Raw genomic sequence first — 106,712 nt, 5'->3', positions numbered from 1 at the left:
GACTTGCCTTAGAGGAAAGTGATGTCACGTTGAATGATGTCACACCTATCCACGAACCAGGAACTTGTGTTTGCGAGCCCAGACCGTCCCCCTCCCCCCAACAAAACCCACGTGCACGCCAGTAGGCTAATTTGTGCATGTTGTTGATTCTTATTTGCCCCGTTGCATTCACGCCTGTTTGTCTGATGTCTCCTTTCAGAGGAAGTAGAAAACAGCAGGGAAAGCTGTGTTCCAAGCCTGCGTTGCCCCCCCCACGTCAACCGTGGACAATACTATGTGACCTCTCTCTGTGCCGTCTCCTTTAATGGCTCTGAGGGCTGCTCAGGCTGCACGTCCCTCTTGTCAGTCAGTGCGTGTGTTGGTTGCATCACCACAGGCCAAAAGAACGGCGGCCGCTGCCAACGCCACAGAGCGGCTGGATCAACGTTCAGACAGACTTTTGTGCCGATCAGGGGAACGATGCCAAATTAGATATGACACTTTAGTGGACTTTTACAGCTTAAACCAAAAGCTGCATTAGAAGCGAGCACGTGTGTCGGTCTGTGTGTGCGTGCATGCGTTCTTGTACTTGCTACATACTGAGTACCAAAATACTCATTCTACTAGCAAAGTGAGGACCTCTTGGGGAAGTGAGGACATTTGGGCAGGACTGTTAGAGGGTTGGGACTTGGTTTTAAGGTTGAGGTTAGAACTGGTTTGGGTTCATTATACTGGATAGGGTCAGGAGCTGGGGAATGCATTATGTCTATGAAAGTCCTCACAAGGATAGAATTAGAAGGATGTCTCTGCATGTGTGTAACTTCTTGTACATGTTACATAAAAATGAGCAAAATACACATCTAGATAGGAAAATTAGGACATTTTGGGTGGTTCTCACACTTTCAAAGGCCTGTTTGAGAGTTTAAGATTGCTTTTAAGGTTCACCGGGTTAGGTTAGGATTAGGGGGTTAGTTATGATGTTAGGGTGAGGGTTAGAGCCTAGGGAATGTATTACGTTTAGAAATGTTCTCACAAAGATAGAGTAAACAAGCATGTGTGTGTGTGGATGTGTGTAGAATACATCCTGTGATAGCTGCCTCTGTGGAAGTTACATCATTTTGTTGTGTTTGGGAAATTATAAAGCTCAATAAAACTCATTGAATATTTAAGCAAGAAAAAGTTGGCTTTACCTTCCTGAATTATCAACAGAAGTCTTTGTGTGATAAAAGTCAAAGAACTTTGCTTGATGACAAAGCTGTCCATGCAAAAAAAAGTAAAAAAAAATTAAGTGAACGATTTCTGTTATCTCTGGTGTACTTTCAACCTGGAAACCCATCTCCACCCACCAAGTCCTGTTTTCCCGGAGTCGTACAGTAAAAGATAGACAAGAAGAGCCAAGATATGTGTTAAACTGTTAACTGGTGACAGCAGAGCCACCAGTGCGTAGTTACATACAAAGAACAAAAAATCACTATACAGGATAATAGAATTAAAATACACAAATGCACGCATACAAAAATCAATACCAATAAATTGTAAGATTATAAATGCATTTATCTTCTTTAGTCTAGCTGTTTGCATTGATTCAGAGGCCTTTTATATTACAAACCCAATGAGTAACAGTCCAGGCTGAACCTGTTCCCACTGCTCCCCATCATGAACTATTCAGTTGCAGCTGCACAACACGAGTCGCTAAGCATTTCTTTTGTTATCTTTACTATTTCTGGGATATGAAGGCATAAATTATCCACACAAATCCACACGCATAAGCCATTCTTAACTCCTTACAAACAGCTGATTTAAAGTCTATTGCGCGTCCTACCAGAAGGGGGCGCAGCGGACTCACACTCTCAGGCACGAGCGGCCAGCTGCTGCCAGAACAGCGTGCGCTTGAGACGGGACTTCTAATTGGACAGGACTTTAGAGCGTCGCTGTGAAGACGACGCTGATTGGCCGGTTCCGAGTGGGCGGCGCAGCTCGCGAGCCTTCATTGATATAGCCGTCCAGCTGGGGAGTAAAGAGAGCTGCCAGAGACGAGAAGGTCCGAGAAAGTGACGAACGCTCGATGTAGGGGGGCTTTTCGGGGGCGCTCCAGAGTTGTCTTATCGATTCGAAAGGGTGGCGAAACCAAAGACTCTGAGGAGACACGGCCAAAATGCTCTGCTACGTTACTCGTCCGGATTCGGTGGTGATGGAAGTGGAAGTTGACGCGAAGGCGAACGGCGAGGACTGTCTGAATAAGGTACGTCTGTCACTCTTATCGATTAGGCGACACGTCAGCCCGGTCCTGCAGCTATCGTGAAAAACTTTTAAACCCTTGTTCCCCTCAAATTAGTTAGTTACCCGAGTGCCCTGGCGTCCGTTGCATCGGCGAGCCTTTAAAGTCTGTTAAATAATCTCTTTTTCCCCCTGATTGACGGCACATTAGCGACCTTAGACGCGGTGATGGTCACCTGGAAGACCAACAATATCCTGCAACGCATAAGATGCTTCACAGACATATCAGAAATATCAAACCATCAGAGTTCAGTCACGCATGTAAAAGTTTATCTAGTGCTGTAAAACTGCCTCAGCGTGCAGAGGCAGATGGCTTCGGTCGGGGTAACTAGAGTTCATTCTGCTTCCTTTGTGAGCGCTTCTCAACCCAGGCGAAGTGAGACTGCGGGGAGCAGAAACTGTGGTCATGATCGCAGCAGCACAACTTTCCCTTTCATCAGTGGCCTCTACAAAGCCAATCCTTGATCTGAATAGAATATGGCCACGGGTGAGTTGCTGTTATCTCAGCCTCCATAATATCAGCGCCAGTAGTTGGGTAATAAACTCTGGTGCTGCTGCTGCTGCTGCTGCTGACGAGGGTGGAGGCTTCATCGCTTCCATTGACCCCTTTAAAGTTCACTTCATCCCTCCGGTGGCTTCAGAATATCAATAACTCTTTTTGTTCAGCTGCAAACAATGCAATCAGTTGATTGTAGTTTATTTATTCCCTTTGAGCATATACCAAAATACTGGATTTATCGGTGATGGAAGTCCTGGCTAGATCAAGGCACTCTAGGACCAGGTTTTGACCCCCCCATCCTGCACCCCTGGCATCCCCATCTTTTTTGTTAGTCCTAATTCTCCATTTGTTCCCCTCCAGGTGTGCAGGAAGTTGGGCATCATCGAGGTGGACTACTTCGGGCTGCAGTTCACCGGCGGCAAAGGCGAGAACCTGTGGCTGAATCTGAGGAACCGCATCTGCCAGCAGATGGACAACGTGGCTCCGTGTCGGCTGAGGCTGCGCGTCAAGTTCTTCGTGGAGCCTCACCTGATTCTACAGGAACAGACGAGGTATTTTTTTTCGCCTCGCCAACTCGTTGAGCTTTACTAGACCCCGTGCACGCCGCTTTCAGTTGTTTACGCGTGTTGGTAGCACGCGGCCAGAGGCACATGCTTGGAACGAGCCATTGTTGTGAGCTCCCTGAACATGAGCTCATCGTTTTGACTGAGATGCCCTGTAGTAACCTCTTTCCTGGGTGCTCCCAGGGTTACTAAAGTTCATTCAGGCCCAGCCCCAGGCAGGAAACATGATCCGGCAGCTCTGGGGGCTGTTTGCTGCCTTGCTCCTGCCCCCACAGCCCTCTGAGTGACAGCCTGGACCTCTGTTACTGAATCCCCCCATCTCCTGCCCACCCCTTTTTTGTTGTTTGAATGGCCGCAGTACAAAGCATCTCGCATTTTTCTGCATACAATGTTTGGAAACTGCAACTACCCAGGTGTGTGTGACTGCGTGCGTAAGTGTGTGTTTGCTATTAGTCATGCTTTCACACAAGTTTGACAGGCATTTCTTTCCTTTTTTTTGCAGCACTTTAATGGGAAACCATAGAGCAGCTTTGACTTTGCATCATTTTTTAGTCAGAACTGCTAAAAAAAAGAAAACACTTATAGAACATTTTAATTCAGGAGTACATGTTAGCCACAGGTGACAAATTAGACTTTTATTCAGCAGGAACATCTCAATAGGACAAACAATAGGTTAAAATGACCGTTCCTTCAAATGTCTCGCCTTTGCAGTTTTCATCCTAGCAGGATCTTCGGTCGGTTGGACCCCAGATAAAGCTGAGTCAGAACAAAGTAACAGGCCTTGACGGATCCTGATCCTGATCCTGGTGTTCCCCGCCTCCGCTTTCGTTTGAAGTTATTAATAACGAGCGTGCTCTCCCTTTGGAAGCTCAACCTCGTATTACTCCGTCTGCTACTATGGTGTGATTGTTCTCCTCACCCCAGGCGCTGCCATCTGATACTAAACTGTCACACACTCACACACTCACACACACACACACACACAGACACACAGAAGGTCATTTAGGCTGTTCATTAGGTGCTTCTGTTTCATCTAGCCATCCACTAGCGCTCCTGCTCCTTCTTTGCGTCATCTCCCGACTAAAAGTCATCTTGGAACTATCCCCACATCCTTTGCATACGCTCTCAGACGTGCGCTGTGGCTCTCATTTGTTTCTGTTGAAGAAAGCAAAAGGTCGTGGGGAGGACACCTGGCCGCCTGCGGCGCGACCTAGGCCAGATAAGCAGGGGTTATCAGCAGATGGCTGGCGTCTCTGAGATAGCGCCGGGCCTGAGGAGTCGCCGTTAGTTCTCACATTTGCATAGACGTGCGCTTTTTGCTATTTTTGGAAGCAGCTGTCTCACAGCTAATCCTTGTTAATTTCCTTAAATAAAGGCAATTCTAATTTGAGGGAATTGGTGCAGACTGGCTCGTGTCGGCTATTTCCTGCCTTGACCTCTGACCCACTTCCTGCCCCGGCCTCTGCAGCTTTTATTGCCTGTAGTCACGTCGGTTCTATCAGCCTGTAAAGCGCTGCGCGGCGTTTCCATTGTCAGCGGAGATGCCACCATCCACCTAAAACCAGTCAACACACTCTCCAATAACCCTGGGAAATGTGTGTGTGACTGAACGTTCTCTTCCACGCCGTTCTTATGGGCTCTATTACATAATCTGAGGTGGCCGGAGCGTGTACAGAGCTGCTTATGTAAACAGCTGTTCGCGCTGCGCTGCTCGGAGACAGGAGGTCAACCGGGTGTCTGTGCACACGTTCAACGCACTGTTTTCCGGTGATTAGTGAGCTCATTGTCCTGGGGAAAACCTAATAGGGAGATTTTTAGCGAGTTGAGGAGCTCCTCTGGCTGGATCATCAAAGCATACACATGGTGGTCTAATCCAGCCTACACACACACACACACACACACACACACACACACACACACACACAACACACACACACACACACCCCTCTACTGAACGGCCTTTTGTTGTTTTCCCATGACGCATCATCTGGAGCGACGTGTCCAGTTTTTTCTACTGGAATCAAGGGTCTTATAGGTTCAGGGAGCCTTGACCCAGGGGTGTGAACGGAGGTTATCTGCCTCACTGAACACTACGTGCCAGAGGGGGGGTGTCACTTGGAATCTGAATGTTTCCCTTCATTAGCTTTTGCGTTTAACATTCTGGTCAGGCCAACAGTGGACACACGCGGCTATTTAGAGGCTTCGTCGGAGGTACTGAGGTTGACCTGTTTACACCTGTACCGGCCGACTCGTCTTTAACCTGAACCGGCGGCGAGGTTTGATAATCATTAGATGACAAAGGAGGCTCATTTCCAGGGGTTCTGACCTCAGTAAAGGCCGCTAGAATGAGTTTATTCCACGTCCGTCTACCAGAAATGGTGACACAATGTTCTCTGTAGGCATGTCCAAAAACGTAGCGTGTACCAGGAGCGGGGCCACTAAATGGTTGTTAATGCGTCCCCCGATGGCCCAGTGCCTCACGGACCGTCACATTATCATGACATTAGTCTGTAGCCCTCATCTTGTTCACCCTGCCGCTCTTTTTCCCCATTATTCTCCCTCTGAGTCGTCACCGCCGCCGCCGCTCTGCAGGCTTCCTCCGCTGCATTCAAACACGTCGCAGACTCTGACAGGAGGAGCTGATTAAATCCAAATGTTATCTTTCTGCCTTCCTGCTCCACACTCCTCCACATGTCTGAACCCAGAAGGGGGTTATGGAGCAAAATCTGGGTCAGAAAACCCCTTTTTTTTTTAAATTATGGAACATGCACAGTATTTGTGCTACAGATGGGAAGTAACCCTATGGTGGAAATAAAAGCATGTCTGTAGTGATGTGAGGGCCTCAACATGATGGCAGAAACGACTCCAGCTACTGTTTACTGATGTAAACAGCTCTGGTTTGTCTTGTTAATCACTAACGTTGGCCCACAGCTAAAAAGTGTTTGTTTTGTAACGGTCTCAACCGCGATGGTGGGCTTTAATCATCATTTTTTTCCTCTGTTCAGCCCACAAACTTGAAGGCCTCGAGCACATTAGCACCTTTTTTTTGGGGGGGGGGGTTCTTACCTTTTACTGTTGGAACTATTCATTTGTCAACTTCCTGGAAATTAAAATGTAGAACCTACAACAATCAGATATATTTGGCGTTTTGCACCTCCGGGCATGTACACACACCCACACGGAGAGGTTACTCCAGTTCATTGACAGATAGTAACCTCACAGCTATCTGAGCTGCATGCAATGCATTGCTGCGTGCCTGGGAGATGAGGTGTGCATCGCTGGCTGCCATTGGCTGAAGCGGGTGTAAAGTTTCCAGGCAGAGGTGTTGAGTTTCACTTGGGCCGAAACATTTTGTTCCTCCGCGTTTGCTTCTCCCAGCTGCCGGAGGAGACGCCCAGGGTCTGGCGGTTGCCCCGGGAATCCTACAAAATGTGTCCCTTCAGCGCTCCGACGATATATCCGGGATACTTCTGTGTGGTTTTTTGTTTTGGTTTGTTTAAACTGAAGCAGGAGAGTTCTGTGTTAGCTCATCCTCTCCGTGGCTGCGGCGCTGCAAACAGCGGCCCAGTTTTTAGGGGTTGGAAACGCTCGGACTCATTTTAATTCATTCATTTATTCCGGCGAGCGTTCCCACATTCCCGCAGCCCTTCTCTTGGCCTCAGCGGCCGCTGCATGCACGACTCCAGTCACCTCTCAGACAGGTGTTACACATAAATGAGTAATCTCCTTAAGGCGGGCTGTGGGTTGACGATGTGACCTCGTCTCCACGTAGATGTAGGTTGAGGAGACTTTGGCCCCGCCGCGTCCTGTCTGTCACGTCTGATCGCTGCAGGACGCCACGCTTGATTCTTGGTTTTTGCAGTGATGTCATAACAAATGTTTAGGTTGGTGTGGAATCCTCTCAGCAGGATGGTTGTAAAACCTGTACAGTCGCTGCTGACACACTGTAGTTGGCTGACTGGATTTAGCAGGACTGTGTTTGAAAGTGGCTGTCAGGAACCTGTTGCGCCCACGGGGGGAGGGGATTTAGACCTTATCGCAGCATAGCGCACCCTTTCTGTGCTCGTCGGCGCAGGCCATTCCTGGAATCGACAAAATAAAAGGTTTCTGTTTCTAAAATCTGCAACTCTGATCAATGTAAATGCGAACGACTCGGCCCAGGAGGCATTTGGGCGTCCAGGACGTCCTGCGTCTTGCTCGGGGGGATTAGGACTCACCATTAACCTCATCCCAGTCTCCGCCTGAACTGTAGTAACCTCCGCGGCTCGCCCTGTAGTAACCTTCTTTTTTTTTTTCCCCCAGCCTTATTGTTTGCGTCGGGTAGGTAGCTAGCAAGGAGCGCTCCGTCACATGATGCCTGCTGGGCCTGACACAATAGAGCGCAGTGTTTTCTTTTTATGAGCGTGTGTGTGCGTTGGATGGAATGGGATGTTTAACGCCATATCAAAGCGCTGTTTGTTTTGCCCCGGCTATAGGGGCTCCTTGTTTTGACCGGCCTTTATCGGGGACTTTGTAGGCCACATTCTGCCTCAAAGGTGTCTGTGTTTGAACACTGTAGCTGTTGCAATCCACGAGCGTGCATGTGCAGGCTGCTGCCAGTCGTCCCTCAAGAGTCTGGCTTTTCAGTCCCGTGAGGGGATCGAGGAAACGTCGCCTTCCGTCTTTTCCTCCGGGGTGTTTTGGGTTTGTTCCGTCTAATGAAAACAGCGGATCATTTGAAACGTTCTGAAAGGCTGGCGAGCGCTACCATCTCTGTCCACCTCGAAGTCCTTTATAAGACTCTCAGATATCCTCAAGTCATAGTCTGACCTGGTTTTCTCCAGAAAATGTCTCTTCATCGCGTCTCATACGCAGCCACAGCTCGAGGCCAATTCATTTTTATTGGGAATAGCAGAGCAGTTCCAGGCAGCGTATGAAACGCTTCAGTTTCTCCACAGATGCATTCCATTGAGAAGTTTGCTGGAGACAAATCACCAGACTTAAGTACGTATGAAACAGCTAGCCGTGGGGGCTAAGCTAGCTGCATCAGGACGGAGGGTGGGCGAGTCAACAGTATCTGTAACAATCGAGGCCCCTCCGTGTTTAAGCTGAAATCAGATCTCATAAAAGATCCCTTGTGGAGACTATATTCTGGTCACCAGGCAACCGAGCGTGCAGCTTTATGCAGTGGAAAAGCTGTCTGACTTGGCAGAGAGAAGCAGGTGACTGCTAACGGTTGGGTCTTTGTCCAATCTTCTTAAGGATCTTCTGCCATAGGTCACCCAAACAAAGGGGCCCGATGAGGTTACTGCAGTTCAGGTTCCAGCCCGTGTTGTTCACCATGACGTCTCCCCTCGTGGCTTCTGGGAAAGAATTCCTCACATCTTCTGGTCAAAACAAAGGAGGGCTGGTTTTGTGTTGTCGGAGAAACGGCTTGTTTTTCTTGACCACACCAGATCGGAGCGTTGCTGGTTCCGACCACAACAATACCCATGCTTATCTTTGAACTGCAACAGATGAGGTCACGCTTGACCAACCGGCCTCATTCTGAGGCCCAGAGAATGAAAGCTTTCCAGCGGAGCTCCGTTTGGCGCCATCTACGGCCAGCAGCATGTCAGCCATTGTGATGGTTTCCAGAGTAGATGCCGACGCTTGACCCCGGCTTCAGTACTACTTCTGCAGCCACTTTCTCTCTCTCCACTTCTGTTTTTCGATGGCGTTCCGACACAACACTATATTTACAAAAAAGGGAAATTGCTTCAGACAGTCTGTGAAACAAATGTCCAACAGGGATTTCCTAAAGCTCCCGCCTTGTGGTCGGGCATCTGCCGCGGCCTGATGGTTCCTCGAATGTTTCCGGATCAACAATCAAGGATTCCTCTCTGAAATTAGGAATACATGTGATTTCCTTCCTCTCTGGCCTCAGTGCAGCAGTTAGTCATTATCGCAATGACCCAGTTCCCCCCCTTTGACCTCTCATTTGTCCTCTCCGTCCACCAGGCACATTTTCTTCACACACGTGAAGGAGGACCTCCACAACGGGCACCTGCGCATGTGCTCGGAGCAGGCGGTGGAGCTGAGCGCGCTCCTGGCGCAGGCCGAGTTCGGCGACTACAACCAGAACACGGCCCAGTACTGGTACTCGGAGCTGTGCGGGGAGGAGCCGTCCGTGGCCACGATCGACAGGTAGCACACAGGCCACTCAGAAACTGTTGTTTCATCGCATCTCAACACAAAGCTGTAAATAAACAAAAAAAAACAACGACCTGCTGACTCTAAACTGTAAATCATCACTCTAACATGTGAATGTGTGTCTTGGCCAGCGGTTATTTGCTCTGTAGCTACTCATAAATGAACTGCTCTTCCTGTTGATCTCATAACCGTAGTTGACCCAGTTACAAACGTGTGCTAATGTCGCTTCCCTCCTACGTGTAAATCGCTGCTGAATGTCGCGTCTCTTCCTGCAGCGTCATATCGAGACACAAGACTCTGGCGGCTCTGAGCCAGGGGTCGGTGGAATACCAGGCCCTGCAGCTGGTCGCCTCTCTGGAGCATTACGGCGTTGAGTGGCACTGGGCGCGCGATGCTAATGGCCAGCGGCTGGCCATCGGCGTCGGCCCGGACGGGATCGCCGTCTGCAAGGAAGACTTCAGCTTGGTCAACAGGTACGCTCGGTACAACCTGCGCACATTTCTGTGGTTTCTGCCTCAAGACGGCCTTTGAAACGAGCTTCCCTCTCGCTAGAATAAGCTACCCACTCATCCAAATCGCCACCCAGTCCGGAAAAACGGTGTATCTGACGGTAACCAAGGAGACGAGCGACAGCGTGGTGCTGCTGTTTAAGCTGATCAGTAACCGGGCCGCCAGCGGACTGTACCGAGCCATCACGGAGACCCACGCCTTCTACAGGTGAGGGTTAAAAAAAGGGTTTCCGAGAAGAGATGTGACAGAAGCTTGCGTGATGTTTTGATGGCGAGGTTTATTCGCCGCTCGGGTGGATCGTTAAGTCAAATCTCCTTTCACAACGGCGTTATCTCATGTCGCCGTCAGCGCCAGACGTGCGGGAACCAACAGCCGCCAGCACAAAAACACATAAACATTAACACAAATGAGCCTAGTTGGAGAATATTTCTGGGAATGTGGTTGCGTGAAGTCAGCGAGTGAGTTATGAGTGGCGGCCTCGTGTTTGTCCAGTAGGTCTTGTTTCGATGGCGTCTGTGACCACTTCCTGTGTTATTTCCACAGGTGTGACACGGTGACCAACGCTGTGATGATGCAGTACAGCAGGGACTTCAAGGGCCACCTGGCCTCGCTCTTCCTCAACGAAAACATCAACCTGGGCAAGAAGTATGTTTTCGACATCCGCCGCACGTCCAAGGAGGTGTACGATCACGCCCGGCGCGCCCTCTACAACTCCGGCATCGCCGACCTGGTGTCCCGGAGCGGCAACGGCGAGGGCTCCTCCCCGCCGCGCTCCCCGAGCAGGGACGAGCAGCAGGACGAGGGGCCGGACTGCGGCAGCTGCCAGCAGAGCCGGGCGCTGCAGGAGCGGCTGCGGAAGCTGCGGGAGGCGCTGCTGTGCATGCTGTGCTGCGAGGAGGAGATCGACGCCGCGTTCTGCCCCTGTGGTCACATGGTGTGCTGCCAGAGCTGCGCCAATCAGCTTCAGGTGTGTCTGTGCGTGTTTATGTTAGCAAGAGTCCCTACAAAGATAGCAAGACAAATGTGTGTGAAGGAATTGGAGCACGCAACATATTAACCCGACCGGCCCGTGACCCAGAAGTGGGAGGGTCCAGATCAAAACAAACAGTCCAGTCATGTGTCCTTGTCTTGTTTTGGTTCTGTCCATATTTGAATTCCACCACAGTAGAAAAATAGAACCGCCTTGTTTCCCAAAACCTGGAATGTAAACGCTTCCTCTATCGGCAGCTCCTTTTGTCGCCCGCGTCTTCCCGCCGCCGCCCACGCTAACCTGAGCTCTCTGCCCCTTCAGCTGTGCCCGGTGTGTCGCTCCGAGGTGGATCACGTGCAGCACATCTACCTGCCCACCTGCACCAGCCTGCTGAACCTGAAGCTGGCCGACAACCACCAGCACCACGGCGGCCTCCCGCCGACCATCCACAGAGAGCTGCCGTCGCCTCACACCGAGTACGAGCCCAAGATGTACCACACGTGAGCGAGGCCACGCCTTTCACCCGACTGCCTGGACTTTCAAATACCAAACATCCAGAAATGGCGAAATCAAAGAGCACATTCGAGTTTGTTTTCATTCCTTCGGACTGTCTGTTGGTCACGGAATCATGCGTTCCTCGCTCGATTTTATGTTTTCTTATTTTCTTTAAATTATTGCATCAGTTGACCTGATACAGATAAATGTGACTTCCTTTAGCGTGGGAACAAATGCTTCAGTTTAATTCGTTGGATGTTTTTTCGCTCCGCTACCACAAACCGTTGTGTTTTAGGCTAGCTTAACGCCGAACGTTTGCGTTTGTTCTGTGATATTTTATAGCATTTTTTTCTTTTTAAATCGCCAACAGATTGAATGACTCGGTGCGACACATTTGGTTTTATATTTATTTTCTGCATTTCTCTTGCTGTTCGTCCACATTTAGCGGCTGAGCAGCTCTGCACGCCGCTGAGTGCTAACGAGACGCTAACGAGACACAACCGTGATCTGTTTGTGTGCATTCTGACAACACTCCCACAACCTCTTTTACTTCAGAACAGGTCACGTTGCTTCACTGTCGCTCCTGCAGTACGATGGGCCTGCTTTTTGTCCACTGCTGCACCTTTTGTTTCCCGTCGCCATGCCAACAGAAAGCTGAAACGACTAAATGTGCGTTGTGTTTGTCCACCAGCGGCTGCATCTTCTGAGCGTCACTTCCTTTGTGCTTTCCATTCTTATTCAAAGGGTACCAGGAGATCAGCCTGTGCAATACTCGCCTGCTTTTTCAAAAGCTTGTCTTTATTTTAAAGAAAAAATGTTTTATTTAATTTCAAAGACTATTTAAAATGACAAAAAAGAAAACTACACTGTCACTTTACCCAGGTGGATTTCCACGCGTCTGTAGGGGAGTCTGGCCTTACTGTAGCAGCGAGACTGTTTTTATTAAACCTTCTGCAGACTTTTGTTTCACAAATGCGGAACGTCGTTTCTTGAATGTTCACTTTAAAGTTCAGTCACTGCAGGGGGGGAGGACTTTAATTTTCCACTTTGTACAAGTAGCTGTTACTTCTGTTTTCTGAAGCAACGGCTACTATCTGTAAATAAACTTGGTTTGAAATCATTTTTATACATTGTTTTTAACAAAATAAAGTATTAAAGTTCTTTTTTGGAAAAAACAAGCTGTTTGTGACGTGCTTAAGCTGATTTATCTGAACACGCTCATTAGGCTAAGTTGGTCTAAAGCGAGTTGACCCTTGACCCCAGAGGCAGGAAGATTAAATACTTTGTATGGAACCTTCAGGGACTGTTGCAATAACAGGAAGTGTCAGTGAAACTGCGACACTGGAACTAACCAGGGGTCGAACTCACAGAACAGGAGGCGCAGCCGTGCAGGACGGATGATTTAGTGAAAGTCCGCCAAAGTCAATGTCAGGAAGTTGTGAGGAACCTAAACTTTGCTTTCTCAGCAGCTCAGGTGAGGAACGCTGCAAATGTTGGAGTGTATTTATGCCAACACCGAAGTTGGACAGTGCCGACAAGCGTGGGGGCCTCACCTGGCTATCCTGGGACACCGTGTCCACCGTCTCTGTGCTCTCCTGGACCTTCACCACCACCTTCCAGTGCAGGTGAGACCACCATAGGTCGCCAAAGAGTCCATGGAGGAAGCAGAGGAGCTTTAGCTGCCCCCCCTCCCAACCAGTTGATCTTCTGCAGGAACCGTTTGAGGATTTTTGAGGGTTCTGTCTGCTGGGGAGCGCTGATGAGCTCCACTGGAGCAGACGCGGTTCCAGGGAAGGACGGCAGCCATCGCTGTTTCAGTGTTGAGAGCACCCAGAAGGAACTTGAGGTGGAACACCCAAATAATCGCGCCGCTCTAATCCAGATTGCTGGCTGACATTTGGACAAGGTGTTCTGGCAGTCTTCATTGGAGACGGGATTTCCGACTGGCTAATCTGATCCTTTCAGCTGCATTTGTTCCCTGTGTGGAATGTGGGACGTTTACCATCCCTCTCGCTGCACAAACACATAAGAGAAGAATAATAAAACTACGGCCTGCAGGCGCGTCGGTGCACAGCTCCGGCATCACTCCTGCATTTAATGCAGGCTGATCTCCCCGAGGGTTATGGAGAATATGTACCACAGTGACCCCCCCACATGCTGAAAATTAGGTCAAGAGTTTCGATATTGGTGGCGTGTTATTCGCCTCTGTAGACCAAACATGTTGCTGAAGGGCAGCAGATGCCAGCATTCCACACGTTGGTTCTCATCTGTGACTACAGAGCTCAGAAGCCAGAGACGCTGGCGTTCCCCCAGTGGAAGCCATCACCTGAGCCGCTCTGTCACAAGGAGAATTTTAAAGTTTGCGTCATTTCAACTGCTGCCAGCGAGCGAGCATCAAAGATTCTCCCGCCCACGGACATGTGGGGCTCACACCTGCTCGGGCTGATGCGGGAGGGAGAGACGCATGGGGTTGATGGCAGAACTGGGGGCATCCTGCTGCTGGATGAGAGTGCACACTCTTCAGTTCCCTTTGATTTAGACCTGCAAGCTAAACTTCTACTGCTTCTTTTGAACCTCATCCCATGATCAGCTTGTAAATGGATGTTGAAGAGTCGTAATTAGTACTCGTGCACCTCCAGAAATCAGCGCGTGGCTTCAGGGAAAAGGAAAAATAACACTTTCAATGCAGCGAGTCAGCTTACTTGCTGTTACGCCTCTAAAAGCCAACAAAAGCGCCCGTGGGGCTGTTTATGCCCATAAACGTCTTTTGAGTAAATATATTTGCACTGTTGATGTGCACATTGGCATCATTATTGACACTGTGGGTCTGAAACCAGGGGAGGGACTCGTGTCGCGCATGCAGATCGTCGCCGACCTATAAATCAGATGAAAAAGTGAGGGTCCAGGCCTGACCAGGAGTGAACCCGCCATAAACAGAGTCCACGTCGGAGACAGACCGTCCTCTCATATCTTATCTGAGCTATTGTCTCTTAAAGCTTTTAAAGCTTGACCTTATTCAGCAATATTCTTATCATCACAGTTCAGTCTGACACACACAGTGGTCACAGAGCAGTGGGATCATAAAAACTACTTTATGACGGCGGAGTTGTCTGCAGATCCAATACTACATAATGTAAAATGTAAACATGTCCTCTGTACATTAGGATATAGAGTATCGCTGTGTTTACAAGGACGCTGGCACAGACTCACTATTGTTCAGTCTTAAAACTTTTAAAAAGATTCATGCCTCTTCATCCAAAGAGCCTGGGGAGGTTCTCATAACTAATTAGGCTACTTTGTTGCCAGGCAACCACATTAACTGTGCAATATTTCTTCCTTGCCAGTCTTTTAATGACTCTTTTATTGATGTCAAAATAATAAAGCTTTTGAACAATAAAAGGCTTCATGCATTGTGTTTATGTTAATGTGTTTTCAATATTTTAAAGAAAATAAATCCCGCCTGTTGATATTTTTAGCCTCCCTGCCAAATATACTCTTAATGCTGTGATGAACGGAAAAGCGGTTTGGCAGCGACTTCGCTGCTGCTCTGCTGCCATCTAGTGGCTGGTTTATGACATGACAGTAGAAATGCATGATGGGTAACAGCTGCTGGCGTGGAGAACTATGGCCGCTATACATCCCCAAGTTGCTGGGAAATGGGAACAAACATGACGTCAGGGCAGCAGTGACTCCACAACAACAAACAACAAGAAAAACAAAAGTGATATTAATAATAAACATCTACATATGGTGCAAAAGACAAATAGAACACTGAAGACTTAAACCTTAAGATCACATTTGTGATCATTCATCAAAGGATTATAAGCCCCCCCGCCCCCCCATTATTTCACACTGCAGCACACAAGTCACTGCGGCACTACTGGGCTAGCGTGTGTGTGTGTGTGTGTGTGTGTGTGTGTGTGTGTGTGTGTGTGTGTGTACGTCACACAGGCGTGCCAGCTTGGCTGCTGCAGCCAGTTTCCTGATGGAGAGAGAGGCCTGGAGGAGTGGAGGGAGGATGAGAGTAAATGGGGAGAGACGGAGGGACGAAGAGACGGTGAGGCAGAGAGACGGTGAGACAGAGAGAGGGAGAGAGGAATCCAGGCCCAAATAAAGCCATGCGGGCCAGGGCTGGGACGGGCCCCCCTCTGCTATAAATACGCTGGCCGTCTGGAGGTTCGGGTTTGGTGGTTGGGGTTTGGGACCAGCAACCACCACTGCGGCAGGAGCCTTCCTCAGGGGATTGTCCTCATCCTCAGCCAGGATGCCTCGCGTGGACGCCGACCTCAAGCTGGACTTTAAGGATGTCCTCTTCAGACCCAAGAGGAGCAGCCTGAAGAGTCGCTCTGAGGTGGGTGTCGCTCTGCCGTCGGGATGCTCGGCAACAGGAAATCTGGTGCTCACTGGTGCAGGCAGGAAGTGCTTGAGTTTGTGTCACAGCTAATTGTCCCGATGATCGGAAATTGGCAATAATTGCAAACACAATTATCAGATTGACTTCACGTATGGGTGCTTTAGAAGAGCTGAACAGACTCCACTGAATTCTATTTTGGGCCCTTTTTTATTTTTAAGCGGGCATGTTGTGCTGGTCTATAGGTGGAGCGTCTCCTCGGATCATTAGGTGACCTTCCAAAGGGCTCGACCCTCCTACATCAGCTGAGGCCCTAAAAGAGGCTCCAAAACTCCTCATCCATAAGTGATTGGATTTGATATTGGTGGCTATGGTGGACTGCCCCCGCACCCCCTTTCAGCCTTGTAACTTCCTGGTTTTATGCTTGGCGAGGTTGGGATAGGCAGCACCTGAAGCGGGCTGGGGCCCGACAGGTGGCGGGCAACATGAGACGTGGGCGACTTCTCAGAAAAGTGTTTAAAAATAGTTCTGTGGGTTACAGACGGGCACAGGGCATTCCACACCCCCCCTTCCCCGGCTATCAGCATATGATAAAACGCATATCAGCACACACTCACGTGCACGCAACATCGCGCAGTGGTGATTGGCGGTCAGGTGACCCCCTAAAACCTTCATATAACATCACCTTCAGTGAGTTAAGAGGAAACTTCTCTGCATTATAAAGGCTGCTAATGAGCCGGAACCATGATGAATAATGATTTCAGTGGGGATTTCTGTACATTTGTACATTAAATAAAAGGAAGTTAGTTGTTTAAGCAAATGTCAACCACCAAACTTCATCACATCTCATTTTCATGTTAGCGTCAACGTGTTTAAACCAGTAATTTGCACAGTAAACTAAGAATTAGTGGATGGAAACTCTAAAACAGGCTGCATTTGAGAACAGAAAGCATCGGTTCTCTGTAAATGGGAGCAGTATCGCACTCTAGTGGTGGGAGGCTGTAAAGGAATTAGCCCAGCCTTCTCCAAAAGTTCAAAAATGGAATATTAGATGTTGTGAATTGTGTGGATTCCGCTTTAGTCGTTCGCTCCGTGCCACAAAACCTACATTTATACGTCTCTGGGACCTCGTGAACTGGAACTGGATCCATTTGGATTTTTCCAGGACAACTTTGGCTCCTCTGTGAGCAAAATCAGTCTGGTCACACAAGCGTGACCTGATTCCCGTTCCTTGTTGGAGATGTTGTAACGGCTCAGTGCAACGGACACTGTCTCTCCGTCAGGTGGACCTTCAGAGGACTTTCACATTCCGCAACTCCAAGCAGACATACACCGGCATCCCCATCATCGCCGCCAACATGGACACCACGGGGACCTTTGAGATGGCGCGAGTCCTCAGCAAAGTCAGTCGCTATAACAACGAAGAGCCCTTGTTTGGGCCTGCCAGATATATTACAACACACTGAGGAAAGTTAGCATTAGACAGTAAACATCGCAAATAAGACAGATGTAATGTGTTTGTTTTTTTTAATTGATTTTTGTAATAATGTGACTAATTGTCGGTCCTTCTTCTTAAGCACACCCTCTTCACAGCCATTCATAAACATTACTCGGTAGAAGACTGGAAAAACTTTGCTGCGAATCACCCTGAATGTTTGGAGGTAACACCATCAGGTTGCTAGAAAGACATATTTTGTGGAGTAGCTGCACGTTTGGATTGGAGAGAGTGCTGTTTGTCTGTCCAGCATGTGGCTGCCAGCTCAGGCAGCGGCACTGCAGACCTGGAGAAGCTTTGCGCCATCCTGGAAGCTGTCCCAGCCCTCAAGTATATCTGCCTGGACGTTGCCAACGGCTACTCTGAGCACTTTGTGGAGTTTGTGAAGATGGTCAGAGAGAGGTTCCCCAAACACACTATCATGGTGAGGAGGCCGAGCCCGGTGGCCACGGTGTTTGCCCCGAGTTAGCGTCCTTGGCTAACTGACGCTATCTGTCTCTGCAGGCCGGCAACGTGGTGACTGGAGAGATGGTGGAGGAGCTCATCCTATCTGGCGCTGACATCATCAAAGTGGGCATCGGGCCAGGTGGGTGCGGCTTTACATTGGTATCAGATATCCTGGAAGGTCTGCGTCCTCCAGCCTTTCCCTGGCATCCGGGACAAATCTGGAACCCTCCGCCTGATGATGTGATAGCTGCAGATTGCTGTGACGCCTTTTTTGCAGGGTCAGTGTGCACGACGAGGATCAAAACAGGAGTGGGCTACCCTCAGCTCAGCGCCGTGATAGAGTGTGCAGATTCAGCCCACGGCCTCAAGGGACACATCATCTCTGTGAGTACCACATGAGGCGGAGCAGCCCGACCCCTCCCCCAAAAGGGTATAAATTAACATTGGTTTTATTTTAGTAATATATTTTTTAGTTGCTGAGGGCGTTTGAGCCTCAGTGAAATTCTTTTTGTTCATTGTTCTGGATCAATGGATAAATAATGATGTGTTGTAATGAGCAGAATAACCGGTAGGGGGCAGCGCTTGCAGTGTGATTCATTGGAATAACCTGTGTTTTCTCTCCACCCAGGACGGGGGCTGCAGCTGCCCAGGAGATGTAGCAAAAGCCTTCGGTAAATCTTCCACACTGCTTTTGTCTTATTCTGGTGTTCCTCAAACACTCTGCATCCCGACATAGTCGCTGCTTGAATCTTCCCTGCTCTCCAGGCGCAGGAGCTGATTTTGTGATGATGGGAGGGATGCTGGCAGGTCACGACCAGTGCTCCGGCGAGGTCATCGAGAAGAACGGCAAGAAGTACAAGCTCTTCTACGGCATGAGCTCCGACACGGCCATGAAGAAATATGTAGGTGGAATTGCAGAGTACAGGTGAGAGGCTCTCTGTTCTTTCCTGGTGCATGTTGACCAAAACTCACCGGGGGCAACACTGCTGAGAAAGGCCTCCCTCGCCTGGAATTTGATGGAATATATTTACAAAAACAGTCCGACAAACTTAAAACCTGAATGATGTAAGATGCATCATGGGTAACAAGTGAAAACTGTGAGTGTGGTTCGGTGGTGAGCTTCTCCAGGCCTGTTCTATTTAACTTGCTCCTCTGCTCTCAGGGCTTCAGAGGGGAAGACGGTGGAGGTTCCCTACAGAGGAGACGTGGAGAACACCATACGGGACGTGCTGGGGGGGCTGCGCTCCACCTGCACCTATGTGGGTGCAGCCAGGCTCAAAGAGCTGAGCAAGAGAACCACGTTCATCCGCGTCACACAGCAGGCCAGCCAAATGTACACTTAGCAGGGAGCGCATGGGCATCATGCATTACTAGATCCCCACCCCTGACCTAAACCCAATTCTGACCTCAAATTGAACCCTCAGCCAGTCCTTTGAAAGTTGCGGGGGCCCCAAAGAGCCATTTATGACCCAATATGTCATAAATGTGAGGAAACACACACACACACCACACACACCACACACACACACACACACCCCTCTCTCTCCTCTCCTCTCCTCTCCCTCTCCTCTCCTCTCCTCTCCCTCTCCTCTCCTCTCCTCTCCTCTCCCTCCCTCTCCTCTCCTCTCCTCTCCTCCCTCTCCTCTCCTCTCCCTCTCCTCTCCCTCCTCTCCCTCTCCTCTCCTCTCTCCTCTCCTCTCCTCTCCTCTCTCCTCTCCTCTCTCTCCCTCTCCTCTCCTCTCCTCTCCCTCTCCTCTCTCTCCTCTCCTCTCCTCTCCTCTCCTCTCTCTTCTCTCTCTCCTCTCCTTCTCCCTCTCCTTCTCCCTCTCCTCTCCCTCTCCTCTCCTCTCCTCTCCTCTCCTCCCCTTCCTTTCTTTCCCCAGCCCTACATGAGCCTGGTCCTGCTCAAGGTTTCTTCCTGTTAAAGGGGAGTTTTTCCTTGCCACTGGTGCTTCTCTGGGGTCAGGCCCTGGGATTCTGGAAAGCGCCTTGAAACAATTTTGATTGTATAAGACGCTATATAAATAAAGATTGATGATGACACACACACACACACACACACACACACACCACACACACACACACACACTCCGAACAGACACACACTCATTCTGTTTCTCTTGGGATTCACTGTCAATAACTTTTGCCTTGAAAGTTTCCCCAGAATCCTCGCAGCACTCCCATCAGCTCAAAGTGGGCACAGTGGAGCGTCACATGCAGGAGCTACCAGGGAGGCAGATTTCTTTTCTGCAGGCATGTTTCTGGGCAGCTGCCGCCCACCTGTTAACTCGTCATGAACGTCATCAATATGCAAGAGTGACACGTCCCTTTAACGTTACTGGAAAAGTCATGTTGCAATAAAGTGCATGCAGGACCTCAGTGGCGTCGATCCTTCTGTCAGAGTCCTGTAAGATGACGGTTGAATTTACGGCCTGGCCCGAGGGGAAGACCACGTGCACACAGCCACACACCGGCTTTAAAGCGTCAGTTATCGAATATTTGGTTTCATAAATAATCCACTGGGTTCATTTTCAATGAAGGTTTTTTGACTCAGTATTAAAGGTTTTTCCTTATTAGATTATTCTGATGATATTTAAATAATTTTGAACTTTTGAGAATGCCAGAAAAACACGATTTCTGCAGAACATCTATGACCGCTGCCGTTGACTTGTGCTATACCACCACCGGTCACCAGAGGGTGCTGTTCTACACAATTGTCCAAACCACAAAAATTAGTAAAATAACATTAATTTTAGGATCAGCTTTCAAACACTTGCTGGCCGTAAATAAGAACACAGGGAGGCCGATTATTACAGATATGTCAAGGTTTCATTTTCTTTTTCAAAGAGGTGCATCTGTACAGATGTCAAATACGTACACCAACAGGGTTTCTCCATCGCTATAGAGGAAAGGGGGGTGGGGGGTGAGACACAGGGACTTGGTGAGTACAATATAGTACAAACAAGTTGGCTGGGAACTGGTGCAGCCCCCTGCAGGCCAGACTGTCTGTGCAGGTCCGTGCTGATTCTCTGCCGCCGCTGCGTGGTTAAAGTTTCAGTTCATCACGACGTCCGAGCGGAGGAGCGTCTCCACGGGCTGTTCGCAAGCGTTCGGAGCAGACGGAGGAATCGGGTGAGCCACAGCTGACACGCCGACCAGAGTCAGAGCTCGGGAACGTAAACGGCCCGACCCCCCTGCAGGAAAAGGGTTTTTCCGTCGCTTTGCACAGGGAGGCCGATCCAAAATGTTCAGTACACCAAAGAGTCGTCCAGGCCTTCTTCAGCATAGCACACAGAATATCATCATAACAAGTCATTGTTAATTGTCAATAAAGACATTTGTTAATCATATCAAATTATATGTAATAAATTTACATATGTTAGAACCCATAAGAAACGGCCCACTGTGTAAATTGATTGGGATGAAACTAAACTGGTATGTGGGCTTCTACTTTTTTTTTAATATATATATATATATATATCTTTTTTTTTCTGCCTGAGTAGTTATCCAGCGCTATGGACATCAACAATGTCATAAAAAACAAAACAAAAAAAACCAACACATCCTTTTTCCGAAGAAACTGAAGTACAGACATCCTAGAAACAAAAGAGCACACATGCCTTAATTTTCTGATCGAAAAGTCAAAGCTCACACACCGACATTCATGTTACTGTAAAATTGTGCAAGAAGCCAATTTTTTTTTAATTTTATTTTAAAGACAACATTAACAGTGTTTCCTCGTGCGAGGAAGCTTGTCATAGAAACTTGTCATTGACACATTCTCTACGTAGTTTTAAGTCCCCTGACATTAGAGTGAGTGCTACGAGGAGACCAAAAATGCGGAAAGGAAAAAAAAAAAAAAGCTTCTGCACCAACAATGAAAACAAAGCAGAAAAATGCGTGCACCGTTTTCACGCCGTGTCGGACCGGGCTGTGCCCGACGCGTCCGCCGGGTCGGGACTTGGCGCGGGGCCTCGTTCACGCACAGCCTGGCGTGGTGTGTGGCGGAAACCGTTCCTGACAGACCCGGGGAGGAAGGAGGGGGGAAACACCTTAAAAAGGAGGGAGGTTTCGGGGCCAAGGAACCGCCTCGGCCCGGTGGACCCAAGAACGCGCCGGGCAAGGTGGACAGGTCAACGCAAGGTCACGGCGAAGGCGATGTGCAAAAACTGAAAACCTCCAAGGGTCGTCCTGTCCTCACCCCTTCTGTCTCTCATTCTCTCTGTCTGTTGTGAATGAATGTTACCCCCCAGGGACGGTACCAGTCGGGGGGCGAGCCCGTCCTGGGATTACAAAGTGCTGAAACATTATCAAGTCTTTTACATCTACTTACATGTGCATTTCTGATGGTTGGTTGTTAAATATATTATGTATATATATATATATAAATATATATATATACATATATATGAAGTGGTCCCCATTAGCAATGAGGTTTCATTTTTTATTTCCTGTGGGTCTCAGCGTGAACTGTTGAGGGTCAGGGTCAACAAACTCACAGTTAGAGGAGAAAACACACACCCTCACATTACTATCTACGTGGGGACTTCCATAGACATAATATATCCATCCTCAATCTAAACACTGTGTCTTAACCCCCAACCAGTCTGTTGAAGTTGTCTTGCCCAGCAAAATGTCCCCACTTTGCTAGCAGAATGAGGATTTTGGTACTCAGTATGTAGTAAATGTGAGGAGACACACACACACACACAGACACCCACACGCAAAGACAGAACAGTCTCACACACTCAAATTCAGGAAGGCCGCACAGACAAAGACTGAGACATGGAGACGCTCGGTTCTCCTTGCTTTCCGTGAGCGTCCTGACCCTTTGCACGGACGCACAGAACAACCGCACAAGCCATCGGCGAGAACGGCACGCCGGAGTACTTCTATGCTACATACACTTGGCACAACAAAAGGGTGAGAGGGGCGAAAATAAGTATTGCACAACGTGGGACATTTCAGGGGGACAAATCTGAGCGTTCAAGGGTTGAAAACACATAAACCCTCAGAAAGTGTGGCTGTTCGGGCTGTTCGATCGGCCTCTTCCTAAAGTCAAGCGCTCCCGGTGGGAACGCCGCCATCCATCTCAACCCCCGGTCGCCCGGGTCAGGCCGCGCCGACAGGTAGCTTGCGGTTGTTGAGGGTCAATAGACTTGCTGGCTATGATTGGGTACCTGAAACAAAGTTAGCGAGGTCACTACGGGAGCCGCGGCAACGAGCCAGCCGCGGGTGGAGTATGGGATGTCTGCTGGTTACTTACAGGCGTGCACGACACATGCTCACCTGCAGCGAGGCAACAGCGTTTGTGACTGAGCGCTGGGACAGTGGAGGCTGAGATATATACATATATATATATATACACACACACACACGTATGTGTATATATATATATATTTATGAGACACTTCCCTGATAAAAACTGGCAACTCCTGTTGCGATGGTCGTGAGTTTGAATGTCCCTCACTGAGACGGGGGTAGCGGTCGCTGAAGCGTGCAGCGTCTCCGCGTCCACTATGTGGCAAGATTGTCGTTTCTCTACGGGAAAGAAGGAGGCGTTTCGGTTGTAACACTCGAGGATTGTTGTCAAGCGTTTATTGCAGAGAATTTGAGTGGAATGACTGCGTGTATGCGCACAAGCAGAAAGCGCTTGTGTAGGAAATCTATTGCTTTCTAAATGTAACCAAAGCAGCAAAAGCAGCTTTGGCTGACTTTTTTTTTTTCATTGTTTTTAAACCTGATAGTTTTAATATTCTGTTAAATTGCTGTGGTTCTATTGTTTTTTGTACTGGGAAAAGGGGGTCAGATTTTTTTAAAAATGGACAGGAAACACACAGCCGCTCACACAGACTTAAAAACACACACACACACACACACACACACACAACTTCTACAACTTACGGTCATTTCAGAGCTGTGGTCGAGCTCTGCGCTATAAAAATAATTCCAACCGTAGCAAATCTCATTTCCTGTTCACTTGCTCCGCCCTTGTCATGTATCTGCACACACCCGTCCTGCCGCCACCCTGGTTAACACCCATCAACAGCAGCAGCCGATAAGCTTAATTCCTGACAAATATGACATCTAAATACAAAAACCTGAACAGAGGAAACCTCTCCACCTGCACCGACCTGCACATGCTAATCTCAATAGTGAGCGTGACCCTTCTGCCACCGCGTTGGGGGGGGGCATTAATATGCCGGATGGCACCGCACCACTTGCACTTGCGACTGATTTCACTTCTTTTTTTTTTTTTTAAATCTCACACGTCAGGCGACACATCGCCCTGTTTCAGACAAGGAATCAGCTTCTGGGGGGGCTCGGGGGTGGTTTTTGGTTTGTGGGAGAGAACGTGTGAGGTGAGTGGACTAGTAACTCTTGGCTTTAGCTGAACGGTGGGGCTACCGAGCCTGCGCAGCTGTTGAGGTAACTGCTACAGCTGAGGAAAAACAGGGTTTCAGAGCAGAGGCTGCGTTCAAGAATGACCCCCCCCCCCCAACTTCCCCCCCCACCCCCCTTGTCAACATCAGTAAATTCAGCAGGCAGGCACGTTACTACCCTAGTTACAAAAAGTCACAAACGCAAATGGAATTCCACCTGTGCCCTTGTACAAACTTCCTCCTCTACCACCTGACGGGTGCCCCTGGATGAGCAAAACCCTGGACTCCAGGGACCCAGCGTGTTTCTGGGTTCTGGGGGCCACTTTCAGCAAGGGGTCGCCGTAAAAAGACCACCAGCGCCACCGTCCTCCCTCCCTCCTCCTGATGTGCAAATTGCAAGATTCTTAATACGACTCCGCGTAGAAACACTGGACATAAAGCACTCTCTATATCTAAGTACATCCTCCCACACACACACACACACACACACACTCCAGAGCACTCTCCACACAGCTGTACTGTTAGCAGTAAATGTCAGTCAAATAGTGTCTTTGCACACAAATCCTCTTGATTTTAGGGACGCTTCATTCCGTTTGTGTGTGTGTGTGTGTGTGTGTGTGTGTATGGATGTGTGTGCACACAAGCTAGCATTACCCACTCCATCACATACACGCATTACAAATACATGACGCCCTTTAGATCTTCCTGGCGAAGCCTCCCGCCCAGGGGCAGGTTACACGCACATCCCGGTACCCTGCTGCATTCACACGTGCCGACCGCCTTGCTTTGAATTCCTCTCGTCACCATATATATTTTTTCTAAGACCATACATTGAACTCCTCTCCAACGACTGTCGCTATCATCCCTTTTTCTTAAATTTAAATCCAAACGACCTCTTCGCTTTGGAAAAGATCCACCGTTCCAAAGTGCTGCTGCTAGCTCCTCCCCTCCTCTGTACATAAATTAAAAATTAAAAACATACAGTACTGCGTAGATAAAGAGACATAAACAAATGTGGACAGCTGTACGGCGAGCGTGACAGGCGCGTTAAGTGCTTTGAAACATCCTGACCCTCTTGAAGCCGACATGCAGAAACTCTTGGTTGCTCTCACGCAGCCGTGTTATTTTACTTTCTTTTCCCACGAAAACATAAAGAAAGGAGTCCAAAGGGAACTTTACCAGCCCAGTGTGTCTGCACTTGTACGTTTGGTTAGAGCCTCTCAGATTTAAACGTTAAACCTGGCACTGAATCAAACCTGAATAAGGTCTTTGAAAGTCATTAGAAATGGGCGGGATGAAAGGCGACGCAGGCTTCAGTAATAATAATAAAAGCTCCTGAAGAAAGCAAAAACTCCACTAGCATAAAAGTGAACAAAGTGAGTGTTGTTCCCTCTCTGTTGTGCGGCACGTTGGCACCACGTGGCGACATCGAGCGACCGACCTGACAGATTCGCTGACTGGCTACTTTGATTCAACCCAAGTTCTCATTTATCCACCTGTCTTTCATCATCTGGATCATTTCCTATCATGCGGAATACTGAGAAAGCGTTTCATTTCGAACCAAAACCCGCTGCCGAGAGTCTAACCGGATGTGAATATTTCATGTAGAAAGTTTAGCCAGCCGTGAAGCGCCCTCCAGCATCGCTCCCGTGCACCACACAGCCTCCACAAATCCCTTATTTCATGTCATCTCATGGAAACCACCAAAACAGCACAGGCTGTAAGTGTGATATCAAACTCATCTGTTAAAAAAAAGTGTTATAAAATACGTAGGAGGGACACGTACGGTGAAATGTACCCCTGCAGTACAGCATTCAAGATAGAAAAATCAAAAGAAAAGGGTCAAATTAAGGTGGGCTTTGTGTGTTATTTGCAGAATCCAGATGGTTGTTTAACAGTCACGCCATCACTTGCCGTTATTCGACCTCCCCTCGATGCTGACCTTCACCTCGTGTGGGATGAAGGAGGGTTTGGGCAGGGTCAAAGGGGGCTCGTCCTCTGTCTTTTCCACCTGTCGACCTTCAGGAGCCGACCATCTCCTTTTCCTGACGCTTGATTGTTTACTGGGGCCACTTCCGGCTACCTGAATTTTAGAAACCGTCTCGCTTTCACCGAACAGCAGTTCGCCGTTCTTCTCGCCGGCGCCTCTCCCTCCTTGGGCTCGCTGGCCGATGCCGTTTTCCCATTCGCTGGGCCTGGACCCTCCTCCGCCACAGATGTGGGGAGCGTCGCACGCAGCTCTGCTGGATTTGAGGCTGGAGGCGGAGACTGGGGGGGCCAGCTCCAGGGACTGAGTCTTCTTCAGAGATCCGTTCTTTAGGTTCTTGAGGGTGAGTGAAATACAAACGTCACCTACTGACAGCTTGGTGCAGGGCAGTTCTAGAATCTGGGTGGTCCGGTCAGGACAGCAAGAGGACCAACCCTGGCCGAAGACAAAGAAGGGGTACTCCACCAAGACCTCCACGCTCACCTGGAGGGAGGGGGGGACAGATTAGCACTGACGGAAAACAGCTTTTTTCCCTAAGAGCCTTTGCAAATACTTCAGCTCCTGAAGAAAGGACACTAAAATGCCTGCTAATCAAAAACTAAAAGGACTTTAAGGTCTGACTAAATTTCGCTGAATGAAAGGCCGTCTGGAACATCCTTCGAATCGGCTGCTTTTATATAACGATTCTGAAAAAGAATGGCTGGATAATACAGTCACAGAAAATAAACACACAGTTCCCTCGGAACTGAAGCAAACAGCTTGATAAATTCTTCACAAGAACAATCAGCCCAAAGGCAACATTTGATTATTTGAACCGAAGTGCAGAGTGCCGTGTCAGGGTGTGTTACTCGAGAACGCTGACAAGATTACAGGAAGATAGTGGGCTAAATGAAAGAGGAGTGAAAGAGCGAGTGTGAAACGGGGCAAAATTGGGAGGGATACAAGTGTAAGATGCATCAAACACCGTCTCAAAGCAACATCAGGCAATGTTTTCCCTCCCGTATTACAGCATTTTTCACTTCTCCGGCTGAATAGGCACTAAACTGCTACCACCTCTATCAAAAAATAGCAAAAGAGCCACCGATAGAGTACGAGAGAGAGATAAGTCTTTGAAAGATTGTCAGATTTTGCGGGGTACGGTATCAAAGAGCAGCCAGGGGCGGGAGAGATGGTTGGAGAGGCGCTGCGTGGGTGGACGAGTCGCGGCGTGGACAGATGAAATGGATTAACACATCCTCAAAGAGTGTAAGGATGCGCGTCTGCATATTCGAGTGCTCGGAGGAGTTCAGGAGGAATCCGGAGCGAAAATAAAAGGAAGAAATGTAGCATAGCAATGAGTGTTAGGCATCGGTAATCAAACGGGCGAATAAGCAAGCGCAACAATATCTGCTGATCCTCATGATCAGAACCAAAATTTAGATTTGAACATGTCTGATGTTTGAGCCATTAATGACTTTTTTGTGCTTGTGGAGTGGGAACACACGTTTGTGTGTGCCAGCAAAAACAAGCACTAACAGATACCAATTTCAATATTTTGCAAGAGCGAGAAACGGGAGAAACTTCCGTCTCATTCCTGGCATTTCTCATCTGTGCTGAAAATAAGTATTCAAAGAATAGTAAAACAATTCTCTAAGAGCTCTCATTACAGTAGCTAGAATTTTAGACACAAAGAAGATCAGGCCAATCGCTAAGCTATCTGCTAATTAGCGCCTATGCTAATGCACTGTCAAAAGGATACCAGCGATCTTACTGTGGTGATCACGTGACAAAGTTCATAGCATTTCCTTAAAGGATCCCTTAACGAGTGAAGGCCCCCCCACCGTCTTACCTGTGCGCGGTGCTCTCCAACAGAAAACTGAACCACGGCGAAGTTGGGTGAGGTGTGGCTCCCTTCAATGCGCTCCACCGTGGAAGAGTCGATCTTCAGGTCATTGCTGATCTCTGCGCTCTGGATGAAGTCTTCCGTCTTCAGGTCCTCCACGCGTTTCAACTCCCCGTCGGCCAGCTGGATGATGGAGCCCTTGACGAAATATGGGGGGAGAGAAGGAGGGAGCACTGCACCGGGCGGGGGAGGAGGCGCAGAGGGTGCAACTAGCCCTGGCAGAGCGGGAACGACGGGCAAATGGAGCTGGGCTTGGACCACCGCGCCCGAAGCTGGCTGAGGGTACGAACCGCTGGACGACTCCACGGGCTCTCGCTTGAGGGCTGTGGCAGCGATGTATGTGGGAAATTTTGAGGCTTGGCCAGATGATGTTATGTGGGGGGAGGCGGGATCCAACGTGGTGACACCACCACCGCTAACAGGGATAATAACCGGCTGGGAACCAGGAATAAATAAGTGCTGCTGCAGGCCGGCGTGGTAGCTGATGGGGGCGTGCTGGCTACCGTTGCTCCCTGCAATGTATCCAATAATGGGGGGCTGATGGTAGATACTGGTGGTGGGCAGCCCCATGGACAGGGACTCTGTGGTACTGTGTGCAGTTTGGATAACCGTTTGGGGCGACAGCGTGGTCACCGTCGCGTTCAGGTTGTTGAGACTCAACGGGGGTGGAAATATGAACGAGGAGGTGGTGGTGGTGGAGGAGGGCGTGCGGTTGACAGGCTTGCCCAGGAGAATTCCACCTTTCTCCATATGGGCAGAAGACGCGATCGTCACTTTGTCGGGGCTGGCTCTGGGTGGTGCGAGCTGGTGGTCCCCGTGGCTGTTGGGCATGAGCATGACGGAGGTTCTGAGCCCTGAGGGGTCATGGGGAGAGTACTCCGATGGCAAAACTAAATGGCGGGCCTCATAGGACGAAAAAGAAACGTTGTCTCTTAACTTGCTACCTGACTTTGGGTGGTTGGATTCAGGGGAGATTCCGAACCTCTGGCCCCTCTCCAGCTCACCGTTGTGCAGCTCTCTCGGTAGGGAGTGAACATCTTCTTTCCTGGTGGCTCCATCCGCGTACTGCACCACAACCTGGGACGTCCCGTGTGCCAAAGTATGGTGGGGGTGCAGCGGGTGGGGAGGCAGGTGAACGGCGCCTTGGTGCGGCGGCGACGACAATGTCCGCGCCGAAGGGGACTTGTGAACGTGATGGGGAATGGAGTCCATGGGAGGCGGGGGCATTGTGGTGCGGACCGCGGACGTCCTCTGCTGCTCGTGTTTGGAGGCCTGCGGGGACGCAGAGGCCGGCGCTGAGTGCGAAGGTCTCTGGGGGGTCAGGGAGGGGGAGGAGAGGGGAGGGGGCGGCGGGGGAGGTGGAAACATCTGAGAGATGTAACCAGCGTACGGCGCTGAGTAAGGTGAGGCTATAAACTGCAGGTTGGGTGGCAGTTGGGAGTAATGGGCAGTTCCTCCAGCGGTGGACTGGGATAAGGGCGACGTATAGACCGTAGGTAGAGACTGCACCAACCTCAGGGACGAAGAGGAGGAGGAGGAGGAGGAGGACGTGTCTAACGCCGAGAAAAGGGACTTGAAGGGGGGCTCGCCAGACTGACTGGAGCTGTGATGCTCACCCGCGCCGCTCTCGCTCCCACCGGCCACATTGGCGAGCCAGGGCATGTTCTCCGTGCGCTGGTGGTCCTTGGCGGGTGGCGGCGAACGGATTTCTGATGGCAGCGTGCTGGCGGGGATCTCCCTCTTCTTTGGTGGCAAACATTCATTGCTGCGCTCCTGGTTGGACTTCATCCTGGTCTCCTGGTTTGATTGTCAGGTCTCTTGCACTGCCTCCGATGGAATTCCGTACGTTAGTGGTGGTTCTGCCTCTCTCCGCCCATGTGTTTCACATTCAACACGCTTGTGTCCTGCTCCGCTTCCCCGTGTTGCATTAAGAGCTCTGAATTCAATTTCAACTCTATCCAGTTCACCAAGAACTTCACTTTGGTGAGGAGTTGATGAGGAGGCAGCTGTGAAGGGGCGGTGAGGAGGGGTAGGGGTTTGGTCCAGAGGTCTTCAGTGGCTCAAAGATGAGCCGAGAGCGATACAGGAGAGAGTCGCGATGTCACACCTGCTGCTGCCGCCGAGGACGACGGGGGGCCGAGCGCGTTGCACTTCATGTGGAATCATGTCCCTGCAAAAGCCAGCCTGCTGATTCCCAGCACAACCCTGCGGAGAAACGGGCAGCTTATTAGCAAAACGCTCCATTGTCCAGAAGGTATTTGTTGCAACGACGTGTTTTTCCAGGGCAGAGACGGACTTTCTGTGTTGCGATTGAGGAATAGAAGTTTGACTCTAAAGGATTCTGCTCTCAGAGCCTCTGGACTCTTACGGATGAATATAAAAGGAAGCGTTTAACAAGACGGTAAAGCCAAATGAACACAGCAGCGTCCCACACCTGAGCTCCTCACTGAGCTGCACATCAAGTCTGCACCACAGCTCTGATCTAGCTTTCACACCCTCTTCTAATAACTGATGACTGCAAGAACTGAATAAATTGTCACAAGCTGTTACTGAAACAGACCCCCCCCCTTACACACACACACACCACACACACACGCTGCAACCAGGTGAACATTTAATCTGAGAACTTGAGGCCACCACATGCTTCCAGCCAGGAACATGACGTGCATGTAGAGTCCCCGACTGATTATCTTGGTCCCCTGAAATGTCGGCAAATCTGCGAGTCAGCAGCTTCCAGAGCCGCCACGAGACAAACAATCTATATGGCGATTAGGACAGAGAAATTAAGAAGAGTAAATGAAACTGACTCAAAGGTTTTATGAGCTTTCGACCAAGAATGGGGGGAGGAAAAAACAAAAGCTGCAATTACGGAAAAAAGACTGAGGGGGATCAGCAGGGGGATTTGAGGAGGGATAAAGAGAAGCAAGGCTATGGAAAGAGTAAGGAAAGGTTTGGGATGAACAAGGAAGAGGGAGAGAGAGGGACGGAGGGAGACAGGGCAGAGTGAGAGGGAGGGAGGGGGAGGGAGGGAGAGAGGGAGGGGAGAGAGAGTTCAACTGACCTACATTGCAAAGAAGGAGAGAGAGAGAGAGAGGGGAGAGAGAGAGAGGGGAGGGAGAGAGAGAGAGAGAGGAGGGGGGGGGGGGAGGAGAACTGCTTTGGTGAAAGTGACACCCGCCCTCATATTCACTGAAAAGTTCTGAAAAGCGATGTCATCTGAATCTTGCTGACTTCACAGTGTGTGTGTGAGTGTATGTGGTGTGTGAGTGTGTGTGTGTGTATGTGGTGTGTAAGTGTGTGTATCAGATATACTGTAACACAACCCGTCTGTCCTCCATGTGCTTCAGTCTCTCTGTCACTCTCAGATACTCACATGGGTATTCACAAACACAGATATCGTCTTACCAATGTCTGTGTGTGTGTGTGTGTGTGTGTGTCTGTGTGTGTCTGTGTGTGTGTGTGAGGGTGTGTGTGAGGGTGTGTGTGAATCAGTAACCTGAATCATTCACTCACTGCACTATACTATTGTCCTCCATCTGTGAAAACAGCGTGGAGGAGCGTGTATATCACTCTTGCTATTTATTTCCACTGCACACACACCCACACACACATATGTAGGCTGCTTCCAAATATACCAACCTCACTACTGTTCCAGGCTTCACGTTTACAGCCTCTTTCAGCTCATTCACAGGAAGTCACAAAGGAACCAAATCAGTCTATTTAAAGACGTTCCCACCATTTCGAGCAACGTGGACACGATTTGTTGTGTAGAATATTTTTACTCTCTTAAACTTTGTTTTTTCTTCTTTTTTTTGTTAACCTAAATGGCATCAAGCATTTTTGTGGTAAAGGCACCAACCCGGTCGACAGTGCCATCACTTATGTAACACTTTACTGTACAACTCTGAGCAACATTTAAAACTTTAATGAACAGCCGACGGAGCGCCGTTAATGACTGAAGGAGTTGCTGAAGAATATTCAGCTCAGGCTCATTTTAGGACTACATTTAGATTAGTAATGTATTCTTTCTGGACTGGGGGCATCAAAACTATTTATTATTAGAATCAGCATGCAGAAATATTACCATTTCAAATGTTTCCCACAATGCTCCTCTTTCATTCCCGCCGAGGAGGATTAATTTTTGATGTCTCATTGATGCGATCACCTACAATTCACCCGTTTTGGCAGCATCGCCTCCAAACGCATGCTGGCAAGAGACAAATACCAGGATACAGACGATCCAGCAGTAAACAAATGGATATAATACCGAGAAGGACTGGATGCTTAGACAAACAAATTAACAACACCAGAAGATAAATGGGGCACAAACCTGCCGGAACTGATGAGCTGCATGGCTTTTTTGCATTAAAATGTGTGTGTGTGTGTGTGTGTGTGTGTGTGTGTGTGTGTGTGTCTAGTAATAATATAATCATGATCAAAGGCATAAATCCAACATGATGCGTTATCTCACCGCTAAATATAGTTTAAATGGAAAGCACAGAGCAGCAAGGCTTATTCTTCTCTGCCTCTGTACTTCACAATTGCTTTCTTTTGCGTGTGTGTGTGCGCACGGATGTGTGCGAGCATTACACGGACTCCTGCCAGACTGGGAACTCTGACAAGACTGCCACTCTCTACTAGTGATTACACACAAACAACAAACACACACACAAACACACACATATGGGAGCGTGGTCAGAATGAGAGGGAGTAATGGAGGACAGATGGAGAAGGAGGGTTAAATCATGGGAATGGGGGGATGACGTGACAGAGAAAGGAGCAAGAGAGTTCCATGACCAAGAAACGGAGTGGCTGACAGTTGCACAGAGAGGTGTGTGTGTTGTGTGTGTGTGTGTGTGTGTGTGTGGTGTGTGTGTGTGTGGTGTGTGTGTCTAGTAATAATATAATCATGATCAAAGGCATAAATCCAACATGATGCGTTATCTCACCGCTAAATATAGTTTAAATGGAAAGCACAGAGCAGCAAGGCTTATTCTTCTCTGCCTCTGTACTTCACAATTGCTTTCTTTTGCGTGTGTGTGTGCGCACGGATGTGTGCGAGCATTACACGGACTCCTGCCAGACTGGGAACTCTGACAAGACTGCCACTCTCTACTAGTGATTACACACAAACAACAAACACACACACAAACACACACATATGGGAGCGTGGTCAGAATGAGAGGGAGTAATGGAGGACAGATGGAGAAGGAGGGTTAAATCATGGGAATGGGGGGATGACGTGACAGAGAAAGGAGCAAGAGAGTTCCATGACCAAGAAACGGAGTGGCTGACAGTTGCACAGAGAGGTGTGTGTGTTGTGTGTGTGTGTGTGGTGTGTGTGTGTGTGGTGGGGTGGGGGGGGACAAACACGCAGGCAGCGTTGCATGACTTGCACTTTCTCACCCCCCCAATAGGGCTGAAGTGGGACACAAATGCAGGGGGTGGAGGGAGAAGCTGTGGAAGAAACCGACCAATGGAAAGCGAGGAAGACGCCGAAGGAAGAGCAGAGAGGGGAAACACCGGGGCGGACAGCTGAACGGGAGAAACAAGCAACAGCGGCGGAAGGAAAACTAGGGCAGACGCAGTACGCACTTACCAGAGACATACTGCGATGCAACGAGACAAGTGCCCAGGACTCACGCGGAGTCTCTCGCTCCCTCCGCCACACACACTTGATTCAGCACACAAACTCTGTATGTGTACTCACCAGGGGAGGAGTAACACACTCCTGCAGCATGGTTCTCTCGCCACCTCACCTTCTTTTCCTCCTCTCTTCTCTGCTCCAGCTGAAAAGTCCTCAGCAGATTCAGGGCACTTGTGCTATAAACTGCGCTTGGACTTTCTTCCCACAACAATCCCCCCCCCTAAAAAAACCGCGCAGCCAATGCCCCTCTCTTAGAACCTCACTACGGCGGACACGCAGGTGATGTCACACAGGCACATGAAATCGGTAGGACACACTAGCACACGCCCACGGGGAGGGAGTCCCGCATGCAGCGCTTCAACGTGTATTATGCAAGGGGCTGAATGTGAGCCAGAGCTCTTACACTGTCCGCCACACACACACACACACACACTCACACACACAGGCGCACGCAGGCAGGCAGGCGCGCGCATACACAGGGCCCCTCCTACGGTTCGCTGGGCCAATTTCATCAGGTATTCATTCAAAAAACACACACACGCCAGCTGGCTGCACGCCCAGAGACCGCTTACAAGCAGCAAAATTAAGAGAGGAGGGAGAGAGGGTGGGAGTTTGTTCCAGTGAGAGGGGGGGGGGGGGGCAGGCAGAGAGTGCCTGTAACTAATGTACATGCCACAGGATGATCGGCTGTAGAGTCAATTACTGAGGAATCTCACAAAAATGACATTGATCACCTAATCCTGCCGTCATTTTCAAAGCTCGCTCAAACATGGTGGTTATATTATATTTAGCAACGGACCAAATGGAGGTTTGATATCCAAAACATCATGCAAAGATTGTGCCTGCCAATTTTTGATATGAACAGCCTCAGCTTGCGCTTGCCGCTCGCCGCCGCTAGGTGTCAGTAGTGAGCGCCCAACTGACAGAATGAAGGAGTCTATTTCAGTTACTGTAGTTAGCTGACCTAGTTAAAAATCCATTTGGAGGCAAATACAGAAGAAATGCGCTCCTCAACTGCAACACAGTGAGGCAGCAGGCACAGGGAAGGAGGAAAGACAAACAGCCACCCACCCGCACACACAGTAATGATTCCCACTGGACCCAGTGGATCTAAACATGCACCACACAACACATCCTGTTTGTGTTGGTTGGCCTTCCTGTCAACTTGATATCCATCCTGGTGTTCAGCATTTATAGAATATTTAACTTGTGGGCCTATTAACACGTGTGCCTTCAGCATAAATAGAAGTTATAGAACGTGTCCAGAGGCTCCGCGGTGCTGCTGTGCACCTTCCCTCCTCAAGTACAAAATGTACTTTCTTGCTCTGTTGAAAGATGTTTACCCCTCACCTCCCCTGTGGGAAAATTATAGTTCCTGATTTGCTATAGCTTATTGCTAGTAAATCACAAAATTTCCTGTTTTGAAACAAAACCATGTTGTTTTTGAAATCTGGTATTTTTCTGGACGAGTTCCCCAAGCTGCTAACGAACTAGCCTTGTGCTAGCAAAGGAATTACAGGAAAGCACTTTCAACACATACGAATGCCGATAAACAATGCTCAAAATATTTAAGGGGACACATATAACTCCTCAGATACTAAAGAGAAGGATCAGGGCAGCAAATATTAGCGCTTAAGGTAGCACGGCAGCACAGAGAGGGAGTATAAATAGGAGGAAGAATGAAAGAGACGCAGACAGACGGCTGATAAACACGAGAAACAGACGAGGCTCTGTGCAGACACAGAAAAGCAGACTAGACTCTTCAGCCTCAACATTGCAGCATTTTATCACCGCTCGTTTGTGTGGGTTCGTTTATCTGCTGTCAAGCAAAAGCACACGTACAACAGACGCCAAGAGTTAAGATGTCAGCCGGACAAGACACATGTCCACGGCTGTCTCCAACTCGTAAATGTGGCCCACTCGCTTTCTTCTTTATACCTTTCCTGCATGTCTAATGGACTTTCCATGAAATCACTGCAGGAGGGCGTTGCGTCTACAGTCCAACACGAGGACCTTTTAAAGCATTTTTCAGCAGAAACGCCTCTTCTGTGCTTTCATTGAAGCCCATTAAATCGTTTCTATATATTCACCAGAGGACGTTCTAATTAATATCATCAGTAAGTTGCCAGGACTGACAAAGCGAGGGCTTGAGGGCTTGATTAAACCTGGAATCAACATCAGCATCTACAAAAAGGTAAAGTATTAATCAGCAAACATGGCTCGGCAGCGGCGGCAGCGAAGAGCGACTCAGTCAGAGGCGGTCACTAAGGAAACTGCCGAAAAGCTTCTATATATACTTCATACACACGTGTGCGCACACACACTTCTCTCACTAACCCGTGCTGGCTCTGAAAGCTCTCACACACACACACACACACACACACACACTCACACACTCACACTCACTCTCGTACTATTGTCATTGCAAGGACTTTCATAGGCCTAATGCATTAAACTGCCCCTTGCTTCAACGCTCACGCCTAAATGCCTGTCCTTAACCCTCCGAACACAAACCCAATTCTAATTTCAACCTTAAAACCACGACTTAACCCTCAAATAGTCGTTTAAAGATGAGAGTACCCATCAACATGTTCTCACTTCCCAAAAATGTTCTCACTTTGCTGGTAGAATGCAGATTTAGGTACTCAATATGTACAGGAATACACACACACACACACACACACCCACACACAAAGAAACAAGCAACTCCACTCTGTTCCGACATTTTTAATCTCTTTATCAGTCCACCTCTTCCTTCCTCCTTGCAAAAAAACCTCCCAAGTTTTCTTGTTCACCCATCAGTCAATGTCTGTGTGTGCCTTCTACAGTTCGCTACAGTAGCACACACACACACACGCACACACACACACACACACACACACACACACATGCACAGGCTTTAGAGCCTGCCCTTAATACAATATTAATTCTCTTCAGAGGCTACTATTACACAAAAGCTTTGGATATTGCTGCACAATCATGTTAACAGTGCCCTCTGGACCACAGGCCAACTGCCCCCTCTACAAAAGTCTTCTACTTTCTGAGCCCCCCCGTCTCTGCCTCCAACACCAGCGCTGTGTTGAGTTGCTGGCAGCGTACTACGCTGCTTCAATCCAAGCCACATCCCATTCACAAACCTACTAATCCACGCACACTATTAGGTTCCTGCTACTCACACACATGTATGCATGTGTGTGTAGGATTGGAGGGGGGGCTGGAATAGACGGGCAAATCACTACTAAGCTCTTCTCCTGCTGTATAATCCCACGGAACAGACGCACGTGGACACACAAACGTGTGAATATGAAAAATAAACCGAACCCTGTGATGTGCACACGTGCAAACATGAACGCACGCTCTCTGGTTTTCACTACTGGGCGCAACACACACTGGGAACGCACAAAAGGCAGCCATCAGACATGTTCAATGGCACGAGCACTCGGGCAGACGTCCAACACAGTCGTTCAAGGGCAAACAGACATGAACACCCTCATGTCTTTTTTCCAAACACAATATATACAATCCGGTGTGCCACAGCACTACAGCGAGCTGGGGGGACAATGAAGAAAAGGAAAAAGGCTGAGAAGAGGATTGGGAGCGACGGGTGGTACAATTCAATCTCTATTCATCACTACTCCGTCCATTCATTCAATCCGCCCACAGCATGTTCAGCTGTTTGTCTGGAAATCCAATGTCCACTTAATGAAAAATCCACGGGAATTTATTTATTTTTTTGAGTGCGGTCCAACATGAACGGGCTAACTTGAGCATCAGGTGGGGGACAGGCTGACAGATGAGGCATGTGAGACGTGAGGTGGGGGGGGTGCAGGGAGCGTGGCACTGCGCACAGCGGCGGTTGTATTTGTGTCAGTGGTGCGTCAGAATAAAAGGGGGTCTTAATCCCGGTGATGGTGCCTGCTGCACGTGTCCAGCGCCAGGACAGTGGACCCTCTCTAAACGTCCTCTGAGGCCAGACAGCTGCTAATTGGCGCGATCGGGATGGGGCTGGCTACCGGTGACGTCCTTGCAGGTGAATGATCCTTTCCCTTTTCAAAGGGACAATAAAAGGTCAGGGGGAGCATCACAGCCTGGGGCGGCGGGTTCCTCTCCACCACAAAGACCCACCGACCCTCAAACAGGCGTGTAGTTATTCATCAGGATAAATACGCTCGTACCCACACGCTCTCCACAGACGTCTACGCGGCCACGCAGCAGTGTGTCCACTCCTTAATCCAAGATACAACAGGCTTTGATTACAAATCCATATGCATGCCCATGCACATTATTAAATGTAATCATTCTGATTGCTTTCAGACTGCCGGATGGGAAAATTACCCAGACAAGTGACTAATTTGTAGAGTTTAGCATTCACTGTGAGTGCTCTGCACAAAGCAATGAGGTAAATATTAGTCAAACTCTTCAATAAGGGACCATGGGCGCATTACCTAAATCACTCAGTACCTTTACACGACACTTGAAAAAAGAAATAGCATGTAAACGTGTGGGTCTGACCCATATCCTACTAAAACGTGCCGATAACGTGGTAGGGAATTGATATGATCTGACATGTACACGGCTTAATCGGTGTTAAACTAGACAAGGCACGTGCGCAGGCGCCACATCCACTGTGCTGGCGTATGACCCCGGAACAAATTAATTCAAGGAAGCCGGTGTTAGCATACGGCGTTCTCGTCTGCCTCAACATGGCGGCGGTGTTTATCCAGCTGTTTATAATGTGAAGCAGCATGTCAACGGGAAAGGGGGGTGGGGGGGGGGGGGGGGTCACAGAGGACGCATATCGCCACCTAGTGTTGAAGAGGAGGACCCCTTCCCATCAGTTATCCACTTTTCCCCGCTGCCAGTGAGCTGAGACATTCCAAGGAGACGCCAAAGTCGCCAAAGACGCTTGTTTAAGTCGCGTTAAGCATGTAAACGTACTGACTGGACATGAGAAATGGGAGCTTGTATCATGCTGGTTATCATTGCCCAGGTTAAAACTCCGACACTCTTTGCAAAGCTATTTTGCCAGGAATGCAAGCAACACCCCAAGTGTTGGCGGTTACGTAAGGCTTCACCGGAGAACAGGAGCAGCGGAGAAGTGTGAGGAACTACATGACAACGGGAAGGAGAAGGGACGCTGCAGGAGGGAGCAGGGAAAATTAACGGGAAGAGAATGAAGAAGCAGCAAATACAGACTGATGTCACCTTGTAAAAGCACTGCAGAGAGAGAGGGAGAGAGAGGGAGGGAGAGAGAGAGGGAGAAAAAAGAAAGAGAGAGGAGAGAAAGGGAGAGAGAGGGTGAGAGAGAGGGTGAGAGAGAGGGAGAGAGAGCTATTAGCTGATGGAATACTGACATCCTCCCACTCCTTAGGCAACTCGTTTAAGTAGTTTGTGTGCGTGTGCGTGTGTTTGTGTGTGTGTGTGTGTGTGTGTGTGTGTGGACAGGGAGTGACAGTGAAACTGTGGTGCGGGGCCTACGGGAGCAGCGTAGTACTACTAGAGTGTCTCGTGATTGCCTGTTTGAGAGCTGCCATGCATGTAGTTACGTGTGTTGTGTGTTCAGGACTGTCTGAGAAAGGAACACAACAGGGAGGAGTTAAAAAAAACGGCAGAGTTTGTGTCTAACCGAGCATATAAATGTGAGCTTTACTGTGTGCGTGTGTGTAAAGGTTGTAGAGTGTGTTTCAGGAAGGACAGCAGAGAGGAATGGAGGAATGCCTCAGCTCACCACTTGCCAACAGCACTTTTCCCATACACCAAGATTTCCCCGACCAGCCAAGAATAGCACTTACACTCTCCCTCCCTCCCTCCCTCCTCTCTCTCTCCCTTACTCTATCGCTCCCACACACACACATACACACGCCTACACGCTTTCTTAATCTTGGATTTCAGAAAGAATATAGAATATGTCACAGTGAGGAAAAGTGCAACCTCACATTCTGCAGTGTGTGGTGATGTCAGCGCGTCTCCCGCTCCGGTCTCATCTGTGTTGTGTCACGCTTGACGAACCGGTCGTGGAAACTGACTACAAAAGAGAGGAGTCTGAACTGAAATGAACTCTTCAACAGAAGAAGAGATCCTCCCCGACAACAACATGTAAAAATAACGTAGCGCATGGTCTCAAATTCACATTTTCAGTCGTGCCCAGCTCGCCGTGATGATGACGATCGCTCCCACTTCCTCAGTCGCTTCGTGTGAACTGATCCGTGAAATGGTGCCACTAGAGGGCAGCACACATGCAACTTCTTCAATGCACAACTACTCTTCACTTGTGAAAGTTACACAGTGAGTCAGTGTCAAATGTGGCTTTGGCACAGTTGCGTTCCAACAGTGTGTGTATTTGCCTGCTACTAACGGCTAAGCTAGCTACCAGCACTTATTAACACCAGAAAGTATGTTTATGTGTTTTACACCAGTAAAACAAATGCAAGCACCAGTCCAGCAGATCCTAGTGGATTATTGATGATGAGTTATTGTTTGGCACAGGGAGCTAGTCTAAATAAGAATGTGCAGGACTTGTATCTGCTAAAGAGATCAGAGATGTTTTGAGGTTTGACCTGCCCATTAGCATCCTGACATTCTTGTAACTTCAGACAACAACCGTCACCTGCAGCAGGAGGTCAGATTGGTGTCTTCAGTTAACGAAGGCATGTTCTCATCAGGGAAGAGGGAAAATAAAGGGCGAGGGACGGGGGAGTTGAAAAATGCCCAACCTTTGACTTCAGAGACAACGACGTTGTTACACAAGTGATTAATTAATCTAAACAACAAGAACCTAGAATACCCCTCACAACCCCCCCTCGTGCCTCATAGGATGTCTCACACTTTCAGCTCTGCAAATGAGACTTTCACGAGTAGACTTCTCAGGAGCTGCTTCCTGAAGGCATTGCAAATGTTCAAACACACAACTTGACCTAAAAGGGCCTTTTGGATCTTACTGTTGCTGCGTGTTGCAGAAAATAAGGGATGGAAAGATGCATGTCGAATAAAAATCATGATGCTCTTTATTTTGTTTAGGTTTTAATTAAAAATCATGATGCAGGGAAGCCTCACCTCATTCAACACAGCGACTCCAGACACCCCTGCTTTATGAGCAGGTGGCAAAGCCCATGAAGAGAGATCCAGACGATCCCAGAATGCCGTGCGTGACTCGGGGACTCCGTCTGTTGCCTGCTGGATTAAAACAATGGAAGCTGAAACTGGAGTGGGAAGCACTTCCAATCAACCACCACAATAACACACGTCACCTAAAGGATCTGGGTTGACTGTTACTGACAGATACTGTGTGTGATTAGTCACCAGGAGCCCCGGTTGGGTCATCGCCAGGGGGAATTCTGAAGAGTGTGGAATTTATAAAGCGGCATGGGACGGCGGCATCCTCCTGCCATCCCATGATTGGATTATGTCTGTACCAGAGCCTGGCATCAATATCACAGCTCTAATATTTCCACTGAGCTTTCATGTCGGGTTTTTACTGTCATACAAACGCATCTTTGAGAGTCACCTGTATCACTCATAAAATAGGGAAAAGAAAAGAAAATCGAACATTTTAAACGAAGACTGAAGAAGACGCCCACACGCCGGCTCATGAGACGGCCGCTCTGATCGTCGACACGCTGCGAGGACTAATTAGGCGCGTTGTGATGCAGACGACGGGAAGTATCGGGGATGCTGGAGACGCGTTCACTGCAGTGGATGTGTGTGGGACATCAAACAACCCTACTGACCCACTTCTGACAAGAGGTGGGCGTGAATGGATGCCCGCGTGGGCGTTCGGCTGTGCAAAAAAAACCTCAGAAAAGCCCGAGAGGGGAAAGAGAGCGTGAGGTCGTGGAAATGAATATGCATAATAAGTGGACAGTGAACGCGCCTGAGACAGTAGAAGTGAGGACGAGTGCTTCCTGCGGCGAAAACGATCTAAAATATATGCCTGCTCGGCAGAAAAGACAGGTTAAAGAGCGTATATAACAACAAATATGGTGCGTAATATTGCGTGGAAAAGGAGAGCGATCCAGTTGCTCACAAAGACAGACAGATGGGGAGAAAAGAAAGGACAATGTGGTGAATCAGAGAGAGAGAGAGAAACAGATGGCAGCAGAAAGAATCTTGCTGGGCGCAGCGGGGAGTGTGGAAAGCCAAAAAATGTCAGCAGAAGGAGGACACAGAGAGAGGGGAGGCAGAGCGGAGAAGGACGGGGAGGAAGCCATCACACACCTTCAAATATTCCACCTGTTAGGACAGGAGTCACTGGAACTAGACTAAATTCTGCCCACAAAGAGGCTGGAAACAGAAACGGATGATGAAAAGAAAAAGACCTTATCGCTCCGTGCTCATTAATCTGGGAATATATGAACGCGCAAAGCTGAGGACTGATGGGACGGAACAGCACAGGTAGCCAGACACAACAGGCTTGTGTCTATCTGTATAAACCTCCTGTGTATTCACACCGCTACACCCCCTCATTCACTCACACACACACACACACACACACACACACACACACACACACACACGCACAGGGCGAATGCTTGAGGAGCTGACGTAGTGTCTGACAGCTGTTTAGTCGGTCGAGGCGTAAGAATGTGTGAGATGGAAGTGACTGACCATCCGTGGAGGAAATTCCTGCCTCAACCACAGGCCCATTTTCCGAGACTCCGACATAACTGTCATACCACAAGTGTGGAATCAGCCCTGCGAAGGTTCCAGGTACTCGGAGTGGGAAGGATGTTGTCTTGGCTGCACACGCGGGCTGAAACCCCCCAGCATCCTTCACGATCGCCAGTTTTATCTACCTTTCCCAAACTCCGTTACTGCGTCTGCAGTTACTTTTATTATCCAGCGAAAGAATGTTGGAAGGAAGCGAGATCACAAGTGTGGTTGAGCAGAGGTAAACAGGGAAGCAAAGGCCAGGATCGTTCTCCTTCCACCTCCCTGCTCCTCTTAACCTTCAGTCCAGAAGACTTTTTGTTCCCATTTCTAACACAAACATCAAAGAGAGAGAGAAGCAAAAGGGTGGATGTTACTTTTACAATGTACCAGTACTTTATCCCGTCTTAGCTTTAAAACCTGACTGGAATTATCTTGTAACATTTATGTAAAATATTCTTTCCCCAGCGTGCTGTTAAATGTTATTAGGCCAACTGATCCTCAAAAGCTTTAAATGTCACATAAAACAGTTTCCGGGTCTTTTTAATATGCCAACAGTGGATGAAATCAGCTTCAGAAAATAATTAAAATTGTATAAAAAGTGGAGAAAAGGATAAAAAAAATAAAACGACCTCGATGAAACGTCTTCTCTGGAATCCACACATGAGACAGGGTGGATGCAGAATGGACATTACACTGTGTGTGTGTGTGTGTGTGTGTGTGTGTGTGTGTGTGTGTGTGTGTGTGTGTGTGTGTGGGTGCATGCTGAAAGGACATACTGAGAGAATTTGAAGCATGCTTTCCGTGCCAAGTATCTACTTGGCAGTCAAACAAGGACACACACTCACGCACACATACTCATGCACACACACTCACGCCCACACACACACACACAGTTACATCTTATTGGCTGCTGAATTTGCCACCAGTGTTGGTGTTTGTCACCTTCCTAAAGCTTGGAAGAAGCACAGCTGGGACTTGACAAATGTGTGGTTGAGAGTGTAGGACAGGATATGACCTTCTGTAGTGTTTGGGTGTGTTTGGGGGGGCTACGCTGCTAGCATCAGGGGGATGTAGAATCTTAATTTAAAACAAAAATAGATAAACTTCAAGACTCCTCCATTAAAGGGTTAAAACACGGAGCCTAATAATGACATTTGGAAAAAAAGATGCATGAAATTATATTTCCTCTTCTTTAATGTGCAGGAAAAAGCAATAAACACAGACAAGCACAGACAGAAGTATGAGCAGCTCAAGGTCAAATTAGAGTGGTGTGTGTTTGTTCTGGCACACGCTGCGTAGTGAGGACAAAAATACTCACTTCGGCTATAAAGTGAGGACACGACTTCAAAGGGCTGGTTGAGGGTGACGACCTGGTTTTAGTTAGTATTGGGTTTAGGGTAAGGTCACCTCACAAAGCAGAGATACAAACGCGCGTGTGTGTGTCTGTGTGTGTGTGTGATGACATCATTACTAGAGCTGAGCACTCAGATTGATGGAGACAGAGGTTGGGGTGAGCAGGAGCGAGGGTTGAGCTCATTGGTCATACATGCTGTACATACATGCACGTGTCTGTGCGTGTGTGCACATGCACGGTCCTGCAGCTATGTTGTCCCATGCAACCTTGCAAATGTTGTGAATTTATCCAATACACCCTGCAGATCCAGCAGACTTGCGCAGACACACAATACCTCGACAGTCTGGTTCTCATCTTGACTACTAAGCAGCAGACGCTGCTGTAATTACTGATTCTAATGCTGGAACAGAGTCGCCCAGTCTAATGTTACTGTTGGGCGTGGAACAGTGATTAGAGTGTGATTATATCACGATGGGTGAGTTGTATAAAGGATCCAAGGCGAGCTTCGATAATTTGATCCTAATGGTCCTAAAATTCCAGATGGGGGTCGTTACGTCAGGAATATTAGTTGAGAGGGGAGTAATCGTATTAAAGGGTGAGACATGAGACAAACTCATTTATGTGACCTTCATACGCAGGTAAAATCAGCTTGACTGACACTGTTGGAGCCAACGTCACAGATCAGGGGACACTCTATCGGGGTGGGTGCATTGCTAGCATAATAGTACGCAGTAGCTAACTGCTAATTTGTGTGTGAGTGCATCTGAATGATTTTATTAATGTGAAAATCAATAAAATGAGACTGTGACTGTCGTCACCGGGCAGCACCCGCATCCGTATTCTGTGCTTTTCACAAAAAAGCAGAAAACACGCAGTTTTCCTGGGGTGATGCAGTATGGAACAACAATAACACATATTAAGATGCATGTCCTCTATTCTAAAAAGAAAAGAAAACACCCCCCATCCATATGCAACCACTGGCATAGGAATTGTGAAAAAAAGGCAAAAAGAAGTTGCACAACCCATGTTCTGACATGATTAAGGGATGTTGAGATGTTCGACCTCAGATGTAGGTCACTCTCCAAGGAAGCACTATTGCCCCCCAGCACTCCCACCAGCACTGGAGAACGTTCACCATAAATCACCACACAAACAAAAAGCTGGTGTTCAGAGGAATTATAAAAAGCTGTAATAACACATTCGCTGTTAGAACAGTCTTCAGCGGTGGACTTCAATTAATAACCATTTTACCGCCAGGTCAGAGGCTTGGCGACCCGGGTTTTAATGATGCAGCAGCGCGGCTTCTTACACACTCTGACCATCTAATAAGGTTGCAGGTTAATGCACCTTTTAGCAAAGGCCAGGCCGTCTTCCTCCACCTCTCCTCCAACAAAAGGACGCCAGATGAAACGTAGATCGGAGCGAGTGACACCCCTGGGTCACATTTCATCAGCCAGTTTAATATTGCAGCCCCAGACTCACTTTTCTATCTCTGCCAGAGGGCAGAATTTTAAAAGAGGAACAAGCAAGACTCTAATTGTTGCATCCTTCAAGTCAAGGATTCATGAGGAAGTGAGATAGATGGGAAAGAGTAGATGGTTTCAGTTATGATAAAGAGTGCACAGGTACTCTTAGTAGTAGCACATGCACAAGCACGCACACACATGCTCACACACATACGCAGAGATTTAATTACTCTAGGTGTGTTTTTCCTCTGCACTTGAAATCTGAAAAACTGCATTGTCAGCTTTATATTCATGTTAAATATATTAAGACGTGTGTGTGTGTGTGTGTCCAACATTCACTTTTTACTGAAAGTGAATGAAAAAGATGGATGAAAGGAATCCTGGGCAGCAAAGGGAGGTGAAGGACAGCAGACAGATGGAGGAAAAGTGACAGGAAGTACAGGCAGAACAATAAAGGACGTGTGGAAACAGACGTAGACGGGTAGAACAAAGCCAGCAGTGGTGAAAAACACCAAAAATAAAGGAAGGGGGGGGTAATGATGGATTTTCACTCAGCGGGGTGATAATCATGAAAATATTAAGTACTAAAAATGATTTACTGGTATAATAATGATTGAGTAAATAAAGCAGAGGTGGATTGAGCGTTTTCCCTCTCGTGATGCTCTTATTTTCCTACCTTTGCATCACTAAGAACAGATGGATCAAAAGAATAAAAGTAGTTTAGTGAGCGAAGCATTTGTTTGGTTCACATCAACACACGTGAAGCTAATCTTTAGCTGCAATAAAGCGGAGTAACAAATATATTTGTCTGTCGAGGCATCACCGAACACTTGTAATTCATGCCCCCAGCGTACAACAAACCTCCGTCCTTCAACGCAAACATGCAAAACAATCTTAATAAACAAGAGTTGAACGGCTTATTCCTTGAATTAGGCCATGCACATTAACTCTCACTTCAAACACTTGGGATGAATGTATGCATATGCAATTATGGATGCAGACGTTTTACAGCCGACATTCTGGAGCAGTAAACACTGTATATTTATTTATAATAAGTGCGAGTAAGTCGTACGTTGTTCTGCTCTTTACAGCACCGATTGTACACTCACATAGTGTAATTAGCGCCTAAAATCAAACAGGGCTGGGACAAATTCCTTTAATTACACGCCGACTTTGTCTTTTGGGACCAGACAAACGGTCTAATCGGTGGGGTTTTATTTATGTTAAGGTGCAACAGAGATTAAAGTTAAAACTACAGCTGTTACACCTAAACGTGTGTTCGGAAGGCCGGGGCATGTGTACACACCTGGAGTGCATCTGTCAGGTTCTGCACATACACAGCTCAGGTGTAATAAAACAAGAGTCTTGAGAAGCAGCAAGGTTATAAATAAATGCCGTGGCTGTGTCTGACTGTGTGATGGTGGAAACAACTCTCTTAAAGGAGCCTCGTGCCATTTTAGGTGTGATTATACTGTAAGTAAGTGTGATTATAGAAGAGAGGACTTTTCTTTTTTTAAACAGATATATGTATTTACTGATCAGAGCAAGTCTAAAAACATAGATCTGCAATTACAGAGAAAAGCTCCACACAATAATCTGCTGAAGTCCTGGTGTGTGGTTACTTCCAGCATCATCGATATGGCCCCCATCCATCCATTACAGGTTCGTGGATGGGTGATTCCTGCACATTAACACCTACAGACAGCTCTCTCCCTCCCTCTCTCCCTCCCTCACTCTCTCTGAATTTGCAGTTCCTTCTTACATCATCACTATGTTGCTATGGGCTCACACACCAGAAATCACACATGCACACAAGCTGGTGTACAGACTGTAACAAATACAGAGAGCTCAGCATGTTCAGTGTCTGTGTGAAAACCACAAAACAGACCGTTTCTCCAGAACCCCCCCCCCCCCCATCCATCCCGTGAAGCAGACTTCTTACATTTAGCATAATTCCTATGGGTGAATAAGTGTCTGGCTGGCCTGCTGACTGCACAGGCGGCCCCCGTAACCTGAACAGCTGCATGACTCACGGCACAGCTGTACGCCTGGCGAACGGACAAACTGATTGCGTCTCACTGGCTGGCTACCTGGTTTCACAACCAACTCTGGCTGACTGGAATTCTGTCTTCATAGCTGGCGGCCTGGGAGGTGTGATTCAGCGTACGGTGTAAAAACGGCCTCAGGCAGGGGCTGCGGTCATGTGTGAGCAGCCTGGAGTGAATGACTGGGTCTGTATGTCACTGCTTCCTGCACCGGGAGAGGGCCTGTTGCTCTCCACTGTTATACAATACATATTGTATAACAACTGGCAATGTGTGGGCGGCTCCTGCCATCTGGAGGGATGCGACCCCTGCTGTGCCACTACACACTGTGTGCTTGTGTGTGTTTGCGTCTACCCTGAGGCCACAAATAGATAAAGCCTCGTCAACAGCCGTCGGGTTCCTGGGTTCATCTACATGACGAATTAAAGCACGGTGAATGAGTGTAGATCCTGCTTTATGAATCAGCACCTGATGGACACAGATGGGTTTGTGTGTAGTCAAGTTGTAAATGTACAGTAAATAAAAGCAGTGTGTCGCTGTGACAGATGACAGCAGAAAGCGATGACTTCATTATCCTCCTCGCCAGAAGCCACAATGCTGTTTCAGTCCTGTTGCTGTGTTTCCACGGAGACAAATTCAAACAAAGACTTAGAAGTCCCTCGACGCACGAACAGTATATAGTAAATAAGGTGAGAAAAATTCACTTCGAGCCAGACAGTGTTCAACAGAGACTTCCCCGTTGCCATGGGGAAGAAAAGCTTAGTTGTCATGTCTATTTCAAGTGTTACTGGCATTTCCTGCATTTTAGAGTACCAGTACAAAGAAAAACACTAATAGAGGGACTTCACAAGATGACTTGTGAACTCCAAATAACCACTGACCCATACAGGAGCCACAAAATGTCCAAAATAGCTCAAATAAAGTTCATGGATCCGTATTCAGAAGCTCTTATGAGGAGCAGAAATGAAAAGACATGAAGGAACGGAGTCACAGCATCAACATTCCTTCCTGCTGATCCGTAATATAAGATGTGAGCGGCATGGATCTACGCAGTGCTGGAGGTGTGACATTATCTCTGGGGGATGACTTCACACCTCAAGAGGAAGTCACGGAGGTTAACATCCTGTGTGCTGTAATGGTGAATCCCAGCATTTCAGCTGCAATCAACACCCATCTTGCATCCGATAATTATATCCTGAATGAAAACCTTTGTTTGACAGACGTGTTAGAGATGCTGTTGCTGTGTTTATAATGAGCGCAACCGCTTTAATATCCCAGCCTTAGCGCAGGCTCGGACCCAGAAGACTGAAGGCGCACGCGTTCTAGTGACAACATGGTGACAGAAAAACAAGAGCTTTGATAGCAGCAGATGATGGTGGAGGAGACGGTGCAAGTGGAAACACAGCATAAAGATCTATGTTTGTGTATCTGAAGGGAGCCAGAAGGTGAAGCAACACCGCTGTAGAATACGGCGCATTTAATAATACATGAAGAGCCTACATGCATCTGCGTGCCAAATATGTCTTTTCTTGTGCAGAAGAACCAGAAGATGCCATTTATTTATGTGCACACATGAATGTAAAGAGAATTACAATGCATGCGCAGCCCCGGGCTACATGATGAAGAAATAGATCCGACTATTATAGATCAACAAAATATAAGGATGTATCATACACAGCACTGTCGGGAAGGGAGGGCGGGGGGTGGGTTCACTGCAGTGATGAGCCTTTGAAACTGTGAAAACACTGGAGTGAATGTGACTGAATTGGTTTAGTTTAACTGTGGTCACACCCTAAGTCCAGCTCTACCCTGGGCACACAGGAAGAACGCCACTGTAGTTACGGCATGTTTCATCCCTTACTTCCCTTTTCTCCCTGGGCCCAAACAGGAAATAGCTCTGACACAAATCCCCGGGGCCGCTGTCATGAAGCCTGAACTCTACGTGGGGGTGCGTACGCTTGTGTGTATATATGTGCATGCACACAAGTGGATCTATGTGCACAAGCGCTGCCTGCGTTTCAGTGCGTGTCTTGTTTAGGACTTTGACTGAATGTGTTGAAGAGCTTGCAGAAACACACAAACTATCCGCACAAAGGTCTGAAAGGGTTGTGGGAACTACTCTTTGGCTGCAACGGGAGAGCGAGAGAGGGAAGATCTAACCGAGCAAGACATGAGACGGCAAGCAAAATAGTCACACATTTAACAACGATGATGTTACATAAACTCTGCTGGTTTGGTTGGAAGGTGATGGCAGAGAAAATGAGGCTGCGTGACAGCTAGACGTCCACTAAATGGAGGCTGCGAGCAGAAAACAGAAAACACAATGGAGAGTGGAAAATGGACAATTTATTTCAACTAGCGCCTGTCCACTCTATTAAAGTAGCACTGGCACTGCGCTTTGTCACCAGGAGACAAAGCAACGTGCGCAGAGGCCATGTGCACAAAGAGCCACCCTTTATGTTTGCTGGTAGATTTGTCAGAACTTATCCAACGGGTCTTTTTCATCAACTCCTTCCGAACACTGCAGATGATATTTGGTAGGGGCAAACTGTGTGTTTGCGTGCAGGAGTAGGGGGAGATGTGTGTTTGTATGGGCTGTAGTAACACCGGGCGGTTGATGACGGCGCTTCCGTTTCTTCCTGATGTGTAAAAAAGCAGCTCATTTGTGGTCTCGGGGGTGGAGTTGGCGCACGTTTATGTTGTTTGATCAGTCTTCTCATGCTGTACCATCATCCCCAACACTGCAAACTTCAGGTGGATGACCCCTGTTGATTGTTCAGCTTGGTTTGATGAGATCGCCGCAGGGCATTCGAAATCACTGCAGTGTTGGAATAATGTGCATAGTGCACTGACTCCATATGAGTGCTTATGGAGACAGTTCATAGCAGGGTTTATATTGGGCCAAGATGCTCTTTTTCTTTTTGAATTATGAGAACTACAGTCTATCCTTGTCTGTCTCTGGCTCTTGTCAGGTGGAGCCTTCTGAGGGGGAAAGAAATGACATTGTGGGAGTCGGGACAACACACAGCAGTAAATTTCAACTGTCTCAGTGCACCTGAGATTTGAGGTTTGGGAGGAGCAGACAGTAATATGGGCCAAATCTGTCCCCAAGGACAACACTGGATTAACCAACATCAATCAAATCAACTTATCTAATAGAGGAGCATATGAGATGTAAAGGGTGAGAGGAGAGATGTGGAGGGGGGAGGGGGGGACAGGCATTTCAATAATTCACACGCTCCTGCTTCATTTAGAGGAGGAATCATTGGCTAAACTGGACCCGTGTGTACTTTACACACATGCTACATCAACCACTACTGTCTCCGGCAGCCTTTGAAAATCTCAAGTGCAAGAGATCACAAAGAGGTGGAGGGAAATCAAATCACAGACATGGATGTCTATTAAGGGAGTCATTTATGTATCGGAGGAGAAGAAGACCCGACAGTAATATATTTTACACCGCAACCCTTTTACTTTACTATAGCGTCCATAAGTGCACAAGTGCGTGTGTGGTGTAAAACCAGGCTGCCAAATGAAAAGCTGAGAGTGGAGCGAGAAAAGTAGGTGTTTTCAAAGTGTGCAGGAGTTACAGCACCCTTGTATTGCTAATGATTTACACAAGTGTTCCTGTTTTTGTGTGTTTGTGTGCGTGCACATGTATGTGTGTATAAATCCAAGCTGCAGTACCAAATGGAAAGCTGAGAGTGGAGCGAGAAAAGGGGTGTGTGCAGCAGTTACAGCACCCTTGTATTGCTAAGGATTTACACAAGTGTGCCCCTGTGTGTGTGTGTGTGTGTGTGTGTGTGTGTGTGTGTGTGTGTGTGTGTGTGTGTGTGTGTGCTTAAATGTGTGTTTGCTTATGTGAGCATTGACTACTGTCATTCACAGTGACCTGCAGCAGCAGGGACCACTGTTATGCATTCTTGCTGTCAAACACGCCTCACACACACACGCACACGCACACACACACACACACACACACACAGAGGTTGTGTCCGAGTGATAAAACTCTGTACCACTATGTCAGGGACATTTGCCATTCAGGCAGCGCATGGCAACACAAAGAAATGTTCCATTATTGTTTTTTTTTCTTCTGAAATTTCACACAAGTGAAAACCAACTCTGCATCTTTATAGATGTTAATGCAGAGTTTGAATCCGTTTTCAACCTAATACTCATAAATGCGACATTTCAGTCTTTTTCTCAGTCTCTTTACGTGAATGATTTGTATGGAACGTTTCATATATGAGCTATAAGGCAAAGTGCTTTACAAGAGTAAAAAACAAAACCTCACAATAAAAGCAGACCCCCCCTCCCAGAACGACCCCGCGTCCCACAGTGATTTACAGTAGCGAGCTCACAGCATTGTGCTCTTCGTGCCAACAGCACAAAAGCTGCTGCACGACGTCCTTCCAGGGAGTCGCACCACATCCCAGAGATATTGCTCGACTGGGTCAGAATTGTGAACATTTATTGTTCACTGAAGATATGTGGAATTCACCCCCCCCCCCTTCCCGAAGAAGTAAGATGGCTGCACTTTGCCACTAACGAAATGATTGCTGGATCTAAGGACCTGGCAACACCAGTCTCTCATCTTTATTCATCCATAAATTCTGGCTATCGCCTGGAGTGTTTTAATAGAATCTTTGGAACGAAGCTGTCAGTGGAATACAAACTGTGAAAGCAGGGGGCCAGAGTTGTTCTTTCAAGCTAAAGGAAAACCAGTTCATCCCAATGGGCTATTAGCCTACGCCTAAGAGGAGCAGAAATAGAACGTATAAAGAAAAAATGCTGAGAAGTGCCGCACAGACGCTGCTGTCAACACTGCACCAGGTATCATAGCAGCAGAGCAAGAAAAAAGAACAAATTCACAAATTAGAAACACAGCGCTAACAAGATATGTTTGAGAACACAAGGAGCGTTTCCACAGTGGGAGTTCCTGGTAACTACTTGGGGCAGGGTCTCGGGGCACAGTCAACCTCAATCTCCACCTGGGAGGATCTAAGTACCTACACTGGAGCAGGGACTCCATTAGGCCCCACAAAAGTTCCTGCAAGTGGCCGTTCAGAGGAGATTCCACATAAAATGACCAGCAAGTTCCTGCAGTAGAAACACGCCGAGAGTCCTCATAGATGGGAGTAAGAAATGAAAGGATATCTGACACGAAGACAAGTGAACAAAACAAGGAAGAAAGGCCCAAACTGACACTGACGTAAAGAGAGCCATCAGTCTGAGGAAGCGTGTGGGCGTTCAAAGAGGTGGCACTTGATCGCTAAGTCGAGATGTTAAATAATTGAGTCCTCTACTGGTTTCAGCATTTAAGGACTCCCACGGCAACACAAAGGCAATCAATCATCCCAGCAAAGGCTGCAGCGGCTGGACTGAGCAGGGAAAATGTGGTATTCATCACTGTGACATCCGGACTGTGGCATAAGTCGGAGTTATCTAATAAAAATCCCCAAAAGTTGACCTGCTTTTCTGTCAGAATCGAATGCGATTTCGAAGGGACGGATGATTTTAGCTGAGAGGAAACTCACTTCTTCGTTTACGTCTGTAAATTAATGCTAGGCGCTTCACTTCTGAAGGTTCCAGAGCGCATATTAGCAGTTCCGTAGCTGCTCAGGTAAAACCACCGACAGGGAGACTTGAAAATGATCCAATTTGCACGATTTCTTCCCTCTTCATCACCGTCGTCCTGTGATCTTATCCGTTGCCATGCAGTTGCCTCTCCTCTGTCTCTCTGCACCGTCTCACCATCCATCTTGATTGTTTCTCTCTCAGTGCACTTACGCAGGAGGTGTGATTGCATTAGGCCACAGAGGGCATCAGTAATCCCAAGGCCGCACTAATGCACAGAACAGAGTAGACGTGAGGAAGAGCAGAGGAAACTTGGAGTGAGTGTGTCCGTGCGGAGGGGTGCATCCATTTACAATAATCATTTTACCTCAGTCCAAAAGGTTGCTTTTAGAGCAGCAACTGTAAAGTACAGGAGACAGAGATAAAAACCAGAGACATTAGTGTGGAACATCTCTAATGTCCGTTAGTAAACGTAAAGTGCAACTTAATTTTTCCTTTATTGCTTTCTCACAAGAGCACTCTGACCACCTACTCCACAAGCGAAGACATTCCAGCGGCGTGGGATTATACCCTTGGCACGTCTGTAATATGGTCCAAGCGTCCAGAGACGTTTGCAATAATAACGGGAAAGAGATCAGGGAAATTCGCACCGCCTCAATTTAGCTTAAAACGCACAAGTCGTGAACTCACGCTGACAAAACGGCCAAAGATTTTTGTCGATGTGCAGATCAAAGCAAAAAATATGGAATATTCTTTCATGTGTGGGCAGAAGACCGGATACATCCCAAAGGAACCGCTTCGACTGGAATCAAGTCGCCCCGGCCAATTAGATGCTATTATAATCTGAGCTGATGTCACGTCTAGTTAATGTATAGTGTCATAAAGCAGAGGGGTCAACCAAGAACACAAAAACCAACACACACACACACACATTCATGAGTAACCAGACAACAACCTAGAGCAACTAGCTTTTTCCACGCTGGTGGCTGAACCCCGGTCAACCCAGTCTACCCCACAGCCCCACATGACTTTTCATGTGTCACTAATGCTTGAGTTCACCAGGCGGCACATCTCCAGCATACAGTACTACACACACACTGTGGATCCAGCCGGCAAAAACAACAGTCTTTGTTTGGATGGCGCCGTTTTAATAAAGTCGTCCCCTACGTTACACCTCGACACACATATTTCAAAACTGAATCGGGGTCTGACGCGTTTCCATGATTAATTGTCTCCTTCCAAGGGCGGAAAACTCCGGAGGTATAGGCAGAAAAGGCTGCAGCATTTGGAGCACAAACAGGGTTGTGATGAAACGCTGGTTTGTCAAACACAACGAGGGGAATCCACATTTCTCACCGCCGTCCTGGCAGCCGACAGGTCGCGGGTTTGTATCTGCGGCCAGCCTAACGTCACGCCACAGGCACGGGTTCAGGTGACTGACATCCTCTAGCATTTGTAGACCCCCCCATGCTTCATGAGAGGGAGCGCCTGCCAGGTTAATTGCTGGTTTGACATCTTTCAGATCAGTGTGAACTGTTGCTGCGGGCTGCACTGGAGAGCGAGTGGGAGTCGATCTGATAACGTTAATATGTAACAGTCGAAACGTCGAGTCTCTGCCAACACATCAGAAATCACAGGCTCCTGGTGCAACAATGAAAGTCACGCATAAGATAAATATGCTCAGGGTTGGAATTCAGAGATTATTCACCTCGCAAACGCTGGAGGACGCATGCGGCTCCATTTTGGCTAATTTTCACATTCAGCGTTACAAAAGCAGAGCCATCCTCTCCGTGACTGACAGCCTGTATGTGGCTCCCATTAACAGCTACTTTCTGACATGTGTTGAGCGCCGAGATTCGCCGCCTCGCATGATTGTAGGAGCGGGGAGACTGACAGGCCTCCATCTGCTCAGCAGTGGGGCTTTCTGCTGCCTGAAAGCCGACCGCCGACCGGGTTTACCAAAGTGAGAAGAAGCACCGAGAGGCCAAACAGAAGAGAAACTTGTAACTTCTGAATCAAGGAGGAAACGGCCAAAAGAAGGAAGGGAGGAAAGCCATGAGAGAAAAACAGTAAAGGTGATTTATAGTCAGCGCTTTCATTAATTTATGTGTTCTCTCTTTCATCTAATATATTCCACCTTTCCCCTCATCCCTCTCTTGGAACTTCTCCTAGCAGCCGTTCTCTCTGAGTGGTACAAAGTTAAATGAATAAACTAATTAGCCTACACTCGAAAACATATTTGTACAGTCACAAAATGAGTCCCGGAGCGCAGCGGTGCTGCTGGCGAGTACAGCAGCAAACGTGTAGACAGTAAAAAACCCTTTCTTTAAAAAGAGACACAGATCTGGTTTAACCTCCTGAGTTTACAGTCTGCTGTCAACAGCCTCCCAAGGTCCGACGCGATGTGATTCCAGTTAGGAGCCAACGACGGGAGGCTCCACCCAACGGTGGAATTCGTCACGTGAATCCAACAAAATCAGTTCCGCAGCTCTGGAAATCGCCTGTTTACCGGTGAGGAGGGATCTCTGAGGCCGCTCTTTAAATGTGTCTGGAAGAGCAGCTAAAGTGCGTCGGTGATGATTGTTTGCATCATTTCGATTCGCGCAATGTTCAGTCTTGGTTTGGATTAAAGCCCGAAGATTAATTCCTTTATTTTTCTCGATTCATTTTCAATTTGTTGTCAAAAATTGGGACCAGCTGGCCTTTGCCTCCAATCTGAGAGGGATCTGTGTCACATCGGACCGAGAGTAAAGGAGCAATAATAAATGGAAGGATTTCACTCTGCTCTCCCTCATAGGAGTGAATCGAGCTTAAACACAGCTGCAGAGGCGGAGATAAAGAAGAAAGAGGAGGATGAATAAAGTGAGAGGAGCAGGGAGAAAGCCGAGTAGACACTGGTGCAGAATATGAAATGAATGAATCCTATTAAATGACGAACCACATCTCCACATCATTTCAGGAACAAGGGAAATAAAAGCCCAGGAAAATGAGCCCCTTTGTTCCTCTGAAGCAAACTCAACAGGATCACGACGAAAAGTAAACTCAAACATCTCCCGACGCCCCGTGAAAAGTTTCCATGTGTGACCAGCAACAATAGCGGTGAGCTAACAGCTAAGCTAACTGAAGCATTAACACATTTTCCAAATCATTCTGCTTCAGTCTTTGTTCCAAAGCATCTTACTTGTGCAGAGGAGGGAGGTCAGATCAGATCGGATGGAGGAGGCGGCGCCTGACGCTCAGCTGACTTGCAGCCGCGGTTGCTGGTTTGAAGGCTGGATGCGTCCGCCAATAGGGGAAGGAGTTCTTGGAGGCTGCGCCGTACGTGTGTGTCTGTGTGTGGGTCTGCAGGTGCTGTCACCATTCCCTGCAGGCACACACAGAGGGACAGAAGGAACGTTAACACCATTCTTAAGTGTTCTCGACCTCTTCCTCGCACTCTGGATGTGTGTGAGCGGATATAAGGGGTGGACGGTCGAGGTAGCTCTCTGACTCAATAGTTTTTCCTCAAATGCCTTTTTTAAACCAGATTATCTGGCAAGTTTAGCTCACACTGACCCCCAGTTATAAATTCCAGCAGACTTCCCATGATGCACTGAGGATCCCTCCTCACTTTCTTTCTATTCCAGCTCTTCAATCTGCATTCCATATGATGTAGGACCTTTACAATACCGCATTTCTTTGGCTGGGACGATACATCCGAGCCTCTTACTTATTTAATTGATGATTAATGCTTCTTCTCCACAGACGAATCGCCGACAGTTTAAAAGGTTCTTTAGAATTCTGGTGAACAAGATCAGCGCTTGTCTGCTGTAACCTAATTATCGCTGCATAATAAGCGCATTACCTGATGAAGAGAATCGCTTAACTGCCAGGAAAGCGATATTTCCCACAAAGACCTGGACATTCAGAGTGACTGCAGGTCGGACCCAAATTCATTCATTTAATACTGATCTATTTATACATCGATGCCCCATCGGCATGGCAACCCCCCCTTCCTTCTTCTGGTTCCCGGCTGGCTCCTCTACCTGTTGCAGCCTCGCAGCAGCAGTGCTGGAGCAGCAATCCTGTTGGCCTGTGTTTTGTTTGCTTGTTTGTTGCTTTCTGCTCCTCTGGGTCAACAGCCTGAAACCGTTTTTGTTCAAAAGGGTTGACAGTATTTCACCTTCATTCCAACGAGGAAGTGAGCAAAGTTCTAGCAAAGTCCGCTACATTTGGAGCTGTTCTAACTCAGGGACCAGGTGGGCAGTGGCATCACTCGTCCCCGCAGGCCGTTGCCGTGGTGACTAATGCATAACCCAAGATCATGGCGTGGAACTGAGCAATGAGCTGAACTCAACAAGGCACCGTCTTGCAATGCGAAATCGGGTAATTTGATCATGTGACAGCAAGCACCTCGGGACAGAAACGGTCAGTTAAGCTCCTTGTTTGTGCCACAAACTCGGCGAGCACACAAACACGGGGGCATCCGCGCACGGAAAATCCTGCAAAACAAACGCCGCACACTTGCAGATAAATAGATAAATGAGTGCTCAGGCTCGGGTGCGCGAACGCACGGCAAACCATCCTCGCTTGTGGACTGGCGGGAGAAAAATGTGCTAAAGACGGTTCTAAAGAAGGAGCCCAGGCTGCAGAACAAAGCTAGATATTCAACACCAGCACATTGAAGTCACTGCTAAAAATGTTTTAGGAGTTTTTATTTACGCTGTGGCTCAGAAGCATTGTAATCACAGTATTATCACATTTCAACAGCATCGGCTGCAGAACAAACACACCTGTAATTCAACAACAAATGCACGATTGGGCTGGAAAAAAAGGGATTTCAGTTACAGTGTGAACCAGATGAAACAGCCAGCGAGGATAAATATGCAGCTAGACAGCCTGGAGCACACAGACTGCAGAGAGCGCTGAATTAAAAGACAGGCAGCAGCGCAATAACAACCCGCCTCAACCCTCCACGTATGTGGATCTATTTCCAGCAGCCCACCAGGATAACAGAAGCTGCTCACACGCTCCGTTCTGTTTATCCAGAGAGGAGTTCTGATACGTGCAGCGGTCTCTTACTCCAGCGGGTTTCCGTCCTGCATCCCGACCAGTTGGACTTTCCCCAAGCGGGAGTTGAACTCACCTGGATTCACCCCTCTCATCTGTGTCTGACAACTACTCTGAATGTGGCAGATTTGTCAACACAAACACAGACACACACTGTGGGATTCGCTTCCCCGTCGGTCACACACGCCAGAGTGTGTGTTTCTATTTAAACGGCGTCCTGCCCCTTTTCTGTTGGTGTGACACCTCTGACACACACACACAAGCGCACGGCCTTGGCCAGGATTAGTTAGTGATGCGTGGAACAGAAAAAGAGAAGTGTATCTCCTGCAGGACTATACTCACAACTCACTTGTCGCACTAATAAAACCACGGAGAACGTGTGTGTGTGTGTGTGTGTGTGTGTGTGTGTACTGTACCTAATTTAGAACGTGGTGGATATCTAGAGCCAACAGCACTTTCATTATAACGATTTAATTCCTTATTTCTCTCCCGGACTTGTCAGATACACTAGTGAATAGAAGGCATGGGCTAAAATGTAGCAGAAGGCTCAGGGCTCGGGAGGGAATTCCATTTAAAAAGCGACTTTTACTTGGCTGTTAGGAAAATCACCAACTGCGGCGCACAAGCTGTTTGTCTGATTCGAAATGCGTCGCGCGAGCTGGCGTCCTGCGAGGTTCTTGGACTCAAAAGCTTCTGGGTTCACCGGCTGCACACGGGGCAAGACCAGAAACGAATGAGGGTGGGGTCAACTGAACGACCCATTTGTTTTCTCCAGGTCGCTTCAGCAGGACTCCTGGGGAACTCTGAGCTGCCAGCATAAAACAGTGACTGAAAATGAGAACAGCGGTCAGACGCACACAACCAGACAGGGAGAGCAACTTAAACGGCCTCTCGGTTTCGCAACGCCCCTTCGGCTAACCCTTTGGTGCTATCAGTGCAGGTCAATGTTCAGCACTGCTACAGTAAATCCAGCCCAAATGTGCTTCTGTGTACCTGATGATCCCCCCGCAGATAAGAGAGGGTACTTCTCCACAACTCTTCATACACGACGCTAACATACACAAAACGCCGCGCCTAGCAACCCGGATAGCGCAGATAGCATTTAAAGTCAACAGACAGTCTGACGCTACTTATGCGGAGAAGATAAGGAGGACTAATGCACAGAGATGAACGCTGCCACAAACATGCTGCTGAGACAATGGGGGAACGAAACAAGCCACTGATGAAGACGTTCTTGCATCTCCTGATGCCCACAAACACTTTAGAGCATTATAGTAACTATAGTAACAGCTGTTTGGGGTCACGTTGAGCCGGTATGACTCTTCTCATTACTGGAGCATTTAGACTGTGAGATGTTGAAGCGGCACAAAGCTCGTTTGTCTCATTCACTCCAAAGGTCACAAAAAGTTCTTTTGAACATGTAAAGTCACTAAGATTCAGCGGCTTTATTGCCTTTGTCATTCTCTGGATTAGGGGGTCCGTTTAGCTTTCTGCGTCGTGAATTTAAAGGAGGAGGGAACGCAAGAGTGTGTAAAGTTGATTATCCAAATGGGGGACGAGTCTGAGTGGAAGCAGCGAAAATATTTTGTGGTTTTGAATTAAAATCCCTTCAATTGAAAAAAAACCCCCAAACCTCATTTTGACATAAAGCTAAATCGGCTAACATTGAGTCAAAGAATCTTTTCTTTCGGTCCTGATCCCATCATGGTGTCTTCCTCCGGGGGTCTCACACGTCTACTTCAGTTCCTCTTCTCTCTTCTCCAGCACAAACACACTCCAGGGCAACGTTTCATCGCAACACAACCGCTGTGACATGTGATGGAGACGTCAGCGCGGAGCCGCAACCTCCAAAGCAGAGCTCTGACTTTGAGCTGCAGGAAGTGAAATGTGAGGAAGAAGCACAAGCGCATCCCTGGACTGGAGTAGCCTAGCGACACGAAAACTGAACATCTGAGCACAAGCTGCGTCCTGAGGGACTTACTCAGCGTTCCTCCGTTGACTAGCGTTAGCGCCGCGAGCTCGGAGGAGCAGGGACTCTGCTTTTGATCGGTTGATTAACGTCCCATCTGTGGTATATGCAGGTGTGTGGGGGGGGGGCAGGAAACACAAAGGCTTATGTGGAAGTTCGGTTTCAAAGTTAGACATGGCAACACACATAATACACAAGAACATAATCGCACATAAAACATAATCAGCTGTCTTTTTCATCTCACATAGTGCAAGTCAACGAGCTCTGGTCTTTATGACACTCAATGATCTGCCCCCGATTTAAAACCTGAACGCTTCCCAACATGAGCATCACGCTCCTTTCACAGAACAGAAACTCTAACTCAATTATAAAGCATTATAAATACTTTATAGGGTAGTAAAAAGCAGCTGTTGCATTTCTGCTTCCCTGTGGTTAACTTGAGGGTCGGATCAAGCCTTTTTTTCAGATTGTCTTGCCCTGAAGCAAACTTATCTGCCATGCTATCAGTTAGCATCAATGCTAACCGATATCAAAGCTGAAGCTTTTCCTTTTGTCCTGTTTTCATCTATAAAGTTATCATACCGCTGTATCCTCTTACAGGTGAGGGACGATTCTAATTATTCATCATCGGCTGCAGAGAAACTCCCCTTTGTTGTGTTTCATTTCATGAAAACACTTATTTTGATAGCAGCAAATATCAAGCCGTAAGATTTTTATGATGAAGGGCCAGAACGCCGCAGCTACTCCGTCCTGTGTACCCTGCTGCACATAATTACACAAAGATGCACACACACACACACACACACACACACACACACACACACACACACACACACACACACATTCAGTCCAAGTGGTCACACTGTCCACCCAGCTGTCCCTGCTGCAAGGTCACATGACCAAAATGAGCCGACCGAGGCAACAGAACGCTGCGGTAAAGTGTGTTTTGGGCAACGAGGACTGTCCTTAACCCACTTATAACCTTGACTGCTGGCTACAGTATAGCTGTGGAAATGGGATTTTAAAGCTTTTAGTCTTAAAAAAAAAAGCTTTGGCAATCCTCATAATTTCCATCATCAACTGTTGATGCACTTGTTCTTAAAGCTTTTGCTCCCCTCGATGTTGAGGGAGACAGCCCACATCCACATCTCACTTTCGTCTGTATGTCTGCTCAAGGTTCTGTCTGCCTCCTTGGCTGTCTAGACACAGACGGCAGTTAATAAACACTAGAAATGAGTACTGTTGGATCATTTATTCTTCTTGAAGAGCTGCCTCCACCTGAAGGGCACAAATGCAGACAGCCAGGAGGATCCAGGGTTAGCTAGACCGAACATTAACGTAACGCTAATGCCAAACGTTAACACTAGAGGGCCGTGAATTACACACACGCCTTGACTTGTGTTACCGATTTTTCACTGGTGTTACAACAGAAAAGGAAGACAGAACACCGAGATAGGGAGGAGAGAAACCAAGAACAGTCTTTAAACTGTTCATTTGTGAGCGTCCATGTTGAGGCTGACGCAGGAGGCTTGACAGAAATGTCAATTTTCGGCAATTTTTGGGACTTTGGGAAACATAAGCACGTGTATGAATGTGGCGTGCTTGTTTTTATAATCAAAATCTGTCCTCAATTGTAATTCTTTCACACAGTTTGACAGCTGTTCTGCAGACTTTTACCTTTTGCAGTCGGAGGAGGTTCAGTTTGTTTCCCTCAAAGAGTCGCAGGTTTTTATCAAGAATCGTAAAAATCTGGTGTATTGCGTACATTTCTGAGACAAGGGTGGAGGTTTTTAAACGGATGAGTGTAATATCATATCATATCAAACACGAGCAGATTATAACAAGTCTCTTAGCCATCCTAGTTTAAGGTTTTGGACGATATAACCTGCACCAGCTTGTTGCTCATGTGGGTTCCGTCTTGTGCCTGTTGCTCTGGGTAGAATAGCAGCATTGTGTGCGCAGCTATAAACTAGCACCCTACAAAAAAAACTCAGGCATTCCTTATCTGGTCACATGCACTTTGATACGCACCTGACGTGTATTTGACGTGTAAAAAGACACCACCCGAGCACGAATACAGGCGCCGTTTCTCCGGGCAACTCCGTTAGCAAGCGCAGAGGCAATGGGTTACATAACCGAGGGTCACGAGGTCAGAGGAGGAAAGAAAGTGCGGCCACACCCTGCGTGACTGTCGGCATTCCATAGTAGGCAAGACTGTCAATACTTGACAGACTGGAGACGTGCAAGGCTGCTGGAACACGTCTGGCGGGGACGCCTCCTCTGCCTGCAGTGCAACATGCAAAACAACCAAAACAGGCAGCCAAGCCAAAGAGTAAACATGTGAAATCAACATGTGTAAAGGGAGTGTTTCGCCCTTTCTGAAGCGGTCTGCTAGCGCACGGACAAGAAGAGAGAGTTGGAATTACCGCAGCTGATCCCGTTTAAGCTCATTCGCTCCCCTTTAATCAAGCAGCTTTTTTACGCGGGCAGTTAACGAAGGCCTCGCTCGTCGCGCCACCTCTCCGGGCAGAAGCACGGCGGTCCGACGTCGGGCCAGTCGCCTGCGTTTACCGTTCGGGCTGGAAATGAAACTCAGGTTTTCGAGTTGAGATAACAGGTGAACTGAATAGCCTCTCTAGAAAAACCACATAATTACAGATTCAGAGCTGAAGCGTGGGATTTTTCCACCTTTGAGTTGTCTTACTCCTTTATTTTCAACATTTTTTCCCCTCTGCCCCTTTTCACACATTCTTATTTAAATAAAAACACACTTTTGCTTGACATTTCTACATGAATGCGCCATAAAGATGCTCCAGCTCTCTCTGTCTGGCTATTGAGGAGTACTAGAGGACACCCGACACAGAGAGGATCCATGTTTCTATTACAATCACTCATTTCCAATCATCTGTGTGTGAGTGGATTAATCAGGGAGCTACGCTACTATTCTGCGCTACTATTCCACTAAGCTGTCGCGCTGCTGGCGTAAGGCCGTCCTTCAAGGCCGATCGCCGTTTTTGTTAGCACACTGTACTGAGTGGAAACGCAGCTTATAGAGCTAAACCCTGTCACAAGGTCATTATGAGCGTTGAAGGTCCAAAGTTAATTCTAATAATGAGGAGTTTATTTTACACGCGGGGAGCTATTAATGTAGCCATCATCAAGAACTGAAAGGTCTCTCTTTTTTAAAGCAGGTTTTCTTTCCCACAACTAAGCTTTGTGTGAGACCAGACGACGCACGAGCGTCTCGGCATGATTAGGAAGCTAAAACCGGGGCAGCTCCCTCCCAACACGCACCAGAGTCCACCATGACACACACTTACACAACCTAGCACGCCATCAATTCAATCATCGAGCGATCCTTCCAGAGCAGCAGCGGTGGGGAGAGCTGCGCAGGAGCCAGGGACCAGTTATCACTGCTGACCAGACAGGAAGTCATTCCATTTGGGAGCTATCAGAATTCTTTTTATCAATCTGCAGACTGGATTTCACGCTGGGGACTCACGCAGCTCTGGGAAGCTTTTTATAAACACAAGCCCCGCCCCCGAATACACGACACGATACCGATCCTTTAAAGATAAATGACAAAGCAAATGACCGATGATTCATAAAACCGAGCAATGGACGCAGGGATTTTTTTTTTATTTGAGTGGATGCGGAAACATTTGTACAGAAAGTCAAACGTTACAGGTCCCAAAAATAGAGATGGCGGTTTGTTTTAGAGGTACTCTGAACCCGGCCGGCGGAATCGATACTTTATCTGCTCCGCCTCACAGAAATGAGACAACAGCAAACACTTTTAAATTCCACACCTGACAGGACAAAGTAAATAAGGGTTGCCTCATAGTCTTACTAATGACCTTTATCTTCTCCTTTAATTGGCAATAGTAATGATTATTATAATTGGAAGGGTAGTCGTCTTACATAGTAATGAGAGCGACAGTAGTGACACACGTTGCACAAGGTGGCTACTTTTAGAGATTCCAACTGGACCCAACAGCCCCGGGGAAGGAGCCGCACAGCCATTGGTGGGTTTGGATCTCGGGTCATGCTTGAACAAAACAAAAAGTTCCACTAGAATCCGACGTTTTTGCAAGGTGCCCGAGGATCGGCGACGCCGCGCTCTCATTTCGGGGATGGAAAGAGCAGTTTTGCAAGGGGACTCTGAGCTGGATCCACATTTTCATTGATCCTTCAGCTGAAATCGGGCGAGGCCGTTTCCAGATGGCCGGCAGGTAAACAGTGAAATGTTGGTTGAAACGCGGCAGAACTTCTCTTCCGAGTATCCGGACGCCGTGCCTCTCGGGTCATGTTGATAAGATCTGGGAGCGCTGTGGCTCTGTGGGCTAATAAGCTCACTCATGCCCGCTTACGTTATAACATTTGGTTTTCAATATGGCGGCGGAGCTAAGCTAAGCTAAGCGCATCAACTCGTCCAGATGGCGGCTGTACAAACCGCTCACACGGCGAGAGTCAAACCACCCAAACACACCGCAATGACAGAGGAGACGTCCTTCGGTTCCAAAAACCAACCGGGAAGCGGAATTCAAGTTTCCCCTTCATCCAGCACGAGCACACTAAGTCATCAGAAAGGAAAAACAAACTCGAACCCACAACCTCTGTGCTGTGACCCGGCGCTGCGAGTTTTATTCCGCCCCAACACTCTTCCAGTAAGAGCTCTTAAGGTTGGAATTCACTTCTTAGTCTGGCCTGATGAAGGTGGCTCGTACCGTAGGTATTTTCCCTGGGCAAAACCCTGAAAAGGGTGTGTGCTTATGAATAAGCTGCAGCATAATAGCATAATAACTACGTGTGTGTGTGTGTGTGTGTATTGCTGCAAATATTTGTGTGGGAACTAGGGATCAATTAATCATCCGCTTGACATCGTGCACAGGTGGTTTTTCATTGACTTTGAAGTGTCTAAAAGTATTTTCTATGTGCGTCATGTGAACATTAAACAACAGAATGAAACCTGAAGGCTTGATTCGCTAGCATGAATAAAAATCAGCTCAAAGAAAACATCGCCATCGTCTTAATCAACAAAAATAACTTCATTTTCCGTTTAATCAATCAAATTAGACACTTTCTTTTCTGTGAGAGTAGACAAAGGAGACCGAAATCTCCCTTCATTGGACTCAAAAATGCCCCAAAAGCCACATTTACTGCACTAAAGGGTATTGACATCAGGCCACTCACAGACAGACAGACAGATAAACAGATAGACAGACACACAGATGTCATTTAGTGACCCTAAGCTGGGAAATTACAAGTGTGTGAGTGATGAGTGTGTGTTGCCAGCCGTCAGATGACCAAACACACTGGTGACAATGTTAAAATTGTGGCGGCGCATCGTCACTAAATGAATACGTGGGAAACTCCGACGTTGTGTGTTTAAAACTCTTCCTAGTTCACATCACAGCCCACAAAAGCCCGACAATGTCCTGGTGCTGTCAATAGCTACTCCGAGTCCCTAAAAGTCCAATCTAAAACACGGAAGGTGATTGTCTCTTAAAGGGACGTCTCTTAAAGGGATGCCGATGGTGTAATAGGTGATGGGTTCACGGGGCTTACGGGCACGCAGGGAAAATCCAGGCTCACTGTGTCTTATCTCTGTCAGCAGCGCTTCAGCAGGGTGTCGTTGCCAAATGTCCCTGTTTCAATGTCATGAGCCTGCTGCACAGCCAAAGGCCAGACGTGCTAGCTGTCACACGGACGCACCAGCCGAGCCGAGAGGCCGACGCGCCGCCGTCTATTCCGGTCGCTCGGTGAAAAAGATGAAGCGGCCAAACCCGGACGGGGAGACTCAAACCGCAGCGCGGCTCAGACGGACAGGAGGTCGCTGCAGCCTTCAGACACTATTTCAATAGCGCCCGCGGTGGCTTGTGTTGCCTCAACCTGCCCGTCCGTGCACACCTACAGCCACGGGGCGACACCAAGCCACGCGTTCATCAATGAAACGGGGCGACTGCGGGCGAACCGTACTGGGGTTTGTGCCAAGAATAATGTGGTGAAGGGTGGGTTTTGGTATTTCAGGGATTGTTTCTGTCACTGGCCATTTTCCTGTTTTTGAATTCCTCTCTCTAAATACGTATCCTCCTGGCTCTGATATAAGTCATTGTTGATACCCAAACACTCCATTCTCGCACATGAGGTTCTGGGGGAAGGGGCTGATCCCAAATGGAAACACTTTAAACAGACATATTGTAAGTGAGGGTTCTGTTTTTAATATTACTGAAAGGACACACAGCCTTTCACCTTTATTCCTGGTAGATTAATAATAGATCACGCAGGGGGTCTGCAGACTAACTTACAGGTGCATCGCCACCAATATAAATAAACATGTGTTCCACTGGTTCATTCATCTCACACACATGCTGAAAACTGTCGTTGGTGGAAGCTAATGCAAATAAAGCTGAACAGAACAAAGCTAAAGATGTATGTAGCATACAGCCCACTCATGTCATCCATCCCATTAGCCCTGGTGGGCTCATGTGAACGCAAAATCAGACACGATGTGACGCCCAGCGGCTCTGACCTGGGCCCCATCCGCTGCACCAGAGTCCCGCAGAAGCAGATCAACCCTGATAAAACAGGCTCAGCATATGATTTTAGGCTAAATCCAACAGTTATGGTATAGTTTTGTTTAGGGAGCTAAAGTGAATCAATTCCTCTGGAAAGCCGACTCGGGCGAGAAGGGTGATTGGGTTGGTGCCCGGGCACCAATAACCTCTACCTGTGTGCGTCCTTGTATTATGGGATTAACCTGTGAGATTAGACAAGGGTACTTAGGACCTGATACCAGGTTCATCATCAAAACTCATATTCTGGAGGAGGAAGAAACACAAAGAAAGAATGAAAACAAAGGAGGGTTTCGGTGTGGGTAGACTGTCTGATATTTACATTTAGGAGCTCTAATCCTCACATGCACATGAGGACGCAGTCATCTGATTGTGGTCTGGGTCGATGTTTTCGCTCCATCTCCTGATCTCTGACTCTTCCTGTGCTCCAGGTCTGAAGAATGGAAACATTTGTGCTACTCACTCATTCCAGCCTGAGAGCCTCCGCCCAATCAGGACACAGTCAGTCTCTCTCTGTCTCTCTCACACACACACACACACACAAGCCTCAACCTCGCAGATTCACACTTTTGCATTGGAGTGTGTGTTGGGGCTGCATGTGTGTGAGCACACTATATTCTGAAAAATGACATAAGCTCATTTAAAAGACTCTTTGTGATTAAGACAGACTGGCCACTAACTGTCTCCCATTTCCTTGTGAATCTGTGGAATCAAAGACTGTGTGTGTGTGTGTGTGTGTGTGTGTGTGTGTGTGTGTGTGTGTGTGTGTGTGCGCATATGTGTGTGTGTGTACAAAATTGTGAGTTTACCAGTGTTGAGTAATACTCAGCAACTTAATCTCTGATCCTTGTCCAACTCCATCTGCTCCCTCCACTGTCTAAAAACAAACTGTAGCAACATTCCACACAGCATTTTTTGGACAACATGTCTTGATTTTCTTTTCCGTCAAAGACCGTCCGCAGCCACGTCTCCCTTTGTGACGTATACACCCTCAACAACACCCTGCAAGGCTTGCTACCTGAATACCTGTTGGACATGGTGAGAACCTCTTAGCTGACTGCTGAGAACAAACCAAACCAGCCATGGACGTCCTTCAGGTCCGATTTGCAAAATGCAAAAGCTCAGTTTTCATTGAAACGGGGAAGACTCCAGGGCTGCGGAGGTGCACACTTAAAACACACACTTAAAACGTTAAGAATAAAGCATAAAAGATAGCCTCTAACTCTGTGTAACAAATGCATTTCCATGACTTCTGTAATGCGCGGTTGTGAATGCACATCAGATGAATGGAGGCCACGCTGTGATTCAAGCCGTCAAACCACTTAGAAAGTTACCCTATCCGTAAATATCCTTGAAACAGATGCACATGTTCCCCTCTGGTCATCTGCAGCAACCCTGGCAGTGGGAGATCGAAGCGATGCGTAATAAAACCAGCCGGCAGAGCTGCGTTTCATAAGCTGCATGCCACTAAATAACAGCCAGTACAAAAAGTTGATATGGGGCTTTGTATTTGCAGCGACCCCTAGTGGTAGACGGCATTAGAGCAGGTGCTAAAGAGTTAAAAAAAGATGCAGATTTGATATTAAGATGCACTTTAAGGAGTCTGTTAGCCTATCAACTAGGATACACAGCGACGTGGGCGCAGCATCACTGCGGGTGTGAATGTATGCAGCCAAGTGCTCGCGGCCTGCAGCAACATGCACCTTAAAGCCAGTCTTTATATAGCCAGCGTGCACACGTCACAACGGTCTCCGACGTTACTAAAGCAACTATCTATGTTGAAGGCTTTGTCCAGTGCCTTAAGTGCATGCTGGAAGCTGCCATTACTGCTGTCAGACTATATTATACGCGTCAAACACGTGATTGGCTGGTCCTGTTGTCAGTGCAGCTGTGGGCTCCATCTGCCTGTATACGTGACCCAGATTTGGCTGAATATGCGGATCAACAAGTACATCTGGACACATGTCGGTCCAAACATGCCACCAGGTGAGAGCAACACCTGGCTCTCTACAGTGCATCCTGCCATTCATTCCAGGGAGAACGCTGCATTAAATGCACAGTGTGAGTGAAGGCGCGGGTTTCCACCCGGGACAGAGCCACCCTGAGTGCTACTCTGAGGTGTAAACAGAGTAAAAATAGCCCGCTATCACAGGCTTCCCTACAGTCCCGTTATATAATGGCCCAAGCCTGGATGAATGACATCACGGGCAGTCCAGCAATCACAAACCTTATGTCCTTTACAACCAGCTGGTGATATGGAACAGTGTAGTAACACAACACGCACGCACGGGAAGTGTGTTTTAGCAAACATTAGACAAGGCTGCGAGTGCGTTTCTTCTTGTTCTCCGGCTCTTTGCGAGTGGAGCAAACACTTCCGCGATTGGGGGGGACGACGACGGGAAATTCACAACGTTTCGCCTTTGACAGCCCCCGGCAGTCCAAAAGAGAGACCCCGGGTGTTTTGACAACACACGCCGGCGCCGAGAGCCGACAAATCAGCCCGTTTTGAGTTGAGGTCGAGTGGCGCAGATAGTGGAAGTGCGCCGCCTGCCCCGACGACCGCGCGCCCCGGCGGACGCGCTCCCCGCTCGGTCAGAATCCGGCGGAACGCCCGCTCCCTTTCGGCCCGGTTTAACTCTACTTTGCGACCGATTCGCGGAATGACAAGTGCACGGACACGAAGCGGAGGAGCGGCCGCGTCCCCCGGCTCACTTCCCAAACGGGTCAGAGGGCGAACTAAACATAATTCCAAAGGTTTGAAGTAAACCGGAGCGTCAGCGCCACCCTGCCCAGTTCTTCCAGCCATTTTCTCATAATAGCTCCAGAAGAGAGAGGAGGGGGGGTTGGAAGTGGCACTTTGGAAGCAATGACAGCGCGGTCGAACGAGTGTCGGACGGATAAGTTGAGTGGGACTTACGGTCGGGTGTAGTGGGCTGCTGAGTTTGTGTCTCTCCTTGTTGCCAGGGCTCCCCTGCTCTGCTCCGGCGCTGGCGGTGGAAGCGTCTCTCCCCTCCCGACGATGTTCGCCGCTCACGCAGCTCACTGCGCTCGGCCCCCACCTTCAGGGAGACACGGAGGGACGGAGGGAGGGACGGAGGGAGGGAGGGAGACGGTGGGGGGAGGCTGAGAGACACGAGTTCAAAAACGGAGCAGCGCGTAAACTACTCATGCACAAATGCGAGAGGAGGAGCGCGCAGAGTAGCGGGAGGGAGCCGCTGACACCCGCACGGGCACACCGGCCTGGGTCGGGGTGGGCGACGGGATGGGGAGGGGGAGGGGGGGTCTTTGTTTCTTGCAGTTCGAGACTTGTGTTGGGTTTTTTTTTAGTTGTTTTTTGAAATCCCGCATTTGTTATATAACTAAATTGGGGCGGGGGGCAACAAGATGCGGGGCGCCAGAGGCTGGTTGGTTTTCAGAAGTCACATAATAGAATTATATAGATAAATGCAACCTGCTCCTGCATTAGTGTCTTTATTACCATTGTCAATTGTATGTTATCTAATGACAACTGTTGCTTTAAAAAATGGATTTTGTGCAATATGACATGCGACTTGTGGAATACAATATTGGCTGAGTGGCTTTGCGCTGCCACACAAAATAAACAGTTCTATTTGCTTCGAAAGCGCGCCCGAAGGTTGTGGTGTCTGGAGTCGGCTCATCTGAGACTGATTGTCAGCCGAAAGTGACAAAGCTGGTCTGCACACACAACGAAAACACACACACACACACACAAAAAAACATGTCAGGGACACTAAAATCCACACAACGTGAGATCAGGTTTTTCTATCTCCCAATAAGCTTCGCTGTCTCCCTCGGGCACCGACAGTCCCAAAGACCAACAAATTTTGTGCGTTTCCCTGCAGAAAAAGTCCACAATCCACCTCCTGAAAAGACCCAAGCATGAGCAGCTCATCTGTGATGATCCCATTTGTTTTGTCACTTTGACCTTCATGACCTCCCAGCCCGTGTTTTCACTTTTTCACCAGCAGAGACCACTAAAGAACGCCGGCCCTGAGCATCAGGCCGCACCTGCTCGGGGGCCACGGAAGGACAGGTGAACGGGGACGTGTCCCCCTCCCTGTCAGTCATTTAATAAGTGGGCTATTGTGCAGCGGTCCTTTGTGCTGCGGTCACATGTACAGCAGACAAAGACGGGGAGAGGTTGACGAGCCTTTGTGCCGCGGAGCTAGCGTTACATCCCCGGTAACAATGCAGGGAAATGATCGTCTGGAACTGAATAGACTTTGATGTGCAGTGACATCCAGATGTGGTCAGAAGCCCTGACAAAAGGAGCTTACATCTAAATACGAGTCAACATTTTCAGGCTTTGACAGAAGGATCGATTTAACGTAAAACGTGTTAAAAGGCCCCATTTCAGTTGTCAGTCTTTACCTGCCAGTCGATACAGTTTCCCTTTCTGACCAGAAAAAAGACACAATCATACAACCCAGAAGTGAAAAGTAAACAGGAATTATTTTACTCTCCTCCTGGAACATGAATAAATAACAGAGTGAATGTAAAGCATACACCAAGGCCGATGAATAATTAATGTCACTGGGCTTTTGAACAATCGCTAAAGGCACTTTATATAAGATCCTCGTGGTCGAGCACACGTCTCCTTTATTGGACAGCAGTTCATGGCACTCAACCCAACACAAGCTCCAAAAAAGTGATCAAATGTGAATTTCTCGCCCTGATTTGAGGCTGGTGTGGAAATTTCAGCATAGGATTTGTAATAATCTTAACAAAAACCCAATCAACAGAAGATTCACTTACATTTCTACCGTTTTAAGGGTGTTTTTACACAGAATTTAAGGCCTCGCATGTCACTGCTGGGTTCTACAACCATTTGTGGCGCCCTCTTCCGTTCAAATAAAGAAGTGCTTACATGGGTTTCAGTCACAAACAGTATACAGTATAAATTCATATGCACATAAATATGATTGATAAATTCCAAACTGAGAATATATAAATTTCCTCCTAACCACAGTGTTACCAAAAGAGATTGTTGAATCATATTTGTTGGGCCTTTATGTCACCATACATTTGTTTAAGTATCTGTTTCAACTGATCAAGTATTGCTTGCATTAACATCATTATTGACACTTTCAATATTTGCTTTATCATTTAACAATCAATTTACAACTGTATGTTTGTTTTAATAAAACCTCATAGGTTTTATTTGAAATGAAGGTTACAGTTAGCAACTTTTATCTATATAACTGCACATATGCATTTATTAGGTGTACTGAGAGCTAACAGTGGAGTTTGAACATGAAACCTGCTCTTTGATCTCCCAGGATAAATTTTAATCGTGTTTACATACATTAACATGGGTTTTTTTTTGTTTTAAAAATATACAACTTCCAGTGCTAACTGGGCCAAGCTTTCTGCCAAGCACTTGAATTTAGCATCTACATAACCACTATTTTTAGTTCAAGACATTTCCTCAAACCTTGAGTAATCTGTCCAAAATGACTGATTGCTCTGCTTTTGATTCCCTGAATAATGAAAGAAGAAGAATGAACGTTGGTATTGGTTACCCGTCTAAACAAATATTTGCTCCGCAATAACCCAGGCTCACCTGTATCATCATCACACAGCTCCTCATACAGCCACGCTAGAACAGGCTTAAGGTCGCCCTTGTGTAATCCTGTGGTGAATGTCTGCTGGAGGCTTGACCTGTTCACAAACACACACACACACACACACACACACCTTCCTCCGCACCATGACGAGGAAGAACAAAGCAGAGGAGGATTAGAGTGCGGAGAGAGTTCCCTAATCTCTATATTAACACATGTTTGAATCCAGGTGTTGAGGTAATCTGGAGACGAAGCGAAATAAAGAAGAGTGTGTGTATCTAACAGACTGTGTATGTATCTGGGGCCACTCTCTTCTGCCTCATTACAGCGATGGGGTGATGGGAAAGTGGAGCGGGATGTCCTCCTGAGCTACCCTGACTGTGTTCACAGAGCAAAAATCTCCATTACTCTGACACTTTTCCAGCTGCTGTATGGTAATAATCACTTTATAATATAATTATTGTGCTGCTGTGACTTTGCCTTGGAAATCCAACCCAATCTTGACTACATTTTATAATAAGAATAAGTTTCCGTAGCAATATTCCAGTGTGGGCTCATCCAGGTCAGCAAATATAATAAAATAACAGACAATTCAGCAGGTCAACAAGTCTTTTTGGAATTATTCTTGCTGCCATGGGCGATCAACAGACTTTTTACATGTTCAGTAGTATTTTTATGAGAGAGACAAATATTTGTCTCAAGTGTTTTTAAAGCAAATTTAGCGCTCCTGCTAATGTGCTGCTAATGGTGGATTGGCTCGTTCCAGCCTGCGGGCTGGAAAATAACCAAATTTGCCTCGCAGCGCATCTTAAGCTCATCATTCTGTTTGTTTAATTTTGCAGGGGTTAAACAGGGTTGCCAGACTCCTCGTTTTCTTTGTAGGGAGCAGTTCCCACCATCTCATTTTGCAGCTGTTCTAGTAGCAATGACGTGTTCCCAACTGCCCCTCTGAGGGAGAGCAGGGTGGCCACATTTTTAGAGTTTAGCTTCCTTATAAATAAGGTGGAAAATATACTAAAGTAAATGTGTATGTGGGTTTGGAGGCATCAAGTGGAAAAGTGGAATGGTGTTTAAAAAAGGGAAGTGTGGGTGAAACTCAGAGGTCATCTGATGATCCCTGCTGCCCAGAGAGGGATCGAACGGGAATGGTTCGAGTTTTTCCATGGTGGTTTTGACTTGTGTCCTCTGGTGTATCTGGGTTAGACTGAGACAGTTGGCAGGAGACTAGGCATAATTATTAATTTAGTAGGACTAATAGTTGCTATTTAAAAACCCACCATCTCTGAAAGTGACAAATGACCCTGTCTTCCCTTGGCTTTAGCCACCCCAGAGTTTCAAAAGTCTGAATGTAAATTAAAATGAGATCTTGACTGTTGTCAATTTGTGCTACCCTAAACGTTTATTCCTCTAGTCCTGGACAGGACAACAATAATCTTATTATGAATATTATTTCAAGATCTGAACCATAATATTCATGGTACCGTGATCATGTGCCACATATAAAAGTCTTTTTGCGTGTCTGAAAGCATTATATTGTAATTCCAACATCCATGAATCACCAACCTGTTTATCCACGGTTCTATCGCTTGTCTGAGCTTATGGCGCCCCCGCGTGGCAGAAAAGCGTTATAGCAACTTGTGCATATTCATGTTCACCAAGTCAAGATCATAGTAATGCTGCCATGACCGATGATCACATACATAATGCCTGTTTACAGCTCTAAAAATATAAAATAACAATTCCAACATCCATCAACCACACACGTCTCCTGCGTTTCCTTTGTGGGGCAGAAAATCTCATAGCAACTTCCTCAGTCAAACTGTTTTAATTTAGATGCTGTCGGAATCTCTGTCAAGCTTATCCAAGTGTCAATCATCATTAAGTTTTAATAACTATTTACTTTATTTACGTGTCAAAAGCAAACCCGACATCCTTTAAGCACAACACCAAAATAAGATATGCAAATGTATATTTGTATAGATGGAGACGTGGAGTACAGATTAAAAATAGCAAAACAATTCTTAGTATTAGCTACATTATTACAAATTAGCTACAAATAAACATCTTTATTTGCAAACCGAGCTAATCGCCTGTTTAAGAAAAATCAGAAATTTTAAAGGTATTTAATGACACGTCCTGGATAACTCAACCCTAAACAAAAGGCCTTTAAAAGGTTACAGATTTTTGAGGATACTCTTTGGCCTCACTTCTGACTCCGATAATGGAAACTGCACCTTTGAATGACACAATAAGCTACATTTGTCCCGGTGGACCCATTCGGGATGGTATAAGACCGACCTGCTGCCTGATGTTGCTTTGGCGACGGTTATTACAAAGTTTAAAAGACATTTCAGTGCACGGAGTTCCCCACATCCATATCTCAGACAAAGGAAGGCAATTAACTGGCCAGCACTCTGAAAATGAGGCCTCACATTGGGACTACAGTCCCCAGCAGCCTGTAACAGGCAGCATAAAATTGACATTATTTATATAAATGATCTGTGCTGCCCCCTACTGGCTGTTGAGAGATTTGTTTTTTAGAAATCGCACAATAGAGAAAATCAAAGACCCAAATTGTCATAACAATAATTTATTTCACACCCCAGTATATTCATTTATAAAATAGATCATCATGCATCATCATCAAAACAAATCTGAAGGGATGTACAGGCTTTTGTAACATTTCCCACTGGCCACCATAAATGTTTTATAAAAATATCCATTTAATGTTTGCGGAGATAATCCCTATTTCTTTTGCTGAATTTCTGTACAGTACTTTTAAACACATGTTTCTTTAGTTCTAAGAGTATAGTTCAGTTTTTGCCAAGAAAACAGATTTTTCCAGAATTCATCCCACCCGGCGGTGTCCAGATCTGATCCTCGAGGGCCCGAATCCACCCGGGTTTTCAGTCCTACCAGGCAGAAAATGATTTCAGAAAGGAAAGTGGGGAAAGTGGTGTATGCCTGGCAGGCCACAAGTCCTGGCTGGATTGCGGCCCTCGAGGACTGGGTCTGAACATGAGCTCCCAGTACAGAGTGCATTCTGCGCAGCGATATGGTTAAAATTGTGATTTTTCCTATAAAGTAGTTTCTAAATGACGCCATATGACTCCCATCTTTGGTGGTAACAGATCCATACCACAGCAGCGGTCTGTTAGGAGCTCTTGCAGCAGCCCCCCTTCCTCTCCTGGGTGTCAGTGGCTCCGATGGGGCTGGACAAGGTCACGGCGCTGATGGAGCCGCGGGTCACCTGCCGGCTGGCCACCTTCTTTTGGATGGCTGGAGGTCATGAGAACCAGCAGGTGAATCAAAGAGCCCACCGGGGGGGTGAGGACACGTGGCAACAGACACCTACCTGAGAGGACCTCGTTGAAAGCGGCTTCAACGTTGGTCGAATCCAACGCCGAGGTCTCCATGAACATGATACCTTTGTTTTCTGGAGCAAGATCAGAGTTTTTAACTTCCTTCTGTCCAACTTCACTTGTTTTACAACCTTAGAATCTCAAAACCATTCAATTCTAGACAGAATAATCATTTCAACATCAAAAGCTTAGTTCTACAGCAACAAGCAACAGACCTAAACACAGACTTCAGTATTGTGTGTCCACATTTTGGTGATATCTGACCTGCAAAGGCCTGGGCCTCCTCTGAGGGAACCGTCCTGAGGGTGTCCAGGTCTCTTTTGTTTCCCACCAGCATCACCACGATGTGAGGGTCCGCGTGCTCGTACAGTTCTTTCAGCCATCGCTCCGTGCTCTCGTAGGTCAGGTGCTTGCTGATGTCGTACACCAACAGAGCCCCGACTGCTCCCCTGTAATAACTGCGGGGTCATCCAAGGACACCAGGGGTCAGTTTGGTCAGCTGTTGCACTGCATCGCCTCTTTATCAGTATGTGTGTGTGTGTGTGTACCCACGCTGAGGTGATCGCCCTGTAGCGCTCAAGTCCTGCCGTGTCCCAGATCTGGGCTTTGATGGTGTACTGGTCCAGTTGAACCGTCCTGGTGCTGAACTCCACACCGATGGTGGTGCGGCTGTCGTGGTTGAACTCATTTTTGGTGAAGCGAGACAGGAGGTTACTCTTCCCAACCCCGGACTCTCCTATCAAAACCACTGAACAGAAGCGCAAATCGGCATTTTCAGCACAGAACAGAGCCCAGTTACTCAATTATTCCAGATTTTGGGAGACACGGTTGTAAATTTACTGGAGGAAGGAAATTAGGGTTGGAATTTACTTTTTGGGGGGTTCGTTTTTAGAAAATCACTAAACTCACATCTGGGCAAAAGGATCTTCTATTGAAGTTGTACCAACAAAAGTCTATTGATTCTGATTGAAAAGTAAAATATTTAGCTAGGAGTCAAATGGAGGTTACAGACTCATTATCAGAGTACAGTACAGTTGAAGATTAACTCCCAATGGTGATTTTAACATGTTTTAACTGCGACCTTACGGTCAAATAACAAGACACCGAACACCTCAGCGACACACACGCGGCACGTCAGACACTACGTGCGCCGAGCAGAGAAATATCTATAACAGGAAGTGTTGACAGAGCAACCAAACAAGTTTTAGGCATGAGTATTTAACTGCTTTGTGAGGTCAAAGGTCAGATGTTTACAGTCAAACGGACCGAAAGCTGCCACTTCCTGCTTCACTCTTAGGTCTTAACCCAGAAAAACAAGAGCAGGCCGACCGGTAGCCGGTTACACCTGCCGGCTTAAACCGTCCCAGGCTTATTTTATCGGCTCTGACACAATCACAGTTCAAGTAAACACGACTCACCTTTGTACACAAAATTGTACGACTCGTCGGACCCCATGCTGTTCCCGTTTACCTGGGTAAATACCCAGAGGCCACGTTGAACGTCGGTCTGCCGCAGCTGGATAGAAAGACAAACAGCCCTCTCCTCTCTCCCTCCCTGCAGAGCGTGGAGGGAGACAAGCCAGAAACGCAGGAGGGGAAAGGACAGCGGGCTTTAGCTGCGGCCAGCCGATTCCTTCATCCGTGTGCGGGGGTGAACGGCGACAGGACTGACGACAGAGAGAAAGGGAGGGCGGGAGTCCCGTGGCCTGCCCATCCCTCATCAGTTGACACCTGAGGGCCGGCAGAAGCAGGTGCAACAGGTAGAACCACTTGGGCGCCAGTCATGAGAAACTGGCTCCGCCCTCTGCTCTCTGTCCACAGCGTAGCTGGTTTTGCATGAGAATGGGCCTCACCCAACAGGTGGATGGCGGATCAGATCTCAGCACCATTTTACAACCTGTCTGAAACCTCTGACGGCGGCAGGGCCGGCGTGTGATCGGAAGCCGTGCCGGCTGGAGTAAAGATAAGAGTGGAAGGCCGTCAGCTGTTCAGACAGTCGCAGCTTTCATTTAGGCGTCTGAAGTTCTGCCGCTAAAATGTTGGTTTTTGCCGATACGCATCAGCTCTTTTATCTGGAATTTTTGGCGCAGACGTCACAATCCCATAATCACAGGACACGGGGGCGCGGGCTGTTTTTGAAGATGATTTATTTTATTTTTTTTAGTACAGTACTGTTAAAAGTTAGTTTCAACATGTTCAATTGGAAGATGGATTTCTTTTTCGGCTGAGGTGAACAGACAAAGCAGCTATCGAGCAGTCGCCAAAGGTGCCACAACTACGAAGCCAAGATCTTCAGGAGGGCCGTGATTTAAAATCAGAGTCTAGGATTTGATTTGAGGATCTCGCGGCGCCTACGTTTCAAATTCTTCCCATCGGTTCTGCACTCATTTGATTCACACGTTTACTCCGCGAGACGAATCACAAATATCTGTAGGTGCTATCCGCACCTCAAAAATAATTAAAAAAAAGAGAGGAAAGAATCATTAAAAGGAGAGCACTGCTTGTTTGTTTTAAACTCAAAATCGTTGCTTTGGAGCCGCTCGAGCTCAACACTGTGGCTTCAGTTCTGGATGGAGAGAGTCTCCTCATTAACCCAATGAATGGACAGTTTTTATGGCAACGCCTTAGTAGGGCAGGAAGGACAGAAGGCACTGCAGTGGCGCCTCAGAGCGAAAAGAAACTGTGCAACCATGTTTGGGTACCTCTATCTGGAATGACAAGCAAGTCAGGTGCCTTTTTATAAGCGCTTGTAATAAATAGTGAAAGTTGTCTGGTGAATGAAACAATGTCTAGAATGGAGGAAAAGGGGAAGGAATGAGCTTGGATGTCTGAGTAGGTGCTCCGGATTGCAGGAAAAATAAAATATATATATACTGTACTGTTTTGCTAGGTAAATGCTGACAAACTGTCTCGAGAAATAGTCAACAGCCAATCACTTCACATATATTCTGTAGGGGGAGTTTATGTATGGGTTTGTTGCACACAACTTTAATGTGAAGAAACTGAAGATTGAAAAGCCAGCCAGGCATTTGCACTCCTTTTCTCTGCACCAGAACACTCACAGCAAAGTGAGGGTGGTTTAGTCCAGCTCTACAGCAGCACTCTAAAACAGAGATCTGTTTGGATGAGGATGAGGATGATGATGAAGGGTGGGGTGGGGGGGAGTATGGAGATGAGAAAAATTATCTGAGAACGGAGAAAGGATTCGGGCTCTGCCAAAGACTGCCCCGAAATTCCTCTGTAAAGTTTGGGACCATACACTTCGATCTCTCTTGGTTCTCTGTGAATGAGTGAGTGTGTTTACGCGTCGGACATGTATGTATGTATTTGTCTGTGTGACAGGTTGTACTGTATGTCTTTAAGAGGGCTGTGAGCCCAGCAGTCTCTCAATAGCGGCGTTGATGTCTCCACCAGTAGCAATCAGGGCCTGCAGGTTGGCCTCGCGGTTAATGAAGCCCATGGCGTTAAGCTGGTCCAGCTGGGACTGGAACCGCACCTCTGGGGTCTGGGTCTAAAGAGGGAGGGAACTTTCAATGATCCGTCTGACATTTATGAAGCATTTCGCACATGTGATGCATGTGTCAACGTGTGTACCGTTGCGCTTCCTCCTCCGCCTCCAGCAAACATCTGGAGCATCTGTTGCATCAGCTGCTGTTGGGCAGCGTTTGTCCCTGCATTGCTGGGCGAGGAAGCAGGGTTCTCTGTGGGCATACTGGGAACTCCAGCGGTGGGTATACCGGGAATTCCGGCTGTAGGGATACCGGGAACTCCGGCTGTAGGGATACCAGGAACTCCAGCTGTAGGGATACCAGGAACTCCGGCTGGTGGCATTCCAGGAGCTCCACCTGACATCAAACTAGTAAAGAAAGAGGAATGAGTTTTCAAAAAATATTCCATAAAGTTTGGGGGGGAAATGGCGTAACCTGTCAAACCTGGGCATAAGGCCTGGTGCTTCTGTCTGCAGTGTTTGGAGTCCTTGTTGGATCTGCATTAGAGCCTGCATAGCTCTGGGATTGGTCATCACCGACAAGGCTTCAGGGTTCTGCATCTGCATGGAGGAAGAAAAAGTGCAGAAAATATACAAAAACAGGTCAATGGGCTTGTTTGGATCTTGTTCTTTGCCAGTTCTTCACTGATTCTTATCAATTGAGGTCTAAACCTGAAGCCAAAAAATGCATTATCAGGACAGAACTGCACAGCATGTGCTGATACATATCTGTACTGGCTCACCTGACCTGAATATTGAACATTTCTGAACATTAAAGTAACGCAAGTGCATTACCTGCTGCAGAAAGACGGGCAACTGAGATCTGAACTGTTCTTGTAGCTGCGGGTTTCCAGCAAACAGGGGGTTATTCATCAAAACCTGGCCCAGAGAGAAAAAACAGCCTGCATTATTTCATACTACACCACCACATTAAGAAAGTAGTATTTCAATTCATTGAGGTTTAAAAAGCAGCGAATATAATGAAACGATGCTGGACTGGGAATCACAGAGCTCTAACGGTACTGCTTCATACCTGGGAGGCCAACTCTGGGTTTTGAGCCAGTGACTGCATCATACTGCGCATGTAGGGAGCAGACAACATGTTCTGCATCAGCTGAGGGTTTTCCGAGATCTGCTGCAATAGACTCTGCATTCCCGGGCTGTTGAAAATCCCTTTGATACACAAATAAATGAAAAGGGGTTATTACAGATTATCACGTGTGTTAGCTTGTGAATACTGAGGAAAAAAAGGCTGCGGTCTTACCGTTGCCCAGGCTGCCAGCATTGACACCCAAAGGATTGGACACGCTGGGGTTGGTGCCTGCGGGTGTGCTAGTGCTTCCTGCAGTGCTCCCCCCACTCTCTGGAGGGTTGGATGAATTTGGCGGTCCCCATGGGTTGGGCAGTGGCTCGCGGTTCTCTGTGCGTGATGGCTGAACACCAGACTCAGAGTTGCCCCCTAGAGCTGAGAACGGGTTGTTTCCAAACTGCAGGAACAAATGTCAGACACAAGTATGTATAAAAATATGGGAGGAGGAAATTCAGTCAAACTGGGGTTTTTTTTCCCTGTGGGGAACTCTTCCTGATACCTGTTCCCTGGCCGCACTGAACATGGGTTCCTGGATATCTGTGTACATCCTCCGCAAAGCATTGTAACCTCCTGGAATGCTCTCCAAGTTGCTCAAAGCTCTGTCCTGGTTCCTCATCATTTCTTGCATCATAGCAGGGTTCCTGGCCAGTTCCATTGTCTGTTACGAGAGAGTAGATTATGAGGGATTAAATGCTGTCGAAATGTCCTGAAGTCATTCATGTCTTAATGAAGGAATAACGCTCTACAAGTTCTTCTACCTGTCTCATTAGCTCTGGGTTATTAAGCATGTGGGAGATCTCCGGGTTGCGTTCCATCAGCTGCTGCATCTGAGGGTTGGCCATGATCATCTGCCTCATCAGGTCCGGGTTGGACATCATGTTCTGCACCAGCGGGTTCTCCATGATCTGACTAAGCATCTCCGGGTTGGACATGAGCTGCCTCTGCATCTGCTGCTGTAGCTCCATGAAATTGGTCGAACCCATACCCAGTCCAGCCAGACCAGCCAGGTCTCCAAAACCAGCTGAGGAATGTAGGATGAGTGGGTGAAGGTTACGGCTGTTCACATTTTTAAATACAGGACATTTGAGTGTTATTAGTTAGCCTATCGAGACTCACTCAGTATGTTAGGCGCCTGTGTGGGCTGAGCAGGAGTGCCAGTAGAGGCTGCTGTGGAGGGAGGGGTGGTGCCCGGACTCGAAGTGGAGGTATTACCAGCTTGAGGGGAGGCTGCGCTAGAGGCAGAGGTGCTACCACCATCTGCTGCCCTGAGGGTTCATGGATATAAATGAATACACATAAGATGAGATCAAGAATGTACACTACGCTGTGGTTATGCTGTATCCTTACTTATGTGCCGTCTTTATAACCAGATGGACCGTCAAGCCATCCTTGATGCCATGCTGGCTGAGACTGTCGCCATCCTTCAAAATCTTGCCTGCAAAAATCAGAACCAACTGGTCCTGTTTGGCTTTGAACCGCCTTGAGATCTCTTCTTTAAACTAGAATAAAGTGAGAGAGAGTATCATGTCACAAACGGCTCCCGAAGGATTTTCTGGAAAAAAAAAATATATTTAATCGCATATTTTTTTGCGTCTACATCTTCTGCTCTTTGAGAGATGTTTTGATCACATGTCCTACGACTACATATAAAATGTAGCCAACAGCTGCCAAGCAGACTAGATAGAATCCTGAAAACTAGTATTGGTATACTGGTATTCACATTAGTGCTGGGCGAAAGCAAAACAACCCTTGGCATCGTATTTAAATACAAATGACAAACGGTCGAAAGTAACGCAGAAAAACGTAACAATTATCAAATATGGGCAAACCAATCTAGACAATGATGCGTTTCCTACATTGCACTGCAATGTGTGATAATTAAACGTCGCCAAGACAACGGTTGTTTGGAGATTACACTTTATTCCCCAGAAAGCTGAATGACTCAGTGGTTGTAATTAGAACGTTCTAGACTGATAGCAGCTTTAGCATTTCGAAGCTGACTTAGCTAATCTAAATGTAGTTCGAAGTATCGCCTCTAAAAACTACATCTATGGTACTGTCACACTGTTGTTGCTTGATATAAAGGGCACAGTCACCCGTCAGGTGACACTTGTTTGGCTTCATACTTTGCTAACGTTACCTTAGCTCAAACATTGCGTGAGCTAACGGCTGCCGCTAGTTCGCTAGCCGGTTGGCTATCTCAAATATAATGATTGTCATATCTTTTTATCGGAGGCTTACAAAATCAATAACATCAATCAATCACCGATCCAATTGGCAATACTTTCAATACGCACAACCTCTTCGATTTTACACACTATGAGTTCGCCGGTATGAGAGACGATGATATGCTAGTGCTAAGAGAGCTAACTAGCTCCATCACTGAAGTTATGGGAAGGAGCATGACGTTAGAACACGGCACTGAACCTCAATAGCTCCCGAACAGCCAAATCAACTCACCTGAGAGACAGACGCATCTTCTGCGATGGCGATTTCTTCTTTGTCTTTCGGAGTTTTCACTGTAACCTTAATTATCGTTCCCTCCGAGGCTTCAGACTTATTATTGTTGTTATTTCCAGGATTTGCGGCGCCTTGGTCAGCCATCTTTACTCCGCCGATGGAACAGCTCGGGTCTGGCGTCAGCTTCCGGGTCATAGGTCAAACCTCTTCTTCTTCTTCTTTTCTTATGTTAATAACGGTTAGTGATGTTCTCGTCCATTACCGTCACCAAATGGCCAGGAGTGCCACTGAATAGTGTGTGTGTGTGTGTGTGTGTGTGTGTGTGTGTGTGTGTGTGTGGTGTGTGTGTGTGTGTGTGTGTGTGTGTGTGTGTGTGTGTGTGTGTGTGTGGGGAGGGAGATAACAACATATTCTTTCTAATAACTTTTTTCCTCTCAAAGGTCTTTATAGTAGATGCATTTGATCACAAAGCAACCTGCTCTGTAATGTAATCTTGTATTACTACTGCCTATATAGTTGGACCATTGGAAGACCTAAGGTCAAAAGTCTGTGACTACACCCAAAACAACCCTGTGAACATTAATGTAGAAGGAGCAGATGTTCCAGCATCCTCTTTTTATTTAATGGAGGTTGTTGAACTTGGAATTAACTGTACAAGTAAACCAGTACACATACTATAGCGGACACATATATTCTATAGGCAAAAGTAATGCAGGGTCATAAAACAATAGGTTGGTTTAGGATCCAAGAGCCTTACCTTTATTTTTATTTTTTTATTGAAGAGCAAAGGTCAAAGTCTCCCTGGAATGTAGAACATCACCAAAACTTAAAGAGCTGTTCCTTGTCCCATTATCAACCTTTGCTGGAAATGTCATTAAAGTCCGTTCATGTGATTTTGCTAACAGACAGGTAAGCGAACAGGCTGAGGTAGTAAAAAAAAAGGAGCACATAGTTTTTAGATTATTGTCCCCTCACAGGGTCTTGGGGGGTAGATTTTTTTATGAATTAAATATTGATATCAAAACCCCATCACATGTGTTTGGTGAAGTCTGTTAATCACAGAGGCTCTGCTCTCCCAAATCACAAATTAAGTATAATAACCTATGTTTACATCTTTAGACAAAAAAGAATATTTGATAAATTTTTAACATTGCCATTCAAACACCCTGAGGGAGTGTAGAATGCCATACTCTGAATGTTGCTTTATACAGTATTAGTAGGAGTTTGTACACATTTGCCGTAGAACAGATTGATAATTTATGAAAATGATCAATTTGATTAAGACTAAAAGATGAAGTTAGGAGGTTTAGGAAGTAAAATATAAGAAATGGAAAAAAAACTAAAAATCACATGAGACGTAAAGCGTAAAAATAGCACAGCAAAACAGCCCAAGTAAAGGAGAATTAAAAGCAGACCATAAAAATGGCTCTGTATGTCTCTGTGTCTGCATCGGCAGTGAGACTGTGGTGAAAGGAAAGTGTGAGCTTCAGCATGTCACATTGACACCGCCAGGCCTGCATACTCGCGCACATCCCCAGTTCTAGAGCCACTCACTGACAATCCAAATAGCCCCGAAATAAACACAGACCACCCCTTTTAACAAGCCCCCACAAACGCGCGCGCGCACGAACACACAAACACACACACACACACACACATCCTTGGTGTCATTCAAGTGGACCTGACAATGGGGGGGTGGCGTTAGTTGGCTGCAAAAGGTTTTGCTTTCATCAACAGAAAATAATGTGCCGACAACTTTTGTGGGTGTCATATGGTCTCTGACTCTTTCTCTTCCCTCTCAGTGGAGCGGTTCTCCTTCTCTCTTCTCTCTTCCCTCCACTTCACAAAGGTGGGCCGCAAGGGTGGGTGGATTTTCAAGAAACAGGTAAGGGATCCAGTTTTATTTACTCCCACTCTGTTGATCCCAGAGCGAAGCCAGGCTGGATCAGGCCAACCGCTACAAGAAATGATGAAAATATTGTTGGCTTCATGTAGTTTCTGACTAGGATGAGGTCAGTCTGGTTTGTTTTGATGTCATTACATAGAGTTATAATTACTGAGTTTAATCTTTGAGCGAAAATTACGGGGGAAAAAATGGATTTTTTTCATCTGACTTGTGATTTGTTGCCACATCGCAGCTGCTCAGCAGAGACCCGTTTATCTCAGCTCGACATGTACAGCTTCATGGGAGGGGGTCTGTTCTGCGCCATCGTGGGCAACATCCTGCTGGTCGTCTCTGCGGTGACTGACTACTGGATGCAGTACCGCCTGTCTGGAAACTATGCCCACCAGGGTCTGTGGAGGTACTGCATGGCCAACAAGTGCTACATGCAGACCGACAGCATAGGTGAGGCGAAGAGGAGGGTTTTTACAGCATTCACTCGTTTTATACTTCACGCTTCGAAAGCCTTGAAATTGGAGGCTGTTAAGGATATATATTCAACTATGCAATTAAATAATGAGTGGATGTGGTTTAAAGGCCCTAGGCGGATAACTGTTTACTGTTTCCCAGCTTACTGGAATGCCACCCGGGCCTTTATGATCCTCTCAGCGATGTCGTGCTTCGCAGGCATCATCACCGGGATCTTGTCCTTCGCCCACTTCTCCGCCTTTGAAAGGTTTAATCGCTCCTATGCTGCAGGAATTATGTTTTTCATCTCCAGTGAGTCTCATCTCCTTGAAAGAGACATTGGAATCAGTTTTTCTTATGTGTATCACTGCTGACAGGATCATTCTCCTCTCAGCTTTCTTTGTTCTGCTGGGTATGGCCATTTATACCGGGGTGACAGTCCACTTCCTGGGGAGACGCTTCGGTGACTGGCGCTTCTCCTGGTCCTACATCCTGGGCTGGGTGGCCATGCTTATGACCTTTTTTGCAGGTGAAAATGGAACAAAATGCAGATTACAATGAAAACCTCATACGGTTCAGTTCAAGCCAAGATAGAAGCACATGAAACAATGAATTTTGATCAATATCACATAATTCAATGCATTTTGTCTGTTGCAGGTATTTTCTACATATGCGCCTACAGAGAGTGTGAATGCAGGAGAGGAAACGGGCCGCGCTAGATGAGGACAGAAAGTTCATTTACCTGAGATGAGCTGGCTGCATCCAGGACTGATCTCCAGAAGACATGATGTCAGGTGCCGCAATGATGCTAATGTGGTCAAATATGCAAGATGTCTTTCTTAAGGTTCTTTTATGATGATATCAAAATGCCAGAATTATTGAAAATAACTACCCATTCATGTCTATCCTGTATGGACATATAACTGCTTTTTGACAATTAATAAAGTTTGTCCATTGTGGAGGTGTTGTTACACCTATTTACCGGTAGATGGCAGCAACAGATGAGAGGTGGCGCTGGAATCGTAGTTTGGATTCCAGACTTTTAGCAGCATCGAGTCTTTTTAACCATAATTCTTGTTTTTAGTACCGTTTTTAGTACACATTTAGCAAAACGTGCAGACAACGTTTGTGAATGAGAGAAGCCTTTAGAGCAACAGACAAAATGTGCAGTAGCCATTGTCTGTATGAAATGTGGAAACTGTTCTAAGGATTCCCCTGGAGCAATTAAATACTGAGAAGGAACCAAAGCTGCTGTTGTTGTCATTGTACGTGAGGAAGGGCTTTTCTTTTGGCAGCCAGCACGATCCCTCACATGTTTGTTGACATCCTGTGGAGCTCAAGTACAGACAGCACATGGAGAAAAGGTGGGAGGGCCACGAGGGTTCGCTCAGAAGACTCTACTCAGAACCCGCGCAGAAGATCAGGTCCCTGTACCGGGGAACCAGGGTGGGGGCTCCGCTGATTGTTCCCCTGCCCCTGGCTTTAAGAACTGCTTCCTTCTCTGCTTGGAGGGCGCCCATTCCTCCCCATCAGCTTGGAGGAGAGGAGCAGTAGCCCCTGAGATAATGAATGCTTCGGCTACTTGATGACGCAGGAACAATGTAAAGTAAACAGTCACCGAGCAGATTCCTTGATCCATGTTTCCATACTTGGTACTTGTGGCTGCTATGGAAGATAAGCTCTGGAATATTGCGTGCTTTCCTCTTGGTGCTCTCATAACCTGCTCCAAAGCTGGCAGTAATGCTGGGGTTCAGCAGTCGGCGGGACCACTCGGCAAACATTCGCTCTAAAAAAGCCCATTAAATGAAATGAAATGTGGCTGGATCACATGATATCGTCACTATACCGCCCAAAACAATCCAGGCAAATAGCCAGTTTCTTATTTTAAGCCTTAATATGAAAGCGATGATGCCGATGTTGGAATATGCACAGATAGTCATCCAGGCCAGCTAGCCAGTTAGTGTGCATTTAAGGTTAACGTGTAACTTAAAGTGAGCGATCTGTGCACTCTGATCCCATTTAAAGCTTCATACGTGAGCGCTGCAGGAATGTAGGGTTAAGGTCAGCTCTGCAAGGTGTTTGTGCTGGACACATCGGTCGTGCTCACCCATTTATTCCATTTATTACCGCTCTCTGAGTACAGACTCCAGGAAAACATCTGGCAACGTGCACTGGGAGAGGCCAGCGCACGAACACCCACGAACAATCTGATCAATGAAGCTGGGGGCGAGAAGATTCATCTTTATCCTCTGATAAGACCTCTAACAAAACAGCTGAAAGGGACTTGAGTATCTCAGTCTGCTAGGTTTGGTAGCCGTCTCTCTTCTCTGATGGATCGGTGTTCTGATGCCAGATAAAATATTCTACACCTGTGAATCGACACGCTATAAGGACGAGACTTCTGTTTCCAGAAAGGCTAAAGGAATCGCCTGAGACCCCCCCCCCCCAAAAAAAAGAGAGGAAAAGCCAATAATTGGCTTTAAATGGGGGATGATACATGGCAACAACAGACAGAATTTAAAGAAAGTTCAAGGTAAAATGAGCAAAAAAAAACCATTTATTTAAAAAAAATAAAATTGAAACAAAAAGATCAGCGATTCCTTTCAGTGAAAGCCACCACCGTGAGAATGTTTGGGTTCTAAAGAGCAACTGTGGTTAGACTTAATACAAAACACACAGAAATCTTAATCTGGGCAGTTTGTAGTGACTAGAAAAGGGTCAGAATGTGACTTTAAAAGGCTACAAGTAAACAGCAGTGTGGGTGCAACCATACAGGATAGAAGAGAAGTAATAAATGAATAAATTCATATTAAAGTTACTTTAAGTAGAGACCACATCTTGCTGTGAGTGCTATTATTATGTGTATTGTTCAAATGAAGGGAACACAACATCTACTTTCACTACAACAATTTTGGAAAACAAAGGAAATTGACAGCGATCTGTGTCACATGCCCAGATCAGACTACGAACATCCCCAGAGCCAGATCGGAAGACATATAACTGGGTTTTCCTTCGAAAATTTTGCATGAATTTATTTTAACGTTCTCTTTTGGCTCTTGCCTGACCGTCAGTGTTATTTCTATAAGGAAATATGCCGACACAGCAGGCTCTTACAAAAACTGTCCTTGTCCCATTGTTCCACGGATCTTCCCCTCAGCACCCCTGCGCTCATTGTTGATGCCTAATCCCCAATTTGCCAAAAACTCACACACATTCTTCACCATCTGACCTGCTCGCTGCGCTACACATTTCTACCAGTAGAGGGCGATGCAGCGGTTTAACACCGACCCTTACAACGACACCACGTGGCTCTGGAAAGATTTTATTGTTGTGCACAAAACTTACAGGATATTGTTGTTTAGTGCACACGGTACAAGACAGAGAGAATATAGAATTGCACAGGGAAAAAAAGAAGAATAAAAGTCATTTACACGTCTCATAAATAAAGCCCACAAATAACCGAGTATGTAGCATAATGGAGCATTTTACATAAAATACACAGCTTCAAGGTCGATGTCTGCTGCAGGACTTGGTAGGTGAGTTTTTTTTTTTTTTTGGTGGTGGTGGTGGTGGGGGGGGGGGGGGGGGATGAAAATAAATGCCAGTTTCTACAGAACTGGTCCCCTCAGATGATGACGAATATCAGCATTTTGAAAACGGGGAACATCTCAATGATATTCAACATATGCATTTCTCAGGCATCTGTTTCAACCTATCCAGCCACCCCACACTTATGCTGCTGTCAAGGAGAGGTTCTGCTTCATATGAATGAATATTTCTCAATATTAAAAGCTCCTTAACTTGCCCTTGAACACCGAGGGTAAATCAGTTATTCTGTATTCTGGAACGCAGAGAACGATCAAAACACTCTTTCTTGTGCGTGCAAGTGTGCTCATTCCAGTCGGTGCGCTCGCTTCAAAACCACATCAACCAGGACATTATATCAGAAACTCGTGGTATTTGCTCGTTCAGCTACGGCCTCTTTGCTACATTGCACATTGCCTGTTGTTCCAGACGTGGGCGTGAGCTCATCCACGACTGAAGCCAATCACAGAGGGACTCCTGAGATGACCAGACACTGCAGCAGGGCCTTCTGAACTTACTCTGGGATGTCGTTTAAAATGAGGGGTAAGTGAGGAAAATCTTTAAAAGCCTCCCCCAATGAGGCTGCAGCTGGGTGAAATAAATACACGTTAAAAGCCCGGGGCCGTAACACAGGTACAGAGATTAGGAAAGGCAGCAACTTTAAGACTGAATACTGTAGCAGCAGCTCCACCAACACCTCCCGTCCTCCTTTCTGTGGTCAAGTGAGTGGATATGGTATAACAGTTACAGCACGCGGTACGTATCAAACATGTTGTAAAATAGAACTTCAAAATATAACTGCAACACACACACACATAAAATAGGTCTTTAGCACAAACGTCCTACAAAGACGTTACACACGCATTTTCATCTGTAGTGGTGAACAAAACGGTTTTAAGGCATTACAATCATTACAATTTGACGTCTTGGCGCAGCTGTCTTTATTTAAATGAGCAACTAATCAAATATATTATGCAAAGACATGAGCTTTTATAGCAAATAACATTAGCACATAAGTGCGCTTGCTCACTTAGAATTAAGATATTTATAGAAATATTGACAGAGGGAACAAACATCATTATGTTGTCAATTTTGGAAAAGCTCTGTGCTGGAAATACTTAGATGCAGCTGTGTAAAAAACATCTATGTTGTTCTCAGACAGCCGCTTTGACAATGGAGGGAATTGAGGACAAATTTTTATTTAAATAATAATTTTCCACACTTATTAGCAGATAATCTTTTTGTTTTTGTCAGCTCATTTTGTTGGAAATATCCAAAAGGGCCATATTGAGGTGCATGTCCACCAGTGAAGTCACAGAACAAATATATTATAATTATGTGCTTAAAATTTAAAGGATTTTCAGTGTAATATTCTACATTCTTACTGGAATGTGTGAGATCTACTTCCTACAGCTACTAACACCAGTGTCCTCTAATACTGTGGGGATCAGCTAAACTGTGTCGCGTTCACGTCAGACTAGAATGACGTAACATCGCGCTGCCTCCTTGATGGAGTCTGCTCTCTGGAAATCACATTTCCTTTCCCCTGAGCTGTCCCTTCAAAACTGGGATTTCAGGTTTAGAGCAGGATAGGAACAAGGAAGAAGAACTGACCAATCAGACCGAGTGCCTACAAAGATGGCCGACTGAGGACCGACCAACATTTTACGGTCGCCACATTCGGAACTATTGTATTATTTGACTTGGGATGAGGGAACTATTGCATCCGGACCTGGAAGCGATGAATGTTGACAGGGAATGACGAATGAGGGTGTCCTCAGTCTGTCTTTGGTCTCTTGGGTGAGCCATCGCCCGGCTCTGTTGCTGATTATATATTTGGATCCTCAGGTAGCTGAGCTATTTTGATTGCAGGGCTTGGCTTGGCCATAAATCTTGAGTTCCAGCGAAAGTGGAAGGATTGATGTAAAATGGGTTTATTTTGATCCACGGAGCAAAGTATAAAAAGAGAAAGTTTCAGGGGCACCGGAGTCATTTCTTTATTCCAGACCGATGGCGTGTGATCACGATCTGAGACTCTTGGCTAAGTTCTCTCATGGGGGTAGAAATCGGATATTTGCAGAAGCAAAATGACCTCGGCATCGTTCCATCGCTGGCCTCTAGATCTGCCGGCGGCGATGGTGGTGGTTATGGCTGCGCATGTCCTCCATCGTGATCCGGCCCCACACGCCAATCACAAATGCTTCGATCTCGCACTCATTCTCACCGCGGGCGATGCGGAAATACCCCTCCTCCCCCCAGTTCTTTCCCCAGGAGTTTGCCGCTATCTGGAAAAAAAGGAAAGAATTTCTACATGTAAACGGAAAATTTTAAAGATGGGTGTAACTTTAACAAACACAGCAACAGGAACTTACCCAGTATTTCCTTTTTGCCCCATCAACGTTTCTCTCCTCTCCCCACCTGATATAGAAAACAGACACAGTTACTCAAGTGTGCAGCTCACCCAGAAAACCAATATCCTTAAATACACAGGAAATGGGCCTTGTCGGGGTTGCACTGCTATTTTAAGGGTGCATATTTTGACAGAAAAACATCAAGATATAAACACAACGCATTAACCTAAAGCACACTAGGTCTTATGGGAAGAAGTTGTTCTGGTTAACAACATCCTGAGAATGGAGTATTCGTGGCCGGACACCACCCAGCTGCGCTCTGCATCATTCCGATCCAAAGGACAAGGAATTTCCCTTTTTTGTTCAGCAGGCATGAAGCAGGAAGGCGAGGATAACACCACCTCAGCTCAGGCAACGATCCATTCACAGACAACAACGCTAACAGCCAAACAAACGCACACGCATGATGGGGGTGTAGCGGAACCAGGAGGTCTATCTTTACCCTCGTACAAATGCTGACCTCAGTAAAACCTGGCAAGGCTCCATAAATTCCCATCATGCCATGCACTTTGGCCTCAGTGTGGTTCAGTGCCAAGTCTTCAGGCCCCTACTGTGTCTGCTCGTCATGATCAAAACAGTCGCCCCCAAAGCCGATTCCCATCCTGTTTTTTTCCCTCTCCTCCCAAGAGACTCCCGGTGCCCAACTGCTTGTTATCTTTTATTAGCAGAGGAATGCTGGGAAAAAGAGTGGCTGGCTTTCAGACTCTGCCAAGTCACAAGCTTACTACTATAGCACTGGCAGAAAGTGCCATCCTTCTATCAGCAAGTGCCTTTATAAGCCCAGAGTCTCTCTCACTGGACACTTTGACCAGGACCGAGCTGACCAAAAACAGCTCCGAAAGGGGCAGATCAGCAAACGACTGCACCCGAGACCGTCAAAGAAAGGCACGCGCACACCTGCGCGACCCCACATGCATGCCTGCTCCCCCGCATCGTGATTGGTACGGACAGAGGCGGACAGAATCGGCTCACGGCTGAGCTCTTATCTGGTCACCAATCGGCTCACGTGCTCACTCGCGAACAATGATGGGGCAGAACACTGTGCCCCGTGTGCCCCTGCCCTTCCCCAACACCCCTGCGCCCACCCCTGACCTCTTCGCCAAAGGCTGATCCTCCCTCTGTCTGCCGCGGTCCGGATCAGCAGCCCAGACAATACAATTTCCACCACAGTGGCCCTCAATGTCTTTTCCACAAACTTTCCCAGGCACTGGGCTTAAAGGGATGCATCGGTACCGGCTTTGGCCTGTGAAAACACACTAATTCCTGTGGCTGGCAAGTTGGAGTTGAAAACAGTCTGCTCCTCCGCCACCAAGCCATCCCTGACAGCTTTGCATCCACTGGGTACCAGTGATGTACATCTCTGGACTGCTGCTCTCAAGCTACAGCACCCTGGGCACCGCCATCCCATAACATTATACAACCGTAAAGGCTCCAAAGCAATGCGATGATGTCATTCTCATGGAGCCAGTCGCCCAATCACAGCTCAAGTCGGGCCTATTTATCATTGTACCGTGCACATCCATCACCAAGATGCTCCTTCTCGTCTCCTTTTTTGTCGCCACGTGATGATGAAAACAAACTGAGCAAACTGAGTGGGTGGAAAACAAACTGAGCGGGTGGAAGGCTCGAGGGTATCGTCCACGTGCCCGTGCATGCCGCATCAGGTCGTAAACATACACGCTCAGAAGGCAGAGTACAAGGTTGTGTTTGTCTCCATCAATCAGACTGAAGCCCAAAGATGGAGAGATATTTTTGGGTTTTAAAAGGACTCAAAGGCTTTTGACAGACGTGGACAATGCAGGCGCAACTTCATCTATACATTATCTGGTAAAACTGAGAATCTCCAGGTTGTTTCCAAATGCAGAGATTTGATTTTAAATGGGAATGGAATTAAGAGAGTTGATGAATCAGACGTCTTGGGAGTGATAAAGGAGGCACGGCTGACTGGGAGGGATGGGGCTGGTGGTGATGGTGGGTAAATCCAGGTGTGTCAGTCTGCCGTCTACCCTCCCGTGTATTTGCGGTTGCTGTCGTTTGAAGGGGAAGGTGAGGTGTGTCTCCAGAAGCAGTATAGACAGACGGCACATGCAGACTGACTCAGGTGTGCACACACATGCAGGTAAAGATCTGACTCTGGCCTGACACCAGTGGGAATTATGATCTATTTCCTGGCTAATGAAGAAGTTTTATCTGATGAGACAGCGTCTGTAGAGCATGTCGCAACAGTGCAAAAACGTCTGTCCAGACGTGTCCAACAACGTTCAAAAGCTTTTGTCATTAAAAATAACAAATAAAAAAAGACCTCAAAAATGCTCTATTTAAGCAAAACAGCGAGTGCTGCGACTGGTTTGCAGCAGCGATTAGACACTGGTTATAATGGGTAGTATGGTTACAGGTTACTGGTCGCTTACCCGGTGATCTTCACTGAGTGCGTGCCGTGTTTGCGGTATTGTGGCGGTTTGGTGAAGCTGACGTCGGTGTGTTTGTAGATTCCGCTCTTGTACACGAAAAAGTCCTCATGGACCTCCATGATTGCTGCAATTAGATGCTACAATTAGATGTCTGACAAGATTGTAGGGAACTGGGGAATTTCTTCAATGAACACAAGCACATGCACACACACACACACACACACACACACACACACACACACACACATGCAGGATGCAATAAAATCCTATCCAAACATGGATTTAATTAATTGAGGAAAAATGAATTGCCTAATTCCATCAAACAAATTTCAGAGTTCTGATTCTAATCCCTGCCCACACCCAGACATCAGAGCCAGAAGCAGTGCGTGTCCGTGCGCGCGCATGTGTGTGTGTTTGTGAGATAAAGAGGAAGTTCGTGATAAGCTTTTCTAATGCACTTCAATGGGACTAACACAGTACAGCTGAGACGTTCCCTCTGTTGGAGGTGAAGGTGTCCCCTCCTCCCACATGTGCACATGTGAGAAACTCCAAAAGGAAACTTGACTTGATGCCAGTAGGTTTTCCTTCACAGCTAAACAATAAAACAAGAAGCACCAGAAGCTCATAGAGAACATAAACACGCACGTGCACGCGCACACGCACACACTCCTACACGTGACACTCTATTCGAGTGTACTTGACAATGGGCCAGATGGACACCAGACAGAGTGGCGAGTTGGTGGAGAGAGGTCAGCCGAGGCACTCTGACATAAAGACCCATCACTTTGGACCATGTGACTGAGGTCAAAGTTCAAAGCTGGGGCAAAACCATCAGGATGAAAGTCAAACGCTGCCTCATCTGAGGTCTGATGTCTCTCATAGGTAAATGTGTGTGACCTTCCAGGCCTTTTGCAGCATTTAAAAAGGCACCAGGAAGATGGATGTTATTAAAGTGTTATTACCTTGCACGGGGCCATTATCCTGAATCTCCTTCATGATCTCCTTTTCCTGAGGGAGAAGCAGGGACAGAGAGAGATCGTTACAGGTCTGCGATGTGAAAAGGCTGAAAGCGATCCTCCCTGGACGTTAAAAGTTAGACAAGACAATCAGGCTCAGCAGGACATTAATGTCTCTGCTTACACACTGTTCAGGACCTGCAGCAGGACGTAATGATATTGGGAGCTATTAGCTGTCATTTAACACGGATGGATGGTGGCTGCTAAAACCACATGTTGGCTGCAGCACCAGTGGAAGTGAGAGGAGACACAGCAATCTGAAACGACTTCCTAAGGCAAACTAGGGGGGGGGGGGGGACTATAAACTCTAGAAACAAACATCACACACCACACGGAACAGTTTCTTCCAATTTACTTATCGCAGCTGATTTTCGCCAGCACAATCTTGATGCTAGCCCCATCATGATGATGCTAACAGGTTGCTTTCATGCTTTTGCCAGCCTCTCTCACTTCTGTCTTTTTTTTCCTCATGATGCTGGGGAGCCCCTACTCGTGTCCATTCACAAGGCTCAAGTGCGCACGGAGGATGCGCAGAAGCGCATGTGAGGGGGATTAAAGTCTGCCTCAGGATGTGAGGATGGGATACATCTACCTCTAGGCTGAGGGGATGCGCCATCCTGTATTGCTTACGTTGGTTGAGAGCCTGTAGGGGGGTGTGGACTGGTAGATGTCGTTCTGGTAGTTGTTTGTGTTGGGGCAGCGCTGCGTGGCCTGCCTCTTCCCCCGGCCAACGGAGCGGCTCTGCATCATGCAGCGGCCCAGCTCGGCCGGCGTTTGCTGCGGGGGGCGGTACGGGTAGCAGTCCTCTGTCACCACGCTGGGGGCAGAGGAAGGAGGGGAGACTTTAGCATCGCATCGTCACCCGCATAGCTTAGAGTTTCTGTTCAAAGGTCAAAGGTTACCCTCTGCGCCGGAGGAACCACCAGGCTCCGTCAATGCGTCCACCTGCGCAGCCTCCCTGGTTGCGCGTGTCGCAGGAAATCAGGTTTTGGGGCGACAGCTGGGGAGTCATGTGACCCATCGACTGGATAGAGATTCTGTCTGACGCCACCGCTGTTGAAGAGTGGAGTCAATGTTTAAAAAACCATTATATTGAACATCAAAAAACAAACTTTTTAAGAGTCTTATATTAAGTGCCAGCATCTTTGCTATAGATCCACCAGTCTGATCAGATATTGAATACTGGTTTTATAGTTACAAAATCATGACTCAACCTGGTACATTATGTTGTTACTGGTTTATTCTGTATTGTATTCTTGCCCAAATCATTGTAATTCCAGATTACTGAGAGGATTTTCATGGCTAATCTTCTTACTCCCACTTCCTGTTTTACTGTCTCCTTCCTTTATAAGGTCTGACAGAGCACATGGGCACTTCCCACCAGCTTTACCTGCAGTAGAAAAAGCCCAGGATGCGGCACAATTGCCCTGGTCCAGAGGCTCGTGGATCTTTCCCGGCCATTTTTCTGCAGAGTTGAAGTACAGAGGCAGCTGGTCCCGCTCAGGGTCCATGTTCATCTAAAAGGGAGAAACTAGAATTACAGGTCTGCAACAATCTGGTCAAGGCCACATTGTCACTGTTGCATAGAAAAGCTATTCTTCTCAGGATTTAGAGGGGGGGGTCCTATTAACTTGTTTATGTGAACTTACTGATTGTTTGCACACGGACAATGAGCTAACAGTTCCAATTAAAATGCTTGAGTTAGGCTTTGTATGGGATCTTTGCATCGGGGGCACATTACGTAAGTCTGCTAATCGAGCCTGAAGAAGAAAGGAATTATTCTCAGTGAGCTAAGACCAGTTGAACGGGCCTGGATCTTTAATGTGCATAATAAAGAGGCACCTTTACATTCCAGGCCTTTCTGTGAAACTGTGACGCCATTTTACTGCATGATGACGAAAAGTGACTCATTTTGTTTACCGTGACAGTGTTGTTTCTATCATTACCTCACCGTTATTACTGACCTGTGACTTAATTGGGTAGATTAAAAAGGCATGTTTCACATTGTAGTGGTGGATATACAGAACAAAATGTTGAATATCATATTTGAACCTATATTTATATATAAAACCCAAATATTAGTTCTTCTTTAAAAAAAAATCTGAAATCTCTTCAGATAACACTTTTACTCAAATATGCCCTCCTACTTAAGTTTTTCTTTATTTTTACTGGAATTGGAATTAGGGCGTGATAGCAGGCAAATATGTCATTCCGTAAATTCCACATGCTTTATCTATTAGCGTCCGCTGCTGTTTGGATGCTCACTGGATCGGATATGCTAACGGCCGGCACACGTTTGTACACCGACCTCAGCCTGCCTGCATTCCTTCTGATTACTGGTTACACTGTCGCAGCAACAAACGACCACCTGATACGCAGCTATGGAATGTGCCGCCAGTCCAAGGTGCGCGGCTGTGGAAGGTGAAAGTCCAACAGCTCAGACAGTTGTAGCATAAAAAGTGTGATAACAGGAGCAGTGACGTCTGTAGGAACAACGTGTTGGGCTGAGCAGAGTTTCTCCATCACCACACGGTGGTCGGCAGACTGGAATGGAACGGAGGATGAGGGATTTATGGAAGGAGGCAAGGTGGTGATTTGGATCCTGGCACAGGCAGGGACAGGCAGGTGATGGAAGCAGGAGGAGCATTTTGTCTATTTATTTATTTATTTATTTTCACCGCCTGGAAGAGCTGTGGAATGCACGGAGGGGTGAAAGAGAGCTACGGAGGAGTGAAAATAGGTGGTTGCAATGTAATGACTGTCAAGGCTGGTCTCTGCCAAATGTTTGGTATGTTCATACACGTTCACACTCAAAAGTGACCTGAATCTGGTTTTTCCGTGACCGCCGTCAGAACAGCCAGGTCACACCGAATGCGACTTTGAGCAATAAATCAGAATTTAGAATTTGGGGCTGCAGCATAAACGAAGCCTCAGATACTCCCAAAAAACAAGCACTTAGGTCTGGCACTAAGACAGAGTCCCAGTAAATACAAAGGTGCTTACATTTTTAAATGGGAGACTTGCTGCTCCCAAAACAAATGATAACCATGTTTTGTCTCAACATGGATTCACTGGAACTGAAGAGGATTTAGGTCACCTCTTCAGTTTCAGTGAGCTGAACCCACTTTTGGAAGACAGGAATAACCTAATGTTGTGAAGGTGTTGCGCCAAAAAAGCTTAACAAAGTTGAGGGAACCAAAAGATCAATAGTTGCACCCATGAGACTCATGAAACATGATATTCTACAAGTCCTTTTAGTGAAATTCACCCTCTCAGTCAGAGGTGAAAGGTCAACAGTAGCTGAAAAGCCATCGAGGATTTAATGACTTTCTCAAAGTAGCGAGAAATTCCTGTCTGGATTTCAAAAATAGTGTCGAAAGACAGAAATGAGCCGTGTACCTGGATCTCGTTCATGTTCATAATAGTTTTGGCGGGCCTCTGGGTGCCCAGACGGTAGCGGATGCCCTCATCCAGAGTCATGCCGTAGAACTGGCTGTAGTTCGCCGCCCGCCACCTGAAAGAGCAGGAAACGGAAACATCACAACAAATGTTGGACAAAGATCAGAGAGCTCAGAAACCGTTAAACACAGCGTGTTGGTTTAGTGTCTGTATTTGCTTTTGTACCCGTAGTTTCCTCTGTTGACGGCACTGATGACATCAGGTTCAATCAGACAGGCATTCTGCTCACAGTCCCAACGCCCATCAGCACCACACGTGCTGGAAGATCAAATGAGATGAGATGGAATTATGATAATCATTTACATTTCTCTTTTTTTTAACATGACAGTTAAAATAGGAGAGGAAATTTTAGCTCCAAACACACAGCTTTGACATAGCCCCAGGAGGAGTAAAAAATAATATAGAATGTCAGTAACTATCAAAAATGAGGCGATGAGAAAAAAGGGTCAAAGGAGACGTTCGGCCTTTTAAGGCTGCAGAACTCAAATCCATTTTTAGTCAGAAGGCAGAGAATTAAAAAAAAAGTCAAGCTAATGACAGAGCAGATAAAAAGAACAAGATATCAGTGATAATGATGGTGTGATAAAATGTGATAAGAGTGCCAAAACAAGAGTGAAAGTTCAAAAGTTAATAATCAAGAAAGCAGAGGAAGAGGAAATGTGTCTGTACATGGTTCAAGTCTCAAGGATTCCTCAGATCTATAATAAATGACTTCTCTTTTGTTTGAAAAGAAAGGAGCTAAGTTTTAATTTCATCACATCAAATAAAAAGCAAAAATAACTGGCAAAACCCGTCTATTTCCACCAGAAACACCAGGAAAGCTTCTCCAGGAGTCATTACAACACGCCACTGGTGCCATTAAAGACTAATAAGAACACCACTGCAGCACAAGTGGTACCAAATGACACCAAAATCAGGAGGAAAAATGTGCTAAATACAAACATTCACAGCCGATACCTGACAAAGCAAAATGGAAATGAAGATTTTTTGATGCCTACCAGACACCATGGGTTTGTGGTAAGACAGGCGAACTGAAGCTGGTCTATAGTCAGGTATTAAATGCTTTAAAAATAAAAACAGGCTGATAGTTTTGCATTTCTCTGGAGCTTTAGTGGCATTTTCAGTTTCCTTGTCGTCTGCATGCAGATGTTTTTGTTCTCATGAAAGACAGGCCAACAAAGCTAGTTAGTCCACATAAAGTCCTGTGCACAAAAAAGTAGAGGATTTGCCGCCACGAGGGTATTTCCCACACAGGTTTGTATAGATTCCCACCCATGAATTCCATTGTGCTGTCCATGAAATATAAACACGTGCTGATGAAGAGCTGATATTTCATCAGTGCAAACAAGAAGCTCGGTATTAAAAGATTCACAGCGGTGGGGACGCACACGCCTCAACATTTCCACACAGGGACAGGCGTCATGACAAAGGTCGGGGGCACGTATGTGGCCCGAGAATGAAATATGACTGGAGGGAGGCCGTGTTCCACCCTCTTCGTCACGCTTCTCTTTAAATAAAAACAGCCCCTTCCCACTGAGACCACATGCATGCTGGGTTGCATTCGCACATATAAATACACACACCTGCACGCTGTCGTGAGGTGCGTTGTCTCGCTCTCCATCTTGATCTGCGGGAAACAAAGGCTGGGTTTGTGTGCTCGCATTTGTAGAATCATGTGATGATCCAGCCCGTGGGACAAGATTTCGTGAAGAATGGAACCCCTAACCCTAGCAGGGGTGTCTGGGTCAAAATTCCAATCTTTAATCACAGAGCAGTTAACCAGCAATGCAGTCTGAACGAGACCTTGATACAAAGGCAAGTATGGACTGGTGTAGGACTGGTATATGGCTTCAGGATCCCTCAAAGGTTGGTAGTAAAGCAACCACAGCTTTAAATCTCAAAACAACCTCCCTCCGCTTGAGTTCTTTGCTTTTAAAACAAGCTTCTGTTCCATCTTCACATCAAACGGGCGGCGCCCCAACCCGAGCAAAACATTCCTATTTGTTCCTCCGTCTGATGTAAGTTGTGCGCTTCAGATGAGCCGGAGCAGAAACAACTTTCAGCAGGGCAACAGCTCAAGGAGGAAAAAGACCCAGCTGGAGATCCCTGAATTCATCCCTCATGCACACATCAGTGCATCATGCTCAGTCCTGTTTGTGTCTGGCCTCATCCAGACGCCTCAGGAGGAAGAGATAAGGCTCATAGCAACTGTGATGCCGATGTCAAACATCTGATGCGTTCAGGCTTCATCGGCAATATTTGGCTCTTCCACTTCCTGTAGGTTTGCTCAGTCTCTTGTGAAGGTAGTCAGATAAGAGCGTGGAGGCCTTTGCTGCTACTAATGAGACCCCGAGGAAGACTGGAATCCGAACGGAAGTGCCGTCCTCCACCCTGCGCCTCCGATTCTGGAAGTTGGGAGGACGCATTATGGAGCGGACTGGGCAGAGTGGGAGTAGGAAATGGGAGTGTTGGTCTCTGTCCGTGCCAAAGTTGCAGCACACTAATCAAGCGTCTGAGTGATCGCCATGACAGGCCTGTGTGACAGTTTATGTGCACAAGACTCTTTTGTTTGGCATTGGAAAGGGGAAGTTAGCACGTAAATGCTACTGACTTGGAACACCCGAGGCTATTTTTACCGTACGGCTTGTGTTTTCTCATCTCCTCACGAAAAAAAAACTGGCTCCGTCATTTATCGGCTTCCTGTCTGCGAACCCAGGAGGCCCTTAAAATCAAACCTAATGGATCCGCCGTGCTAAACGCCACACTTCGTTCCTGTCACAGTGATGCAGCACAGACGCCGGAGTCGACCAGCTGCGGGGCGTAAAGTCTGAAGGATGTGATCGCCGGAGGTCAGCATGGTTTGTGTTAAACGTGTCATGACGAACACTCACTCCATCTCCTGAATGCACGCACACAAATATGAAATACATGCACGGACGGATGTTCAATGGACATCTTGTGGGAACGTCTTTGACGCAGCTGAGACAAATCACAGTGAAGGACAGGTGAGGAATTCCTCCTTCCTGCCATCTAGTCCCTTGACTCCAGCTCCTCTGTCTCTCAAGGCCTGTTTTACATCTCCGGAACTCTCTGTTGTCCCTGACGGGTCATTAAAAACACTGTATTTACAATAGCTTTTATCTTGGATGAACGGCTCAGTAACCCTGAACTTGGAATAATCATCAATGAGATGAGCCGCAAAGTATGTTAGCTTCCAGGAGCTTTATCTTAGTTTAGATTAAAGCAAGAATTGACTGTACCTCAGAAACCCACCTAAAAGAACAAAACAAGGTTGATGTTATTTAACTACTAAGTAGAACTTTTGCATTCTAATTTCCGTAAAATAATTCCGTAAAATAATCTCCACAGGATGATTAGATAAGTCGATGATGTTTGGCAATATTAATAAAAGGTTTATTCACACAGTAAATGCACAAACAGCATGAACAACGTTGTAGTGGCCTTTCCTAAAAACATATATATGCACATTTTGAGCATTCAAGACAAACATTTGAGTGTGTGAATGAGAAGACATTGAAGCCGGAGCTAATCAAGAGGTCTTTTAGGGAAAAGACCCAGATTTTGGATCTTAAAAGAGGACTAAAATGGGGGGTGGGGTGCAGTGGGGGTGCAGTGGGGGTGCACATACCATAAATTGCAGTTCTCCTTGTAGGTTTGCCCTGTTAAGAACTTGTTTCCGTTCCTTTCGCAGGTGGCTGAGAGGAGACAAAAAGACAGAATTTCATCTATAACAGGTGTCTCGGTTTAAAGAGAGACGCAGCTTTGCACATAAAAGCGGAAGAACTGACAAACACCATCCACATGCAGCACAATGCAAGCACACGTGCTAAATTCTCTGCTCTTGTGGGCAGCGTGTGGGTTTTCCTCTGTGACGTTACACAAGGAAGACGTGAGGTCTAAGCAGCTCTGAGCTGCATTAATCCACTGTGGGAATGCAGCTCTAACTGCTTTCCTGCCTTCCCAGGGTTCCCGGCCCTGTGTCACGCTTTGTCCACCTGATGCTGATTGAAGGAGGCCTCATCACACCCCCAGGTTAGCATTAGCGTGCTGCAGCACATTTGCAGTCCTGCAACAGGCAACGAGGTGCTTGACATCATGCGGTTTCAAGAGGAATTTTAAAAAAGAAGCTTGTGGGGCCCTTGGCGGTGACAGTCACCTGTTGTTGCTGCACCTTTAACCCCTCCTTGGGTCTATTGGCCTTTCCTACCTTGTTGTCCCGGGAACGCACAGTTCCTCTGACCCGCCCACCTCCTGACCCCTCACCCTTTATCTGTCTCTCCCTCTCCCTGCATAGCCTGCATTCTTTCTCCTGACCTCTATTCATCTCTCCATCCACCCCTTCTCACTCCCTCTGTCTCTGTTAATAAGACATCCACTGTTCTGCTCTGTCCTCAGGTAGACCCCTCCTTCCATCGCAGCCGCAGTTTAAATGTCTAAAGGAGTCCAAGCCGGAAAACTACAGAGGATCTTTGTGGTTGATGTACATGTTTATGTAAATGCTACCTATAATAATAATAAACATACCGTAATAATAATAATATAATCTATCACATTTTTGGCTTCTGCCCTTGTGTTTTAGTCCAACCCTGTCTTTTGAAATTTACTGACCACACCTGGGCACACTTACTAATGAACGGTCGCTCTACGCCAAGACAGTGGCCCCAGAAGTCGGGGCAGCAGTCGGACACGGTGCGGTTACAGAACAGGTCGCAGTAACAGATGGTGTCCAGGTAGGGAACTGTGCATTGGTCATCTCTGCCAGGACAGCAACCTCCTCTCCTCTGGCAGTAGGAACCAAATGGGTCCCTGATGCCACCTATGTGGAGCGGACTGGCCAGCTCCCGCTTGGTCCTCCTGGACAGGAGTCTTTCTGCAGTACCCTCGCCGACCACCAGGAGAAGCACCACCAGGGCTGCCAGTAGGAGCTTCATGATAAATCTGTAGAAAGGAAGAGGTCAGGAAGGACACATGAAGTTTACAGAAAGGTCAGACTACATACTCTATTACTCTTCTACACTCTTCTACAGTCTTTGAAATGGGTACTTGTGAAATGGGTGTGGGTATGGGGGCTTTTATTCCCTCCAAGAAGACGCTGAGAATGCGTCACACTTGACAGAGAAGGAGGTGAAGCGGTTGCTCTCTGAGCAGCGTAATTAGAGTATGACCGGTGCCAAAACTCTGTCCTGCTGTGTTATTCATACACATGCATCCGCTCGGTAACACACAGACACCCAGACGTTAGACCCAACAAAGTTGGCCCAGAAAAGAGTCAAAATGGAAAAGCAGGTGACCCACGGTCTTCTGTAGTCTTGGGTGCTAATGAGGAAAGTGCGAGTCATCTGGCACAGGAGCCATCTCACTTCCACTCACCTAACTGTTGTGAATATAGATGGGATACGCACCATTTCCTCTGCTAAACATTGATTTATAACCATTTTTTCCCTCCAAATTCTTATAATATTTGTACAGTAGTCAAGCTAGAGTATTATAATATTATATTAGTATTATAGTTCCTGTCATAAAATGATAGAACATCCCTCAGTCTGACTCCACTTAACTGGATCTAAGACTCTGCATTGGCAGATTAACAGAAATCTGTGTACAAAAAGGTTTTGACAAGGAGAAAGTTACATTTCCACATGTTAAACAGTTATAGTACAGTAACCCTAAATGCTGCCGACCCAACCACTACTCACCCTCCCCTGGTTTTGTTCAGCATCTTCAGTGTAACAAGTGTATTTTTCACATGTGTGTATGTGTCTGTTTCTCTCTTTCTGTCCTTCCCTTCTCTCTCTACCCAGCCGGCCTTGGCAGGAGGGTCCCCCCCATATGAACCCGGTCCTGCTAAAGGTTTCTTCCTGTTAAAAGGAGGTTTTTCCTGCCACTGTTGCTTGTCAAGCTCTGAGTTTCTGTGAAGCTCCTAGAAACAATCTCAAGTGTAACAGGCATACATTGTGTTTCACACTTTGTGTCTGTGGACATAAAATAAGAGAATGACCCAGTGTTAATGTAAAAAACATCGTTAATAACCAATCAGATGCTCGGGCACAATGGGCTCTATGGACTTTAAACGGGACTCCGGAAAGGATCTTTGCTGTGCTGTTTTCTGCATGACTGTGCCTTTAGTGCAATACAGACACACACACACACACACACACACACACACACACACACACACACACACACACACACACACGCAGCATATGGCAGCACGTATGCGGGTCTCTTCTCTTCGAGTGTTTTGTTGTGGCAGTGCAATAAAAGCCTCAGTCGTCTGCTCAATGAGCTGCTAAGGCCGGCAGGTCAAATTGTTAAACGTTTAAGAAAAACACACACATGTGATCCAAGTACATTAAGCGAGAAACCAGCCAACATGAAAAATACTGCATCCGTCTCAGGAAAAGATGACCAAGAAGCTCTGTCAAAAACTGCATTTGTGGCCAAGCAAAATTAAAAATTAAATGATGAAAACATAAAAAAATAACCAGTTTAAACTCACTGCTAACAAGGGAGTCACAAAAGCAGCCATATGGCTCACCAGGCTGGCTGACAGCTGTATCCAAACTACTGATACCCTTCTCTCTCACACATACACTTACACACCCGCGCACACACACCCTGACATTTCTATCATTGTGGAGATATAGTACATTACCCAGCTCCTAACCCTAACCCTAACCATCCAAACTAACTCTCTAACACTAACCATAACCTAAATTTTTTTTTTTTTTTTAACCTTCAAACAGTCCTTTGAACGTTCAGGCCCCACTTTGCAAACATGTTCTCACTTTCGAAGTAAGAAGGAGGATTATGGTACTCAAAAAGTAGTAAAGGTGAGAACATGCCTACACCCACATGTGTATAATTATGTATGTATAACTATGCAGCAAATTTTTCCCTCTTATGTGCAGTTAGCAGATATTTCACTGAACGGATTGTGACAGATTTAATGAACAGAAAACAAACTTTGTCTGGTTAGTATGGGGAAAATTAGGTGTTGTTTTAACTTGTAGTTTAATTGTTTGTTTCATGCAGGTGAACTCTGAGCTGCTGCCAGATCATTCATACATGGAGTAACTCTTCAAAAATCCCACTCTGTATCTTCACAACATGCTTCATATCGAGGTGGAAAAAACCTGAAAAGCATGTGTAAACAGGAACTATTAGAGGGGCCTGACACCACAAAAGGTGAGTGTTGAAACACACCTGTTTGTGTTGTGTCAGTTTCATTGGGAGTTAAATAAGATTAGCTCCTAAAGTCTTTGAACTCAATCACCTTTGATTCCCACCCATAATCTCCAATTTCAATCCCTTAACCTCACAACCAGAACACAAATACTGCATTTCTGACGGTGTCTGCCTCGGTTGCAGCTCTCCCAGAGGGTTTGATTTTCACACCGACATCTCCTGGAAATCAAACCGTCTTTGGAGTTTTGTGTAACTTGAGCCCAGTGGAGAGCTCTGACGCTCAGCCTGCACCTGCCAGACACAAAAGAGGGCTGCTGTGGAGAGAGGAAAGACGAGGGAATAAAAGTCCTCACCTTCACAGAGAGAAGCCCCGGGTTTGTAATCCAACATAAAATAAACTTCAGAGGCTGTTTGTCGCTTGGGCCCAGGAAGCTGTTGCTCAAAGGTTGGTCCCCTCGTTGCTGTGCTGCGCACTCGCTCGCAGGAGCTGCCCTGCCAGACTTCTCTATATACAGACAGAGAAGGAAAACCACTCCCACAACGACCTCCCTTCACTCCTGCCCTGTCCACCGCTCCATTGCCTCCAGTCTCTCTCTCTCTCTCTCCTGGTGACTCACACAGGTTTGTTATCACTCTCTCTTTATCAGACTGGAACCTTCCATCTCAGAGTGATGTGGTTTGCACCAGTCTCGATCTGCTCTGCAGCCGGGTCAGGGGTCAAACATTCTTGTCCTCCCGTGGAAGATGTGGTGGTGGCAAAACTCCAGTCCACCATAGTGGTCATCTCGGTCAGGAAAGTCCTCCCAGCGTTCACAAAACCAGTCTCTGGAGGGCTTGGCGGGTGTTTTAGGGACATTGGGGACAGTGATGTCATTTCCCACAACTGACTTTGAGAGATGGGATGCTTAATTTATAAGTTTGATCCATTTAGTAATGCTAACTGGACTGGTTGTGCTCCAACAAGAGGCTTAATGGACTGGTTATACTGGGACACAGTGGATAAATACTGGCACCACACTAGTTGAAATGGGACAGAGAGGATGAGTTGATGGTATATAGAGACATTACACATTATAAAACATATATAACTTACACCATAGGTTGCAAAATGAAACCCAGTTTCTTATCAAGAGTTTCATATTTTTAACATACTAAATTTTCACTAGTTAACTTCTATAAATGTTCCACTAGCAATCACAAAAACCCTGAGTAAACGTGTAACTAATCCGCTCTATAAATCAAATAATGAATATATGCATCATTAACTATAAATCAGTAATAAACTGCAGATTAGCTGAAATCCTATTCTACTCCAGCTTTGATCTGCCTTGTAGTTTTTATGATGTTACATAAATATTTAGGGGCCTGACGTGGTGGTCTGGGCTCTGAAGGCACAGCTGTCCTGGGGGAGAGACTCTGATCAATAATCTGTTATTCTGAATGGATGCTGGTGGGTGGCTGGGACAGACAGATGCCGTCAGGACAAAAGAGACAAGACTGGTGCTCCAGTGAACCAGCCAGTGAATGTGGCCAGGGGAGGTGCTAGAGGGTTAACATTTTTAATTAGAAACTTGAAATATATACATATCAGTCACGTAACTATAGTTATATTCCTTAAAAAAAACCCAAAATGGACGAATAGGCTCTCAGACGGCAACTCTAGGTGTTTTTTTCGTAGGTGACTTTAGGTGTTCTACTCACCGTTGCTGCTGCCCTAATAACAGGCCGGGGGGGCAGGTCATTGTGCCTTAACCATCCCAAGGGAAAAATAATCAGTCAGTGGAGTGTGAACTGGGACTCTCTTGCCCCCCAGCTTGGGACCCCAAGCAATCACCCACAGCCCCTTTTGGCAAAAGGCACCAAAAGGCACTGCAGATTTTTCAGAGTATAAAAAAAGTTCTAAAGACACGGCTTCGGGAGCTATTTGTGGTTTATTATCTTGATCAAT

General features: G+C 47.0%; 7 protein-coding genes across 16 annotated transcripts; 3 read left to right on the top strand and 4 right to left on the bottom strand.

The window, feature by feature from the left end:
• The first annotated feature begins 1,986 nt into the window (after positions 1-1,986).
• Positions 1,987-12,642, top strand: mylipa (myosin regulatory light chain interacting protein a). Of its 3 annotated transcripts, XR_008947889.1 has the most exons (8): positions 1,987-2,221; positions 3,116-3,306; positions 9,298-9,483; positions 9,765-9,962; positions 10,042-10,206; positions 10,543-10,966; positions 11,291-11,897; positions 11,938-12,642. XR_008947889.1 is itself a non-coding variant. In XM_057020297.1 (7 exons), exons 1-7 carry the CDS (start codon positions 2,135-2,137, stop codon positions 11,471-11,473), a joined length of 1,434 nt encoding a protein of 477 aa, XP_056876277.1. In that variant the 5' UTR covers positions 1,987-2,134; the 3' UTR covers positions 11,474-12,642. The 3 variants fall into 3 exon arrangements, 2 of the variants coding, with proteins under 2 accessions (XP_056876277.1, XP_056876278.1); XM_057020297.1 differs by having other exon boundaries at positions 11,291-12,642; XM_057020298.1 differs by lacking the exon at positions 1,987-2,221 and adding an exon at positions 2,237-2,743 and having other exon boundaries at positions 11,291-12,642.
• A 2,767-nt stretch (positions 12,643-15,409) lies between these two features.
• gmpr (guanosine monophosphate reductase) lies at positions 15,410-19,303 on the top strand. Its single transcript, XM_057020299.1, has 9 exons — positions 15,410-15,815; positions 17,099-17,218; positions 17,393-17,476; positions 17,561-17,734; positions 17,815-17,896; positions 18,035-18,141; positions 18,386-18,428; positions 18,523-18,682; positions 18,920-19,303. The coding sequence occupies exons 1-9, from the start codon at positions 15,729-15,731 to the stop codon at positions 19,098-19,100; spliced, it is 1,038 nt and encodes a 345-aa protein (XP_056876279.1). The 5' UTR covers positions 15,410-15,728; the 3' UTR covers positions 19,101-19,303.
• A 1,261-nt stretch (positions 19,304-20,564) lies between these two features.
• On the bottom strand, positions 20,565-69,423 carry LOC130517938 (ataxin-1-like). Of its 8 annotated transcripts, none has more exons than XM_057020156.1 (5): positions 69,258-69,423; positions 55,929-56,111; positions 40,710-40,829; positions 27,956-30,214; positions 20,565-26,610 (listed from the first exon to the last, which is right to left on the bottom strand). In XM_057020156.1, exons 4-5 carry the CDS (start codon positions 29,795-29,797, stop codon positions 26,047-26,049), a joined length of 2,406 nt encoding a protein of 801 aa, XP_056876136.1. In that variant the 5' UTR covers positions 29,798-30,214; positions 40,710-40,829; positions 55,929-56,111; positions 69,258-69,423; the 3' UTR covers positions 20,565-26,046. The 8 variants fall into 8 exon arrangements, with proteins under 8 accessions (XP_056876136.1, XP_056876138.1, XP_056876137.1 ...); XM_057020158.1 differs by having other exon boundaries at positions 40,710-40,826; XM_057020157.1 differs by lacking the exon at positions 40,710-40,829.
• A 5,076-nt stretch (positions 69,424-74,499) lies between these two features.
• LOC130518220 (ras-related protein Rab-25-like) lies at positions 74,500-77,009 on the bottom strand. The gene is made up of 5 exons (XM_057020657.1): positions 76,706-77,009; positions 75,840-76,035; positions 75,552-75,745; positions 75,281-75,361; positions 74,500-75,204 (listed from the first exon to the last, which is right to left on the bottom strand). The coding sequence occupies exons 1-5, from the start codon at positions 76,740-76,742 to the stop codon at positions 75,080-75,082; spliced, it is 633 nt and encodes a 210-aa protein (XP_056876637.1). The 5' UTR covers positions 76,743-77,009; the 3' UTR covers positions 74,500-75,079.
• A 407-nt stretch (positions 77,010-77,416) lies between these two features.
• On the bottom strand, positions 77,417-82,539 carry ubqln4 (ubiquilin 4). Its single transcript, XM_057020656.1, has 11 exons — positions 82,324-82,539; positions 81,211-81,362; positions 80,980-81,128; positions 80,622-80,884; positions 80,363-80,521; positions 80,038-80,260; positions 79,807-79,946; positions 79,569-79,652; positions 79,219-79,334; positions 78,881-79,142; positions 77,417-78,797 (listed from the first exon to the last, which is right to left on the bottom strand). The coding sequence occupies exons 1-11, from the start codon at positions 82,516-82,518 to the stop codon at positions 78,645-78,647; spliced, it is 1,896 nt and encodes a 631-aa protein (XP_056876636.1). The 5' UTR covers positions 82,519-82,539; the 3' UTR covers positions 77,417-78,644.
• A 1,248-nt stretch (positions 82,540-83,787) lies between these two features.
• On the top strand, positions 83,788-85,914 carry LOC130518179 (lens fiber membrane intrinsic protein-like). Its single transcript, XM_057020576.1, has 5 exons — positions 83,788-84,208; positions 84,462-84,670; positions 84,836-84,985; positions 85,068-85,202; positions 85,331-85,914. The coding sequence occupies exons 2-5, from the start codon at positions 84,496-84,498 to the stop codon at positions 85,390-85,392; spliced, it is 522 nt and encodes a 173-aa protein (XP_056876556.1). The 5' UTR covers positions 83,788-84,208; positions 84,462-84,495; the 3' UTR covers positions 85,393-85,914.
• Positions 85,915-90,176: 4,262 nt separating this feature from the next.
• On the bottom strand, positions 90,177-105,243 carry tinagl1 (tubulointerstitial nephritis antigen-like 1). Its single transcript, XM_057020677.1, has 12 exons — positions 105,118-105,243; positions 102,204-102,514; positions 101,205-101,271; positions 97,721-97,813; positions 97,496-97,610; positions 95,487-95,613; positions 94,999-95,149; positions 94,727-94,913; positions 94,043-94,088; positions 93,081-93,204; positions 90,631-90,676; positions 90,177-90,543 (listed from the first exon to the last, which is right to left on the bottom strand). Exons 2-12 carry the CDS (start codon positions 102,505-102,507, stop codon positions 90,376-90,378), a joined length of 1,428 nt encoding a protein of 475 aa, XP_056876657.1. The 5' UTR covers positions 102,508-102,514; positions 105,118-105,243; the 3' UTR covers positions 90,177-90,375.
• Between the last annotated feature and the right edge of the window lie 1,469 nt (positions 105,244-106,712).

This window comes from Takifugu flavidus, chromosome 21 (assembly GCF_003711565.1).
Source record: "Takifugu flavidus isolate HTHZ2018 chromosome 21, ASM371156v2, whole genome shotgun sequence".
NCBI classification, from domain to species: domain Eukaryota; kingdom Metazoa; phylum Chordata; class Actinopteri; order Tetraodontiformes; family Tetraodontidae; genus Takifugu; species Takifugu flavidus.
The sequence above is the reverse complement of the archived record's forward strand: the minus strand, read 5'-3'. Positions and strand labels throughout refer to the sequence as shown.

Excerpts from the sequence above, each read along its gene's own strand:
- mylipa (XM_057020297.1), top strand. The coding sequence starts at position 2,135 with ATGCTCTGCTACGTTACTCGTCCGGATTCGGTGGTGATGGAAGTGGAA. Across the intron at positions 2,222-3,115 it reads GCGAGGACTGTCTGAATAAG|GTGTGCAGGAAGTTGGGCAT; the intron begins GTACGTCTGTCA and ends GTTCCCCTCCAG. Across the intron at positions 10,207-10,542 it reads GAGACCCACGCCTTCTACAG|GTGTGACACGGTGACCAACG; the intron begins GTGAGGGTTAAA and ends TTATTTCCACAG.
- gmpr (XM_057020299.1), top strand. The coding sequence starts at position 15,729 with ATGCCTCGCGTGGACGCCGACCTCAAGCTGGACTTTAAGGATGTCCTC. Across the intron at positions 18,142-18,385 it reads TCAAGGGACACATCATCTCT|GACGGGGGCTGCAGCTGCCC; the intron begins GTGAGTACCACA and ends CTCTCCACCCAG. Across the intron at positions 18,683-18,919 it reads GGTGGAATTGCAGAGTACAG|GGCTTCAGAGGGGAAGACGG; the intron begins GTGAGAGGCTCT and ends CTCTGCTCTCAG.
- LOC130517938 (XM_057020156.1), bottom strand. The coding sequence starts at position 29,797 with ATGAAGTCCAACCAGGAGCGCAGCAATGAATGTTTGCCACCAAAGAAG. Across the intron at positions 26,611-27,955 it reads TTGGAGAGCACCGCGCACAG|GTGAGCGTGGAGGTCTTGGT; the intron begins GTAAGACGGTGG and ends CCCTCCCTCCAG.
- LOC130518220 (XM_057020657.1), bottom strand. The coding sequence starts at position 76,742 with ATGGGGTCCGACGAGTCGTACAATTTTGTGTACAAAG. Across the intron at positions 75,362-75,551 it reads GGAGGCCCAGGCCTTTGCAG|AAAACAAAGGTATCATGTTC; the intron begins GTCAGATATCAC and ends ATCTTGCTCCAG. Across the intron at positions 75,205-75,280 it reads TTTCAACGAGGTCCTCTCAG|CCATCCAAAAGAAGGTGGCC; the intron begins GTAGGTGTCTGT and ends CATGACCTCCAG.
- ubqln4 (XM_057020656.1), bottom strand. The coding sequence starts at position 82,518 with ATGACCCGGAAGCTGACGCCAGACCCGAGCTGTTCCATCGGCGGAGTA. Across the intron at positions 79,947-80,037 it reads TGCTGGCAGCCTGGGCAACG|GGATTTTCAACAGCCCGGGA; the intron begins GTAAGACCGCAG and ends TGTGTATCAAAG. Across the intron at positions 78,798-78,880 it reads GCGGAGGAGGAAGCGCAACG|ACCCAGACCCCAGAGGTGCG; the intron begins GTACACACGTTG and ends CTCCCTCTTTAG.
- LOC130518179 (XM_057020576.1), top strand. The coding sequence starts at position 84,496 with ATGTACAGCTTCATGGGAGGGGGTCTGTTCTGCGCCATCGTGGGCAAC. Across the intron at positions 84,986-85,067 it reads AATTATGTTTTTCATCTCCA|CTTTCTTTGTTCTGCTGGGT; the intron begins GTGAGTCTCATC and ends TTCTCCTCTCAG. Across the intron at positions 85,203-85,330 it reads GCTTATGACCTTTTTTGCAG|GTATTTTCTACATATGCGCC; the intron begins GTGAAAATGGAA and ends TGTCTGTTGCAG.
- tinagl1 (XM_057020677.1), bottom strand. The coding sequence starts at position 102,507 with ATGAAGCTCCTACTGGCAGCCCTGGTGGTGCTTCTCCTGGTGGTCGGC. Across the intron at positions 97,611-97,720 it reads GTCAACAGAGGAAACTACGG|GTGGCGGGCGGCGAACTACA; the intron begins GTACAAAAGCAA and ends CTGCTCTTTCAG. Across the intron at positions 90,544-90,630 it reads GGGCAAAAAGGAAATACTGG|ATAGCGGCAAACTCCTGGGG; the intron begins GTAAGTTCCTGT and ends CTTTTTTTCCAG.